The 120,606-nt window shown below is 41.6% G+C and overlaps 3 protein-coding genes across 7 annotated transcripts in view; 2 read left to right on the top strand and 1 right to left on the bottom strand.

Moving 5' to 3' along the window:
• LOC134342912 (engulfment and cell motility protein 2) overlaps positions 1-29,372 on the top strand; it is a 218,360-nt gene extending 188,988 nt beyond the window's left edge. For 2 of the 5 annotated variants that reach the window (XM_063041597.1, XM_063041598.1), the window contains 6 exons: positions 5,589-5,752; positions 13,945-14,057; positions 14,261-14,368; positions 18,850-18,932; positions 20,453-20,530; positions 24,699-29,372. In XM_063041597.1, the coding sequence (XP_062897667.1) occupies positions 5,589-5,752; positions 13,945-14,057; positions 14,261-14,368; positions 18,850-18,932; positions 20,453-20,530; positions 24,699-24,899 (747 nt within the window). In that variant the 3' untranslated portion in view covers positions 24,900-29,372. Of the gene's footprint in view, positions 1-3,202; positions 3,359-5,588; positions 5,753-13,944; positions 14,058-14,260; positions 14,369-18,849; positions 18,933-20,452; positions 20,531-24,698 lie in introns of those variants that run through there. The other 3 variants (XM_063041600.1, XM_063041595.1, XM_063041599.1) reach the window with 3 other exon arrangements.
• Positions 29,373-38,697: 9,325 nt separating this feature from the next.
• On the top strand, positions 38,698-60,711 carry snrpb (small nuclear ribonucleoprotein polypeptides B and B1). The gene is made up of 7 exons (XM_063041602.1): positions 38,698-38,837; positions 43,700-43,851; positions 49,737-49,848; positions 51,501-51,653; positions 52,303-52,432; positions 54,666-54,788; positions 60,435-60,711. Exons 1-7 carry the CDS (start codon positions 38,835-38,837, stop codon positions 60,470-60,472), a joined length of 711 nt encoding a protein of 236 aa, XP_062897672.1. The 5' UTR covers positions 38,698-38,834; the 3' UTR covers positions 60,473-60,711.
• Positions 60,712-60,854: 143 nt separating this feature from the next.
• ddx27 (DEAD (Asp-Glu-Ala-Asp) box polypeptide 27) lies at positions 60,855-114,975 on the bottom strand. The gene is made up of 21 exons (XM_063041601.1): positions 114,843-114,975; positions 111,096-111,239; positions 110,347-110,406; positions 106,066-106,282; positions 105,938-105,978; positions 104,641-104,727; positions 101,631-101,736; positions 99,815-99,988; positions 98,715-98,865; positions 98,155-98,254; positions 95,011-95,152; positions 93,103-93,256; positions 90,168-90,249; positions 89,237-89,414; positions 88,597-88,703; positions 86,025-86,121; positions 82,770-82,861; positions 82,153-82,276; positions 81,901-81,997; positions 73,395-73,469; positions 60,855-72,166 (listed from the first exon to the last, which is right to left on the bottom strand). Exons 1-21 carry the CDS (start codon positions 114,915-114,917, stop codon positions 72,151-72,153), a joined length of 2,319 nt encoding a protein of 772 aa, XP_062897671.1. The 5' UTR covers positions 114,918-114,975; the 3' UTR covers positions 60,855-72,150.
• Between the last annotated feature and the right edge of the window lie 5,631 nt (positions 114,976-120,606).

A 120,606-nucleotide genomic window follows, 5' to 3' on the forward strand; every position in this document is an offset into this window, starting at 1 on the left:
CACTTTAACTGGTCGCATCACCATCTGGTACAGAGGGGCCACTGCGCTGGATCAGAAAAAGCTGCAGGAAGTTGTAAACTCAGCCAGCTCCATCATGGCCACTAGCCTCCCCAGGACACCTTCAAAAAGCAATACCTCGAGAAGGCAGCACACGCATCTCTAAGGAACCCATCACTTAGGACAAAGCCCTTTTTTCATTGCTACCATCAAGGAGGAGATACAGGAGCCCGAAGAGGCACTCTCAGCATTACAGGAACAGCTTCTTCTCCTCCACCATCAGTTATCTGAATGGGCAATGAACCCATGAACACTACCTCACTTTTTGCTCACTTTTCTACACTACTTACTTAATTTATATTGTTATATATTATTTTGTATTTAATTTATTATAAATTATAGTTTTATTATTTTGTATTGCAATGCACTGCTGCTGCAAAACAACATATTTCATAACATATGCCAATGATATTAAACCTGATTCTGATTCTGGCATCTGCACATATGTTTCCATGGCAACCCTTAGGTCCGACTGTATTCAGGTGTTTCATCAATGACCTTTGTTACATCATGTTTAGAAGTGGTGATGTTCACTGATCAGTGCCTAATATTTAATGAAGTTCCATTCGCAACTTCAAAGATCCGTGAATGAGTCCGTCCCGGCATGTTGCAACACAGAACAACAGGCTGGCTTGGAACTCAGACTTGGAATTAACATTATTGCCATACAAGTGTCTGGCAGTGAATCAGAACTGGGTACATTATTCCTGACATGCGTCGTGAAATTTGTGGTTTTGCAGCAATGAGAAATATACATAAATGAGTAGTGTAAAAAGACAGCAAGAATAGTGAGGTAGTATTCATAGGTTCGTTGTCCATTCAGATATCTGATGGTGGAGGGGCAGAAGCTGGTCCTAAAATATTCAGTGTGTGTTTTCAGGCTCCTGTATCTCCACTCTTGTGGTAGTACTCGGAAGAGGGCATTCCCTGGGTGTTGGAAATCCTGATGGATGCCGCCTTTTAAAGATGCCCTCAATGGTGGGGAGGCCAGTGCCCACGATGGAGATGGCTGAGATTTACAGCTCTCTGCAGCTTTTTCCAATCCTGTGCGGTGGCCCCATCATACCAGCCAGTGAGAATGCTCTTCATCGTATATCTATAGAAATTTGCTAGAGTCATAGGTGACATACCAAATCTCCTCAAACTCCTAATGAAATATAGCCGCCTTCTTTGTAATTGGATCAATATGTTGGGCACAGGACAGCCGTTCAGAAATGTTGGCACCCAGGAACATGAAACTGCTCAGCTTTCCCACTGCTGACCCCTCAGTGATCGGTGTGTGTTCCCTCAACTCCCCCTTCCTGGTCCATGTTGAATGCCTTGGTCTTACTGACGCTGAGTGCAAGATTGTTGTTGCAACCAGCCGACCTGCCCCACCCCTCTACACCTACTTGTCACCATCTGAGGTTCTGCCAGCAACAGTTGTGTCATCAGATTTATAGTTGGTGTTTATGCTGTGCTGAGTCACGGGTGTAGAGAGAATAGTGCAGCCAGTTGAGGTGCACCAGTGTTGATTCCTCAACAGAGATGTTATTTCCCATCCGCACTGACTCTGCTCTCCTGATGACGAAGTCGGGGATTGAGCTGCAGATGGTACAGAGGCTCAAATTTTATAGCACATTGATTACTACAGAGGCTATGATGATGTATGTAATCAATAAACAGCAGTAGCCAGCATTGACATGACTAATGGGAGATTGAATCCCTGCCTCCATATATCTAATGGCATAGCCATGTTACATTGCCCACTATCAACCATTGTTAGCTGGATTAACCGTGTAAAAACAATAACTGGAAAAAGTATCCAGAGGCTGGGTGTTCCACAGCAAATGACTCATCCGACAATGTACTCTTTCCACCATCTGCGAGGCACACACAGGAGCATGGTGGAATACTCTCCATCTGCCAGAGAAAGTGCTTGGAGCCAGCCACCAACTGAAACAAAGCAACCTGCTTGACTGGCTCTCCATACACCAACAGTGCAACTGCGGTTAGTGACAACAAGGCGCATTGGAGCAACTTGCCAAGGCTGCGTCTTCAACAGCATCTTCCATACCATCGATATATCACCTCGAAAGCTGAAAGCAGCAGGCATACGGAAACCTGTCACTGCTGCTTCGTTATCTCTGGGACAAAATATTTTTGGAACTCGTAACACAACTGCACTTTGGCTGCACTGTCACCTCAAGCACAGCTAAGAATTGGCAAAGACTAATGGACTTGTGGTTCCATATTCCAGGACTGAGTAAACAAAATAATGCAAATGAAAATGCACCAATTTCCGTGAAAATGTGAGTGATACTTTGCAGATTTTATTTCCATTCCTTCTTGCCTAAATTTAAGATACCATGGCATTTGTATTCTCTGTAAACAATAGCTTTCAAGTTCACGATCCTAGAAGCTGTCAGTACTGATTATCATCTGCCTGGTGGCAGTGGTAAATAGCGGTGTGCAAGGTAAATATGGTATCTTCTGCCTTTGAACTGACAAGGTGTTTTGTAATCGCTTTGCTCTGCATTTGGGTTTCTTAAGTCAATTCCACTCATCAGTTTTTACAAAGGACAGCTATGTGCAGTTCAGCTCAATTAAAATAAATGATTCAGCTCAGTCAAATATTCCTTGTTCAAGAAATGAAAACTAGTAAAAAGAAACAATTGGTTATTCGATCCTAGGGAGAAGCAAATATGTTGGAGTCCTTCATGAATTTATGAAGTAATTTGTAATCACAAAGGTGTTCAGCATGAGACTGATGATGACAGAGCAATTAGCATAACATCTATGGGATTAAATGCTTTAAGGACCCTCCATAAAATGCTATGAATGAACATTTAAAGTGCTCTGGCATTATGAGGAGTCGGCACTGTGATCTTGGGTGTAAGTAGATCATTGGCTTGCAACTTTCTGTCAATTTAAGTAATTATCTGTTGAGTATGTCAGTTGGGTGAATGCTAGGCCGACCGTTGTACAGAAGTCAGCGTCACTTTGGAACAAACAACTGAACTGCGGCATTGGGCACCTGCATTAGGCGTGTGTGTTTTACCCAGATTCAGCAAAGGGAACCCTGCTGTGACACAGATTGCTTCCTATACTGACTGTAGCACAAAATGCTCTTGCTGAAACAGCTAAGAAATACCCACATGTACAGAAGCCTCTGCCAACAATATTTCAAAAACTGAGGTGCTCTGGCTGATTTCCAGACCCTCTCCGTGAAACCAGATCGAGCACATTCTCTCTTGCTGCAGATGCAACGCTCATAAATTGTTCGTGCGGCTTGCATTCTAGACACAATGTGGGATTTTGAGTAAGTCTTGCTACTTTCCTTATAAACATTGCTGGTTACTAGTTCCGGTGAGGGCTCCTCAAGTGAACGTAGTGTTAGAATGTTTACAACGTTTCTGGTTCTGACTATTAAGACAGACAGTCGACATGCATTGTCAGAGTAATTCACAGTATGTTGTAGATGTTGAATATGGAGCAAGAGAAGTTATATGTACGATAATGTCTAATTTTTTAAACCGATGTTGCTTGCTTTAGAATTACTCAATCTCAGGGCAAGAGAAGCAAACGTGCGACAGTATACATGGTGACTGAAAGGCAAAGGGGGGTAATGTGCCTTAGATGAAAGCAATGAAGAGCTTTAAAAAATTCAAGCAGTCTTCCTAATTTAAATATCTTGAGCAGATTTTTTTTTAAACTCTAAGTCGAGGTCCATTCTTTCTTTGGAAAGAAATTATAAGTGTGAATAGATTTGTTTGTAAATCAAATGTAAGTTGAGGCTTGGCACTTTATCTTAAAACTTCATTTTAGAGATGCGGATGTTGGAATAAATATTTTTTGCCAAAATCTGAGCAGCTGTCCAGAATCCCTGGAGCGTAGGGGAATGAGTGATTTCATACAGGTTTCCCCTGAGGATGGGCAAGACCAGACAGGTCATAGTTTAACGGTGAAAGGTAAAATATTTAAGGGGACTCTGAGGGGCAACTTCCTCACTCAGAGAGTGGCACGAGTGTGGGATTCAGCTGCCAACAAAGGTGGTGGATACCAGTTCAATTGCAGCATTTTAAGAGAACTTTGGATGGGTGCATGGATGAGAAGGGAATAGTCCAGATGCAGGTAAATGGGACTCGCAGAAAAACAGTTTGGCACAGACTGGGTGAGTTGAAGGGCTTGTTTCTGCACTGTAATATTTTGTGATGAGGGTGGTTGCATAGAGCTGTTACGTTTGAAACCTTCCACCAATTGCAAAGGCAGAAGGTGTGATATATTTCAAATTTGGAATGGTCCGTGAATTGGAGGGTGTGCAAGTCTTTGTGTCTCGGACATGATGGCGATGAAGGGGTGTCCAGGTACTCTGGACAAACTTCACTCTTTACTCCTTTCCATGAAAACACTTATTCATCACTTGTATTTTGTGCAACTACAATGTATTTGTACAATGGAACAAGGTCTTCCATTGAGAGTAAGGGAGATTCAAACATGAGGACATGAGTCGAGAGTTAAAGGGCAAAAGTTTAGGGGTAACATGAGGGGGAACTTCTTTACTCAGAGAGTGGTAGCTGTGTAGAACGAGCTTCCAGCAGAAGTGGCTGAGGCAGGTTCGATGTTGTCATTTAAAGTTAAATTGGATAGCTATATGGACAGGAAAGGAATGGAGAGTTATGGGCTGAGTGTAGGTCGGTGGGACTAAGTGAGTAAGCGTTCGGCACAGACTAGAAGGGCCGAGATGGCCTGTTTCTGTGCTGTAATTGTTATATGGTTATTTGTAGAGCATTAGAGTACGATACACATTTCTGGTCTCCATAGTACAAAATGGGCGAGGCATAGAATTTATACTGATGATGTCTACCTGAGAGTTTATGCTTGTTTTTTTTAAGGGAAAAAAGCATTGGTGGAGCTCATTTCCCCAGAAAGTGAGATTGTATGATGTCCAAAGAGATCGTTAAGGTTATTAAAAGATAGACCAGAGACATGAAAACTATTAGCTATAAGCCAAACTTGCTCCATGGCCACTCTTGGGGAGCACTCCTGAAATGGATTCAGAGTTTCTGTGATGTATGATTCCCAAAGGTCATTTGGGAGAGGAAGCAGTTGGGAGAGAGGGCCCCGAGTGTCAGAAACAATTGGAAAGGATGTTCAGGGAGAAGATTGCATATGATAATTGAGGTTGAGGAACTCTTTGGCAGCAGTTCATTCAGGGTCACTCCTTTTTTTGATGCCCCTCAAAACAAGGTCTTGTGGCGGACCTTGAAACAGTAGAATTGTGTGCAATTGATGTCGTGAGGACCCGGCAGCACCCTGCCTGTTCAGCGGCTTTTTCAAACACAAAGAAGAACTATGAGGAATGTCCACAGAAGGTAGCTCTCCAAACATGAAAGCCTGTGTAACCTGGGGAGTATATACTGAATGATGGAAGAACTGTAAGCCAGGGCAAAAAAAAAAGTCATTGATAAATCCAATACAAACCTTGGTTAGAATATGGACTCGACCACTTCTATTGTAAATGCTCTAATTCTCTCATCCTACCTTGGCAGGTGATGCAGGTGGTACGTGAGCAGATCACAAGGTCTCTGGGCACAAAGCCAAACTCTCTGGACCAGTTTAAGAATAAAGTCCGTTGCATGAGCTACTCTGAGATCCTGAGGCTACGTCAGTCTGAGAGAATGAGCCAGGATGACTTCCAGTCGCCACCAATCATGTATGTCATGTTGTTATCCTACACTTTTCACCAGACTGCTTTTTTTTTTAAAAGGGCATTGACTCTTGGGTACAAAGCTGTGTGGCAAAAAGTTGCAATCATCCCTCCAATTAGAAAATAATGTATCCAACCTGCTCCCAGACTTTGCCACAAAAGTTAGGCTGAAGTTCCAATCCTCATGCAAAGGAACTTCTGTGGTTCACAGAAGTTATGGATCCCACAGATAGATGTGAAAATCAGGGAGTTTCCTAGCATTCATTTTTCACCCAGAACAATGAAAGGAATACATTTAAATGGATGTCTGTTCAATGGGTATTACATTATATGTGTTGTTTCATGCCCGCTTGGGAAAGGTCCTGTGTGTGAATGCCTTAGATTCTTAGGCTACGTCCACACTAGACCGGATAAATCCGTAACCGAAGCTTTTTCTCTTCGTTTTGATCCTCCGTCCACACTGAAATGGCGTTTTCCTCCCCCCGAAAACGGAGCTTTTCAAAAACGCTCTCCAGACTGAATAAATCTGAAAGCGTCTAATGGCTGGTGTAGCGTGTACGGGGTAACCGGCTCTTTTCAAAACCGCGGTCAAGACGTGCCGGAACAGATGGTGGCGGCAGCGCGGCTTTTCATTGTTTTCCTGAACGCCACAACAACAATGGCGGATGGCTTCATGCATGTGTTATTTACTTTATTGTCTACTTTAATTTCACCCCCCCCCATACAACCTAACAATTTCAGAATAGACGGCAACAAGACTGAAGCCAGAAGAGTTAGAAATGTACTCACCAAGTACTTTGACCCATAGCTTACTGAATAAATAAGTATACTCACTTTGTCCATTTGCCCCCCCCCCCCATCCCTCCCCACCGATCTCCCTCCCGGCACTTATCCATATAAGCGGAACAAGTGCTACACATGCCCTTACACTTCCTCCCTCACTACCATTCAAGGCCCCAGACAGTCCTTCCAGGTGAGGCGACACTTCACCTGTGAGTCGGCTGGGGTGATATACTGCGAACGGTGCTCCCGATGTGGCCTACATATTGGCGAGACCGGATGCAGACTGGGAGATCGTTTCACTGAACACCTATGCTCTGTCTGCCAGAGAAAGCAGGATCTCCCAGTGGCCACACATTTTAATTCCACGTTGCATTCCCATTCTGATATGTCTATCCACGGCCTCCTCTACTGTAAAGATGAAGCCACACTCGGGTTGGAGGAACAACACCTTATATTCCGTCTGGGTAGCCTCCAACCTGATGGCATGAACATTGACTTCTCTAACTTCCACTAATACCCCACCTCCCCCCACGTACCCCATCCGTTATTTATTTATATACACATTCTTTCTCTCTCTCTCTCTCTTCTTTTTCTCCCTCTCACTATACCCCTTGCCCATCCTCTGGGTTTTTCCCCCCTCCCCCTTTTCTTTCTCCCTGGGCCTCCTGTCCCATGATCCTCTCATATCCCTTTTGCCAATCACCTGTCCAGCTCTTGGCTCCATCCCTCCCCCTCCTGTCTTCTCCTATCATTTTGGATCTCCTCCTCCCCCTCCCACTCTCAAATCTCTTACTAACTCTTCCTTCAGTTAGTCCTGACGAAGGGTCTCGGCCTGAAACGTCGACTGTACCTCTTCCTAGAGATGCTGCGTGGCCTGCTGCGTTCACCAGCAACTTGGATGTGTGATACTCACTTTGCCCTGTTTTCTATCCTTGCTTGTATGAAGGTGGTTTACCTGTTTATGCAGGTACTTCCCTGACAATAGATGTGTAACAGCCTCATGTAACATTGTATGGAAATACAAGATAACACTGATGCAGACATGTTTTATACATTTAACAAGGTGCTTTATTAATGTATTGCTTGTGCAAACATTCAATAGATGCAATTGTCACTACTTCCAAAATGTAATTTTTAAGTTGTAGCTTATGTTTGGCATAGACGTGAAAATGTTAAGGCCAAAAAAGGAAAATTGTAAGTTTCACTTTACTCAGGTAAAAATAAAATCACTTTTGCCCAGTAACTCAATAGACAATAGGTGCAGGAGTAGGCCATTTGGCCCTTCGAGCCAGCACCGCCATTCACTGTGATCATGGCTGATCATCCACAATCAGTATCCAGTTCCTGCCTTATCCCCATAACCTTTGATTCCACTATCTTTAAGAGCTCTATCCATCTCTTTCTTGAAAGCATCCAGAGATTTGTCCTCCACAGCCTTCTGGGGCAGAGCATTCCACATATCCACCACTCTCTGGGTGAAAAAGTTTTTCCTCAACTCCATTCTAAATGGCCTATCCCTAATTCTTAAACTGTGGCCTGTGGTTCTGGACTCACCCATCAGCGGGAACATGCTTCCTGCCTCCAGCGTGTCCAATCCCTTAATAATCTTATGTTTCAATAAGATCCCCTCTCAGCCTTCTAAATTCCAGAGTATACAAGCCCAGTGGCTCCAATCTTTCGACATATGATAGTCCCGCCATCCCGGGAATTAACCTTGTGAACCTACGCTGCACTCCCTCAATAGCAAGAATCTCCTTCCTCAAATTTGGAGACCAAAACTGCACTCAGTACTCCAGGTGTGGTCTCACCAGGGCCCTGTACAGCTGCAGAAGGACCTCTTTGCTCTTATACTCAATTCCCCTTGTTATGAAGGCCAGCATGCCATTAGCTTTCTTCACTGCCTGCTGTACTTGCGTGCTTGCTTTCAGTGACTGATGTACAAGAACACCTAGATCTCGTTGTGCTTCCCCTTTTCCTAACTTGACTCCATTTAGATAATAATCTGCCTTCCCGTTCTTACCACCAAAGTGGATAACCTCACATTTATCCACATTAAACTGCATCTGCCCACCCACCCAGCCTGTCCAAGTCACCCTGTATTCTCATAACATCCTCCTTACATTTCACACTGCCACCCAGCTTTGTGTCATTGGCAAATTTGCTAATGTTACTTTTAATTCCCTCATCTAAATCATTAATATATATTGTAAACTGCTGCGGTCCCAGCACTGAACCCTGCGGTACCCCACTGGTCACCGCCTGCCATTCCGAAAGGGACCCGTTAATCGCTACTCTTTATTTTCTGTCAGCCAGCCAATTTTCAATCCATGTCAATACTCTGCCCCCAGTACCATGTGCCCTAATTTTGCCCACTGATCTCCTATGTGGGACTTTATCAAAGGCTTTCTGAAAGTCCAGGTACACTACATCCACTGGCTCTCCCTTGTCCATTTTCATAGTTACATCCTCAAAAAATTCCAGAAGATTAGTCAAGCACGATTTCCCCTTCGTAAATCCATGCTGACTCAGACCGATCCTGTTACTGCTATCTAGATGTGTCGTAATTTCATCTTTTATAATTGACTCCAGCATCTTTCCCACCACCGATGTCAGGCTAACCGGTCTATAATTCCCTGTTTTCTCTCTTCCTCCCTTCTTGAAGAGAGGGACAACATTAGCCACCCTCCAATCCACAGGAACTGATCCTGAATCTATAGAACATTGGAAAATGATCACCAATGCGTCCACGATTTCTAAAGCCACCTCCTTAAGTACCCTGGGATGCAGACCATCAGGTCCTGGGGACCTATCAGCCTTCAGACCCAACAGCCTATCCAATATCATTTCCTGCCTAATATAAATTTCCTTCAATTCATCCATTACCCTAGGTCCTTTGGCCACTATTACATCTGGGAGATTATTTGTGTCTTCCCTAGTGAAGACAGATCCAAAGTACCTGTTCAACTCATCTGCCATTTCCTTGTTCCCCATAATAAATTCACCCGCTTCTGTCTTCAAGGGCCCAATTTTGGTCTTAACTATTTTTTTTCCTTTTCAGATACTAAAGAAGCTTTTACTATTCTCCTTTATATTCTTGGCTAGTTTACCTTCGTACCTCATTTTTTTTCTCCGCGTATTGCCTTTTTAGTTACCTTCTGTTGCTCTTTAAAAGTTTCCCAATCCTCTGGCTTCCCACTCATCTTTGCTATGTTATACTTCTTCACTTTTATTTTTATACTGTCCTTTACTTTCCTTGTCAGCCATGGCCTCCCCTTACTCTCCTTAGGATCTTTCTTCCTCTTTGGAGCGAACTGATCCTGCACCTTCTGCATTATTCCCAGAAACACTTGCCATTGCTGTTCCACTGTCATCCCTGCTAGGGTATTGTTCCATTGAACTTTGGCCAGCTCCTCCCTCATAGCACCATAGTTCCCTTTGTTCAACTGTAATACTGACACTTCCAAGTTTCCCTTCTCCCTCTCAAATTGTAGATTAAAACTTATCATATTATGGTCACTACCTCCTAATGGCTCCTTTACCTCGAGGTCCCTGATCAAATCCGGTTCATTGCACAACACTAAATCTAGAATTGCATTCTCTCTGGTAGGCTCCAGTACAAGCTGTTCTAAGAATCCATCTCAGAGGGACTCCACAAACTCCCTTTCTTGGGGTCCAGTACCAACCTGATTCCTCCAGTCTACCTGCATGTTGAAGTCCCCCATAACAACTGTAGCATTACCTTTGCGACATGCCAATTTTAACTCTTGATTCAACTTACACCCTACATCCAGACTACTGTTTGGGGGCCTGTAGATAACTCCCGTTAGGGTCTTTCTACCCTTAGAATTTCTCAGTTCTCTCCATACTGACTCTACGTCTCCTGATTCTATGTTTTCCCTCGCAAGGGACTGAATATCATTCCTCAGCAACAGAGCCACCCCACCCCCTCTGCCCATCAGTCTGTCCTTTCGACAGAACGTATACCCTTGAATATTCGTTTCCCAGGCCCTGTCCACTTGAAGCCATGTCTCTGTTATTCCCACAACATCAATTTCCAACTGTGCCTCAAGCCCATCCACTTTATTTCTTATACTCCGTGCATTCATATATAATACTTTTAATTCATTACTCCCCTCACCTCCCATATCAATTCCTATTTCACTTGGCCATACTGTACGATCCCTTCTTGAGCTTTCTGCTCTGTTGATTCTGCTGTCATTCTTAACTTTACTTCTCCCTTTCCCTTTATCTCCATCCTTATGTTTCAATAAAACTTGTTTTATTGCACATGTTAAATACAGCAAAATAATTCAGAAAGACATGGCAAAAGTAAAGGCAAACAAATGAGGTAACAGCAAGTTTCACTTTTGCCCAGTAACAAGCCTTATTGCATTTAGTTGTAGCTGTCGTCCCTTTCATCGGTGAAGAGACTATGACTGTAGGACTATGACTATGACCGTTTCTACCTCCTACCCAAGAGCACTTCCCGTTTCTACCTCCTACCCAAGAGCACTTCCCATTTCTACCTCCTACCCAAGATCCACAAACCTGCCTGTCCTGGCAGACCTATTGTCTCAGCTTGCTCCTGCCCCACCGAACTCGTTTCTGCATACCTCGACACAGTTTTATCCCCCCTTGTTCAATCCCTTCCTACTTATGTTCGTGACACTTCTCATGCTCTTAAACTTTTCGATGATTTTAAGTTCCCTGGCCCCCACCGCTTTATTTTCACCGTGGATGTCCAGTCCCTATATACTTCCATCCCACATCAGGAAGGTCTCAAACCTCTCCGCTTCTTTTTGGATTCCAGACCTAACCAGTTCCCCTTGACCACCACTCTGCTCCGTCTATCGGAATTAGTCCTTACTCTTAATAATTTCTCCTTTGGCTCCTCCCACTTCCTCCAAACTAAAGGTGTAGCTATGGGCACCCGTATGGGTCCTAGCTATGCCTGTCTTTTTGTTGGCTTTGTGGAACAATTTATGTTCCAAACCTATTCTGGTATCCGTTCCCCACTTTTCCTTCACTACATTGATGACTGCATTGGCGCTGCTTCCTGCATGCATGCTGTGCTCGTTGACTTCATTAACTTTGCCTCCAACTTTCACCCTGCCCTCAAGTTTACCTGGTCCATTTCTGACACTTCCCTCCCCTTTCTAGATCTTTCTGTCTCTATCTCTGGAGACAGCTCATCTATTGATGTCTACTATAAGCCTACTGACTCTCACAGCTATCTGGACTATTCCTCTTCTCACCCTGTCTCTTGCAAAAACGCCATCCCCTTCTCGCAATTCCTCCGTCTCCGCCGCATCTGCTCTCAGGATGAGGCTTTTCATTCCAGGACGAGGGAGATGTCCTCCTTTTTTAAAGAAAGGGGCATCCCTTCCTCCACCATCAACTCTGCTCTCAAATGCATCTCCCCCATTTCACGCACATCTGCTCTCACTCTATCCTCCCGCCACCCCACTAGGAATAGGGTTCCCCTGGTCCTCACCTACCACCCCACCAGCCTCTGGGTCCAACATATTCTCTGTAACTTCCGCCACCTCCAACGGGATCCCACCACTAAGCACATCTTTCCCTCCCCCCCCACTCTGCTTTCCGCAGGGATCGCTCCCTACGCGACTCCCTTGTCCATTCGTCCCGCCCATCCCTCCCCACTGATCTCCCTCCTGGCACTTATCCTTGTAAGCGGAAAAAGTGCTACACATGCCCTTACACTTCCTCCCTCGCCACCATTCAGGGCCCCAGACAGTCCTTCCAGGTGAGGCAACACTTCACCTGTGAGTCTGCTGGGGTGATATACTGCGTCCGGTGCTCTCGATGTGGCCTTCTATATATTGGCGAGACCCGATGCAGACTGGAAGACCGCTTTGCTGAACACCTACGCTCTGTCCCCCAGAGAAAGCAGGATCTCCCAGTGGCCACACATTTTAATTCCACATCCCATTCCCATTCTGACATGACTATCCACAGCCTCCTCTACTGTAAAGATGAAGCCACACTCAGGTTGGAGGAATAACACCTTATATTCCGTCTGGGTAGTCTCCAACCTGATGGCATGAACATTGACTTCTCTAAATTCCGCTAATGCCCCACCTCCCCCTCGTACCCCATCCGTTATTTATTTTTATACACACATTCTTTCTCTCACTCCCTCTGTCCCTCTGACTATACCCCTTGCCCATCCTCTGGGCTTTTTCCCCCCCTCCCCCTTTTCTTTCTCCCTGGGCCTCCTGTCCCATGATCCTCTCATATCCCTTTTGCCAATCACCTATCCAGCTCTTGGCTCCATCCCTCCCCCTCTTGTCTTCTCCTATCATTTTGGATCTCCCTCTCCCCCTCCCACTTTCAAATCTCTTACTAGCTCTTCTTTCAGTTAGTCCTGATGAAGGGTCTCGGCCTGAAATGTCAACTGTACCTCAACTGTTCACCAGCAACTTTGATGTGTGATGACTGTAGGAAGTGTTTCCAGGGTGGCCTCTCTGTGGGAGCGGGAAGGATGTTGGTGGGGCCACCCGGGGATCTGTGTGTCCGTTTGTGTAGCTATTGTAGTGGCTGTGAGGCTGGTATTGTGGCGGTGAAAAGTACTGGGGGGGAGCCATCATATTCCCCATCATTGCAAATCCCTCTGCAACAGAGTTAGTTAGTTTTTCAATGTTAGTCGTCAGCCGGGTCATACTGTCCGCGAACTCCCTGTCAGTTGCCTCCTTACACTCCAGTATTTGTTTTTTCAGTTTTAAGTCCTCCTGCGCGAGAGTCAACAGCTGTCACTTGACAATTTCCTTTTAAGTTTTTCTAGTCTGTAACTGGACAAACACGCACCAAGTCTTTCACGGCGAGATTCCACACCAAACACGTCGCAGCCATCACCTGTTGCTTGGTCCAAACTGTCGGAGTCGGGCATACTCGTCAAAGCAGGTGAATTCTGTAGATGTGTCCTGCGCATGCCCAGTCAGAGGAGGTTCGCCCAAATACCCGTTTTAATGTGGACGGAGGTATTTTCAAAAATGCCTGGTGTGGACGCCTATCGTTTTTACGTGAAACCGGTGTTTTCAAAATTATCCGGTCTGGACGTAGCTTTAGGTTCTTAGAATTTGCCTTTCAAGAAATGGCCAGATTTACATTTATCCAATTGGTTCTTAATGGCAATTTATGTCATGTTCCTTTTTTGTTTTCATTGAGAGAAGTGGTCCTTGATGTGGACGTCATTAGAGCATGTTAATGAGGACACAAAGCAACAGACCTGGAGATGATGTGTGGATAGTCCGTAGCATTTTGTTAATTGGTGTGGTTTTGTTTTGAAAGGCCCACTGGTCAAAGACTTTTCTTCCTATGCGTGTCATGTGAATAAGTACGTCTGCTTCAACCGTTTACGCTGACCTCTGACCTCTGACCTCAATCTCTGTTCTCAGTGAGCTGCGGGAGAAAATTCAGCCCGAGGTGATGGAGCTGATCAAACAGCAGCGCCTGAACCGACTTTGTGAGGGCACCAGCTTCCGCAAAATTAGCAATCGCAGGCGGCAAGGTATCAGTTTGTTTATTGATTCATTGATTGAGACGCAGAGCAGAACAGGCCCTTCCAGCTCAGCAAGCCGAACCGTCCAGTAATCCCCGATTTAACTGTAGTTACTGTTGGGAGTGGTGTGGTTAAAGACAAGTTCTGTATGCCGTTATCATTCATTCTGATCCCTATAATTCTTTCCTTCCTTTTGCCTCTATTTTCCACAGATAAATTCTGGTATTGTCGGCTGTCTCTCAATCATAAAGTCTTACATTATGGAGATCTGGATGAGAACCCACAAGGTGAAGTGGCCTTTGAGTCACTGCAGGAAAAAAGTAAGCAAAAAAATTACATGGGTGGAAAAGTGTTCACTACGGTCTGTGGTTTGTTTCATATAGAATAGAAGCAAAAGGAGGTCATCTGGGCTCCATAATCATCAGGGATAGAGACAACCAGAGATTCTCCACCCTTTGTGCGAAGAAATGAACTAAGTAGTGATTTGATCTGTCTAAGCAGTATGCACATTATTACACAGTATCATATGTACCAGGAAACAGTGACTATAATATTTCACTGTATCATGGTACATGTGACAATAATCATCCCTAATAACGGTCAGACCACATTTGGAGTACTGTGAGCAGTTTTGGGCTCCATATCTAAGAAGGGATACTGTCTTAGTTGGGAGAAAATCAGAAGTCGAACTTTTGATCCTCGATTTGATTTCGAGAAAAGGTGGGGTTCATTTGCCCACTACTGTCACCTGATTTAAGTTAATTAATATGGTTTCCTTCCGATTTTTGTTTAGATGGATTTGAGTTGGCGGATTGAGGTTTTTCTTTTATGGAAGCTTGTATGACGTATAGCTCCAGGGTTGTGATCCCAATGGGTTTTTTTTCCCCTTTTTTTTAGTTAGTTGGGTTTTTTTTTCTCTTAGTAGTTTTTTTTTTCCTTTCCTTTTTTCTTCCAAAAAATATTCTTAACACTTTATTTTTTCTTATTATTGATATATTGCTTAGCTTTGTTAATCAGTTATTTGCTAATTTAATTCTTCATTGTACATATTGACATATTGACTTGATTACCTTAATGTATTTTTTGTTGATCTTTAATAATAACTAATAAAAAAAGATTTTAAAAATGAAAAATGAAGGGATATGCCAGCATTGAAGAGAGTCCAGAGGAGGTTCAGAAGAATAATCCTGGGAACAAAAGGGTTAACATATGAGGTGACTTTGGGTCTGTACTCAATGGAGTATAGAAAAATGAAGGAGGATCTCATTGAAACCTACCAAATATTGAAAGGCCTAAATAGAGTGGACATGGAGAGGATGTTTCTATTAGTGGGAGAGTCTAGGACAAGTGGCCACAGCCACAGAATAGAAGGAATGGAGATGAGGGAGGAATTTCCTTAGCCAGAGTGTGGTGAATCTGTGGAATTCATTGCCACAGACAGCAGTGGAGGCCAAGTCATTTGGTATATTTAAAGCAGAGGTTGATAGGTTTTTGATTAAAGATGGCAAAGGCTACAACAAGAAGGCAGGAGGATGGGGAAAATAATCAGCATTGATTGAATGGTGAAGCAGACGATAGGCCAAATGGTCTAGTTGTGTTTCTGGGTCTTGTGGCCTTATGTTGTATCTATATCCTTTTATTCAAGTTACTCTAGTTAATGAAACTGCTCAGCCATTTAAAAAGACAGTGGCTAACCTTTTACCTCGGCACAACATTCCTGCAAAAACAAAAACTTCAATCCCCATCTTGAATATACTTAGCAACAGAGCATCCACAGCCCTCTATGATTATGAATTTGGCAGATTCAACAACCTCTTGATGAAGAATGTTTTTTTCTTATCCCCATTCTGAAAGGCCAACCACTTTTCTGAACAGTGAATACAAGAACATAGGAGTAGGAGAAGGCCACTCCGCCCCTCCAGCCTGCCTGACATCCAATATTATCATGGTTGAGTTGCCCGAAGAATCATCTCCTCTTCTGTGACAGTTCCCTATAGTTGACAGTTCCCCAATTTTCAAAAATGTATCTGCCTTTTTAAATGCCTTCAGTAATCCAGCCACAATAATCCTCTGGAACACTTCCAGAGAGTCACCATCCTTTGTGAGAAGAAATTCCTATGCATTTCAGATATAAGTAATCACCCCTAATCTTGTACCTTTATTCCTTTTTTCAAGATTCTCCAGCTAGTGGAAACACCTCAACATCTATCCTGTTTTGTCGCCTGAGGATCTTTTGTTTCAATAAAATCACTTCTTATGTTTCTAAAATCCAGAGAATACAAGTCCATCTTCTTTTTATTGATTCGTAAAACTACATTGACATTGATTATATTAAACTTCTCCAAATAACTGGCATTCCTTCCTTAATTATACACTCCAACATCTTGCCAGCAATGAGCTAACTGGCCTCTGGTTCTAGACTCTTCAGCCAAGGGAAATATTAACCTTGCATTTACCTTGTCATACATTTAAGGATGTTGTAGGTTTCAATGAAATGACCTAGAAAGAAAAGAAAAAAAGAGGCATTGTACTTTAGGACATTGTCAGCTGTGGTTAAGCTGATGTTGCCTCACAATAAAAACATTTGAAAGCCAAAAAAAAGAAAAGAAATGATCCATCATCTTCTAAACTTGAGAGAATTCTATCTATTCTATTCAAACTCCTTATAGAAAGAATTGTTCCATTCCAGGAACCTGTCAATGCATATTTTGCTGTTTTCCTCTATAGTCAGTATCCCCTCTCAAAATGGAACAATTGATAGTCTAGATATTGCAGTTTCACCAGTCCCCTGTATATCTTCAGTACAATGTTCATTTTTGTACAAAATTTCCTTGCAATAAAAGGCACCTATAATTTGGCCTTGTAATTGTTTTCAACACCTTCACATTAACTTTCAGTTATTCATCCAGGTCTTTCTGAACACCAATAACTTTTGGTCTCTTACCATTTTAAAATCTACTCAGCCACTGTTTCGCCCACCACATTTTTTTACATTATATTTCACCCGGCACTGCTCGTCTATCCTCGTTGATCTATGCGGTTTATATATCCTTGAAGTCCTTTTCATCCTCGTCACCTACACTCCAAGTCAACTTGATTATATTGCTCCTGGTGCCCTCAACTAAATCATTCATGTATATTGTGAACTGCTGGGGCCCAGCTCCAATCTGGCTGGGACCCCACTTGTTTACTCTTGCGCTAATAACCTAATTTCTTTTCTTCCCTTGCAGTTTGACCCATTGATTTCCTCCAGCAGATCGTTTGTTGCTCCAGATTCCAGTTGATGCACTCTCTTGTGTTTTCTGTCTTTTGACAAATTTTTGCTGGTTATTATTGCCATTCCTATGTGCTCTAATTTATCTAATAGCTTCTTACATGGCACCTTATCAAAAGTCTTAAAGTCTAAAATCTTGCTGCAAGATAATGGGAGAAAGCCCAAAACAGCCATGCTTTTCCTTACCTATTGAGTTACAACTCAAAAGTCTGTTAACAGACCTGTCAAACATAATTTTTCTTTCCTAATTCCATGATGACTGCCCAATCTAATTATTATTTTCTATGTGCCCTAGTAGTAATAGATTCTAGAATTTTTTGATATTGCTTTCAGACTAATAGGTTCCATTTTCTCACTCACTCGTTTTTTAATTAATATTGGTTATATTGGTTCACACAGATAAGAAAGTAACAATTCTACAATAAATGGAATTATTTTTAAGATGACAACCAGTGCATCCACTAACTACAAAAACACCTCTCTCAGCACCTTGTGATGTGTCATCTTGTTCATGAGTTGTGGATCATCAACTTTTAGTGTTATTAATTTCCCCGGTACTTTTTGTTTTACACACTAATGATAATGTCATTCTTTCCATTCACTCTGAACCTGATGTTCTCTAATATCATCAGGAAATGTTCTGTAAAAACAGGCACAAAATATATTGTTTAATAACTGTCATTCCTCAGTTTAATTCCTTCTGTCTCATATGGCAGGTGAAATTAAAAATACCCTGTTCCTATAACTAGAGGGCTTTATTGTTACAACCTTAAATCAAATTATCTTTATGCCCTCAGTAAAATTTAGCACCTGATCAGTGTATTAAATCTGCTTACAAGAGCAACTAAAGATATTGACTCAGAACTGTCTAGTGTGAATCTGAAATTATACTGATTATATTTTACTGTTTACTAGTATACTTTTGTCATCACTAATATACACTCAGTGGCCTCTGTCAGGCACACCTGCTTGTTAATGCAAATATCTAATCAGTCAATCATGTGGCAGCAACTCAATGCATAAAAGCTTGCAGGCATGGTCAAGAGGTTCAGTTGATGTTCAGACCAAACATCAGAATGAGGAAGAAAAGTGGCTTTGACTGTAAAATGATTATTGATACCAGATGGAGTGGTTTGAGTACCTCAGAAACTGCTCATCTCCTGGGATTTTCCAGTCAACAGTCTCCAGAGTTTATAGAGAATGGTACAAAAAAAAACACCTAGTGAGCAGCAGGTCTGTGGGCAAAAACACCTTGTTTCCATGAGAGGTCAGAGGAAAATGGACGACTTGGTTCAAGCTGACTGGAAGGCAATAGTTTCTCAAATGACCACATGTTACAACAATGGTTATGCAGAAGAGCATCTCTGAATGCATAACACTTTGAGCCTTGAAGTGGATGAGCTACAGAAGCTGAAGACCACGTTGGGTTCCACTCCTGTACCTAAAAAAAATGTGGCTGCTGCGTGTGTTTTAAGATTCCACAATACCTTTTGGTCATTACCCTGCTATTTCTTCCTCCTTATTTAGTTCCTGTTGCAGATATCAAAGCTGTGGTAACTGGGAAAGACTGTCCCCATATGAGAGAGAAGAGTGCCCTAAAACAAAACAAGGTATATTTAAACTATTTGTAATCTGTTGCATTGGTGCATTGTGGATGCTTAACACACGCTAACATAGCAATTGTTCATCTAACGATCATTACCCAGGCTATCTACCACCCGAGGAGTTTTGTGATCATGATGGTAATGACAGTGACTGATCATAGCAATCTTTAGCAATCGGTCTACATCAGATCCAATCATGAGGACAGGAAAGTCAGTGGTTGAGAGCTCTGAATGTGTAACTCTTTCTTGCCAAGCATTCTATACTTAAACATAAATCACGCCTTAATTTATTCAGTGTATCCCAAAATGTTACTCCCTGTTTTTAAAAAAAAATTTATTCATTTACATCTGAATTAATCAACACCAACTGCTTCAATCCATGAAGCCCATTTCATTGATTTGTCATGTTCACTCAAATATTACTTTCAATTCAAGTTGAATTCAGTTACCTTTCCCCCTTCCCTACTGCCTGTACACTTCCAACAGTTCAAAGCATAGGCTTTGTCTTATCATTCTACTATCCGTAAACAAGGTAAAATAACTTGTCATTTACGTAATGAAGTCCCTTTAGAATCATAAAAAGCAGTAATCATGTAGTCTTCTCATATAATTTCCAGCAAGAGCGTCTGATTTATTTTATCACTACTTACAACCTATTCTTTTCACGCCACCATTACAGCTCAGGGCGTTGGAGTTCAAAACCAGCGTCCTCTATAAGAAAGTTTGTATGTTCTTCCCGTTTGCGCGTGGGTTTCCTCCAGGTGCTCCAGTTTCCTCTCCCAGTACAAAGGTGTACACATTAAGTTAGTTAATTGGCCGTTGTAAATCGACCTGTGATTAGGCTGGGGTTAAATCGGTGGGTCAGAAAGGCCTTCATTCATTTTCTAAATAAATAATCTTCTAGATTATTCTCTATTTCTGTAACCTTCTCATAATTATGTGCGATGATAACCAGAATCACATATAGTATTTTAGTTGTTGTAGCACTGATGGCTTATAGAACAGCAGGGTTACTTCATTATTTTACTGTATTGTGAACCTTGCATATAATTGTCACTTCTGTCCCCGGCATTGTGGTGATAGCAGGTTATTTTCTGTCAGGACTCCAACATGTATATAATCCTATATGGGTATAAGCATGAATATAGTGTGCAAATATAATAGACAGTATATTTACACAAATATACATTACCCATCTCAAAATTGCGATTTAACACTTTCTAGCCAGACTGTATTTTTTATGTATATTTTAATACACAGCAGAGGTATTGTACAACACCCTACTGTAGTAATTTGTAGATCCTCGTGGACAAAACTGTATTTAATCCAATCATTGTGCAAGTATAATAATACACAATTATGGTGTCCTTCATTTCATTATGTTTGGAAAAACTGACATCAGCTGTTTGATTTACAAAGTTATTGTAGGACCAGATCTAAAATACAAAGTTTACAAAATTGAACCTTTTTTTTCTATATCAAAGTTTGTTTACTGTCTTCACTCTTTCCTTCTCCATTTTTTCCAGGAAGTCCAAGAGTTGGCTTTCTCAATCCTACATGATCCTGATGAGGCTCTGAACTTTATTGCTCCGAACAAGTATGAGGTCAGTTTACGGTCTTTTGACTTTCATTAATGAGATGTGTTTGTTGTTCAGTGCATGTCCTGGCAGAATATGCATTTGAAGAGCAAAACTCATTTCCAATGGAATGAACATGATGAACATGTTATCCTCAACTTGGCATATAACAAATAATACCTGAAAATTTAGTCTTATTGAAGTGCTGCCTAAAAAGTGCTTAGGAATTGATTTGTCATGTTCTAAGCATTTGCCATTCTCACTTTTATTGTAGTTTTCCCTTGTTCCTTCCCCAGATACCATATCAGTTTACCACTTTCTCTCATGCAAATGGTGTAGCACAACTTCATTGACTCGTTGTTTTTGTAGGATATGCTTGGCTGGTCACTAATTGTGTCTGAACTTTAACAAGCCTCACTATGGCAATACTGTAAAGTCTAAATTTACCATTTTCCAGAATCTATACATTTACTGGTTCAGCAGAGGTGACTGAATTGACGTTCTAGTGGGATTCCTTCTCCTAATCTTACCTCGGGATCTGTATGACTCTGCTTCTGCTGGGTATACTAAATATTGGTAGTTATCCACTTACAATTAGTTTAAAGAGACTGATAGGATTAGAAGAAGACTTGCCCAAAATGGAAGAGTCCTAAGTAACAGAGAAGCATAGAAACATAGAAAACCTAGAGCACAATATAGGCCCTTTGGCCCACAAAGCATGTCCCTACCTTAGAACTACCTAGGCTTCCCCATAGCCCTCTTGTTTTTCTAAGCTCCATGTAGCCATCCAGGAGTCTCTTAAAAGACCCTATCATTTCTGCCTCCGCACCGCCGCCAGCAGCCCATTCCACGCACTCGCCACTCTGCATAAAAAAACTTACCCCTGGCATCTCCTCTGTACCTACTTCCAAGCACCTCAAAACGATGCCTTCTCATGCTAGCCATTTCAGCCCTGGGGTCTCATTATCTTGTATACCACTAGCTTTTTTTTAAGACAATAACTGAAAGTTTCATTCTGTAGGAATAAAGAGGAGTAGCTTGCATGCAACAAGTTACCTCAGTCTTAATGTGTCCTTGGTTAATATTATGAAGCTAACCTTGGTTAAAGTAAATTGGCATAGCTGACAAGTAGTTACAAAACATTCCAAAAGTTCACAGCTTAATTCTACACAGAAAAGCTCAGATGCTGGAAACACAAACACCAACATATGAGAAGTTGCATGCAGATTTTAGATACAGAGCATTTATTAAGAACTGAAAAGGAGAGGCAGGTGAATCCCATTCCAATAAAAAGGATGGTTGGAACTTCAATGACAACAGAAATTCTGAAAGCACACAAATTAACTCAGCATTTGTGGAGAGAGAAACCAAGTCAATGTTTCAGCTAAAAGACCTATTGTTAAAACTGGAACTATGCAAAGGGAATTGTACAAACCCCATTTCCAGAAAAGTTGGGATATTTTCCAAAATGCAATAAAAACAAAAATCTGTGATGTGTTAATTCACATGAACCTTTATTTAACTGACAAAAGTAAAAAGAAAAGATTTTCAATAGTTTTACTGACCAACTTAATTGTATTTTGTAAACGTACACAAATTTAGAATTTGATGGCTGCAACACACTCAACAAAAGTTGGGACAGAGTTAAAATAAGATTGAAAAGTGCACAGAATATTCAAGTAATACCGGTTTGGAAGACTCCACATTAAGCAGGCTAATTGGTAGCAGGAGAGGTATCATGACTGGGTATATAAGTAGCGTCCGTCAAAGGCTCGGTCTTTGCAAGCAAGGATGGGTCGTGGCTCAGCCCTTTGTGTCAAAATTTGTGACAGAATTGTTAGTCAGTTCAAAAGGAATATTTCTCAATGCAAGATTGCAGAGAATTTAGGTTTTTCAACATCTACTGTACATAATATTGTGAAAAGATTCAGAGAATTCCGAGACATCTCAGTGCGTAAAGGGCAAGGTCGGAAACCACTGTTGAATGCGCGTGATCTTCGAGCCCTCAGGCGGCACTGCCTAAGAAACCGTCATGCTACTGTGACAATTATAGACACCTGTGCTCGGGACTACTTCGGAAAACCATTGTCACTCAACACAGTCCGTCGCTGCATCCAGAAATGCAACTTGAAACTGTATTACGCAAGGAGGAAGCCATACATCAACTCTATGCAGAAACGCCGGCGAGTTCTCTGGGCCCGAGCTCATCTCAGATGGACCGAGAGACTGTGAAACCGTGTGGTCAGATGAGTCCACATTTCAGCTAGTTTTTGGAAAAAACAGGCGTCAAGTTCCCCATACCAATGATGAAAACGACCATCCAGATTGTTATCAGTGAAAGGTGCAAAAGCCAGCATCTGTGATGGTATGGGGGTGCATCAGTGCCCACGGCATGGGTGAGTTGCATGTATGTGAAGGTACCATTGACTCTGAGGCGTATATTAGGATTTTAGAGAAACATATGTTCCCATCAAGACGACGTCTCTTCCCGGGACGTCCATGCTTATTTCAGCAGCACAATGCCAGACCACATTCTGCACGGGCTACAACAGCGTGGCTTTGTAGACACAGAGTGCTGTGTTTGACTGGCCTTCTGCCAGTCCAGATCTATCTCCTATTGAAAATGTATGGCGCATCATGAAGAGGAGAATCAGACAATGGAGACCACGGACTGTTGAGCAGCTGAAGTCTTATATCAAGCAAGAATGGACAAAATTTCCAATTGCAAATCTACTACAATTAGTATCCTCAGTTCCAAAACGATTAAAAAGTGTTATTAAAAGGAAAGGTGATGTAACACAATGGTAAACATGCCTCTGTCCCAACTTTTGTTGAGTGTGTTGCAGCCATCAAATTCTAAATTTGTGTATGTTTACAAAATACAATTAAGTTGGTCAGTAAAACTGTTGAAAATCTTTTCTTTGTACTTTTGTCAGTTAAATAAAGGTTCACGGTTATTAACGTATCACAGATTTTTCTTTTTATTGCATTTTGGAAAATACCCCAACTTTTCTGGAAATGGGGTTTGTATTTTAAGTTGGAGGAGATGGTAGGAAATAACTGTGATGAGTGAATTTTAGGTTACAATTATCTGCTCATTGACTTGAAACATCGTCTCTGGTTCTGTCTCCACAGATGCTGCCTGGCCTGCTCAGTTTATTGCTTTTTTGTTTTTTTTTAAAGATTTTCAGCATCTGCAGTTTTGTTTTTGCTTCCATCATTGTAACTGCACGCCTTTAAGGTTTCAGATCCCATTTTTAAGTTGACTAAATATTTCTTTTGTTTGGAATCTTTGCCCACATGAATTCCTGACAAGTCAGAAATGACCTGGTGACAAAACAAGGTTCGCTGTTTCAGACATCCCACCCTGCAAAAATTCATTTCAGGGAGGTAGCACCCCCACCCCCCGCAACCCCATATTCCCCCCTCCCCCGTCGACCTCCAAGGGTGTATGTAATACTTTGTTTAGTGATTTTGTCTAATCTGTAAACCAAGTTGGGTATATGCAGAAAATATGACATTAAAGTATGTACTTATATTATCATGTTTATTCTATTACAACTTTAAGCAAGCCTACAGGGAGTTTGGCCTCATCAAGTAGGACATCAATAGCGTAGCTCCTTAACAGCCAGCCAGCTAGTTTAAATAACGTTAGCTATGCTAATGAACGAATGACACCTGTTAAACTCACCTCAACATGTCTTTTACAGTCATCTAGGCAATAGAAAAGTCACTGTTGCAAACAGAACAGCAAGCAACACTGTCATTATTTTTGACCCCTATTAAGCAGGAGTACACTTTAGTGTAGTCTGGGGTGAAGTGTGTTTTATATATTTTCTGAAACACTTTGCCATGGCGGTGCAGGACACGAAACTGAACTGATGGAGAGACAGAGGTCGACTGTAAAGCCCGCCCACAGAGAAAACTGATTGGTCTCTCTTTGTGCTAAGTAGACCTATCAGGATGCTCGCTCTCGCTCTTGCTCTCGATCCCGCTCCCGCTCTCGCTCTCCCTCTCAAAAAAATCAATTTCCGGGATATTGTATATAATTTGCAGGTGTCAGGGAGCTGCCATCAATATGCGGGAGACTCCCGGAACTTCCGGGAGAGGTGGGATGTCTGCTGTTTCAAAACTACCTCCTGTTGTGGAAAGATTTAAAATGTTTTTTTTAACATTCTATTTGTGTGCTCTACAGTACTGTATCTGGACTGATGGATTAAATGCCCTTCTGGGGAAAGAAATGACGAGTGAACTGACCAAGAATGATCTGGATACTCTGCTGAGTATGGAAATTAAACTTCGGCTGTTGGACCTGGAGAACATACAGATTCCAGAGGCACCTCCTCCCATTCCCAAGGAGCCCAGCAGCTATGACTTTGTGTATCACTATGGCTGAACCGTAGTTGTGACCAGCACCTGGCAAGCACAAAAGAAAATGAATTAAAAACAATGAATAATGCCCTATTTCAGCAGTTGTTAGAAAGAAAGATCTCCCTTTGTTAAGAAACATGCTAACTTCTGTAATCTGTGGTAAAACAGCATAACAAGGAGCAAAAGAACAGCATATTGTATTTCTCATCTGTACTAGGGTCTCAGACAGAATACTGGTCCCTTTTTAAAAAGAGTTCTATGCTTAATATTTTTGACAGATTTAAGAATTTGGTGAATAATGTGATTTGGTACAGTGAAGTTTATATGTTGGTTAATGTTCTATCGAGTTAACTAGATTTTTTCACTGTATTTAGACAATCCTCTATCAAACATTATTCCACCATTTGGATTCTGTTTGTGTATTTAATCCTGTACGCAAAGAAAATTTACTAAGAGAGTCTGTGCACTTTCTGTTACATGGGAGTATCTTCAAAATTGTCGCCTGAGAATACTTCCTGATGCTTGACGGCTTTAACCAGTTTCTTTAATCAAAATTTATTCTTCTTCATCTGAATTCTGCTCCTAAGCCATTGGTTTTCCAGTTGTGAAGGGAGATGCAAAGACAACTGGAAAAGCTGGCAAAAATGATGGGGAGAAGGGTCATGATTGGACATTAACCTGTTCTATGATACAACGTTGTTCATAATCTGCTCAAACTTCAATTTTTCTCTTTAGATGTGATTTATGATACGTCTATTTACATATCCCAAGGCCCTATAATGTTTTAAGGTCTATGAGCGCATGTTACACACAGGTGTTGTACAGCACTAGGCATGCTTAATACCATTTGAACTTTGGGAAAGATTATCAGTCTCATCACTTCCCATCTCTGCCTTGTTTCTACCTTTTGATCTGGGACTTTTTGCCGAAGAATTAAATGGGTACAGTACTTGAAGGGATTATGCTGAAGACACTAAAAGTACTTATTTTGTGTTGGCAAAGTTTATGAATAAATTTGTCTAGATTATGGGCACTGAACTCAAATAGTACTTGAATAATAAGCAAGCATACAGATTTAAACATCATTAAAATTATTACTGAATTAAAGTAGTCAATAAAGATTCTTTGCTTTAGAAATTTCCACTGTTACCATATTTAAGGTAACCATTAATCCTTAGTTATAGATATTCCACTTGAATCAGAAATAATTTTAATCTTAAGGCAATGTAAATACTGCAGGGAGATTTACTGTTTACAAAGGCAAACCTGTTTTATTGTAATCAGAAAAAAATAATTCCCCTTCACCACCACTCTCCTCCCTCTTGCGGAATTGGTCCTTACACTCAACATTTGCTATTATGATTCCTCCCACTTTCTCTAAACCCAAGATGTAGCCATGGGCACCTGTCTGAGCCCCAGTTATGCTTGCCTTTTTGTTGACGACATGGAACAGTCTATGTTCCAATCCTTCATTTGTAACACTCCCCAATTCTTTCTGCTCTGCGTTGCTTTGTGCTTCTGTGGAATTCATCAGCTTTACCTCCAACTCCCACCTTGCCCTCAGATTCACTTGGTACATCTCTGACACCTTTTCCTCCTTTCTCGATCTCTCTCTGTCTCCATCTCTGGAGACAAACTGTCTACTGATATCTTTTATAAACCTACTGACATTCACAGCCAACTTGACTATACCTCAGAAGCTATTGCCTTTTCTCAGTTCATCCATCACTGTCGCATCTGTTCTCAGGATATTCCAGAACATCTGAGTTGTTATCCTCCATCAAAGAATAGGGTTTCCCTTCCTCTACCATCGATACTGCCCTCACCCCCAGTTCCTCCATTTTCCAGTCATCTGCCCTCACCCCATCTTACCACTGCCTCTTGTCCTTATCTACCATGCCACAACCCTTTGTATCTAATTCTCCGTGACTTCTGCCATCTTCAATGGGATCCTACAAGTGAACACATCTTTCCCTCCACCCCTCCTCCCCAACTCTCCACTCTCCACAGCGATCATGCTCCCCATGACTCGATTGTCCCTCCTTCCCTCCCCACGGATCTCCTTCCTGGCACTTATCCCTGCAACCCAGACAAGTGCTACACCTATTCCCTCACTGCCATTCAGGGCTCCAAACAGTCTATCCAGGTGAGGCAACACTTCACCTGCGAGTCTGTCGGGGTCATCTACTGGACCTGGTGTTCCCAGTACGGTGACGTCTACATTGGCAAGGCCCTACATAAATTGGGGGACCACATTGTTGAGTGTTTTCGCTCTGTCCGCAATAGGTGGGATTTCCCGGTGGCTAACCATTTTAATTCTACTTCACATTCCCATTCTGCCATGTCGATCCATGGTCTCCTGTACTGCCATGATGAGGGCACTATCAGGTTGGAGAAGCAACACATCATATTCCAGCTGGATAGCCTCCAACCTGATGGCGTGAACATCAATTTCAGCAACTTCTGATCATTTCTTCCCGTTTCCTCATTCTGCCTCCTTTTCGCCTCTTCACTTGTCTGTGCCCTTCCTCCTTCCCTTTCTCCCATTGATCACTCTCCTCTCCTTTCAAAGTCCTTCAGCCCTTTACCTTTTCCACCCATCACATCCCAGCTTCTCGCTTCATTTCCCCCTCCTGCCCCACCCGCTTCCCTCCTCACCTGCCAGCTTCTACTCCTTCCCCTCCCCCCCCACCTTATTCTGCCTTCCTTTCCAGCCCGTAGCATCGACTGCTTATTCCCCTCGATAAATGCTCTACGACTTGCTGAGTTCCTCCAGCATTTTGTGTGTTTCCAGGCTGGAAAAAATGTTATGGTTGGTGTCTCTGCTGTAATCATCTTGCTATAATCTCAGCTGAACTTAAACTAACAGATTTGAAATTATTTACTCTACTTAATTATGGGTTGCTGGAAGACAAGAATGTGATAACTGTAACCACTTCAAAATGTTGCTTCAGCTGCCTGTTTTTCTATTTGAAATAGTAATTGATGCTGTAGGGAAATTGGTGAGTTAAAAAGTATTAAGAGCAATGTGCACAGGTTCGTACCGTATCTTCTAAGTTCTGATTGTCTAAAGTGGAGAATGTGGTTCTTCAGATTTTTCATATTTATCAGCAGTTAGTCAATGTTGGCAATTTACTGTTGACAGATTTTATGTTACATTGAGTAAGTTGTTTTTATCTTGATGACAAGGTTGTTTGGGACTAATTCAAAAGCTTTAGGAAACTATTATATCTGCTTTTACCTACAGCACCGTGGTCTGCTTGGCAAAGGGTAACGTGCACAAAGCATGTGAGCCATTTAACTGAGCTGTATGCAAAATAATTTCAATTACACATTATAAAGAGGCTTTAATTTTTTAAAAATTGTATCTAAAATCTGATTTCAGTACTGAAGATTTGGGCAGTAATTTTTTTTTTTGGGTGATACCACCTAATAATCTAACTGATATGAAGGACAGAGAAAGAAAGGGAAAATGTGAAAATACTGACAATAAAACAGTTACTATAAATCTAGTGCCAGATTATTTCAGTTTTAAGCCTTTTACTATTCTTTTCCATAACATCTGAACAAAACAGTGGCCTCTCTACACATTTTGCTCATCTTTATCATGGCGGGGATACAGAGCAAGTAACATGAATGTGTTTGCCTCAGTGCTTAGCAATTAAGGTGAAAGAATAAGTTGTTCTAAATACTTGCTTTTAAAAGAATATGCCACCATTTTAAAAGAGAATTTGCTGCTTCTCCCACAACCCCTGCTATTCAAACATGTAGCTCAATACACTTGTGCAATTCAAGGCAATTGAGTTGAAAGAATCTTACTGAAAGCCACTTGGTTTACCCTAGTGAGGTAGAAAGCTTAGAGAACCTGTTTGTTAAAAATGTGAAGGGATCTCCAGTAGACATCAGCAAGCATATTTTTTTTTAAATTAAGTTCAACTCTCCATTGGAAACAGTGGAAAAAGCTGAAATTTTAAACTCACTGCCAGCAAAAGAATTTAACATTTGTAACAATCTCAGATGAGTGGGAGGTACAGTGAGTGAAACTTTTTAATCGCTTTTTGGGAGAATATTTGTCTGTTATACTGTTCGTTGGTCAGTGTTATAATAGCTGTTAAGAAAAAAAAATGAAATGGAAATATTTACATTGAAATCTATAGTAAGTCTTCATTTTTGTACAGAAAGTATTGGTAACTACCCGTATGTGCACTGAGCCAGTGATGTTGGAATATTACTACAGACTATAACATGTGTTCCATCTCTCTCAACTGTCTGCTTTGTTTGATTGTATGTTCCATTTGCAAAGAGTTGCAAGTCCCAGTGATGCCCTGAAAATACAGGGCATCTTGGACACATTCAGCAAAAACAATTATCCACCTCTCACCTAATACAACACCTAAGTTTTTATCTCTTCATTGCCAGCTCCATTTAATTGCCTTTGGCAGCAATATTCTGATACAGGACATTATGGTCTTAAAATCTCTTTCTCAGATGTCATCAACCTCTTTTTAAGCAAAGCCAAATCAAGAGTTGGTGATCCAAGTCCATCACAATACTTTCTCACCCCATTCAACTCCAAAATCAGATTTTCATTGTCTTCACATCTCCACTTTCTCACTCGAAGGCTATTGAATGAACTTCCTAGTTCTCTGACTGCATTGTTTTATAAATGGACTTTTGATTGCCATATAGAAGTCCATATTTACAAAGAGAGTTGATCAGGGGAAATAAAAACAGAACTTTCTGGAGCTCTCAGAATTAACATTTCATGTTGATCACTGTTCATCATAATTCTTATCTCCCCTCTGCATCTCTTGTGAAATGCTCAGAAATATAACATCTAGAAAAATATAGGTTTTTATTCAAGTACTTTCTAACATTCTACTCAATCTGGGCTCTATTTAGATATAAGAATTAGCTTCTGGACTGGGATCTGGGGTGGGGCTGGGAAAACTCTGCTTTCTAAGAACTTTTAGGGGACCTTCATCTGTGCCAATATATTCAATGATCTTGAATATGTTTAACGTACAAGATAAAGGCAGATGCACAAGATCATAACCAGCTATGTGGAAAGGCTGCAGTACTGCCAATGACAAGATGCAATTTTCAAAGCTAGTGCTGTGACAGCAGTAGATATTCCCCCAGCACCCCCCCGCCCTTTGTGGATTGTCACTATGATGCATTTTAACAAGGCTTTCAGTGATGAGTATTGTCTTAGAACTCTGAAACACAAAAACTAATTCAAAAGAAGACACAGAGCCAGGAATAACTTGTGTGATTCTTGGTTTTACTTTTTAGCGAGAAGTGCAAATATGGTGTAGTGGCATGGTGACATGTAATTTACATACTTTTACATATAATCTGCAATGCATTATGTAAACAAAGAATGCTTAATCAAATGTATTCACAATATTACTCAAATAACGCTGAAATATTAAATACACAGTTCTCTCCCTGCTTAGCTCTAAACTGCAACTCAGTATGGAATACATCTATCTCTGGCTCTCCCTGTACATCATTTTAACTTGTCCCATTCAGGCCTAAAGATTTAATCAGTGAGTTCTTACTCTTGTGAGATAACGTCTTTCCTGACAAGGGATTGCACTGCTTGGTAGGAGAGACTTCTGATTGTGAAGCAATCTTGGGTTCTGGGGCTTCCTTTGTGGTGGTTGTAGAAGTTGACTCTGACTGCAGGAAGTGGTTCTGACAGCTCTGGTTGTGTTCAAGACATGTTGGCATCCTGAACAGTGCATGGCAAGCTTCCCCGGATGACGTGGATCAGAATGTGAGTACAGTGTCTGACATCACCATTCCCTTTACCTTTTGGAAAGCTGCCTCTCACTGCTTTGTCCTTTGCCATTTCTTCCTGATCTGTAGTAATGAGTTCAAGGGGGTGGAACATTGTAGCCAAACCCTGTTATAATTGACAAATTCTAAAAAGGACCATAACTGTGGCATGTCCTTTGGCCTTGGGACATCCACCACTGCTTGAATTTTCTCAGCACACTTGTGTAATCCTTGTGCGTCAATTGTATGACCACAGAAAGTGAGGCTTGGTTTAAAGAATTCACACTTGTCACACCTTGCCCTGAGCTCATGATCTTCGAACCTCTTTAACACTGTCATGAGTTTTTGGAGATGCTCCTTGACATCCTCGCCTACAGAGTGCTGGTGCAGATGCCGCTCCAAAAATAAGCCGAATAAAGCGCTTTGAGTGTTGCTCATGAGAAACACTTCAGACTCGGCTTACATCTCCTTCCTTAGGCATGTCTCAGCTAAGTCCACTTTGCTGAAGTGATTTTCTCCAGAAAGGTTTGCAAAGATATCCCCCATCCTGAGCAGAGGGTTTTGATCTAGTTTCAGTACTGGGTTGATGGTGAACTTAAAATCACCAAAGATCTTGATAGACCCATTCTTCGTGGCTAGTGGGACCACTGGCGTTGCCTCTAGGCTCTACTCAACCTTGCAAAGAATTCCTTCAGCCTCCATGTGATCTAGCTCACTGGCTACTTTATCACGGATGGTATAAGGAACTGGATGGGCTTTGTAAAACTTGAGTGTGGCATTTTCATTTAACACTATTTTACTTGTGATATGTTTGAGTTTTCCAGTGGCGTCCCTGAACACTGTTGTGGCATCATCCAGTACCTTTCTTAATTCACTTTCAGTTGACTCTTTCAAAAATCATTGGATTCTGGCAAGGTGCCAGAGGACTGGAAAATTGCAAATGTCACTCACTCTTTAGGAAAGGAGGAAGGCAGCAGTAAGGAAATTATAGACCAGTTAGCCTGACTTCAGTGGTTGGGAAGATATTAGAGTCAACTGTTAAGGATGAGATGATGTACTTGGTGACACAGGACAAGATAGTACAAAGTCAGCATGGTTTCCTTTAGGGAAAATCCTGCCTGATGAAAATGTTGAAATTCTTTGAGGAGATTACAAGTAGGATAGATAAAGGGGATGCAGTGGATGCTGTATATTTGGACTTTCAGAAGGCCTTTGACAAGATGCCACAGATGAGGCTGCTTACCAAGTTAAGAACCCATGATATTACAGTGAAGTTACTAACATGGTTAGAGCATTGGCTGATTGGTAGGAGGCAGTAAGTGGGAATAAAATAATCCTTTTCTGGTTGGCTGCCAGTGACTAGTGGTGTTCCGCAGGGATCAGTGTTGGGACCACTTCTTTTTATGCTGTATATAAATGATTTAGATGATGGAATAGATGGCTTTGTTGCCAAGTTTGCTGATGATATGAAGATTTGTGGATGGGCAGGTAGTGTTGAGGAAACAGGTAAGATGCAGAAGGACCTGGACAGATTAGGAGAATGAGCAAGAAAGTGGCAAATGAAATAAAATGTTGGAAATGCATGGTCATGCACTTCGGTAGTAGAAATAAATGTGCCGATTATTTTCTAAACGGGGAGAAAATCCAGGAATCTGAGATGCAGAAAGACTTGAGAGTCCTTGTGCAGAATACCCTGAAGGTTAACTTACAGGTTGAGTCGGTGGTGAGGAAGGCAAATGCCATGCTAGCATTCACTTCAAGAGGTCTAGAATGCAAGAGCAAGGATGTGATGCTGAGGCTTTATAAAGCACTGGTGAGGCCTCATCTTGAGTATTGTGAACAGTAGAAAAGATGTGCTGGCATTGGAGAGGGTCCAGAGGAGGTTCACAAGGATGATTCCAGGAATGAAAAGGTTCTCATATGTAGAAAGTTTGATGGCTATGGCTCTGTACTGGCTGGAATTCAGAAGGATGGGGGGGGGGGGTGCTCTCATTGAAACTTTTCGAATGTTGGAAGGCCTTGATATAGTAGATGTGGAAAGGATGTTTCCCATGGTGGGAGAGTCTAGGATAAGAGGGCACAGCCTCAGGATAGAGGGGCGTCCATTCAAAACAGATGCAGAGAAATTTCTTTAGCCAAAAGGTGATGAATTTGTGGAATTTGTTGCCGCATGCAGCTGTGGAGGCCAGGTCGTTGGGTGTATTTAAGACAGAGATTGATAGGTTCTTGATTGGACACGACATCAAAGGTTACAGGGAGAAGACCAGAAAATGGGGTTGAGGACGAGATTTTTTTAAAAAAGTATCAGCCATGATTAAATGGCGGAGCAGACTTGATGGGCCAGATGGCCTAATTGTGCTCTTATGTCTTATGGTCCTATGGACTCTATCACAGGATGTGGCATGTAAATTGTGGTTGGATCTCCAATCAAGTTGCAGTCGTCACAGCCCGTAACGTGATGGCCCTCCTGTTTTTAAACACATAGAATCCATATTTTTGCTTATTTAATTCCTCTACCATTTTTATTTCATTATAAATTCTGCTCATATTTGTATTGTCTTTACCTTGTAGAAATTCTGACATTATGTTATGTTCTTTCTAGTTTTGTCTCATTTTACTTTCTATCAATTTCATTCATCAGTTACTGATATTCTTTTTGTTTTCAAATGTTTTTATTATGAAGCAACATCAGCTTAACCACAACCGACAATGTCTTAAAGTACAAAGCTTCTTTTTTCCTTTTCTTTCTTATAATAGGCATCCGATTGTCTCATGAGACCATGGATTTGCGCCTTGGAAGGTTTCCAGGCCACAGGCCTGGGCATTGTATGAAAGACCGGCAGTTGCCCATGCTGCAAGTGTCCCCTCTCCACGCCACCGATGTTGTCCAAGGGAAGGGCGCTAGGCACAGAGCAATGTGTGGTTAAGTGCCTTGTTCAAGGACACAACACGTTGCCTCAGCTGAGGCTCAAACTAGCGACCTTCAGATCACTAGACCGACGCCTTAACCACTTGGCCACATAACAACTTAATGAAAGTCAAATGAATGTTACTGATTTCTAGAAAGTTGCAAATCAAACTGATTTCATGGTAACTTAATGCGTCATTACTTAGATTTAATACTGTCATTTTTCCTATAATCCCCAGTTGAACCATTTTTCCTGCTGTGATTGTGTGCTGTCATCTACAAGGCATGTAGGGTTTCAATACAATATTCTGCAATTGCCTAGATAAATGCAGCACCAAGAAAGTTGACACCATCCAGGATCATCGCATCATCAGTACTTCGTTCGCCACCCTAAGCATTTGTTCCCTGCCCCACTGACTCAATCTCCACCATTTAGGACTAGTTTTTCCAGCAGTGCACCACCACAACTCCAACTCATAACCTTCACCACCAAAAAAAGGGCAAGAGCACCAGGAGGTATAGAACAGTATTTAGGAGTGGGTATAAATGCTGATCTTGCCAGTGATGCCCAGATTCTGAAAGATGCAAAGATTTCTTTGTTTTAAAAGATGGATTACAATTAGAGTTACATTTATTTTTTTTTTCCAGAGGATAAACTACAGGTGCCATATGATGTTTATACTTTTTGTTCTTGATCTCTTATCTTACAATTAGTTTCTTGGCTTTTGGGCAGACAAGTCCAAACACCTCATTTAAATGAATATAACATTTACTGAAATCTCATGTTGCTTGCTGTCTTATCACTTTGAAGAAGATGGTGGGAAAGAATAAGAAAAGAACAATTAGAAGCAGAGGCTAAATAGAATGACAGCTTGTTCGATTCCACAGAGCACCTGAAGTAGATAACTGGGATCTTGGGTTGCTGTTCCCTAGAGACAACTGGTGAAGACTGGAACAACACAATCAATGCTTTGTCATGACTCAACCATCCTCCAATAACAGTTTATTTTGATCAAATTAAGCCGTCATTCAGAATGGAGGATGACTTGCTTCACTCAAGTTTTGTGCTAATTCATGAAGCCAATGTAGGAACCACAGATCTTCTCAGATGATGCAGCTGGTGCCTGGTGGGGTGGGTGGGATGTTTGTGAGGTGGTTCACTCCTTTCGTCACTTGTGCATAACCTTAATGATCTTGATGCCATCCTACATGTTTCTTTCTGTTTGTAATGTGAACCATTTTGCTTCCACCTTCTGTTTGCCGTTCAGAGAATATTCACTAAGGTGATCCTGAGGAAAGATTAAGTGGTTTGGGAATTTATTGGAGTTTAGAAAAATGAACTGTCCTCAATGAAACATGCAAGATTATTGAGCAAAATCCAGGCCGCTGGAGGAACTCAGGAACTCAGCAGGTCTAGCAGCATCTGGTGGGTGGGCAGAATTGTTGCTGTTTTGGTTCAAACCTCCGCATCAGGACTGGGTTTGCATACAAGAACATTGACAAGTTTAGACTATAAGAGATAGGAGCAGAATTAGGCTACTCTGCCATTCCATCATGGCTGATTTATATTCCTCTCAACCCCATTCTCCTATCTTCTCTCTGTAGTCTTTGATGCCCAGGCTAACCAAGAACCATTCAACCTCCACTTTAAATATACTCAATGACTTGGCCTACACAGCTGTCCATGGCAATTCACAGCCATCTGGCTAAAGAAATTCCTCTTTGTCTCCTTTCTGAATGGACTCACCCAGTATAGCAAACATTATCTCCACATCCACGGCTATCTATGCTTTTCAATATTTGAATAGGTTTCAATGAGATAGTCCCCGACACCTCTTGCCTCACCCCCCCCCCCCCACTATTCTTCTAACCTTCATTAAGTCCAGGCCCAAAGCCATCAAACAATCCTCATATGTTAACCATTTATTCCTGGAATCGTTCTTGTGAATCTCCTGTGGACCCTCTCCAATGGCAGCACATCTTTTCTAGATAAGGGGCTCCAAACTGCTCACAATACTCAGTGTGGTTTGATCAACATCTCTGAAAGCCTCAGCATCACATCTTTGCTCTCGTATTCTAGTCCTCCTACCAACTCAACCTACAACTTAACCTTTAGGGAATTCTGAACAATAACTCCCCAATCCCTTTGCACCCCTGATTTTTGAATTTTCTCCCCGTTCATAAAATAGTCTACACCTTTATTCCTTCTGCCAAAGTATATGATGATACACTTCTCTACACTATCTCCTATTGATCACTTCTTTGCCCATTCTCCCAATCTGTCCAAGTCCTTCTGCGGACTCCCTACTATCTGCCCTGCCACCTATCTCTGTATCATAGGCAAGGAGGTAAAGCATTTTGACAGGGTAAAGGCAGAGAGGATATTTCTTCTCATGAGAAAGCTGACAAACAGAAATCATGGCCTAAGAATAAGGTAGGCCCATTAATAACTGGGAATGCCAAAATAAAACATCAGCCCAAAATAGAGTCACAGGGCAGTTGTCAAGTCAGGCCAGAGCTTACATGCTACAAAGCAACACGCACAAAATGCTTGAGGAACTCAGCAGGTAAGGTATTATCTATGGAAATGAATAAACCGTCAACGTTTTGTCCGAAACCCTTCTTCGGGATTGGAAAGGAAGGGGGAAGATGCTAGAATAAAGTGGGGGACGGGGAGGAAGATTATCTAGAAGATGATGGGTAGAAGAGGTAAAGGTCTGGAGAGGAAGAAGAGGTAAGAGGCCAGAATGGGGAGTAATGGGGGTTGGGGGAAAGGAGGAGGAAAAAATTACTGGAGGGAGAAACCAATGTTCTCTCCATCAGGTTGGAGGCTAACTAGAGGAATATGAGGTAATACATCTCACACCTGAAAATTGACTCCAGGCAAGAGAGGAGCCCGTGGACTGACAAGTCAGAACGGTAATGGGGAGAGGGATTAAAATGGTTGGCCTCTGGGAAGTTCCACTTTTAGCAGAGGGGGCAGAGGTGCTCGATGAAGCGGTTCCTCTTCATGCATCAATGTCTACAAAACAAAGTCCAGGCACCATCACCAAATCAGCACATCCCCTCCCAATGAGCTTAATGCATTTTATGTACCTTTTGAACAGAAGTTCAAAGTAAATTTATTATCAAAGTACTTATACTACCCCAGCAATCTCCAATCCACCCGAACTGGTAGTTACTACTGTGGACTTAAGATCTGTCTTTGGGAAAACTGAACCCACAGCTGGCCCACGTGGTGTCCCCGGCCGTGTTCTTCGATCCTGTGCAGATCAGCTGGTGGAGGAATTTGCAGACACTTCCCATCTGCTTTAAAAAGATAAGTATCATCCCAGTACCAAATAAAAACAAGGTAATGCACTTCAATGACTACCCCAGTGGTTAGGGCATCCACCATCACAATGTACTTTGAGAGGGTGGCAACTACTACACATTAATTCCAGCCTCCCAGACAACCCCAACCTACTGTCATTTGCCAACCATTGGAATAGATCCTTGGTGGACCTGGCTCTACACATTTCTCTGGACAGTAAGAACTGTGGTTTACAGCTCTACCTCTAATTCAAAGCAAACTCGTCACCAAACTTTGAGATCTGGAGCCAACAACTCTTTCTGCAACTGAATGCAATACATAACAATGGGGGAAAAAAAGAAACTATGAATTCTGGTAGGAAGGTACATTTTATATATAACACAGTTAAGTAAGTAGTGCAAAAAAATTGAAATAAAGAAGTAGTGAGGTAGTATCCATGGGTTCAATGTTCATTCAGAACTCAAATGACAGAGGGGAAGAAGCTGTCCTCGAATTTTTGAGCGCGTCCCTTCAGGCTTTTGTACCTCTTTTCTGACGGTAGCAATGAGCACAAGGCATGACCTGGGTGATGGATGCTTATCTTAGTTCTGCAGCTTATTTCGATCCTGTGCAATAGCCCCCTCTCCTATGCTAGACGGTGATGCAGCCAATAAGAATGCTCTCCTTAGTACATCTGTAGAAATTTACGAGTATCTTTGGTGACATACCAAATCGCCTCAAACTCCCGATGAAACATTTCACTATCCTGGACCCAACATATCGTTGTAGTTGCATCGATATGTTGGGCTCATAAAGATCCTCGCAGCTGTTGACACCCAGGAACTTGAAACTGCTCACCCTTTCAGAATAAACTCTTCTCGGGCTTCCAGCCGGGGTACAGATGTCAACTGTACCTCTTCCTAGAGATGCTACCTGGCGTTCACCAGCAACTTTTATGTGTGTTGCTTCGATTTTAATTGATGTTTTAATGACAAACTCGGCTATCTTCATCAGGAATGACACCTGGGCTTGTCTCGTCGGTTGATATATATAGATATCCCTGTCGCCGTCCCTTCTGATTGGTTAGTCCTCATCCAATCGGGTTTCCTCTGATCCACCTGTACCCGGCTTGAAGCCCAAGATAAGTTTATTTGTCATATACGCGGGGCAAGCACTAGATCCTTTATTCTCTACCCTTTCCACTTCTGCTCCTTCTATGTGGACTGGTGTATGTTCCCTTCTCTCACCCTTTTTGACCCAACGACGCTAACCGATTTTTATTGTTGCACTATAGAAGCATCCTGTCTGGCTGTATCACGGCTGAGTGACCGCAAAAAAGAAATCTGCAGAGAATTGTGGACACAACTCTTAATTCTGCATTCTGTTGTTTTACCTTATTCCTGTACTACTTCAATCGGTCATGCAAGAAAAGCCTTTCACTATACCTTAATACAAGTGATAATAATACCGATTCCAAAACTTCTCTCTCAGCATTGTATCTGTGACATTGACACAGAGAACTGTGGGACCGATTCATTGTGTATATTTTAAGGATGTGATCAGTAAGGGAATGAAGAGTTATATAAGAAGGGGATTTGAGGAATGTCGAATGAGCCACGATCCCTACTGAGCGGCACAACAGACTTCGAGGAGCTGAATGGCTTCCTTCTATTTTGACATTTTAAGGGAATCTGAGGACAGGTTTGCGAAGGACGTTCCCTCCGGCATTTAAAACAGTCCCAGACACAGACCCAGCTCTTCCAGTCGCAACTTTGACCTCCTCCTCCTGCCACTGGCCCTCGCCAGTATCCCAGGCTGCTCCGCGCCTAGCGAGTTTGGGGCTCGCCGGCACGGCGCACGCGCAAACTTCCGGCCTCGGCGCGCGAGCTGATACCTGCGGCCTTTCGTAGGAATTTTTTGCTTTCCCTTTCTCGCTCTGCAATCCGTTGGGTTGTGCGCCCATCCCGCCCGCAACCATGGTAAGAAGGTTCGATACCCCGCCCCGGCTCCCCGATAAACGATGCCCGAAGTGTATTGCACACACAGCCGGTGCAGTTATTCAATTTTCGGAGTTGGCAGCCTGCGGCCTAGTACCCGGGCTCTTGAAGCGATGAGGGACGGGGACGGGTGGTGTAGTAGTGGGAGAGGGGCTGTGAGCGGGTGGGGGGGAGAGAGAGAGAGACTTTCCGGGCTGTGGCTGAAGAATGTGATAGAGGGGGTGTGAGAGGGTCTGAGGATCGAGGTGGGTGAGTGGAAATGAATGGGAAGTTAAGAGTTGAGAATGGGAGAGGACTGAGCAGGCGGGGGCAAAGGAGTGTGAATGGGGCTGTGAGAAGAGGGATATTGGGGAGAGGGACGGCGGGGGTGGTGAGTCGGTGGAGCCTGTACATGGCTTTCTGACACGGGGGGGGGGGTGACTGCTGCAAAACACAATGGCTATAATTAGAGTGATTCCGAGGGTTTAGTCTCTCTCTCTCTTTCCTAGTATGAAACTTTGGAATTGTACTCATTTGCACAGTAAAGAAAAGCGATTTCACCAGGGGTACAAATTGGCCTGGTTTCATTTAAACTGTATGAGAAATAACAAGCTGGTGTTTCTGTGATAGAGATGCCACTGTTTCCATAAGTCTGAACTCCAGTTTAGGGTTGTGCGTAATGGAAATGGGTCCTTTGGCCCAATTGATCAATCAAGATTCATGTCTAAGCTAAGCAAAACACACAAAACACTAAGCACTGTAGTCCCATTTGCCTGCTTTTGGCCCTTATCCTTTCCATTTACCTGTTCAACAACCCTTTAAATGACCCCTCAGGTTCTCATTGAATCTCTCCCCTCTCGCCTTACACTTATAACCTCTTGTTCCTGATTCCACAACCCTGGGGGAAAAGATTGTGTGCATTGACCCTATCTATACACTCCTATGAGATCACACTGGATTCTATGCTCCAGTCAACCAGCTCCCCTTCTCTCCAGTCTTGGCAATCTTTCCTATGGCAGGTGACCAAAACTCAACACAGTGTTCCAAATGCAACCTCATTAACATCTTGTACAATTGCACATAACATCCCAACTTCTATACTCAGATTAATGCATGCCAGTGCCAAAATCTGCCTTCACCGCCCTGTCTACTAGTGACACTACTTTCAGAGAATCATGCACCCGTGCTCCTTGGTCCTTCTGTTCTCCAACACTCCCCAAGGCCCTGTTGTTGACTGAATGTCCTATCTGGATTTATTTTCCCAAAATGCAACAACTTCTCAGCCCGCATATCCAGTTGGTCAAGAGATCTCTAATTCATGATAACCGTCTTCATTTGTCAAGGACAGCATCTGTTTTGGTGTCATCTGCTGAGTTACTGATCGTGCCTTGTACTTCTCATCCAAGTCATTGTTATAGATGACAAATAGTAATGGTCCTAGCAGTGACACCTGGGGAGCACCACAGGTCACGGGCCTCCGGTCTGAAAAACAGTCTTCCACTATCAATCTCTGCTTCCTACCATCAAGCCAATTCTGTATCCAATTCGCTGGCTTTCCCTGGATCCCAAGTGGATAAAAGCTCTCACAAAAAGCATTAACTGTTCAGACTGAGCTTCTGGTTGATTGCTTCTGTCATTTTCTTTCATCTCCACCCATATTTGCATTGATATTGATAGCCAACAGGCAGCGTTCTTGCTCTTGTCCTTTGTAGCTGAACGTTGTGATGGGGAAGGTGACCAGGACTTGGACTTCCATTGCTGGAGAGCAGAACAAGGTTTACTAAAACTCATGATCACACAAATGTTCTTTTATTGTGGGGAGCAAAAACTGGTGGTGGCTAATTTTAGTTAATTGGTTGCTTCATTGAAAGAGCTTTTTATATATATATTAACGATGCTTTCAACAAAATACACTCAGAGTGTTTTATTATTCTTAAATGCTAGTGAAGGAGAAACCTAATTTTCTGTAAAGATTGTCTTTAAATTATGACAAATTTCTGCCTCTCATAGTTTGGCTTGTGTAAATTAAAGCTCTGCCAGAGTTCTTTTATTTCTGCTAATAAAATATTTTAACCCATTTCCCAAACATTAAGCGAAAGCAGTCTTCATAGTGGTTAGTTAGAGGGTGTTTAGGAATAATATAATTTGGCTGTTCTTTTATAAGAGAATTTAAACTACCTGAGCACAAAATTGCATTACAACTGGGTGTTCAGAAGATGCCATGGTCATTTTGCTCTCTTATCTATCTTTGGGTATGATGGGAGAGAAGATTCCCCTCAACAGCCAGAGCATGACATTGCAGTTGGTTATACAGTTAGGTGGTGGCTGGGTTCTTCTGCAGTGCCAGCGTCACTAGGCAACGGGGAGTGAGGAGGTGAAAAGGATTAAAAGATCTGCACAGAAATATAATATAAGTCTTGCGAGACTGTGGATCTGTGCCTGGAAAGTCTTCATTCTCCAGGGCGCAGGCCTGGGCAAGGTTGTATGGAAGACCAGCAGTTGCCCATGCTGCAAGTCTCCCCTCTCCACGAGACCAATGTTGTTCAAGGGAAGGGCATTACGACCCATACAGCTTGGCACCAGTGTCGTCGCAGAGCAATGTGTGGTTAAGTGCCTTGCTCAAGGACACAACACGTTCCCTCGGCTGGGGCACGAACTCACGACCTTCAGGTCGCTAGTCCAGTGCCTTAACCACTTGGCCACATGCCCACGACACAGAAATATAATGAGTCAGGAAAGAGATTAGGAAGCTGGACCTCAAAGTTAGTGCAGATGAATGGAGAGTTTGTGTTGGAGAAAGGAATTTGGATTCTGGAAAAACAAAAGCGTCATTTGAATTTGATGGTATTGCGAGGATTTAAACTATCTTGACATTGGAGGCCTAGAAGATAAAGGTAGAAGTCAGAATGTGAAATAGTTAAAAATACAGTGGATTCCAGTTAATTAGGACACATTGGAGCCAGTACATTTTGGCCCAATTAAGCGGCTGTCTCAGTCAGCCAAAGTTTCATGTAAATAATTTATAAAGTATAAAAAAGACAAACTACTATATAACTGAGTAACAAACTGTACTTAAGTGATATTCAGAACAAATTAGAACACTATCAAAACAACTACAGTGCTCTAGAACTGTGTATTAGTTCCTAATTGTTCTTTTGATTGATTGTAAATGAACAAAATCAGCACAGGTACCTAGTGCAGACACCGACTGCCTTCATTTAATGCTTTTAATGATTATATCCTCCAAATCCTCATTTTCATTGTAACATTCAAGATGTTTGTTGATACTTTCAAATTCTTTGTAGTTCCCAACTTGTCGAAGTAGTGAAATGTTTAAATTTTCGCTTCTGGCTGTTTTTGGCGTCTCCAGGTCTGAATGCTTGAAACTGCAGTGAGCAAATCAGTTCTGAATTGTCTTACTGACTATCAGTGACAAAAATCACTGCTTTTTGAACACAAGCGACACTATTTAAAAACTGCTCACTCTAAGCACAGTGTAGTGCACACGACTGACGCTAGTTAGAAACTTTTCGGCAACAGTATGTCCCAATTAAGCAGCAAGGCGTCCCAAATAAACAAAGGGAAACCCAACTATTTTCTCTATTTGGTTTTGTTCTTTACAAGTTGTTAACCGATGGCCCACATTAACTGAAATCCACTGTAAATATAAAAGGAGTTTGCCTAAAGTTACATAACTAGATGTGTGTGACTAAAAGAGGTAGCAATCACATATGCTACATAATGAGAGTAAACAGAGTTTCCAGCTGAAATCGAAAGGGTTTGTAAAAGAAAAGGGAGCTTTGGCCATATTGGTTAAATTACAGTTGTGAAAAGGAGTGGAAAAAAATCATGGTCTACATGGGAATAACACAATTGTGTGAAACACTGGAACACAATGTTAATTGTAATATGGCTAGTCAAAGAGTAAAATGGCCTTTGGAACATTGTCAAAAGGGAATCACCCTGTTTTTTCTATCCCATAAATTGTTTGCAACAAATGTAGAATATTGGATTATAAGAAGTGTGACTAACTTGCTGTATACCCTGTTACGCTCCTCGACACTGGTCAGGGAACAGCTTTGCCTCAAGATTGAAGAGCTGGCAGGTGGAGAGGGAAGCTGTTTGGGGTGGGACCTTTATGGAATATGGTAAGAAAGAGAATATAGGCACGTGTGCTTATTAAAACTTTGAAAGACAAGCAGCGGATTCAAGGGCAGATTGGGAAAGATTTGGGAGTTCTATCATAGTGAAGAAAATAGTAATTTTAAGTGGTACAGTCGACGTTTCAGGCCGAGACCCTTCGTCAGGACTAACTGAAGGAAAAGCTAGTAATCTCTTACTAGCTCTTCCTTCAGTTAGTCCTGACGAAGGGTCTCGGCCCGAAACGTCGACTGTACCTCTTCCTAGAGATGCTGCCTGGCCTGCTGCGTTCACCAGCAACTTTGATGTGTGTTGCTTGAATTTCCAGCATCTGCAGAATTCCTCGTGTTTAGTCATTTTAAGTGCAGCTTTCATCTTATTTAACTTTCAAGCTTGGGAATTGAGTTGCCAAAATATGGCAGAACACAAGGCATGATGGTTATGAAAACTTGCATATATAGTAAAATCTGTATTACTTTGCTTTTAAAGTTATTCTGGTTAAGGATTGTTGGTTTAAATATTACTGGCTATCATTGCCTTGGTGTCTGTTGTTCTTTAGCTAAGAGTGACTCCAAAGCAATACTAGTCACTGAGCTATGATCAGTGGAAATCAGTTTTGAGTCTAAACTGGGTAAAGTGAAATCTAGTACTGCTCATAAGCTAGAAAAGCTTTGAAATGTCTGTATGGTGTAATGACCATTTGCTGTAATAACTTCTCTCATCAGACGGTGGGTAAGAGCAGTAAGATGCTTCAGCATATCGACTACAGAATGAGGTGCATCCTTCAGGATGGGCGCATCTTCATTGGAACCTTCAAAGCATTTGACAAACACATGAACCTTATCCTATGTGATTGTGATGAGTTCAGGAAGATCAAGTAAGAAGTTTAAAATTAATTTCTATATGGAGAGGAAGAATATTTGCTGTAGTTTTGTTACTGCATTACAGTATTCTGAGAGACAACCTCCTGTTGTATATTATGAAGATGGTGATTACTGGTTCGTTTATACTGAGCCTTCATGCCCATTAAAGCTTTATAAACTCCCAAGTAGTTTCCTAACATTGCTTCTTGTACAAGGCTACCCAGATCTTTACAAAAAGTACATTTAATAGTGTCATATCATTTAAGCAACCTGCTTTTTATTGTTTAGAAATAGTTCATTACCAATATTATGCTCCATTTCTATAGTTTGTTCTTACTCACCTAACCTGTCTCATACCTTCACAGTTTACCATCTCGCTTAGCATGTATCATCAGCATATTTGGTTACATTTGACTTGATTTCTTCATCCAAGTTGTTTTAAATAGCTTGCCAATTTGAAGATGACCCCCTAATCCCCTCTTTATTTACTAATCAGTTACCTAATCTTCTATCCAAGTTAATATGTTAATACCTATGCACACACCTTGTGCAATAACATTTTATTTGAAACCTTTTTGGTGTATTTTGGAAATTCAAGTACACTGTATGACTGTATGCATTATTATTCCTAGTTATATTTATCAAACTTCATAAGCATGTTTAGGCTGTATGATTTTGTAAGTGTCCTTTTTAATAAAGAATTATATTTTTTCCCAATAACAGATAATTGACTTAAATGAGTTGTTGGTTTTGCTTTCTCTCCGTCTTCTTTCTTGAATTACCTTTTTTGAATTTCCAATCCAAAGTCTAGTGATTTGCATCTACTTTCTACAGCCAGCTCTTTTAGAATCCTAGTTCTGGGAATTTTTATCTTTAGTCCCATTTAACTTGTCTCGTACTTCCTCATTTTGGTATTTTGGTGATTGAGTTTATTCAGTACTGAGGTATATTTTTGGCTATTATGGGTTAGATGGGGACAGAAAAGACAAAGTAACAAGTATGTTAACCGTACTGCAGCCTTGGCCTCTGGTCTTCTTTGAATTCAGTCATTCCCTCCTTCTCTAATGTCTCCTCCCACATGAAATTGCAAGGTCACATTCACCACTGGTAACTAAAGTGGGCTTGCTACTTTGTTGCAGTAGGAGAAATTATTTCCTTGTCTCCACCACCCCCAACAATTGTATGTCCTCTTTACACTTCTCAGTGATGAGCCCTGGGGTAGAGAAACTTCTCTAATTCACCTGAAATTGTGCTTCCTGAATCCCTGTTAGCTCATCTTTGACAACTTTACTGTATTATTTCTATAATTACTGATTTGGTTAACTAATCTGGTTGCTTGACCGGATGTGCAATTCGCTAGCTTATCCATTCACCGGGTAGTCACTCTAGACCAAGGGTCCCCAACCTTTTTCGCACTGCGGACTGGTTTAATATTGACTACATTCTTGCAGACCGGTCGACAGGGTGGGGGGGGGGTGTTCAAGTTCAACAGTGCATGACAGGGAATGAGGAAAGGTGCAGCTGACTCATATTGTTTCATATTGCCAAATCATATTGTTTCCTCGTGGCCCAGTAGCACATCTTTGCACCTGGTGGTTGAGGTCCACTGCTCTAGACCCTGTAGACTATGCAGGATGGGATGCTTGGACTCTGTTAATCTGTCAGAATTGCTCCTTATTCTAGCTCAGAGGTAAACTAGTTTTTTTTTCTGTTGCTGCAAACTGCCACCTTGTATCCCTCCACTTTGTCTCCCTGGCTCCCATTAAGTGTGAGAACTGCTTGTCACTAAGATTGAGTTAATTTGATTAGCAGCTTCTGTTTCTTCCCTTCCATGTGTTAATTGGGCCAAACCTGAAGTTCTTTCCTATCCCTCACGCATCTCCAGCTCAGAACTTGCATTTAGTTTTCCTCCTTGTTTCTCCTCATGCTTCCCAAACTTATCTTTTCAGACTCTTCTATATTCCTCAACCTTTGGCGGTATCAACTGAAATATTGTCATTTGAATGCCAGCATTAACTGCAACCACTGATCTTCCACTGTTTAAATTGCAGCACTACTTGTGCAATGCCCGGTAAATTCTCCTAGCTAAGCAATCATTCTCAACCACAGATTCCTTTCCCTAGTCACTGACTCCATTTCTGGCAGCTGAAAGGTGGGTGTGGGGGTGGGACATTGCTTTTCTGCAACTTGTGCATGGGAGAGGGGAAGTAGGGGGGCTTTGGGTTTCTGACGTTTTTATTGTCAGTCATTCTTTGGGGCTGTCTTCTGTTTTTGTGGATATCTGCAAAGAACAAGAGTTTCAGGAAGTATATTGCATACCTTTATCTGATACTAAATGGAACTATTGAAACTTAAATGTAGGTTTACTTTGATGGATTATGGATTGCTGCATTTACCACAAGCAGGTCATCCCTGATAATAAGGGGCAGCACAGTAGTGTAGTGATTAGCACAATGTTATTACAGTACCAGCAACCTGGGTTCAATTCCACTGCTGTCTGTAACGAGTTTTTATGTTCTCCATATGAGTTACCATGTGAGTCTTCCATCTGGTCCTCCCACAATTCAGATATGTATGGGTCAGTTGGTCACATGAGTGTAATTGGGTGACACAGGCTTGTTGGGCTGGAAGGACCTGTTACTGTGCTATATCTAAATACTTTTTTAACTGATATGGTATTAGTTGCATTTAATGATGCAATTCTAAACTAATGATTGAAATGAAGTTAAAATAGTGCCTTATTATTTCACACCTAAGCCTGATTGTGTGTGTCCATGGGGCTTAAAAGAGTCCTGTAAAATTATGTAAACCCATAAAGGTATCTATTGGTCTAGAGGGCTTAGTCACAGCTAAATGTGTGGGTGTGAGATAGCTACCAATGACGATTAATATAATGAGTTATCACATTTAGTACTAGTACTAGATTATTAGTACTAGACACAGCTTAAACAAACAAAGAAAATTCAATATTTAATGTTTTTAAATGAGATTTCTGAAGCGAAGATACCATTTCGTGCAATTTCATTACAGGCCTTCAACATCATTTAATAATGATCTGGATAATGCACATTAGTAGAACATAGATACTTTTCATCACTGGTCCCCAAATTGCATGATTTTCTTGCAATAGGTGACTGGGCCTGAGTATGAAAAATGCACATCTGTGGTTTGCTAGAGGTAGCCAAGCACTTGGAGCTGTACCCGAAGAGTCATTATTGGTTTGTTTTCTTGTGTTATCTGTAGTCTTTCCTGCCAGGGTCGTTGTCAGCGCAAATCCTTAATACTTTTAAGAGAATTGTCATTTCTGCATGTGCCTTATGGATTAGGATAGATTTGATTATGATGGAGTCATAGAGATGTACAGCACAGAAACAGGCCCTCTGGCCCATTTAGTCCATGCTGAATCCATCTAAGCTGCCTACTCCCAAAGATGTGCACCGGGACCATAGGCCTCCATATCCCTGCTACCCATGTACTTATCCAAGCTTCTCTTAAACATTGAAATTGAGCTTGCAAAGTGTTGGTAGCTCATTCTACATTTTCACGACCCTCTGAGTGAAGAAGTTTCCCCTTATGTTCTCCTTAAACTTTTCACTTTTCACCTTTCACCTTAAGCCATGACTTCTGGTTGTAGTCCCACGAAACCTCAGTGGAAAATGCCTGCTTTCATTTACCCTATCTGTATCCTCATAATTGTGTATACCTCTCAATCTTCCACATTCTAAAGAATGAAGTCCTAACCTATTATATCTTTCCTTACAACTCAGGTCCTCCAGACCCAGAAATTTCCTTATAAGTTTTCTCTGCACTCTTTCAACCTTGCTTACATCTTTCCTGTAGGTAGGTGACCAAAGCTGCACACAAAACTCCAAATTAGGCCTCACCAATGTCTTGTTCAACTTCAACGTAACATCCCACTTTCTGTACTCAATACATTGGTTTATGACGGCCACTGTGCCAACAACTTTCTTTACGACCCTACCTACCCATGACACCACTTTCATCGTATTATGTACCTGTATTCCCAGATGCCTTTGTTCTGTCACACTCCTCAGTACCCTACTGTTCATTGTGTAAGACGTACCCTGGTTGGTCCTACTGAAGTGCAAAACCTCGCACTTGTCCGCATTAAATCCTATCTGCCATTTTTTAAGACCATTTTCCAGCTGATGCGGATCCCTTTGCAAGCCATGATAACCTTCCTCACTGTCCACTATAACCCCAATCTTGGTGTCATTTGCAAATTTGCTGATCCAGTTAACCACATTATCATCCAGATCATTAATGCAGATGACAAACAACAAAGGACTCGGCACCAATCCTTGCAGCTCACCACTAGTCACAAGCCTCCTGTCAGAAAGGCAACCCTCTATTACCACTCTCTAGCTTCTCCCACAAAGTCAATGTCTAATCCAATTTACTACTTCATCCTGAATGCCGAGCGACTGAACCTTCTTGACTAGCTTCCCATGGGGGACCTTGTCAGATGCCTTACTAAATCCATGTAGACAACATATACTGCCTTGTCTTCGTCAGCTTTCCTGGTAACTTCCTCAAAAAGCTCTATGACATGACCTAATACGCATGGAGCCATGCTGACTATCCTTAATCAGTCCGTATCTATATAAATACATATATATCTGGTTCATTAGAATACCTTCCAATAACTTTCCCACAACTGGTGTCAGACCTGCCGACCTATAATTTCCTAGTTTCTGTTTTGAGCCTATTTTAAACAGCGGAACAACATTGGCTGTCCTCCACTCCTCTGGTACGTCTCCGGTCACTAAGGATGTTTTAAATATCTCTGGTAGGGTGCAGGGGAGCACCTTTTCAGGCCCTGGTGATTTATCCACTCTGATTTGCCTCAGGGTAGCAAACACCTCTTCCTCTGATCTGTACCAGATCCATAAAGTTGATGCTGCTTCGCCTCACTTTTGTAGATTCTGCATCTGTCTCCTGAATAAATACAGATGCAGAAAATGCACTTAAGATCTTCCCTCATCTGTTTTGGCTTCCCACATGAATTACCATTCTGGTCTTCCAGAGGACCAATTTTGTCCCCAATAATCCTTTTGCTTTTAACATACCTGTAAGATCCCTTAGGATTCTCCTTCAACTTGTCTGCTAGAGCAATTTCATGCCTTCTTTTAATTAGCCTTCATGATTTCTTTCTTAAGTGTTCTCTTGCATTTTTTGTATTCCATAAGAACCCCATTTGTTTGTACCTATCCCTGCTATGCATCTCCTTTTATCTCTTAACCAAGACCTCAACATCTCTTGAAAACCAAGGTTCCCTACACTTTGTTTCCTTTAGCTTTTATTCTGACAGGCACATACAAGCTTTGTATTCTCAAAATTAAATTTTTGAACATCTCCCACTTTGGAAATATGTCTTTTCCAGAAAATAGCCTATCCCAATCCACACTTGTCAGATCATTTCTGAGACGGTCAAAATTGGCCTTTCTCCAATTTAGAATTTCAACCCGCATGCAGACCAGACCTATCTCTTTGCATATCTTCTTTGGAACTAATGGTGTTGTGGTCACTGGATGCAAAGTTTTCCCGGACACAAACTTCTGTCACCTGCCCTGTGTCATTCCTCATAGCAGATGCAGTATCACACGCTCTCTTGTTGGGACTTCTACACACTGATGAAGGAGACTTTTCAGTACACATTTGACAAACTCGATCCCATCTGGTCCTTTTACAGTATGGGATTTCCAGTCAGTATGTGGAAAGTTAAAATCATCTACTGTAGCAACCTTATGTTTCTTGCAACATAAGTGATTTAATAAAATTGAAGGCATGGCCTTGCTAGACTTATGAGATGTGGAAATAGTTTAATTATGAATCTTTAGGTTGTTCGAAACCTAATCCTTTTGCTATCCTATATAAGGCCAAAGAACTCCAAACAACCTGAGCGGGAAGAGAAGCGGGTTCTTGGACTGGTCTTGCTACGTGGTGAGACATTGGTTTCCATGACAGTGGAAGGACCTCCTCCAAAAGATGTAAGGATCTTCTTTCTAGGCTCTGGGGATTGGATAATTCTAGTATAAATAAGAATGATCCCGATTTTCTAAGGAAATGCTCAGTTTGCACTCAGTTAACATGATTTCCAAATGGTATTGTATTTACTGGTGATTCGGAGATCTGCTATAAGTAGTGGCTGTTGCAATTATTTAATGTCTTTAAAGAAATGTTGTGGAATATTTGAAGCCAAGAAGCAAGCTAAGAGTCCATGATATTACACGGTAGATATTAGATGCTACATGGATAGAGTATTGGCTGATTGGCAGGAGGCAAAGAGTGCGAATAAAGGGAGGCTTTTCTGATTGGCTGTTGATGGTTAATGGTGTCTGCAAGGTTCTTTTTACGTTGTATGTCAATGATTTGGATGACAAAATTGATGGCTTTTATGGCCAAGTTTGCAGACAGTACAAAGATAAAGTGGAGAGGCAGGTAGCGTTGAGGAAGCAGGGAATCTGCAGAAGGACTTGGACAGATTTGGAGAATGGGCAAGGAAGTGGCAGATGGAATACAGTGTTGGTAAGTGTATGGTCATGCACTTTGGTAGAAGGAATATTTTCTAAACAGGGCAAAAATTCAAATTCTGAGGTGCAAAAGGACTTGAGAGTCCTCGTGCAAGATTCCCTTAAAGTTAACTTACAGGTTGAGTAAGTGCTGAGGAACACAACTGCAATGTTAGCATTAATTTCAAGAATATAAAAAACAAGGATGAAATACTGAGGCTTTATAAGGCACTGGTGAGGCCTGACGTGGAGTATTGTGAGCAGTTTGGGCCTTTATCTAAGAAAGGATGTGCTGACATTGAAGAGGGTTCAAAGGAGGTTCATGAAAATGATTCTGGGAATGAAAGACTTGTCATATGAAGAGTGTTTGATGACTCTGGGCCTTTACTCGCTGGAATTTAGAAGAATAAGGGGAGATCTGATTGAAACCTATTAAATGTTGAAAGTTCTAGATAGTGTATATGGACAGGATGTTTCCTATAGTAGGGGAGTCTGGGAATAGAGGGCACAACCTCAGAGAGATGTCCAAGATGAGGAATTTCTTCAGCGAGAGCATGTTGAATCTGTGGAATTTGTTGCCACAGGCGTTTGTGGACGCCAGGTCATTGGTGTATTAAAGGCAGAGGTTGACAGATTCTTGATAAGTCAGGGTATGAAAGTTACGGGGAATAGGCAGGAGAATGAGGTTTCAGTGTATCTGTGACAATAATTCACCTTAATACAATGTGCATTTACTCATCCGGGGTAATATATTTTTTAATACTGTCTCTGTTGATCATAGTCTTTGCTAATACAAGTGTGTGTGAGAGGGGTAATGCATTGTCACAGTGCACTGAGCCAGTTTATAGTGGTGAGAATGCTGCAGTGGATTGAGGTGGAGGGTGATATCAACTGAGGATCAATTTGAGAGGCAACAACAGAAGTGTGTCCCAGCGGTAAAGCACCGATTTAAAACATTTTATATCAGTGTATATTTGGTATCATGCTCTTTGGCCCATTGTGTGTACAACTTAAAATCTGTGGGGAGAGGAATTGGAGGTGGCATTGAATATTAGAGATTTTGCTAGATTTGGATTGTAGCTGTTCACTTGTTCGGACATCTTGGATTACACGTGCCTTCTTAATTGCAGACTGGAATTGCTCGCGTGCCTCTTGCTGGTGCAGCTGGAGGTCCTGGTATTGGTCGAGCAGCGGGTCGTGGTGTCCCTGCTGGAGCACCAATGCCACAGGCTCCAGCTGGGTTGGCGGGTCCTGTCCGAGGAGTAGGAGGACCATCTCAGCAGGTGCGAATCTTCCTCACTGTCGTTCTCTGTCATTTATCTACTGCAATGCTTTAATTTTCTTTGACTGGTCTGTACCCAGATATTAAGATGCCAGAGTATGACACAGTAAACTAGTTATTTAACATGGTTGTATCTTCCGTATAAAAGACTCTGATTGACTTGTGCTGAGAGCAGTGACTTGCCTGCCCTTGCTGATTTTGAAACCAAAGTTTATTATTTATCCCTTAATTAGTTTTGTACATCATTCTGTCCCTATAGCAACGATTATCGTGCATTGTACTATACCCTTACAAAGGAATATATTAATATGAACTGAAATTTATTGCTGGGAAATTATTTTCCCGTTTAAATTTGTTGCACATTAGTCTAAATAATTACTGATTACAAAATCTGCCAGCACTTTTTTACGGTGTCCTTGGTATATCTTGGCTCTTTCCGTTGACTGGAAAATTTTCCACTGAGTACATTATTTATGCTGCAGATTACAAGTACAGTAGTCTTATGCCTTATGTGAACTAATCTCATGATAAGAATAGCTACAGAAGTGGCTGTGCATCATAAATTTGTCAAATCTGGCAAATTTGGGATGTGATATTTATAGTGGTCAGGAGTTGGTGTTTATTGATGCTGTTCATACTGGTATAAATAGGTGATGACACCCCAGGCACGTGGAACAGTTGCAGCAGCTGCAGTTACATCCAGTATTGCAGCAGCACCTCAGCAGTACGGACCAGGCCGTGGAGGCCCACCACCACTGGGCCGAGGAGCACCACCACCAGGTGAGAACGCAACACACTGACGGCAATGTGATGGTACACTGGAGCTTACTGGAGGGTATCAGGACAGTTTGTTATAAGTATACTGTATTGTCAAACTACAACAGAATCTAGCTGTCAACCTTTACTTTTATTATTTCATAGTTCCTTTCTTTTCCACCTGCTCTTAGTTGGCGCAAGATTTGCCCTATCTGAACAAGGGAAAAAAAACTCTGAAGTCCAGTCGGTGAACTTTGTGAATAGTTACTGTATATGTTGAGTAACACTGACAGGTTCAAATAGTAGCTCTGCACTGCTGCAGAAGATCTGATGCGGTAAATCAACACTAAAAATGTACTTTAGTGCTTAAATTTATGATTGATGCCCCTATGGTAGGAAGCTGCGTATTAGAAGCTAAATACTCAAAGCTTTGATTTTTGCCAGCGTTCACATTGGTGCAGTTATGGCTTCTCACAGAACGTTGTAGCTGATTGGTCTTTGTGTCTGTTTAAACATGGATTTTGTTTTGCAGCCTAATCCTGCCTTTCAGCACCAGGTCTATGACCTGTATGCCCCAGCTTTTTCTAAATACGTCTCAAATGCTGGAGGAATGCAGCAGGCCAGGCAGCATCTATGGAAAGGAATACACAGTTGACGTTTTGGGCAGAGACCCTTCATCAGGACTGAAAGGTTTCAGCCCAAAATGTCGATTGCTATTTCTTCTCATAGTTGCTGCTTGACCTGCTGAGTTCCCCCAGCATTTTGGGTGTGTTGCTGTGGATTTCCAGCATCTGCAGAATCTCTTCTGTTTATAAATACATACTCCTTTTTCTTTCTTTACCACTCTTCCCCATTGTCAGATCCAGACCCCTGACATTGAGTTTTCCTCATCTCCCTTTGAAAACTCCCAAATCTGTTGAATCTATGCCTCCAAGCAACACACACAAAATGCTGGAGGAATTCAGCAAACTAGGCAGAGTACAATGGAAAAGCTGATGTTTCGCGCCGAGACCCTTAATATTTTTCCATACTAGCTCTTGCTTTCCAAATTTCATTTTTAATGTCTACTGTGTCATGCTTTTGCTGTCCAAAGCAAGCTGCTTTTTTTTTTTGCTGAATCTTATCCATTTGAATTTAAGAGGACTATAGATTTGGCGATCCACATTATTTCAGGGAACATATTTGTACTAAACACCTTGAATGCTTCCCATCTCTGTTCTTCAAATGGGTGTATGCTGTTCACTTCTGAAACAACTTTTATTCTAGCAAAATTGGCTTTATGCCAACTTAAATCTTCTGTTCTTTTTTATCTTTTCCATAACCATGCTGGACAAACCAAATGATTACTGCTACAAAAATGTTCTCCCACTTCCAACATGCTCAACTTCATTCCCTAAAACTAAATCTGGAATTACAACCCCTTTTTTTTTCTGCGTTCTGCCAAAGTTCTTTATGAGTGCATTTTTAGTATTGGGATAGACTGGGTTAATTCTGATTATAACTGTCCTAGTGCTTTTCTTTTGTTGTTAGTGACTTAGTTAAAATGTGCTCTTCCCTTGCACTAGTATTGTTCACTTGATTTGTATTCTTCAGTTGCACATAAAGTCTCATGTGATGGTCTTTCACTTATGTAATTTCTCATGCCTGTGAGTGTTGAACAAATGTTGTCAACCTCTCCTGTAATCCCCTTTGCCATCTCATTTGTGAGTCTAATGCTTCTAGTTGTGACCCTCTCCAAGCCATGTTTCCATGAGAGAAGGTATATTTCTGTGAGTTTATTAGTGCCATGAATTCATCTGCCTTATTCACTATTCTTGATGGCATTTATGTACATACCATCAAGCAGGGTCAACTCCATTTTTTTTCCAATCTTTCATTCCTTTGCCTTCCTTTTTACTTTTCCTTCTTTCCATTTCTGGTTTCACTTCTTTCTGAATCACTGGTCAACAGCCCATCACCTAGGAAATCTAGTTTAACTCCTCTAAGTAAAACTACCCATGTCCAGGGCAAGTATGGTGCAGTTTGTCTGATCTGTACAGATCCTACCTTTCCCAGATGCCCTATTGCCCCAGGAAACTAGATCTCTCCCTGCACCTTCTCTCGGTCAGTGTATTTGTTTACGGTGTACGCAGACTGGTCACCCTAGTGTGAAAGTGGCATTCCATGGAACTGACCTCTATGCTTTTTACTAGGAAGAGGAGAGTGACTCATTGCATTTGTGCTCAAGTCTCTAACATTGTATGTAATTGATTTGCAGGTATGATGGGCCCTCCTCCTGGTATGCGGCCGCCTATGGGACCACCTATGGGAATGCCTCCTGGCCGAGGAGCACCAATGGGAATGCCACCAGGAATGAGACCACCACCACCAGGAATGAGAGGCAAGTTTGGGCTACTGTTTGATTCGGATCTGAAATTATTATCTACAGACTAATAGAATGTATCCAAATTTAATTCCCCAGCTGGCCTCATAGCTAGTTATGACACTAGGCAAGCAACTGGTCATAAATTCAAGTCTTTCAGCAGCAAATTGTGAAATAGAATTTAACACCTGGGCATTTGTAGGCAAAAGCCAAAAAATAGCAACGAAAACCTGGTTTGCATTAACTATCCTCATTCATACAGAAACTTCTTTCTGAGCCAAACCTGATGAGCTGGCATTTATGTTAGCCCTAAATACTCCAGAAGTTGATGTGTTATATGTTGATCGTGGGGACTTATTGGAGTTAGGGTTAACCGTGATCTGTGGCTGCTTGCACTACCTGTCAACTATCCAGCTGCTCTGAGATAACATGGAGTGTAGTGTAGTAGATACAGCCATGTCAATGTCATTTTATATATATATATATATACACACACACACACCATCTTGTTTCAGAGGTTTGTCTCCCATTCACGTTAAATTTTTTTTTGTCATAATCTCTTTGGGGGTTGAAGTTCTGCAACTTTAATAGCCAGCCTTTCTCACCATTGAGACTCTGAATTGTGGTTTAACCAATGTTCTGTAAAATTACAAGATAACTTTCTGATTTCAATATTCTCTACCCTTGCATATTACAGCAAGTATGCCATTTGCTATCTTCATATAGTTTGACTTTTGGGCAGCTATCAACTTGAGCCCCAGTCTGTCAGTTTATCAACGGGAGTTTCTGGGGGCAATTCAGAAGGCATAAGATAGATAAATTCCTAAAAAGAGGGAGGATGAGGCAACCGTGGCTGACGGGAAATCAAAGACAGCATACAGCAAAAATTAGTGAGAAGCTAGAGGATTAGGAAGCTTTTAAAAATCAACAGAAGGCAACTGAAAAAAAGCCATAAGGAGAGAAAAGATGAAATACGAAGATATCAAAAATGATTTTTTTCAGATATATAAAGAGTAAAAGAAAGGCAACAGTGGATATTGGACCACTGGGGACGCAGTAATGAGGGACAAAGAAATGGCAGACAAATTTGGATATTTTGCAGCTGTCTTCACTATGGAAGACACTAGCAGTATGTGCAAAATTCAAAAGCATTAGGGGGTAGGAGTGAGTGAAGTTGCTATTACCAATGAGAAGGTGCTTGGGAAGCTGAAAGGTCTGAAGGTACATAAATCACACGGACTACACCCCAGGTTCTAAGTGAGGTAGCTGAAGATATTGTGGAGGTATTAGTAATGATCTTTCAAGAATCACTAGATTCTGGAATGGTTCTGGAGGACTGGAGCATTGCAAATGTCACTCCACTCTTCAAGAAGGGAGGGAGACAGAAGAAAGTAAATTATAAGCCAGTTAGCCTGGCTTCATTGATTGGGAATATATTGGAGTCCATTATTAAGTATGAGGTTTTGAGGTACTTAGAGACGTGATAAAATAGGCTGAAGTCAGCATGGTTTCCTTAAGGGGAAATCTTGCCTGACAAATCTGTTGGAATTCTTTGAGGAAGTAACAGGCAGGGTAGACAAAGGGGAGTCAGTGAATGTTTACCTGAGTTTTCAGAAGGCGTTTGACAAGGTGCTGCACATGAGGCTACTTAACAAGAGCCCATAGTATTACAGAAAAGATACCAGCATGGACAGAAGATTATCTGACTGGCAGGAGGGACAGAGTCAAAATAGAGGGGGCCTATTCTGGTTGGCTGCCGTTGACAAGTGATGTTTTGTAGGGGTCAGTGTTGTGATTGCTTTTCATATTAAATACCAACGATTTGGGTGACAGAGTTGATGGATTTGTGGCCAAGTTTGTAAATAATAGGTGGAGGGGCAGGTGGTGTTAAGGAATCAGTAAGTCTGCAAAAGGACTTGGATAGTATGGGAAAATGGGCAAAGAGCTGGCAAATGGAAGTGAGGGAAGCTTATAGAAACATAGAAAATAGGTGCAGGAGTAGGCCATTCGGCCCTTCGAGCCTGCACCGCCATTTATTATGATCATTGCTGATCATCCAACTCAGAAATCATCCAACTCAGAACCCAGCCTTCCCTCCATACCCCCTGACCCCTGTAGCCACAAGGGCCATATCTAACTCCCTCTTAAACATAGCCAATGAACTGGCCTCAACAGTTTGCTGTGGCAGAGAATTCCACAGATTCACCACTCTCTGTGTGAAGAAGTTTTTCCTAATCTCGGTCCTAAAAGGCTTCCCCTCTATCCTCAAACTGTGACCCCTCGTTCTGGAACTCCCCAACATCGGGAACAATCTTCCCGCATCTAGCCTGTCCAATCCCTTTAGGATCTTATACGTTTCAATCAGATCCCCCCTCAATCTTCTAAATTCCAACGAGTACAAGCCCAGTTCATCCAGTCTTTCTTCATATGAAAGACCTGCCATCCCAGGAATCAATCTGGTGAACCTTCTTTGTACTCCCTCTATGGCAAAGATGTCTTTCCTCAGATTAGGGGACCAAAACTGCACACAATACTCCAGGTGTGGTCTCACCAAGGCCTTGTACAACTGCAGTAGTACCTCCCTGCTCTTGTACTCGAATCCTCTCGCTATAAATGCCAGCATACCGTTCGCCTTTTTCACCGCCTGCTGTACCTGCATGCCCACTTTCAATGACTGGTGTATAATGACACCCAGGTCTCGTTGCACCTCCCCTTTTCCTAATCGGCCACCATTCAGATAATAATCTGTTTTCCTATTTTTGCCACCAAAGTGGATAACTTCACATTTATCCACATTAAATTGCATCTGCCATGAGTTTGCCCACTCACCCAACCTATCCAAGTCACCCTGCATCCTCTTAGCATCCTCCTCACTGCTAACACTGCCACCCAGCTTTGTGTCATCCGCAAACTTGGAGATGCTGCATTTAATTCCCTCATCCAAGTCATTAATATATATTGTAAACAACTGGGGTCCCAGCACTGAGCCTTGCGGTACCCCACTAGTTACTGCCTGCCATTCTGAAAAGGTCCTGTTTATTCCCACTCTTTGCTTCCTGTCTGCTAACCAATTCTCCACCCACACCAATACCTTACCCCCAATACCGTGTGCTTTAAGTTTGCACACTAATCTCCTGTGTGGGACCTTGTCAAAAGCCTTTTGAAAATCCAAATATACCACATCCACTGGTTCTCCCCTATCCACTCTATTAGTTACATCCTCAAAAAATTCTATGAGATTCGTCAGACATGATTTTCCTTTCACAAATCCATGCTGACTTTGTCCGATCATTTCACCGCTTTCCAAATGTGCTGTTATCACATCCTTGATAACTGACTCCAGCAGTTTCCCCACCACCGATGTTAGGCTAACTGGCCTATAATTCCCCGGTTTCTCTCTCCCTCCTTTTTTAAAAAGTGGGGTTACATTAGCCACCCTCCAATCCTCAGGAACTAGTCCAGAATCTAACGAGTTTTGAAAAATTATCACTAATGCATCCACTATTTCTTGGGCTACTTCCTTAAGCACTCTAGGATGCAGACCATCTGGCCCTGGGGATTTATCTGCCTTCAATCCCTTCAATTTACCTAACACCACTTCCCTACTAACATGTATTTCACTCAGTTCCTCCATCTCACTGGACCCTCTGTCCCTTACTATTTCTGGAAGATTATTTATGTCCTCCTTAGTGAAGAGAGAACCAAAGTAATTATTCAATTGGTCTGCCATGTCCTTGCTCCCCATAATCAATTCACCTGTTTCTGTCTGCAGGGGACCTACATTTGTCTTTACCAGTCTTTTCCTTTTTACATATCTATAAAAGCTTTTACAGTCCGTTTTTATGTTCTCTGCCAGTTTTCTCTCAAAATCTTTTTTCCCCTTCCTAATTAAGCCCTTTGTCCTCCTCTGCTGAACTCTGAATTTCTCCCAGTCCTCAGGTGAGCCACTTTCTCTGGCTAATTTGTATGCTACTTCTTTGGAATTGATACTATCCCTAATTTCTCTTGTCAGCCACGGGTGCACTACCTTCCTTGATTTATTCTTTTGCCAAACTGGGATGAACAATTGTTGTAGTTCATCCATGCAACCTTTAAATGCTTGCCATTGCATATCCACTGTCAATCCTTTAAGTGTCATTTGCCAGTCTATCTTAGCTAATTCACATCTCATGGTCATGCAATTTGGTAGAAGGAATAAAGGTGTAGATTATTTTCTAAATGTTATAAGATTCAAATATCAGATGCAAAGATATTTAGAAGTCCTTATGCAGGATTCCCTAAAGTTAACTTGCAGGTTGAGTCTGTGGTAAGGAAGGCAAATGCAATGTTAGCATTTATTTCAAGAGGACGAGAATATAAAGTAGGGTGTAATGCTGAGGCTTTATAAGGCATTGGTCAGACCGCACTGGGAATATTATTAGCTGTTTTGGGCCCCTTATCTAAGAAAAAATATGCTGGCATTGGAGAGGATCCGGAGGAGTTTCACGCAAATGATTCCAGGAGTGAAAGGGTTAATGTATGAGGAGTGTTTGCTGGCTCTGGGCCTTTACTCGGTGCAGTTTAGAAGAATTGGGGGGGGGCGCGATCTCATTGGAACCAGTTGAATATTGAAGGTCCTAGATAGACTGGATGTGGAGAGGATGTTTCCTGTAGTGAGAGAGTCCAGAGGGCACAACCTCAGAATAGAAGGACATTCATTTAGAACAGAGATTACAAAGAATTTCTTTAGCCAGAGGGTGGTGAATCTCTAGAATTCACTGCCATGGACTGCAGTAGAGGCCAAGTCATTATATATAAAGCAGAGATTGATAGCTTCTTGATTCGTCAAGACGTCAAAGGTTATGGAAAGAAGACGAGAATGGGGTTGAGAGGGTTAATAAATCAGCCCTGATGTAATGGTGGAGCAGAATTGATGGGCCAAATTTTGCTCTTATGCCTATGATCTTTATACCTTAGCACTCAGATTTGAATGCAGTTAGCCACTTGCCTTGGATCCTGCATGCCTAAACCTGGACCAACCTACCATGTGGGGCCTTGTCAAATGCCTTGGATCTTTAGTTAATGTTTATTTAAACAATGGCCCATTTTGATAGTGTCTACCATCCTTCCTTCATCAAACTTGGTAATTACTTCCCCCAGAAAAAAATCTTACCAAAATCAGGATTTCCCCCTGCAATGCCATGCTGATTATCCCTGACAACCCCTGTCTTTCCAAATGCATATCTCTTCAAATTTTTGCCAGTAATTTCCATGGAACTGGTTTAAAGCTCAACAGGCTGTAGTGATCCCTACCTTACCTGTGGCTAACAAGTTACCTGTTGTGGCCCCAGCTATCTATTACCACCAACCTGGGATAGATCACATCTGATCCTGGGGATTTATCAGTCCTGTGTATGCCATAATGTTTAACATGTCCCCCTTTGTAATACTGACAAAACAATTGCTGATTCAGAATCCTGTAAATCAAACCCGGATGCACACTCCAGTTAAATTGTTGTCACTTGCCGTGCCTATACTTAAGTAACTTAGCAGACTATTGTTGTACATATTAACTTCCAAATGTAGGTTCAAGCTGAAAATGCCCTGTTCTGATATTATCTCATTTTTAATTAAATATGTATAAATCAGGTGCAGTGGGTTCTAATATGTCTAACTCACTTTCAGGTCCTCCACCACCCAGTATGCGTCCACCAAGGCCGTGATAATGAAACCAGGAAGATACCAAGGCTAATAAATTATACCCATCTACATGGGAACATTTTTTGAAGAAGAGATCTTAAGCAAAGACTTTTCAGATCATGCTGCTTTGACAGCTGGATATTGCAATGCGATTGCTAAATTTTCTGGGACTTTTTGTAAGTAGAATGGCAGAACTGTTGCCCGGTTGGAATTTGTTTGATTTGTATTGTAATATTTTACATTTTTATTAAAATGAGTAAAGTGAAGGTAGAATTTCTGACTTTTCTTTGAGTGCCACCGTAATTCTACAGCAAGATGGACAATTGGAAAATCCTCTTGAGGGCTGTTGTAAAAAAAGTTTGTTTTTGTTTAGCCATAGACATATCTTTAGTTATGCATGGGATAATACAAATCTGCAAGTTTATCAGCATCCTTTGGTTCTATTCAGCTTACTGCTGAACAGGAACCCAGAAATTTCTTTATGTGAATGTAGTTCTCATTTCTAGTTTTGCATTCAAGAGCATAATTTGCATGGTCATTTTATTTATCTCAGAAATTCAGTTATAACCTAGGTGTTCAAATATTTAAAATTTTCATTTCTTTTCAGTTGAAATCAAGCTTCAATTATGAAAATACAGGCACCCTAAACCCTGTACTCTTGTAAATTTGTTTTGGTTCAGTATGCCATGGACCACAATCCCTTTGTTAAAAGTTCTCATCAAGTCTGCTATTTCATGTTCCTTGCTGCTGCTTTTTTGCTGAACTAATTTCAGAGAATTCTTTTTCTGATCCACTGGAAATATTTTTAATATCAGCCTCCCTTTCCAATCTTACTGGTTTTAAATGGAGAATGTTTACATTTGAAGTGGTTAAAGCAGATAGTGCACCTGACTGAAATAGAAAACATAGAAACTTAGAAAATAGGTGCAGGAGTAGGCCATTCGGCCCTTTGAGCTTGCATGATCATGGCTGATCATCCAACTCAGAACCCTGCACCAGCCTTCCCTCCATACCCCCTGATCCCTTTAGCCACAAGGGCCATATCTAACTCCCTCTTAAATATAGCCAATGAACTGGCCTCAACTGTTTCCTGTGGCAGAGAATTCCACAGATTCACCACTCTCTGTGTGAAGAAGTTTTTCCTAATCTCGGTCCTAAAAGGCTTCCCCTTTATCCTCAAACTGTGACCCCTCGTTCTGGACTTCCCCAACATCGGGAACAATCTTCCTGCATCTAGCCTGTCCAATCCCTTCAGGATTTTATACGTTTCAATAAGATCCCCCCTCAATCTTCTAAATTCCAACGAGTATAAACCTAGTTGATCCAGTCTTTCGTCATATGAAAGTCCTGCCATCCCAGGAATCAATCTGGTGAACCTTCTTTGTACTCACTGTATGGCAAGGATGTCTTTCCTCAGATTAGGGGACCAAAACTGCACACAATACTCCAGGTGTGGTCTCACCAAGGCCTTGTACAACTGCAGTAGTACCTCACTGCTCCTGTACTCGAATCCTCTTGCTATGAATGCCAGCATACCATTCGCCTTTTTCACCGCCTGCTGTACCTGCATGCCCACTTTCAATGACTGGTGTATAATGACACCCAGGTCTTGTTGCACCTCCCCTTTTCCCAATCAGCCACCATTCAGATAATAATCTGTTTTCCTATTTTTGCCACCAAAGTGGATAACCTCACATTTATCCACATTAAATTGCATCTGCCATGAATTTGCCCACTCACCTAACCTATCCAAGTCACCCTGCATCCTCTTAGCATCCTCCTCACAACTAACACTGCCGCCCAGCTTCGTGTCATCCGCAAACTTGGAGATGCTGCATTTAATTCCCTCATCTAAGTCATTAATATATATTGTAAACAACTGGAGTCCCAGCACTGAGCCTTGCAGTACCCCACTAGTCACTGCCTGCCATTCTGAAAAGGCCCCGTTTACTCCCACTCTTTGCTTCCTGTCTGCCAACCAATTCTCTACCCACATCAATACCTTACCCCCAATACCATGTGCTTTAAGTTTGCACACTAATCTCCTGTGTGGGACCTTGTCAAAAGCCTTTTGAAAATCCAAATATACCACATCCACTGGTTCTCCCCTATCCACTCTACTAGTTACATCCTCAAAAAATTCTTTCACATATCTATAAAAGCTTTTTTACAGTCCGTTTTTATGTTCCCTGCCAGTTTTCTCTCATAATCTTTTATCCCCTTCCTAATTAAGCCCTTTGTCCTCCTCTGCTGGAATTTCTCCCAGTCCTCAGGCGAGCCACTTTTTCTGGCTAATTTGTATGCTTCTTCTTTGGAATTGATACTACCCCAATTTCCCTTGTCAACCACGGGTGCACTACCTTCCTTGATTTATTCTTTTGCCAAACTGAGATGAACAATTGTTTGGAAGATTTGAAGCAATGAAGGTTCAAGTTCAATGAAATCATTGACTGATTGGATTGAATGTCTTGTGTGTTGATCATAAACATATTTTTGTTGCAGTCTTAATTAAGAGTTCCATTTTACTTGCACTGTTCTGCACTTTGATTCCTGTCATGAGGGCACAACCTTGTACCTATTTACAGTATCCCAGTAACTTGTGCATTCTCCTTTACTCATGCACTTTATAGGTCAATACAAGGACACTCTTGTCATACTGGAATATATCCCACCTAAGAGGGGGTGATGAGAAAACACCATGAGACCATAAGAGATAAGAGCAGAATTTGGCAAATTTTCCCGATTGAGTTTGCTCAGCCATTACATCATGGTTGATTTATTATTATCCCTTTCAACCCTATTCTCCTGCCTTCTCCATCGAAACCTTTGATACCCTGATTAATCAAGAACCTATCAACCCCTGTTTTAAATATACACAATGACTTGGCTTTCACAGTCGTCAGTGGCAATGAATTCCACACATTCACCACCCTCTGTCTAAAGAAATTACTCCCATCTCCATACTAAATGTGCCCTCTGGACAATGTTGCCTTGAGTCAGTGGACTGGGCTACGTTGGGGAACTTATCTGAGGACCTGAATGACTACACCAGGGTCATTGCAGACTTATTTAAAATAGCTGTGCATGAGTGTGCCCCCACAAAGTCATTCAAGGTTTTCCCCAGTCAGAAGCTCTGGATGAACAATGAAATCTGGAATCTGCTGAGAGCATTCAAGTCTGGAGATGCTATGAGAGGTGTAGGTATGATCTCCGGAAAGCCATCTCTCAGGCAAAGTGGAGAATCCAGACTAGAATTAAATCAATGGGAGGTGCTTATGAATGTCATAACCTCCTACAAAGTTAAATCTTATGACACGGGACAAGCTCTCAATGCCTTCTATGCTGGCTTTGATCACCAGAACAGGGAAGAACCATCACACACCCCTATGTCTCCTGATGATCCTTTGGTTTCAGTATCCTAGTGATTATGTGTGGTCTACCTTCAAGGGAGTGAATCCAAGGAAAGCATCTGGTCTGGACAGAGTACCTGGCTGAGTTCTGAAGACTTGTGCCGACCAAATGGCTGGTGTATTCAAGGATCTCTTCAACCTCTCCAGTGGTGTGTGGTACCCACCTACTTCAAGCAGGCTTTAATTGTACTGGTGTCCAAGAATAGCATGCCAACTTGTCTAATTGACTATTGCCCAGCGGCACTTACATCCACAATGAAGAGGTGTTTTTATCAGCTCCTGTCTGAGTGGCTATTTGGGTTCATTCCGATTTGTCTACAGAAGCAACAGATCTACAGCAGATGCTATATCGTTGGTTCTTCACACAACTCTGGAACATCTAGACACAATGTTGCATACATCAGGATGCTCTTTATTGATTATAGCTCGGTATTTAACATCATCATCCCCTCAAAACTAAGCAGTAAACTTCAAAACCTGGGCCTCACTACCGACTTGTGCAACTGGATCCTGGATTTCCTTACTTGTAGACCCCAGTCAGTTCAGATTGGCAAAAACATCTCCACAATCTTCAGCACAGGAGCACCACAGGGATGTGTACTTAACCCCCTTTTCTACATACTTTACACCTAAGACTGGCTAAGTAGAGCTCCAACACCATATACAAATTTACTGATGACGCCGCTGTTATGGGCTGCATCATAGGTGGTGATGAATCAGCATACAGGAGGGAGATTGAAAATTTGGCTGAGTGGTGTAAAAACAACAACTTCTCTCAGGGAACTGTTAGTAGACGTCAGGAAAGAAACCGGCAGTCCATGAGCCAGTAATCATCAGGGGTGGAGAGGGTCAGTAACTTTAAATTCCTGGGTGTCACTATCTCAGAGGACCTGTTCTGGACAATCGTAAATATATAATTGCGAAGAAAGCACAACAGCACCACTTCTTCAGGAGTCTGCTGAGATTCATCATGTCATCAAAACCCTTGGCAAACTTCTATAGATGTGTGGTGGAAAGTGTGCTGACCAATGCCGTTCAGCGGAAAATCCTACAAAAGGTAGTAGATTCGACCCAGTACATCACAGGTAAAACCCTTCCAACCATTGAGTACATCTACATGAAACGTTGCTGTAGAAAAGCAGCATTCATCAAAGATCTTGCACCACCAGGTTCAAGAACAGCTACTACCCCTCGAACAAAAGGGGATAACTGCACTTATTTAGGGATGCTGTTGTTATTTGGTGCATGTTATTCCATTATTGGCATTTGCAGAATTTACAGTTCCTGATGTTTACAATTTACAAAAGGTGTTCTGTAGATTAGCCAAGTGTGCCCACAGAAAAAGGAAATGTCAGGGTTGCATGTGGTGACATGTATGTACTCTGATAAATTGTACTTTGAACTTTGGTCCTAGACTCTCCCCCTATAGGAAATATCCTCTCCACATCTACTCTGTCTAGGCCTTTCAACATTTGATAGGTTTCACTGATATCTGCCCTCACCCCCCCCCCCACCCTGCATTCTTCAATAAATTCCAGCAAGTACAGGCCCAGAGCCATCAAACACTCCTCATACCCATTCATTTCTGGAATCATTCTCATAATCTCCTCTGGACCCTCTCTAATGTCAGCACATCCTTTCTTAGATAAAGGGCCCAAAACTGCTCACAGTACTCCAAGTGCGGTCTGGCCAATGCCTTAAGAAGCCTCAGCATTCCATCCTTGCTTTTATATTCTAGTTATCTCAAAATGAATCCTGACATTGCATTTGGCTTCCATACCACTGACTCACGCTATAAGTTAACCTTCAGGGAATCCTGCACAAGAACTCCCAAGTTCCTTTGCACCTCTGATTTTTGAATTTTCTGCTTGTTTAGAAATTAGTCTATGCTATTGTTCTATCTACTGAAGTGAATGACCATACACTTCCTGACACTATATTCCTTGTGTCACTTCTTTACTCATTTTCCTAATCTAAATCTGTCTTGAGTCTCCCTGCTTCCTCAATGTTACCTGCCCTTCCCTCATCTTTGTATTCTCCAAACTTAGCCACAAAACCATCAATTTCATCATCTAAATCTTTGAGATATAATGTAAAAGGAAGCAGTCCCAACGTTGCCCCTTGCAGAACACCGCTAATCACCAGCAGCCAACCAGAAAAGACTCCTTTTATTCCCATTCTTCTCCTCCTGCCAATCCTCCATCTATGCTTGTCTTTTTCCTGTAGTACCATGGCCTTTTTAAGCAGTCTCATGTGCAGCACCTTGTCAAAGCTCTGAAAATCAAAGTACACAATATCCACCAATTCCTTTGTCTAGCCTCCTTGTTATTTCCTCAAAGAATTCCAAAAGATTTATCAATCTAGATTTTCCCTTAAGGGAAACCATGCTGACTAGCATATTTTATCATGTCCCTCCAAGTACTCTGAGAACTCATCTTGAACCAACATCTTCCCAATCACTGAGGTCAGGCTAACTGGCCTCTAGTATCCTTTCTTCTGCCTCCCTCCATTCTTGAAGAGTGGAATGACATTTACAATTTTCCAGTCCTCCAGAGCCATGGCAGAATCTTGTGATTCTTCAAAGATCATTCCTAATACCTAACAATCTCTTCCACTACCATTTTCAGCACCCTTTGGTGTAGTCTATCTGGTTCAGCTGACTTACCTACCTTCAGACTTTCCAGCTTCCCAAGCACCTTCTCTACAATTGCACTCACCTCTGCCCCATGACACTCTCGAATGTCTGGCATGCTGCTAGTGTCTTCCACAGTGAAGATGATACAAAATACTTCTGCCATTTTCTTGTCTCCCACTACTGCCTCTCCAGCATCATTTTCCAATATTCCGATATCTATTCTCACCTCTTTTACTCTTTATATATCTGAAAAAAAACCTTTGCTATCCTTTCTGATATTATTGCTAGCTTACCTTCATATTTGATCTTTTCCTTCCTTACAGCTTTTCAGTTGCCTTCTGTTGGTTTTTAAAAAGCTTCCCAATCCTAACTTCCCACGAATTTTTGCTCTTATTATATGCCTTCTCTTGCTTTTATGTTGACCTTGACTTCCCTTGTCAGACACTGTGGTGTCACCCTGCCTTTAGAATACTTCCTCCTCTTTGAGATGTACCTATCTTGCACCTTCTGAATTTCTACCAGAAATTCCAGCTATTGCTGTTCTACAATCATCCCCTCGTGTCCCCTTCCAGTCAACTTTGGCCGGCTGCTTTCTCATACTTATGTAATTCCCTTTACTCCACTGTAATTGTGATACATCTGACTTCAGCTTCTCCCTCTCAAATTTCAGAGTGAAGTCTATCGTATATGATCACTGTCTCCTAAAGGTTCCTTCACCTTAACCTCCCTAATCAGATCTGGTTCTTAAACAACACCCAATCCACTATTGCCTTTTCCCTAGTGGACTCAAACTGCTCTGGAAAATGGGATTCATTGGAAAGGGCAAATAAAAATAGGCAGGGGCCTTTGTGTGAGCAGGCCAGTGTTAAGAGGGGCTTTGGTTCATCAGGTTTGGATAAGGTGAGTATCTGGCAAATTTCTTTATTCTTCATTCCTCATTTGTTGGGGCACAGTTAGTGCAGTGAGAATGGCTCCAGGAGTTGTGTTGTGTTCTTTGTGTAAGATAGGGGAATTCTGGGAGACCTTCAGCCTCCCTGATAACCCCAGATGCACTGAGCTGCAGCTCGCTGGAGAACATTAAGGAAGTGGAGCTGTTGCTTGATGACCATCGGCTTATATGGGGAAACTGACAGAAGCTACAGGGAGGCAGTCACCACTAAGTTGAAGGCGGCAGGTAACTGGGTAACTCAGAAGAAGGAAGGGAAATGGACACAGTGCAGAGTTTACTTTAATAATAAGTATACCATTTTCAATACAGTTGAGGTGAATCACCTACCGGGGGAGCTGCAGCGACCGGGTCTCTGGCACTGTGGCTCAGAAGAGAAGAGAAATGAAGAGGAGTGCAGTAATGATAGGAAATTCTATAGTTATAGAGGAATAGAAACGAGATTCTGTAGATGCGATAGAGACACCCAAATAGTCCACTGCCAGGGTCAAGGATGTCTCAGATCAGATACACAGCATTCTAAAAGGGGTGAACAGCCAGAAGTCTTGATAGATATTGACACCAATGACATAGGTAGAAAGGTGAGAATGTCCTGAAGAGGCATTTTTGGGAGCAAGGTGGCAGGACCTCCAGGGCAGTAATTTCAGCAATGCTGCCAGTGCGACACACCATGAGGGTAAGAATACGATGATTTGGCAGATGAATGCATGGCTGAAGAACTGGTGCAGGGGGCAGGGTTTCAGATTTCTGGATTGTTGGGATCTCCTCTGGGGAAGATACAACCTTTACAAAAGAGATTGGTTACACCTGAACTCGAAGGGGACCAATATCCTTGTGGGCAGGTTTGTGAGAGCTGTTTGGGAGGGTTGAAACTAATTTGGCAAGGGGTGGGAACCAGAATGATAGGGCTGAGGGTGGGATGGTTGGTTTACAAATAGGCAGTGTGTAGTGAGACTACTAGAAAAGACAGGCAGATGATAGGGCAAAATTGCAGTCAACGAAACGAGTTGCAATGCAAAAGGGAGACAAAATCGAAAGGGGTGATAAATACAGGACTGAAGGTGTTATATTTGAATGCACGGAATAAGGTAGATGAACTTGCAACAGTTACAAATTGGAATGTATGACATTGTGGGCATCACAGTGTCATGGCTGAAGAAAGATTATACCTGGGAACTTAAAGTCCAAGGAGACACATTGTATCGAAAGGATTGGCAGTGGTGTTGGTTTAAAAAAAAATCAATCAAATTAGAAAGAGCCGACGTAGAATCGTGGGTAGATAAACTTAAAAGGGTAAAGACACTGGTGGGAGCTATATACAGACCTCTGAACAGTAGCAAAGATGTGGGCTACAAATTACAACGGGAGAGAGAAAATGCATGTCAAAAGGGCAATATTACAATAGTCATGGGGGATTTCAATATGCAGGTAGATTAGGAAAATTAGGTTGCTGCTGCATCCCAAGAAGGTAATTTGTAGAATGTCTATGAGATGGATTTTTAGAGCAGCTCACGGTGGAGCAAACTGGGGATCAGCTATTCTAGATTGGATATTTTGCAATGAACCAGAATTGATGAGAGATCTTAAAGGAACACTTAGGGAAAAGAGATCATAATATGATAGAATTCATCCTGCAAGTTATAAAGAGAAGCTAAAGTTAAACGTATCAACATTACATTGGAGAAAGGGGAATTATGGGGGCTGACCAAAACTGATTGGAAGGGGACACTAGCAGGGATGACAGAAGAACAGCAATGGCTAGAGCTTCTGGGAGAAATTTGGAAGGCACAGGATAGATACATGCCAAAGAAGTATTCTAAAGGCAGGATGATGCAACCATGGCTGACAAAAAAATCAAAGCCAACATAACAGCCCAAGACAGAGCATATAATAGAGCAAAAGTTAGTGGAAAGTTTTTAAAAAGCAACAGAAGGCAACTAAAAAATTCATAAAGAAGGAAAAGATGGAATACAAAGGTAAGATATCCAATAATATCAAAGAGGATACCAAAAGTTTCTTCAGATATATAAAGTGTAAAAGAGGCGAGAGTAGATATTGGACCACTGGAAAAATTGTGCTGGTGAGTAGTAATGGGGGACTAGGAAATGGTGGACAAACTGAATATTTTGCATCAATCTTCACTGTGGAAGACGCTAGCCGTATGCCAGAAATCTGACTGTGTCAGGTCAGAAGTGAGTGAAGTTACCATTACTAGGGAAAAGGTACTTGGAAACTGAAAGGTCTGAAGGTAGATCAGTCACCAGAATCAGATGGTCTACACCCTAGGGTTCTCAAAGAGGTGGTTGAAGAGATTGTGAAGGCATTAGTAATGATTTTTCCAGAATCAATAGATTCTGAAATGGTTCAAAAGGACTGGAAAATTCTTCAAGGAAGCAAGCCAGTAGAAAGGAAATTATAGACCAGTTAGTCTGGCCTCAGTGGTTGGGAAGATGTTGGTGTTAATTGTTAAGGATGTGGTTTCAGGGTACTTGGAGGCACATGATAAAATAGGCTGAAGTCAGCGTGGTTTCCTTAAGGGAAAATCTTGCCTGATAAATCTGTTGGAATTCTTTTAAGACTAAAAAGGATAGACAAAGGAGAATCGATGGTTGTTGTCTACTTGTATTTTCAGGAGACCTTTGACTAGGTGCCACACAAGAGGCTGCTTAACAAGCCCATGGTATTACAGGAAAGATACTAGCATGGATCGAGCATTGGCTGGTTGAGTCAGTGGTGAGGAAGGCAAGTGCAATGTTAGCATTCATTTTGAGAGGACTAGAATATAAAAAGGATGTAATAATGAGGCTTTATAAGGCACTGGTGAGGCCTCACTTGGAGTATTGTGAATAATTCTAGGCCTCTTATCTAAAAAAAGATGTGCTGACGTTGGAGAGGGTTCAAAGGAGTTTCATGAAAATGATTCCGGGCTTGAAAGGCTTATTGTATGAGGAGTGTTTGACAGCTCTGGACCTGTATGCACTGGAATTCGGAAGAATGAGGGGGGAATCTCTCAGAAACCTATCAAACATAGGCCTTGATGAGTGGAAGTGGAGAGGTTGTTTCCTGTGGTGGGGAACCTAAGACCAGAAGAGACGGCCTCAGAATAGAGACCCATCCTTTTAGAAGGGAGACGAAGAGTAATTTCTTTAGCCAGAGAGTGGTGAATCTGTCGAGTTCGTGTCACAGGTGGCCGTGGAGGGCAAGTCTTTATGTTTATTTAAGGCAGAGGTTGATAGATTCTTGAGTAGTTAGGGCATGAAAGGTTATGGGGGAGAAAAGCAGGTTGGATCTGAGAGGGAAAAGCATCAACTATGATGAAAAGGCAGAGCAGACTAGATGGGCTAAATGGCCTACTTCTGTTTCTATACCTTATGGTCTTACAGTCTAAAGACATCTTGTAGGCATTCCAGAAATTCTCTCTCGGGATCCAGCACCAAACTAATTTTCCCAATCTACCTGCACGCTGTCTACTGTTGGGGGCCTGTATATAACTCCCATCAGTGTCTTTTTACCATTGCCGCTTCTTAACTCGACCCACAAGGTTTTTACATTTTCTGTTCCTATGTCACCTCTTTCTAAGGCTTGGATTTCACCACACCATCCCTTTTGATACAACATGTGTATCCTTGCATGTTGATTGTTGAACTGGAGGGCAGAAATTCACTTCTAATACTATTTGATTTTATCCATTTCAATGTTGATTCAGTTTACCACCGTTCATAACCCAAATACAATTCTCTGAGCTAATGGCTCCTTATACTCTCAAATTTCCCAATACAATTGAAATACAACATTTACATAAAACAATATAACAGTTTTACAAAGTGAAACTCTTTACTTCTGGAAAGAGTCATGTTGGTTCAACAAAATGAACACGTCTAGTAGCCACAAGGAAAATGGCTTTATAATCAGAATCTCTTTCACACAAATAAACGGAGTTATAGTCCAAAAAGATTTCCATTTGAGAAAAGCTTTCAGTCTAATTCATTCCTTCCAAAATCATCTTAGCAGTTTGTAAATAACGTTAGATCTGTTTATATAATACAAAATAACAACTTTTATGGAAATGAAGTTCCGATATTTTACATCAATATTTGTTCACTGATACAAGCCAAGATCAAGTCTGATTCTGTTTTAAATAGCAATGCAAATGTATATTGCCATAGGATAACTGGATATAAATGTGGAGGGGTGTAGAGTGGAGGTTCAGACATTTTAAGATTTGTAAACTGGTCTGTAGATTCCTGAAACATTTGGATTGAAAATAGAAAACACTGTGGTATTTTCCACTTCAATTCCAACTTTATGATGTTTGCAGCAGGAATTCCCTGTCTCACTGAGCATGATGAAGACCAGGTAGTGTGTGAGGATTAAGTAAATGAAGTTGAATATCACAATTGTATTGTACATGTCTACTTTGACAATAAAATTAACCCTTGAACAGATGTCTACAGAATACCACACTTATAACTGAGACAACTGTTCTGATTACAACGCAATGTCTGCTCTTCTAAAAAGACAGTATGCACAGTAATCGACATCTAGGCACTGAGGGTGGGAGACTGCAGATCAAGTCAGCTCACGCACGTTTCTCCTATGATGTGAAGTATGAATAAATTTCATTATCAAATACAGTATGTCACATGTGATAAAGACTTCTTGGAAAGGCACTTCTGGAAAACTCTCCGGTGGCTGGCTTTATAATTTGGTTCATCTTCTCTTATACCTAAAACACAAAGGATGTATTATGTGAGTAACAAGAATTGAATGATGTAAAAACAGCTGATGAACAGGCCTTTGAAGAATTGGGTAGGGGAGGAAGCAGTAAATGTATTACTTTATAAGTAATTGACAGAAGGGTTAGAAGGGAGATGAGAGTGGGCTAGGAGTGTGGAACACTGTGAAATGGTCAACGCATTAAAAAATGGTACTTGGAAGTGTATATGAAGGGTTGGTGACAAAGTTGTGGATCTAATACTGGAAGGTAGGTTTACATTTGGGTAGCTTTTTATACAAATACAGCCATGATGGACTGAATGAACTGTGTTGGAAATACTCTAATATTCCAATGAATGAAGAGAAGCTGATAAGGAGAGCTGCATTACAGTCAAAATTAATCCACCTTGATTCAAGTAATTCCCTCCAAAATGAAATGTATTCCTTCCAGCAGTCCTACTCCGTTATGTACTGAAGATTATACCATAACATTCTCATTGAAGTCCCATTTCAGGTGCTGTGCCCAAGGACTACAGTTCTCCTTGGAACCATAGCTCAACATCAATAAGAGAAGAAAAGCAGAATATTGTAGAAATATAAAGCACTTCATCCAAAACCGAGTTATATCATCAGAAACATTGCTACCTCTACACTATTCAGATGGTTTCCACTGAATTCTATAAGGGCATTATTTTTGGCTTTAGCCTTCTGGAGTTATGGGGAGGACAAAAGAGATTATAAATTTCTCTCTGCAAAACATGTTTCATAGCCAAATGATGTGCCAAATCTTTACAGAGATGACCCAGTGTTGATTTGTGATCATAGTTGAAACGTGGCTCTCTATTCCTTCCCCTGCTGAGTGTGCCTGTATTAAAACAACAGCAGGATTAGAGTCCGCTGTGATGTCCTGGAAGGGCTGAGTAAACATCCACGATGTCTAAGTTAACAGTAGAAAGTTATTTGTATTTGTGGGACTTGCACGACTGACATAACAACTGCAAATTAAACATCCTCTTAAATACAAGCCAGAATACAACATTAAAATGGAGAAAACATTTACATTTCATCATTTCAAAGGTTACTGAAAGGTAAATGACTCCTGGGAAGTGGTGAATTGAGGCAATGTTCAGTCTGACCTGATCATCACCAATCTAAGGTGACAATTTTTTGGAATGGAACAATACTCTTGCATTCAATTCCAATTAGTTGGAAAACCACATTTGTTCAGAAATGCTTACCTCGATTTTGATTTAAATGTGCCCCCTTTCTTACGCTGTGATATTCCAAGTCTCTTCCTGTCTTCAAATGATGGCCTTCAAAGAAACCAAGGTGCAAAGAATTCAGATACTGAACTAACATAATGCCTTAGAAATCAAAAATACACAAAAGTGTCTCACAAGGTGAGTTCTGAAGAATAGTGGTTGTATAGGACAGCATTTCTACATCTGCAATAACATTCTCATGAATGTTTGTGAATACTATGGTCATGTGAATGCCTGGCACTATTTTTTTAAATTTGTGGTCATGGAACTGCAAGGAGAAAAAGACACTGAGAGGCTTCCGAACAGTTGCCAGAATGTGGGATATAAATTTCAAAGGGAGATAGAAAATGCATGTAAAAAGGGCAATGTTCCATATACAGGTAGATTGGGAAAATCAGGTTGTCTAGATCTCAAGAGAGGGAACTTGTAGAATGCCTATAAATCGCTTTTCAGAGCATTTTGTGGTTGAGCCCAATAGGGAAAAGGCAATTTTGGATCAGGTATTGTGTAATGAAGCAGATTTGATTAGGGAGCTTAAGGTAAAGGAACCCTTAGGAGTAAGTGAGCATAATATGATAGAATTCACCCAGAAGTTTGAGAGGGAGAAGTCAGAAGTATCTTTATTACAGTGGAGCAAAGGGAGAGGCATGACAGAGGAGTTGGCAAAAGATGACGGGAAGGGGACACTATCAGGGATGATGGCAGAACAGCAGTGGCTGAAATTTCTGGGAGCAATCCGGATAGCACAAAATATATATATCCCAAAGATGGAAACAGTATTCTAAAGGGAGGATGAGGCAAATGTGACTGACAAGGCAAGTCAAAGACAGCATAAAAGGAAAAGAGAGGGCATATAATATAGTAAAAATTAGTGGGAACTTAAAGGTCTGGGAAGCTTTTAAAAACCAGCTTAGAAAAGATGAGACATGAAGAAAAGCTAGCCAATAACATCAAAAGTTTATTTCAGACATATAAAGAGTACAAGAGGGGGAAGAGTGGATATTGGACTACTGGAAAATGACAGTCCAGTCAGACTGGAGAGGTAATAATGAGGGACGAAAAAAAATAGCAGAAGAACTGTCTTCACTGTGGAAGACACCAGCAGTATACCAGAAATTCAAGGTGTCGGGGGCAAATGTAAGTGTAGCTGCTATTACTAAGGAGAAGGTGCTTGGGAAGCTGAAGTCACCTGAACTAGATGGACTACACCCCAGGGTTCTGAAAGAGGTAACTGAAGAGACTGCGGAGGCATTAGTAGTGATCTTTATAGAATCACTAGATTCTTGAATGGTTTTGGAGGACTGTAAAAGCACAAATGTGACTTCCCTCATTAAGAAGGGAGAGAGTAAAGAAGTAGAAATTACAGGCCAGTTAGCCTGACTTCAGCAGTTGGTAAGATGTTGGAGACCATTATTAAGGATGAGTTTTTGGGGTAATTCGTGGCATGTGATAAAGTAGGCCAAAGTTAGCATGGTTTTCTTAAGGGGAGGTCTTACCTGACAAATCTGTTGGGATTTATTGAGGAAATAACAGGCAGAACAGACAAAAGAGAGTCAATGGATGTTGTTTACTTGGATTTTCAGAGGACCTTTGAAACCATGCTGAACAGAAAGCTGCTTTAACAAGGTAAGAGCCCATGGTATTACAGGAAAGATATTAGCAATGGCAGAAGATTGGCTAACTGGCAGGAAACAAAGACTGAAAATAAAGGTTGACCGATTGGCTTCCTGTGACTCGTAACGTTCTGTAAGGGTCGGTATTGGGACAGCTTCTTTTCACATTATATGTCAATGATTTGGATGACAGAATTGATGGCTTTGTGGCCAAGTTTATAGACAATACAAAGATAGGTGGAAGGGCGGGTAGTGTTGAGGAAGCAGGGAGTCTGCAGAAAGACTTAGACAAACTGGGAGAATGGACAAAGAAGTGGCAGATGGAATATAGGGCAGGAAAGCGTATGGTCATGCACCTTGGTTGAAGTAATAAAGGCAAAGACTTATTTTCTAAATGGGCAGAAATTTCAAAAATCAGAGGTGCAAGGGGAGTTGGGAGTCCTTGTGCAGCATTCATAGAGATTAATTTGCAGGTTGAGTCGGTGGTGAGGAAGGCAAATGCAATGTTAGCATTCATAAGAATAGAACGCCTTAGGGTTTTTCTGAATCCTCCTTATCAAGGCCTTCTCGTGTCCCCTTCTAGATCTCCTAAATCCCCTATCAAATTCCTTCCTGGTTACTTTATAACTCTCAAGAACTCTGGCTGATCCTTGCTTAGAGTCATAGAAAAATAAAGCAGAGAAACAGGCACTTTGGCTCACCTAGTCAGTGCAAAACTATCTACTCTGCCTACTCCCACTGACCTGCACCAGAATATCCATGTACCTATCCAAATGTCAACATTGAAATCAAACTTGCATGCACTCATTCTACACTGGCAACTCATTCCACACTCTCACAACCTTTTGGAGTAAGGAAGCTTCCCCTCATGTTCCCCTAAACTTTTCACCTTTCACCCCTAACCTCTAGTTATAGTCCCATTCAACCGCAGTGGAAAAAGCCTGCTTGCGTTCACCCTAACTATACCCCTCGTAATTTTGTATACCTCTACCAAATCTCCCCCCCCCCAAAAACAATCTGCTACATTCCTAAGTCCTAGCCTTATAACTCAGGTCCTCCAATCCCAGCAACATCCTTGTAAATTTTCTCTGTATTCTTTCAACCTTATTTGCATCTTTCCTGTAGGTAGGTGACCAAAACTGCACACAATACTCCAAATAAAGCCTCAACAATGTCTTATACAACTACAACATTAACATTCCATCTCCTGTGCTCAATATTTCGATTTATGAAGGCTGATGTGCCAAAAGCTTTCTTTACGACCCTACCTGTTCCATCACTTTCAATGAATTATGGACCTGTATTCCCAGATGCCTTTGTTCTACTGCACTCTTCAGTGTCCTACTGTCCACCGTGTAAGGCCTACTCTGGTTGGTCTTCTCGAAGTATAATGCCCTACACTTATCTGCATTAAAATCTACCTGCCATTCTTCAGCCTTTTTCCCCAGTTGGTCCAGATCTCACTGCAAGCTGATAGTCTTCCTCGCTGTTCACTACACCCCCAGTCTTGGAGTCATTCACAAATTTGCTGATCTGGTTAACCAATTATCAGCCAGATCATTGACATAGATGACAAACAACAATGGACCCAGCCCCAATCCCTGTGGCACTCCACTAGTCACAGGTCTCCAGTCAGAGAGGCAACCCTCTACTACCACCCTCTGGCTTCTCCCACAAAGCCAATGTCTAATCCAATTCACTACCTCATCTTGAATGCCAAGTGACTGAACCTTCTTGACTGATCTCCCAAGCGGGACCACGTCAAATGCTTTGCTGAAGTCCATGTAGACAAGATCCACTGCCTTGCCTCCATCAACTTTCCTGATAACTTCTTTGAAAAACTCTTATGTTTGGTTAAACACAACCAACCACACACAAAGCCACGCTGACTATCCCTAATCAATCCATACCTATCCAAATACTCATATATTCAGTCCTTTAGAATACCTTCTAATAACCTTCCCATGACTCGATAACAGTCTCACCAGTCTATAACTTCCTGGTTTATTTTCAGAGCCTTTCTTAAACAGCAGAACAACATTAGCTATCATCCAAATCCTCTGATACCTCACCTGTCACTAAGGGTGATTTAAATATCTGTGCTAGGGCCCCTGCAATTTCTGCACTTGCCACTCACAGGATCCAAAGGAACAGCTTGTCAGACCCTGGGTATTCATCCACCCTAATTTGTCTCAAGACAGCAAACACCTCACTTCTTTAGACTCTGTCCATCTCCCGAGTTAATACAGATGCAAAAAATCCATTTAAGATCTCCCCCATATCTTCTGGCTCACACATAGATTACCACTCCGATCTTCCAGAGGATTAATTCTGTCCCTTGCAATCCTTTTGCTCTTAACAGAAGCCCTTAGGATTTGCCTTCACCTTGTCTGCTAGGGCAACCTCATGCCTTCTTTTAGCCCTTCCAATTTCTTTCTTTAGTGTTCTCTTGCACTTCTTATACTCCATAAGTAACCCATTTGTTCCTACCTATACCTTTTTTTCCTTAACAAGGGCTTCAATATCTGTTGAAACCCAAGGTTCCCTAAAGCTTTTATTGTTACCCTTTATTCTGACAGGCACATAGCTTTGTACTCTCAAAATTTCATTTTTGAAGGTCTCCCACTTACGAAGTACACCAGAAAACAGCCTGTTCCGATCCATACTTGCTAGATCCTTTCCGATACCATCAAAATTGGCCTTTCCCAATTTAGAACCTCAACCTGAGGATGAGATGCATCTTTTTCCATGTTTACTTTGAAACTAGTGGCATTGTGATCACTAGGATGCAAAGTGTTCCCCACCACAAACTTCTTTCACCTGCCTTGTATCATTCCCTAATAGCAGATCAAGCATTGCACATGCTCTTGCTGGGGTATTTATGTACTAATTAAGGAAACTTTCCTGAATATTTGACAAACTCTATCCCATCAAGTGCTTTTATAGTGTGGGAGTCCCAGTCAATATGGGGAAAGTTAAAAACACCTATTATAACAACCTTACGCTCCTTGCAACAGTCTGCAATCTCACTATAAATTTGTTCCTCCACATCCTGCGAACTATTGGGTGGTCTAAAATATATCCCCATTAACATGGTCATACATTTCTTATTCATCAGTTCCACCCAAAAAGCCGCACTAGTTGATTTCTCCAGTCTGCTCTGACATTTTTCCTAACTAATAACGCCACCCTTCTCCCTTTAATATTGAGCTGCCCGTCCTGCCCCTTCTGCAACCAAGTCTCACTAACGGCTATAATATAATTCCATGTGTTGATCCCTGCCCTGAGCTCATCTGCCTTTCCTATAATCTTGCATTGAAACATAAACAGCTCAGGGTATCAGTCGCACCATGCTTAACATTTTGATTCCTTACTTTGTGTGAGGTCTTACCAACATCTGTCTCCACAACCTCTGCATTATCTGTTCTGAAACTCTGGTTCCCATCCCCCTGCAACTCTAGTTTAAATCACCATCGCCCCCCTCCCACCCCTGGAGCAGCACTGGCAGATCTTCCCGCTAGGATATGAAACCCCTTCCAGTTCAGGTGCAAACTGTCTTTCTGTACAGGTCCCCCCTTCCCCCAAACAGAGCCAATAATCCAAAATTCTGATGCCTTCCCTCTTATACCAACTCCTCAGCCAAATGTTAAACTGTATGATCTTCCTTTCTCTGTGGCATGGGTAGCAATCTTGAGATTACAACCCTGGAGGTCCTGCCCTTTAACTTAGCACCTAACTCCCTGAACTCACGTTGCAGAACCTTGTCGCTCTTCCTACCTATATCACTGGTACCTAAATGGATCAAGACCTCTGGCTGCTCACCTCCCATTTAAGAATGCAGAGGACTCGATCTGGGATGTGCCAGACCCTGGAGCCTGGAAACAAGGGACCGTCCTGGAATCTCGTTCTTGTCCACAGAACTCCCTTTCTGTTCTCCTAACTAACCAATCCCCTATCACCACAGCTCTCTTCTTCTCCCCGCTTCTCACAGAGCCAGACTCAGTGCCAGAGACCAGCCCACTGTGACGTTCCTCTGCGAGGTCAATCAGCCCAGCCCCCCCGCCACCACCAAAAGAATCCAAAGTGGTGTACTTGTTGAGAATGGCCGCAGGGGTAGTTGCACTAGATGCTTAACCCCTCTCCCCTTCTTGACTGTCACCCAGTCTCCTGTATCCTGTACCTTGGGTATAACTACCTCTCTATATGTCCTATATATCACCTTCGCAGCCTCAAATGATTCGGAGCTCATCAAGTTCCAGCTCCAACTCTTTAATGTGCAGTGTTAGAAGCTGCAGCTAGAACATTTCTCGCAGGTGAAATAGTCAGGGACACTGGCCCCTTCCCTCCCATATCCCACAAGCGGAGCATTCAACTGTGCTGCCTGGCATCCCTACTGTTCTAAGTGCAAATATAAAGGAGGAAACAATAAATAAGCTGGGGTAAACAAAACATGAACTGACAGCTTTTTTGCCATCTCTCACCAAAGCCTCTCCTCGCTGAAGCTAAAGCCTCAAAATCCCCACTTTAGCACTGTCCACTCCAGCTAAGACCACTCTGCTTACCCATGCCTTATTTTAATTTGTTCTTGCAAATCAATCCCAATTGCCAATTCGCTTCTCAAAACACCAAACTGCTGTGAATCGATGCCTTATGTACTCGGCAAACCTGAGTGAATTACATCTTCTCACATTTTGGTTCACCAAACTGCTTCCTAAATTATAGGCATGTTTCTTTTTTCCTCGTGACCAGATATTTTACATCTCTTAGTCAACTCTGATTCCTTCATCCTAACATAGGGACCAACTTATCCAACCCCATGCAACTGCCCCCTAAACGACCTTCATATTTCCATTGTGCATTTCCCTGAGCTCATCTATTCCCAAATTACACTTCCAAGTTCCTGCCTGACAGCATTATAATTCACCTTCCCTCAATTAAATACTTTTCTATACTTTCTGCTCCTATGCCCATCCAAGGCTATAGTAAAGGTCAGGAAGTTGTGCCATTGTCTCCAAAATACTCGTTCACTGAGATATCTGTCACCTGACCAGATTCATTGCCTCGTACTAGATCCAGTACAGCCAATTCCTCAATCTGAGAACCAATGACTGCCATTTTCTTACAAGTATTCTTTCTATAACTTTCAAATGAGCTCATGTTCTCTACCAATGTGTTTTCGTCCTAGAAAACACCTTCCTACCACTACTACTGGTTTCTACATAGGCACTGATAGAAACAATGCATTTCACCATATGTTTCAATGTACATTTGACAAATACTGTAAAGCTAGTCTTGAATCTTTTAAATTTTTAATCATAGATAGATGGATATTGCCGAATGAAAGCCTCACACTCTTTTCCTGACTTCTGACTCCCATGGGTTTTCCAGCCACTGCTACTTCAATGAAAGGTTCAGGATGCTGCCTCAAATATTGTGGTTTTGCCTTTTCGCAAAAGAAGGTCTTATATGATCATTATGCATTATGATCAGAGATTAAGGCATCTAAGGCTTTACTCTTTGGAGAGAAGGAGGATGAGAGGAGACATGATAACGAGACATGATAGACAAGATATTAAGAGGAATAGATAGAGTGGATAGCCAGTGCATCTTCCCCAGGGCACCACTGCTCAATACAAGAGGACATGGCTTTAAAGTAAGGGGTGGGAAGTTCAAGGGGGATATTAGAGGAAGGTTTTTAACTCAGAGAGTGGTTGGTGCGTGGAATGCACTGCCTGAGTCAGTGGTGGAGGCAGATACACTAGTGAAATTTAAGAAACTACTAGACAGGTATATGGAGGAATTTAAGGTGGTGAGTTATATGGGAGGCAGGGTTTAAGGGTCGGCACAACATTGTGGGCCGAAAGGCCTGTACCATGCTGTACTATTCTATGTTCTATAAACAACACAGCAGAATGTGCACCAACCCTCCAAATCTCTAGTTTGCTCCAGCCAACAGATCTCCAACAAAACTAAGCTAATCTCTTGATCAGCCTGGAACTTTAATCGTTCGGCCTTCCCAAGACCATGGGGAGTAAACCTTACCGCTTCCCTTCTCAAAGATACTACTTTAGAAGTGCTTTGAAGGAGTTGTGTTTCATTTACTCATCATTCCATGCAGCTTGCATTATATTTTACTTGATAATGCCCCTCTGCAATGCAATGAGATATTCGAAACTCAAGAAATTCTGCAGATGCTGGAAATCCAGAGCAACACACACAAAATGCTGGAGCAACTCAGCAGATCAGACAGCATCCATAGAAATTAATACATTCAATGTTTCAGGCTGAGACGCTTCTTTAGGACTGGAAAGGAAAAGGGAAGGCATCAGAATAAAAAAAGGTGAGGGGAAGGAGGATAGCTAGAAGGTGATAGGTGAAGCCAGATGGGTGGAAAGATAAAAAAGGCTGGAGATGAAGATATCTAGTAGGAGAGGAGAGTAGACCATAGGAGAAAGGGAAGAGGGGCGCCAGGGGGGTGATAGGCACATGAGAAGAGGTAAAAGTCCAGAGTAGGGAACAGAAGAAGAGGGGAGGGGGAGAGAATTTTTTTTACTGGAAGGAGAAATCGATATCCATGCCATCGGGTTGGAGGCTACCTGGAAAGAACATAAGGTGTTGTTCCTCCACCCTGAGGGTGGCCTCATCGTGGCACAAGAGGAGATCATGGACCAACATGTCAGAACAGGAATGGGAATTGGAATTAAAATGTTTGGCCACCAGGAAGTTACGCTTTTGGCAGATGGAGCGGAGGTGCTCAACGAAGAGGTCCCCCAAATGAATTATATAAAATGGAAGTTGCTGTATGATACGCTACCCCGCTCAATACTGTTTAAGGGCTTTCCAAGGAAGTTGCTGTTTGATACACTTACCCCGCTCGGTACTGTTTAAGGGCTTTTCGACTTGTATTTGTCAATTCTTCATCAAACACAGACTTCTTTAATTTCTTCGTTCTGTTCATTTGATGTCCTTATGATAAAGAAAAATGATCTTTTATTCAATGTATGAACATTTTTGCAATCATAAAACCAATCAGTCTTTTTCATAAACGACACAATGTGTTCTTGGCTCATGAGTATGTTTAATTGTGATCTCATCCTGCCTTTGGTCTACAGTCTACCCACCTGCAGCTTGGTTTTGCTCATCCTCTGGCATTACTCGTGCCCTCTTTGGTCTTCGGTTTCGCTTAGCGACACGCTCAGCATACATCTGCGATTTCACAATCTCAAATTGTGTTCTCTCTTCAGCCTGAAGGGAATGATAGTACTGTGTCACTTCAGTGGCTGCCATACACCAGAGTCTCACCTACCGACTGAGTTCAGACAGCTTTAAAAATATTGTTACTAGATGCTGCAAATTTACCACTACTATTCTGTCAATGGAAATTGCTTGCTCCTGTATCTACGTGCTTAATGTTTACTGCATTGTTCCCATATAAAAAGGAGAAACAATTAAAACTAAAACAATGAGAAATGGTTTCTTTCATTTCCTGTGAATCTTTCTAATTGAATCATCCATTTCCTCCCTCCACTACTGGTGCAACAAACCGTTCCAATTTGCATCACCTTCTCTGCAAGGCTCCATTTGATTTAGCTGAGGGAATTCAAGCTCCAGATGTTCTAAATATTTAACTTTAATCAATTACATGAAGCCTTCTATTGTGATGTGTCAGAACACAAAATATTTTGCAAGAAAAATACTCCAGGATACGCTGGGACATTAAGCTCGCTGAAACACTCACTGTCATTTCTTTCTTCCTCAGATTTTCCATGTACTCTTTCCTCTTCTTTTTGCCTCTTAGTGCAATGTCAAACTCCTGCAGAGCCTTTGAAACTGTTATTAAACAAAAGAAATCCATCATCTCTAGAGTAATGAAGTATCTTCCTTTCAAGTCTTTCCATGATCAAATGCTATATTCAATGTAAACATGCTCCTCATCGCTATGGAAAGATTAAAAGTGAAACATCATTACAGTCGAAGGAGTTTCTGAAATAAGTGTGTGTTTCTGTACAGGGGTATCCGTGCAAGGAAGTACCTCACATTGGCCTGACGTTACCTAGATGTCCCAACAGATACCAGCTCACTGGCAAAAGTGGCTGGTTATACAACTGAAATCATCCCTAATACAGCTGATCTCTCTGTTACAGCAGAGTTGGTGTGGACATGTCCCTCAAGAACAGCACGTCATGATTTTCCATAACACGAAGGTGCATCATTGGATGTGTGTTGGAAAGAAATTGTATTTATTTAACTCCCCCCCCATACATAAATTCCATGAAAGAGAATTTCATTCTATATTTCAAATTTTGGGGTAGTGATTCCTGAATTCTGTAAAAGAGAATTTCCCATTAACCAATTAGCCATAATGTGGGGATTGTCTGTACTGGAGCAGCAAACTCTGCCAGCCTGGATTTATTAAGCAGTAGGAGAAACAACTCAGATCCCCTTTCGATACGAGAACATGGTCATCTTCTATTCTGCTGCTGAGCAGGCAACATTTCTTGTTAAGCTAATGACATTCAATATAAAATGAGATACAATTATTTGTTCTCTTTTTATATTTTATGAGTTCCTTCCATCAACTGCAAGGTTTGTAAAAATGAGGAGGCTTTGGACAGGGTGCAGATGAGGTTTACCATGATGCTGCCTGATTTAGAAGGTATGAGCTATATGGAGAAGTTGAACAAACTTGGGCTGTTTTCTCCAGAACAACAGACGGCAGGGGGCAGATCTGATAGAAGTTTGTGAGATTATGAGAGGCACAGGTGGGGTGGACAGTCAGAATCTTTTTCCCAGTGTAGAACTGTCAAGTACCAAAGTTCATGCATTTATGGAGAGGAGAGAAAGTTTAAGGGCGAATTCCAGAGATTCACTGCGATCTAAATGGAGACATTACTCCTCTTCAGTGGCTTGAATGGCCAATTCCATATAGTCATAGTCATACTTTATTGAACCCGGGGGAAATTGGTTTTCATTATAGTTGCACCATAAATAATTAAATAGTAATAAAACCATAAATAATTAAATAGTAATATGTAAATTATGCCAGGAAATAAGTCCAGGACCAGCCTATTGGCTCAGGGGGTCTGACCCTCCAAGGGAGGAGTTGTAAAGTTTGATGGCCACAGGCAGGAATGACTTCCTATGACGCTCTGTGTTGCATCTCGGTGGAATGAGTCTCTGGCTGAATGTACTCCTGTGCCCACCCAGTACATTACGTAGTGGATGGGAGACATTGTCCAAGATGGCTTGCAACTTGGACAGCATCCTCTTTTCAGACACCACTGTCAAGAGAGTCCAGTTCCATCCCCACAACATCACTGGCCTTACGAATGAGTTTGTTGATTCTGTTGGTGTCTGCTACCCTCAGCCTGCTGCCCCAGCACACAACAGTAAACATGATCGCACTGGCCACCACAGACTCGTAGAACATCCTCAGCATCGTCCGGCAGATATTAACGGACCTCCGTCTCCTCAGGAAATAGAGACGGCTCTGACCCTTCTTGCAGACAGCCTCAGTGTTCTTTGACCAGTCCAGTTTATCGTCAATTCGTATCCCCAGGTATTTGTAATCCTCCACCATGTCCACACTGACCCCCTGGATGGAAACAGGGGTCGCCGGTACCTTAGCTCTCCTCAGGTCTACCACCAACTCCTTAGATCTTGAACTGAGATCACTGTTCTCGGTACCCACACCACAGGCTAGTTATATTTCCTTTTACACAGAGTGATAGGTATCTGGAATGGGCTTGTCAGGGTAAGTGGAGATAACAACGGTGTTTACGAGGCTGTAGGATAGACATACATGCCAAAAATGGAGGAATTTGGATCGGGTGCAGGCAGAAGAATTTAGTTTAATTCAGCATCATGTTTGGTACAGACATCAATGGCTGAAGGGCTTGTATCCATGACTACAGGATGAAAGAACAAATGGTCCACTCCTGCTTCTATTTTCTGTTTCTAAGATTACAGCTGATCCCTTCCTGCAGGTCCACTTCATTGTACTGTGTGCATATTCACTGATTCCCATCATAAGGCAGAGACTGGGTAGATAAAGTTTTTTCCCCCCAGGGTGGAAATGTCAATCAATGGAGGGCACTGGTTTAATCTGAGAAGGGAGAAGTTTAAAGGAGGTTTGGGAGACTTTTTTTATATAAACACAGAGAGCAGTAGGTGCCTGAAACACAGTGCCAGAGTTGGTGGAAGGAAAGGAAAGGTACTATTTTAAACAGACACATGAAGAGGCGGGGGTGGAGGGATACAGACCAGTGCAGACTGGTGGTATAACTTAGAATGACAGTATAATTGGTGCAGACACTGCGAGCCAAAGGGGCTTTTCCTGTGCTAAATTGTCATGTCCCTTATCAAGTTCTCTCCAGATTATGCTCAATGACCAAGTCCCCATTGCCTTCCTGGTTACAGAATTCCAGAGATTCACTGGGATCTACATGGAGAAATTACTCCTCTTCTGTGGCTTGAATGGCCAATTCCATATGTTGAACCTGAGATCACTGTTCTAGGTACCTACACCAGGGGCTAGTGTATCCACTCTATCATCACTCTATCTACACTGTCAAGCCTTGCAAGAAAACCTCTCGTTCATCTAATCTCAATAGGTTCAATGGGTTCAGTCTACTCACACTCTCATCACAGAGTGATTTCACATTTCCAAAATAAATCTGATGACCCCTCTTTGGGAAGTACAACTTTAGGTGAGGAGAACAAGCCTCTGCCCTATGTTCCATTGTGGTCTCACCAGAGATATATGGCACTACAGTAAGGTGCCTTCACTCTTACTCAAATTCCATGGCAACGAAAGGGCAACATTTTCTCCTCAGAGTGTTCCTCATAATCCCTCACTGCCACTGGGGTTACTCACAAATAAATACAATGCATGAGGATAATCCTGTGCTCCGCATAAAACCAAACACTGCTATGTTCCTGCTGCTCGATCCCCCCCCAGGAAAGCTACCACACTACCCAGAACGGTGCTCACCTTTCTCTTTCTTCCGTTCCTCTCTGGTTTGGAACCAGCTGCGCTCCGGCCTGGTTTCTTCTTCGTCCTTCTGCAGCTTGTTTTTTGCAGTATTGATCTGTAGGGAACAAGTAAATCAGATGTCAATCCTACCTGCTAATCAACATCTGAGGTTAATGGCAGTGCTCTTCCTTCCAGCTCAATATTGGGCTATCAGCAATTCTTTCCACCCTATACTGCTTAGTGCAAACTAATGGACTAAGATGCAGTTAGCAGTATACTGGGAATCGTGAAAGAAATGACCCCTCTTGCTGAGCTAATTCTTTTCATCTGATCATAAACAAAAATGCCAACTTTTGGTGCACATTCCCTTCAGTACAATGTACAGTGTCAAGCCAGAAAGTACAAATTTGCTTGAATTTAACTTACTTAAAACTTGAGATATTTTTGTAGAGGGAAAAAAAATTTCATTACCATACAGCAGTGGTCCCCAGCCACCGGGCCGCAAAGCATGTGCTACTAGGCGGTGAGGAAACGATATGAGTCAGCTGCGCCTTTCCTCATTCCCTGTCACGCACTGTTGAACTTGAACATAGGGTTGCCAACTGTCCCATATTTGCCGGGACATCCCGTATATTGGGCTAAAGGCAGAGCTTTCCTATGAAACCTTTCGAGCCGAAATGGCGTAAAGCAAAGAAGTAATTACCATTAATTTATATGGGAAAAATTTTTTGAGCATTCCCAGACCCAAAAAATAACCTACCAAATCATACCAAATAATATATAAAACCTAAAATAACACTAACATATAGTAAAAGCAGGAATGATATGATAAATAAACAGCCTATATAAAGTAGAAATAATGTATGTACAGTGTAGTCAGGAAGAGTAAGTCAAAACCGATTTACGGAAAAAAAATCGGCACGTACGCACATGCGCACACAGGTGCCCGCGCAAGGTTTCATGATCATGGTAGTCTTTCTCGGGGAAAACCCAAGTGTCCCGTATTTGACTGCTACTTTTGTCCCTTATTTGGGAGTGAGAAACTTGGCAACCCTAACTGTAAAAGATATGTTGAGGTGAGTTTGACCCTACTTGAACACCCCCCACCACCCGTCAGCCAGACAGCAAAAATTTAGTCAGTATCAAACTGGTCCGCGATGCAAAAAAGGTTGGGGATCCCTGCCATACAAACAGAAGTTAAACCTGAAAAAAAATGAGGTGATACATTTTGGGTAGATTAGGCTGTGCTGGATTAAGATCTAAATTGCTATGTAAATTATTAAAACAAGAGATTCTGCAGATGCTGGATTACACACACAAAATCTTGGAGGAACTCAGTAGGTCAGGCAGCATCAATGAAGAGGAATAAACAGTTGACAGTCCTGATGAAGGGTCTTGACCCGAAACATCAACTGCTTTTTCCCTCCCCATAGATGCTGCCTAACCTGCTGAGTTCCTCCAGCATTTTGTGTATTTAAATTGTTATTTTTCTTGTAACATAACTTTCTTTATGCTTGCTTATAGGTTCATTTAATCACTCAGTAGATCTTCAGTAATTTGTAGTATAGTCGGTTCTGTACATCAGCAGCTCCTTTGTAATCCTCAGGTGCCATGATAGCATAAATCAAGAATGTCGTTGTTTCACAGGTTATTCCTATTTGAAAAAAGTTCCTTATCTAACCAGCTCAAACTTGGTCCAGCTTACAGCGGGGAACACAGTCTAGTCCTTTCTTCCTTGCCTCTTTATCCCCTCTTTTTTTCTTACTTGCTGTTCCGAGCTGACCCTGTCTGATCTGCATTAGGATGGATATTTAATAAAACAACTGTATCCATAAAATTTACATCTCATCCTTTATGTCCAAAGAACCTTTTGGACAATATCATCTACAGATCCAACAGCTAGGACATACAGAATGAAAACTAGGACTCTTGAAATTACTGAGGAACAGAGGAACACGTCTAAAGATTGCCCAAATAACAGCACAGGTAGTTCAGAGGCATACAGGATACTTGCCACGGCACAGAATAGCAGGAAGTATTGTGCGCACTTCTGGCAGGACACTGTAGGGAGGACATGAATGCACTGGAAAGAGTACAGAGGCGATTCACTAGGCTGTTGCTTGGGTAGAATACTTTGAGTAGAGAGACTGAACTAGCTGGAATCGTTTTCCTTGGGGCAGAGCTAATTGTGATGTACAAAGATAGAATAGTGAGAAACTTCCCTCAGTGGCAGATGCAGCCATAATCTGAGGAAACAGGGTTAAACTACGGGATAGGAGATTTAGAGGGGATTTAAGGGAGAATTTTTTTCACCAGAGAATGTTTGGAAACTGGAACACTCCTTGACATGGTGATAGAGGAAACAGTCAAGAACTATTTGAAGGGAATGAATCAAGCCAACTGCTGAAAGCTAGTGTTAGTATCTGATAGCCAGCATGGACCCTTGTGGGCTGAAGAGCCAGTGCCAACACTACACAGCTCAGTGACCAACTTCAGCTAACACATCTGTAATCTGATCATCCTACAGCTCACTGGTAACAGAACAATCACATTGTAAAATGGTTCAAAGCCGGGATAAATGCCTCCGTACCTGGGCCTCCGATCGCTGCATCATTTTCTCCTCTTTTTCCAACTGTAGAACAGCATAGATCTCCTTCTCCAGTTTCTCAATCTTCTGCCGGAACTTCATCACCACATCTGTGAGATGAGGAACAAGGACATGAGTACACAGTCCTATTGAGAGCACCTTAAGTTTACATCACACACAAAATGCTAGAGGAACTCAGCAGGTCTGCCAGCATGTATGGACATGAACAGAAAGTTGAATTTTCACACTGAAATCTTCATCAATATCCTAATAAAACCTGAAGACACACACTTTTTTTTTCACTAATTACTTAATTTAATTTATATAGTGTGTGTGTGCGTGTGTGTGTGTGTAGTATATTTTTTGTTTTGTACTATACTGCTGTCGCAAAACATTTTTCACAACATATGTCAATGATAATAAACCTGATTCTAAAAATTCTACAAAGTTTAAGATTTGGTATGAATTCCAACCCCGGCTGAACCACGTCTGCACCAGGCCAGCACCAAACCCCCTTCAGTACCTCACCCAGCAGTCACCAGATGGTGAACAGGAGCAGCAGTGTCAGGCAATTGCAAACATGGGGATCCAGATACGCCCCACCAACTTCACCACACACCCCAAGCACAACGTTCTCTCTCACCTTGTGGAATGACACGAGCTTTCACTTCAGTCTTGGCTTTCTTCACAATTTCTTTTAACATTTTCCTTTCCATCTCACCAGCGAGGGACACAGACCGCCCACTGCGGCCAGCTCTGGCTGTTCGGCCCACCCTGTGCACGTAGTGCTTAATGGTGTTGGGCATTGTGAAGTTAATCACCTGGTGCCGGAAAAAAGCAAAGATTCTCTCACTGACCCCAACCAACGCACCACAGAAGTTCATTTACTTTAAGTTACTTCCCACTTGTTAAACACAGATCAGTTTATAAACAATATGATTTCAGTAACGAAGGCACAACAAAGCCTATTATTACAGTACTTTCTACATCACGATCCTCTCAAAAACAAGGCCTTTAAAGTAGGTAGGATTGTTAACTTATCAAAGCTTTATAAAAGAGCATTACCATTTGGATGGTTTTTAGCTCTAACTTCTCTTCAGTCTAAATTAACAGGTAAGTCTCACCACCCAAGAGCAGTGTTCTAGGGAACTGATTAAAGGGAATTGAGAGCTAACACCAGGCCACAAGACCACTGTAAATGTGAACATGCAACTCACAAGGATGAGCCCTTTAATGTTGCAGAGTGCCACCTATTGCTATGGTTAGAAAGTGCCTTTAGACAGGACTGGAGGCAGATATAATAATGTATTTTACATCTACCCCTTATACAATTCAGTGGGGCTGGGTCTGATAACTGTGGGTGCCACCTATGCCACTTTGACTTGTGGAATTAATTCAGGGAACTGTTTGGAGGAATCCCTCAAAGCTCAACGTGCTAGAATGGGATCAGATGTGGTGGCCAGACAAGCCCACCTACAAAAATAAAGGGAAAAAATCTTACAAGATCCATGCCATGTATTTCCCATTAATTCCACCTCTATATGTTTTGACTCCATCGATATTCTACCACTTACCGTTTTGACTCCTTCAATATCCAGTCCTCGGGCAGCAACGTCAGTGGCTACAAGAATATCGATTTGTTCATCCTTAAAGCGCCTGTCACAATGGAAAAGACAAGTGATGAGCTAACATCACCTTGATATTCTGCAGCAGAATACTCTCCAGGAAGCACAATTATATTATCGGTGGTTTAAATTTACAGCTCAAGTTTAAAAATAAACTTTGACCAGAGGAAACTACACCTAAATTTTTCCTTCTTTATCTCACTTGAAGAAGTAGTCATTGATCAGTACACAATGTATGTGAGAATGAGGCCTTGACAACACACCCAAAAAGGAGCATTTTCTGGGAGTGGGAAACTGGAAAAGTTCTTTACCCTGCTCCAGGTTCTGGAGGTTAATTGATTTAAACCAAATGTTAATCTGGCTGAGATACGACAGTGCCATCATAGATTAAGGACTCATCCTGGAATGCTGGTCTTGTAACCACACCAACTACCAATTCATTTTAAAATACTTGATTCCACAAGAATCAAGCAAAAGCATTTTACAGATAATACTAAATCTGAAATTATATTGTTGCTTGGTAAAGTAAATGTAATGGATCCTGGCAGTTCTTCAGAAAGATCTTAAACTTCCTTCCTTTCCAATATTTTTATTCATTTATATAAGAATACAGAGTACAGGAATAAATGTCAATACATTAAATTGCATATTACCCTATATTCATATAAGTCAATTAGTTTCTAACATTGAAAAATAATAATTTTATTATATAAAAAAATCTAACCCACTACCAAGACTGAAGCTGATTAGTAGAAAAAAAAGAAAAAAGATTGTTAGTTATCATCTGTGCTTTAACAGCAAATCAAAGGTTTTGAAAATAATTCAGAAAAGGTCCCCACAATGTTTAAAAGTCTTGGTTAGATTCAAAGATTGACCATCAAATCTTCTCTAAATTTAAACATGACATCACATCACGTAACCATTGGGCGTGAATACGAGAGGCCGCATCTTTCCACTTAAGCAAAAGCGACCTTCTGGCCATAAGAGACATAAAAGCCAAAATGTGCAAATCAGATGGCTCCAAAATAATATCCCTTCCTCTAACAATACCAAATAAAGCAGTCAAAGTATTAAGCTTGAAATTTACTTTAAAAAGTATCAAAAAAGTTTGAAATACTTTTTATAATGGATCTATATCTAATATTTATAATATGCTGTTGGGAATGAGAAGTTTTCCTTTAGATAAAATTAAAAATCTTTGGGAACAAGATTTACAGACTTCAATTTCTGAAAAACTTGGAACCAAATTTTTTAATTGGTCAACACTTCATCGTTATGTGCCCGTCACTCTCTCCTTCAATTTAAAGTGCTCCATAGGGCCCATATGACTAAGGATAAGTTGTCTCATTTTTACTTGGATATATCTCCGTATTGTGATAAATGTAATAATGGAGAAGCTTCACTCATTCATATGTCTTGGACATGTCCGAGTCTTGGAAAATATTGGAAAGATCTTAAACTTCAAATGAAGCTCAGATTTAAAGTGCAAACTTAGACAATGCAAATCACAAAGCTACTTCTGTACAAACAAACCTGAGGTAAACTAGATCACACCTCTACCTAACACCCACAAAGTTTTCTTCAGGAAGAATGGATAGTATTTAAAAGCAGGAACTGTAAGCAATGGGCACAACAAACATGCAAAAATATAAATATAGACTACTGGAGGAACTCAGTAGGTTGAGCAGCATCTGTGGGGGAAAAAGAATTTTTGATGTTTCGGGTCAAGACCTTGCAGCAGAATTGAGAGCGAAGATATATCAGTATAAAGAGGAGGCAGGAAAGGAGACAGATGGGTCAAGAAAGAGTGAAGGATGACAGGCAGATAAATCCAACTGAGGGAGTGGGAAAAATGCAGAGTTAGGAAAAGAGGTAAGCAGACAACAGATGGAAGCAAACAAAGGATAAAAAAATGCAAATGAAAACAGCTGGCGGGAGGGTGGAGATTGGAGAGAGATAAGCGGGGACAGAATCAATAAGTAAAGAAGGCGTTAATTAGGGGAGAGATGGAGGGCAGATGAAAGCAGATGAGGGAAGGGATTCCATGGGCAAATTGTGTGTGTGGTGGCTGAATGGATCCAGGAGGGGAAAGGGAACAGAAAAAGGAAGACTGGAGGTTGGATCTGAAGTAATGGCGGGGGTGGGAGTGAATCACAGGTGATCAGGGTTACCTGAAATTGGAAAATGTAATGCTCATCACATTCCGTTGCAGACTATCCTGATGGAATACAAATTAGAACTGAGCCAAACCCAGGTCAGCGTGAGAATGGAAGGAATGCTGAAATAATTTACAACCAAAAGGTGCTCATTCAGCAGAAACTGGGAATTGCTTTGACACTGCATGGCTTACCATTACATTTAGTTTTATCTATAAGGTATAAAATGATTCAGTTCTTTAAGGTTGTCATAGCCAATGATGTGCGTTTCAAATAGCCTCTGACAACCAAGTCCAGCTCCTGTCCTTCACGTGTGGCTTAGCTACTAAGCCTGGTGGGTTATTGACATTTTAAAACCAGTCACTTCAGGCAGATGGGGCTCAACAACCGTAGCTGGCAGTTCTCCTAGAAGGAAAATTCTGATCTCAAACCTCCGGTAAGTTGCGGCTATAACCACTCATGGGGAGGACTTCAGGTGTAAACCCCAATGAAAAAATCCGGAGCTAGAGATCCTAAAGCAGTCCTACGTTGAGTTCAACACCGACTGGCAACTCCTGCGATGCCATTGATGCCCAACTGTATCGGTCTCTGCATTCCTTTGGATTCATCAGCTGCGTGGAGAGGGGGAGCCTGCTACATGGGCGCAATACCAGTAGCTGATCCCGACTAACGGAGGGCCCAAAATAAAGTGATTCAGGATTCTTACACCAACTACGTCATCTGCTTACCTGAGAGCCTCCAACCTCTGGGTTTGAGAAAGATCACCATGGAGCTCGCCAACCTTTAGCCCCATCAGTCCCAGCAGAATGTGCATCCTATGAGCTTGCTTTTTTGTCTGTGTAAACAGCATAACATGGTCCTGAAATGTGCGAGTGAGAAGAGCTAGAGGAAGAAGGAAAAAGAAAACAAAATCAAATGAAACAACCCATACACACGTTTGTGTTTCCACTCCCTCCACATCAAAAACAGTGTCCAAGTACTCTTTCTTCATATTAACTACTAGCTCTTATTGAGGGAAAACGTGAAAATACATGCCGAGAGCAGTAATAAACAAAAATCACTAAACATGGGCGATAAGTTAACTGGATAAGACTCCAGAATACCCAAATATATTTTGCAACCAATCTGCACATAGCAAACTTGGCAAGCTTGATCATGAGCAGAATGCTTGATTTGTGCTGCAGACTGAGCAATAAGTGTTGCACACGGCACCAGAAAGTACCCTGTTCTTTTCTGAATAGGGTGGATGGATCTAAAAACAAAACAAAATAGACCACTGAATTATGAATCTACTCCTATACTTGATGTAATGTCATCAACTTGACATGCCGATGAAAACAAAAACTGATGACATTGAAAATCTGGAATAAAATAGAAAATGCTGGAAAAACGCAATAGGTCAACAGCATCTGTGGAAAGAGAAACAGTTAATGTACCATACTGGGATCTTCATTCCCCTCCACAACCTACTGAGTATTTCCAGCATTTTCTGTTCTCATTAACTTGACATGGTAAACCTGTTTCTCTCATTTTCTCCCATTTCAGATTTCAAGCACCTGTAAGTTCTTCCTCTATGAAGATTTTTTAAAATCCCCAAATAATAATTCAGTAAGAGAACCCTATAAAGTGAACATAACTCCATCCCAAATGAAGACACAAAAGATTCTGTAGATCTTGGAAATCTTGAGCAACACACAGAAAATACCGGGGGAACTCAGCAAGTTTGGCAGCATCTACGGAGGGAACTGAACAGTTAACATTTTAGGCTGAGACCCTTCAGCAGTCTTGCTGAGTTCTATCAGCATTTTGTGCATCTCCACCCTAAATGAATCGCAGAACTCAATGCAAGTCAAACCCTTTATCCATCAGCTCACTGGTCATCTTAATCTTAGATTGAATACATGTATTATATACCCTGTATACAACTAATCCCTTTATGACTTAGTGTAGACACCAAGGTTCAGTTTAAATCTAATTGAACATACATCACTTCCAGTTGACTGTACATTCAATTTATCAGACAAAAACTTTACTTTCCATGACCATGGTTGGTCTTTGCAAATTTTTTTTAAAGAAGTGGATTGCTATTGCCTTCTTCTGGGCAACGTCTTTACAAGACAGGTGACCCCGGCCATCATCAATACTCTTCAGAAAATGTCTGCCTGGCATTAGAGTGGCACAACCAGGACTTGTGATATACACCGGCTGCTCATAAGACCATCCACTACCTGCTCCCATGACCTTCACGTGGCCCCGATCGGGGGAGGCCAAGCAGGTGCTACACCTTACACCTGAGGTCCAGTGGAAGGAATGAGCACCTTACACTTCCTTTGGTAGAGACATAGCTCCACCCCATCACCCACTGTAATGAATAATTACAGCTGTGATTGCCCTATGTATACACAGAACCCTGAGCTTGAAAGACACTGTATAAGTGTAAAACTCTTTAGTGTGGCATATTTCTGGTGTTTAAAAACCGAAGTGCTGCATTTGTTAATTAATTCTACAGAATCAGAATCTAAACCAAAAAAATAACTGCAGCAACAGTTAAACAACAAAGTGAAGCATTTGCATTAGTTGTGCCAGTTATGTTTGGGCACAGCTTCCATCTCAATTCAAATGCACCTCTCAGCTACCTGAAACAATTGCCTCTCTGTCTCCTTCTCGGTTTGGACGGATTCGGATGAATTCCTGACGGAGGAACGGAGCTACATCTGTGTTACTGTTCACAAAAATTCGGACTGGGTTTTTCAGTGACACTGACGCCAGATCTTTCACCTGCAGGAAGTGACAGAGAAAGCAACACAGACTAAGTACTCACAATCACAATCTAGACTGAAATTACTGTATCACATCCCATGACCAGCTCTTGGCAAACAAAGAAAGAAATAGATAAACCAGACAACTCAACCCAGAATACCAGCAAGGATAATGGGTTACTTTCTAGGGAAAATGGACAGATTAAAGACAGCCATAACAAATATGATTAAAGACATTTTTTAGGAAATAATCATGCATGAATGAGGGGAATGAAAAATACAGACTACAGGCAGATTTTTAAAAGACATTTTACAAAGTACTGCAGGGGATACTTGCTGATAGCATTAACATGAAACATTAGTGGAGGCCAGACGCTGGAAAACAAAGTGAAAGCAGTGGGTGGTGGACTGCTGTCTCCTCCCAAAGGCTACAATTGGGACTACAGCAATAATACTGATGACACAGGTGCAACTATAATGAAAGGAGGCTATAGAGGATATAAGTAAATTCTGAGAGAGCAAATGGAGGATAATGTAGGGAAAATATGAAATTGTCCATTTTGACAAAGAAATTATTTAGATTGCAGAGCTCTATGACACGGAAAAGTCTGGGTACCCTACTGCATGACTTGCAGAAGGCTAGAATGCAAATACAGCAAGGAATTAGGAGAACAGCAGATTTTTTTTATTGTTAGATTAATTGAATACAAAGGTGATTTGCGTACAAAGGGTACTGGTGAGACTTTATCTGGAATACTGTAAACAGAATTGGTTTTATTTATGGAAGAAAGTTTAAGTGGGAAGCAAATCAAAGAAAGATTACTAGATTAATACCTGGACCACATGCCATTGGACAGGCTCAGCGTGGACTCACTGGCGTTTAGAAGAGTGAGAGGGGACATGACTGAAATAAACGTGATCCTGAGACATCCTGACAGGATGTGGGGATATTTCCTCCAAGAGGACCACAACCTATTGTGGTCTGGAGGCTTGCATGTCTCAATGACCCGGAGAGCTATGCTGGTCTTGGTAGGGTCACCCATTGCAAACAGGTCAAAGGGTAGAGGCCAGACTAAGAGTGGTCCATCAATCCTCTAGATTCAGGGGTGAAACTCAGGGCTGACAACCTTGACTGGTCAAACAAAACTGTTACAGAAACAGCAATGAAGAACCCTTCTATATCTGAGTGTGGCAGTATTCCTGAGTCTCTACCCAGAACTTGCATGACTGACAAAAGTGAAAACCAAGAGGAAGCTACTGAAATGATGAAGAAAGCCCTGAACACCGCCAGAGATGGAGGACCTTCATGCCAAAGGCGTAAAGGGCAGTAAGGAGGAGATATTTCCTGAAGGGAATATCTAGGAGTGGGAAGTTACCATTTAAAACTAAAAGGTCATCCATGTAAGACCGATAGGATGCAAATATTTTGTTTGCAAAGAGACATCAGGTTGGAACCCTCTTCCCTAAACGACGGTGGAAGTAGTGTCTTTGGTATTTCTAGGGCAGAGGGAGGGAAAGATTACTGCAGCTAGTCTGAAACACAGAGCTGAGGTTACAAATTGATTACACACAATTTTACTAAATGGCAGAGGTAGTGATGTGCTAAATAACTAACTCAGGATTATTGTTTATAAAAGAATCGGCACTTGTTTATGAGGCTACTATGATACAAATTTGGGAAGACATCACAAATTAACTTCAGGTACAAAAATACTGGCATTTTGAACACAAAGAAGCCAAATAAAATGGTTAAATATGAATTAAGACAGAAAGCAACGAGAGGGCTAATGAAGCTTTCAAAAGGCATAGGAGTTGAAGTACACAAGATCAAAATAAATCTTATGTTGGGGAACAGAATACAATAGCAAAGTATTGTTAAGCTTCCTTTAGCATGCCCGTTATAAATTTCAGAAAAAGGAACAGCAGTATGCTATTCGGCTGCTCAGATACTCTGCCATTCAATAAGATCCTGGTCTATCCTTTCCTGCTCGTAGCTCTACTTTCCTGCTACTCCTTACAACATCTGACTCCCCTATGATCCTAGAACTGCCTTTCTCTACCTTTCCTGTGTTCAATGACTTTTCATCAGGAATCTGGGTACAGAATAGCAAGGATTCCAGACTCTGGAGAGAACAAAGCCCTAATCACCTGCCTTAAATGACAATTCTGAAAATGCGTCCCCAGTTCCAGATTCCTCTTGAGAGAAAACATCCTCCCAGCATCTAGTTGTCAAACCCTCTCAGAATTCAATATATTTCAATCAAATTGCCTCTCTTTTTCTTTTGAAATTTCATGAATATGAGCCAACTTGCTCAATGATTCTTCATTAGACGATGTTCTTTCCAGGAATCCATGTAATGACCTTTCATTGAACTACCTCCAATGCATGTATACCTCTCCTTATACAAGCTGTAGGTGGTATGCCAGGTGTTAGCCTCACCAACTGTACCAAGATATAAAATTTTATAATCCTTTCCTTGATAAATAAAGGCAACATTCCTGTTGCTTTCCTAATTAAATCCTGAAGCTGCATGCTTTCCGTGTTCCATGTATGAGGATATGCAGTAAATATTCAGTAATCTCTCCATTTAAACAATATTCTGCTCTTCTGATCTTCCTAAAAAATGGATAACCATTATTTTCCCTATTTATATTCATCTACTAAATTTTAACTATGTAATTAATCTACCTGCATGCCTTTGCAGCACACAATTTCTGTCCCTACCACAACATGCTTTCTCGCTTATGTTCCTATCATTAGCAAATTTGGTGAACGTACATGCCAAAAAAAAGTTAAGGCTCTTTTGGCACAAATATCATCCCATGATTAATCCATTTTGAAAGTCAACTCAGCAAGAATGTCAAAAGATTTAGCCAATGCAAAACTCCTTATGTCTATCACCAGAGCCTATTGTTGGCGTCAACCACTTGCAGATACAACTTGGTGTTCAGCAAGTCAGTCAGATCCTACAATACAGTGGAGATCCTTTGACTTGCCACATGGCAGCAACTCCCCCATACCTCATCAGTCATGGTAGCAGAAAACAGCATCGTCTGCCGTTGGTGGGAGCAGAGACGAATTATCTCCTTCATCTGTTCCTCAAAGTATTCGTCGAGCATCCTGCAAATGTGAAAAGGAAGAAACGGAAACAACATCGATCAGTAACCCTGTCATACACGAACTTCTTTTGTATAATACACTGTAGCTTTAACAACTTGAAAAGGACAAACTCACAGGCAAAGAATTAATTTAAAACATCGGGTGACTGTGAAAGTGATGGTTAAATAGAAATTAGTGTGGATCAACATAGGTGGGTTCTATATACCCAACATATTAAGATTTGTTTAGTGCACTTTGAATCACACAACTGTGAAACAGGACCTTCAGCCCACTGTGTCCATGCTGACTACCATGGATCTGTACTAATCCCATGTTATTCTCCACATATTCCCATCAACTACCCCGATCCTACCACGCACTGACACACCAGAGGCAATCAGATCAGAGATTTACATATTATAGGGGACAATTCCCTTTTCAGTTTTCCACCCATGAACAGGTTTTCGCTGCACCTTCTTACCTGTCAGCCTCATCCAGGATCAGGACCTCAATGCTACTGAGGTCAAATGATGGACAATTATGAAGGTGATCGATCAGTCGGCCCGGGGTGGCAATGAGAACATCAGGTCCTGCTCTCAGGGATGCTTCTTGGGTTTTTACGTCCAATCCACCTGAATGTAAACAGGGTATCTGTATAGTTATCCAAAGCTTCAACATTTTAAAAGTGCAGTACTGAAACACCATCCTACTCACTATCCTGAGGCTTATTTATTTTTTATTCCTAGAAGGTAATTAAATAAAGCTTGATTCTCTACTGGCTATGCTCCTTTGTGAAAACATGCTATCCTGCTAAACAGAACTAATCCAATATGCAGATTCTGACAATTTTTAAACTCTAAGAATCTTACACTTAAAGGGCATTTTATTAGAGTAGGTTTTCTTTTTTACAAAATTCCCAGCTATATTAATCTAGATTTTGAGGAGTAACAACAGCAACATACTGGATTTGATGTTATGACCTGTGTAACTGACAGTAACTTGAGGGATTTCTACTGAAGTATACAGGAAGATCAATGTCTCAAAAATGCAATTAATTTGTTACTGGGATCCAATGTTAAGTTGCAACAAAGATGAAGGAAATTGGATAAGATGTGGAAGTTCAAAACTTGCATTTCACGCTCACTTTAAAATTTCTCTTTAGCCCAGGAGATGCAAAGGGTATTCTCTTCCAAATCTGAATGGCGGGGTAAGCTGAGCGCAGTTCTAAAAAGACTTCAGTAATATAACATTTTTCAATTGGGTTATCTAGGAATACTTTTTAAATCTACAAAATAGGCTTAAATTCTTGAAATTTAAGCTATTATTAACTAGACACTTAACTTTTCTTGAAGAGTTCAAGTTTATTCTTTCAGGTTGTGATTATCCCAGTCTGAATATTAACTGTGTTTCTTGTTGCAGAGATGCTGCCTCATAAGTTACGAGTTTCAGTATTTTCTGGATTTATTTCAGATGACAAGCATTTGCACCTTTTTTTGATTTTCATGAAGCTGAGTTCTGGCCAACTCTGACATTCATGGTCATTATTTTCATTCAAGAGTTGTAAACATAGTCCAAACTTACCTACAGCAAGACAGATGGTGGTTGATGTGAACTGTGCCAAATTTCTGGCGACAGAATGCACCTGGATGCCCAGTTCACGAGTTGGAACTAGAACCAACACCCTAGTAATAGGAGCCTGCCGCGGTTTGTAGATCAAACGTTCCAACACAGGCAGCATGAAGGCAGCGGTTTTACCTAAAGAGCACAGGAATGCAAAGAGAAAACAAAATTAATAGACACGCTAAGTTTAGAATCTGTTTTACGCAAGAGATGTTCAGTGACATGTGGGATTTCTTTTTCCTTGTATTCAAGATAGATAGATAGATAGATAGACTTTATTAATCCCGAGGGAAATTTGGTTTCATTACAGCCGCACCAACCAAGAATAGAGCGTAAATATAGCAACACCAAAAAACCTCAACAATCAAACACCAAAATGCAAACTATGCCAGATGGAAAATAAGTCCAGGACCAGTCTATTGGCTCAGGGTGTCTGGCCCTCCACGGGAGGAGCTGCACGTTCGATGGCCACAGGCAGGAATGACTTCCCGTGCCGCCAAGTGTTGTATCACGGTGGAATGTGGCCGAAGTCCAACAGTAAAAAGTTCAATATCCAGTCTGCAAACACGTCCCTCGAAAGTAATATACCCCGGATTGCACCATCCGTTGTTAGCCAAGTAAGGTTCTCTTGATTAAAATATGTTTAGATCCAAACGTGAGTGGATGCAATCACAGTTATATGTTTTAGATAAAAGCCAACAACAGGACACGCAATCTCATGAGTGTATCAGGCTTATTACCCCCTCAAATATGGATTATAGCATCATGAGAAACAGAAACTTGATTTTATTTGTAGTTATATCATTCAGCTATAGTTATTTACCTCCTCCTGCTCTGTATCATCATCACCAAAGTAACTTTTAATTCATAAAACCATAAGCTTCAAACTTTTGTTTATTAGTGTTCTTGCACCCAAAATATTTAAGCAACTGACAAAAATTGTTTTTATAGGAAGTGAATTTTATTTCAAGTGCACAATAATTGTATGATAAGTTATTTTTAGTCTATTTACATTTATTTTTCAGAGCAGTGCAGTTATTGGCTGATTAGGAGCAACATCCTCTGAAGTTTTGGTAGTTCATGTGATGGTTAGTACAGTTAATCATCTGATTTATCTTTGCTGTATTTTAAACAAATACTGTTTATCCTTACAGCACAAAATCGCAGAGTAAAACATTATTACTTAAAAGGCTAAGGAGATGAAACATCGGCAAGTTATTTACAGTTTTAAGCACAAAATACAGGTGTGCAATGTACAATCATGTCCTTTTGGGGTAATTCTCATGAATGCTGGTTGGCAGAGTTACTTGCTGTCTTCCACTACAAGTTGATTTGTATTTTGTATTATTGTATGCATAAAACAGAATTTCCCCACGACAGATCTACATACACCATCACCTCAGTAAATCTGTATTACTACCCTGAAGAATATTTATTTTCATTCAGTTGGCAGTGGCTACAAATTCGGGTCCAAAAAAAAAGGCTGCAATCTGAAAAGGTATGGTCCTTAGGAGGTAAGGATCGGCTGAGTATCAGGTAATCTCAGGTACAGAGCTATGTTTGAAGGTCAAATATGCTGTCCCTTACTGTAAACTTCATAGCTCTGACCAGCACCCAGTTTCAATAAAATAATAGAATACTAAAAGCAGATAACTATTGTGTGGAAAGTAGATCAAGGCCTGACATTACAGTATGATTTCTATGTGTACACACTGTAAAACATTAAAGTATAACTAATATTATAGACTGGCAGGCTAGGTATTTAATCAACACCTACCAGTTCCAGTGGCAGCACAGGCACAGAGGTCTCTGCCCAGCAAACCCAAAGGGATACATGCTTTCTGAATGGGAGTTGGCTGTTTGAAACCCATGGTAGTGATCGCCTAAACACAATCATGCAAAAGAGAAGCAATGGTTAGGAAGATAGATGAAGCTGTTTGAAAGTCAAGAGATCTTGGGCTTGCAGACTAGAAGTCATTGACAAACGAAAGTCAATTAAACAATTACAATTGTGCATTTTAATAACCCCAACAGAATATATGTGCATACAAAATAGATTACCTATGACCTTTAAAAATAATCACATGTAACATGATATGCATTAACATGAACTGTTTCAAAATAGTTTCTCCCTAATATTAACATCCTGATAACTTGAAATTGCATTTATATCCTAATCCCACTTAAATGGTACTAATATATCTGCTTTTACATTGCAGCCACATCCCAACCACCACCAACACACTTTTCAAGCAGTACATTCCAGATCAGTATTCTTTACTAAGAAACTTTCACCTTCCTCTAGTTCATAGTTCATTCTCCTATTACTTAAAGCACAAAATACTTCATTAGGAGTTTGAAGAGATTTGGTATATCAACAAATACACTCAAAAACTTCTATAGCTGTACCGTGGAAAGCATTCTGACAGGCTGCATTACTTATGGAAGGGGTGGGGGGCGGGGGGGGGCTACCACACAGGACCAAAAGAAGCTGCAAAGGGTTGTAAATTTAGTCAGCTCCATCTTGGGTACTAGCCTACAAAGTACCCAGGACATCTCCAAGGAGCGGTGTCTCAGAAAGGTAGTGTCCATTATTAAGGACCTCCAGCACCCAGGACATGCCCTTTTCTCACTGTTACCATCAGGTAGGAGGTATAGAAGCCTGAAGGCACAAACAACGATCAGGAACAGCTTTTTCCCCACTGCCGTCCTAAATGGATATTGAACCCGTGAACACTACCTACTTTTTAAATTTACAATTATTCCTGTTTTTTTATACAATTTTAATCTATTCAATATACGTATACTGTAAATTGATTTACTTATTTATTATTATACTTATTTTTTCTTCTTCTATATTATCTATTGCATTGAACTGCTGCTGTTAACAAATTTCACGATACATGCTGGTGATAATAAAGCTGATTCTGATTCTGTAGAAATATTTTTTTCCTTTTCTACATGATTGTAATCCTTCATAAAGTTTCAATATTAAATCTCCACTTAATTTTATTTGTGCTATTGTGAAAAATGCCATATTATCTTATTATCCCCACATATTTCAAAGGCCCAACCTGGCATTACTCATGTCCTCTCTATAATTGAGGCTCAGATTTGAACATAATACACAGGTCAAAACCAAATCAACAATTTACAAAGCATTTAACATAGCATCTTTACTTTTGTATTATTTACTTCCATTTCTGTGGGGGTTTTTTTTGATAAAGCTTTTATTAGTTGTCTGAAGGGCTGAGATGAAAAGAAACGTTTTGCCTTAGAGAGTTACGAATAGTTGGAATTTTCTACCACAAACGACTGTGTGAAGGCTCAATATATAAGCTGATATCAACATTCTCTTGGACAGCCATCTTAATCACGGGATTAGAGGACAAGATGGAGAAGTGGACAAGACAACAACCTCCATTGTATAGGATGGCTGAGCAGACTCAAAGCTCCACACACCCATTGCCTGTATGCAGTGCACCATCTCGTCTACACCATCAGTGCTGAGGTTCAAAGCTTCAAGTTTCAAGAAGCCAACATCACCAATGCTGGTCCAACCACATAGACGCCACAGCCAAGAAAGTTCACCAACACCACTTCATTGCCAGGAGGCTAAAGAAATTTGGTATGTCCCTGCCAACCCTGAGCAATTTTTATTGATGATGCAGAGAAAGAATCTTATCTGGATGTATATGGCTTGTTATGGCAACCGCTCTGCATTTGAATGCAAGAAAATGCAGAGAGCTGTGGACACAGCTCAGCACCTCATGGGCACCAGCCTCTCCTACATGGACTTTTGTCAATGCTTCTCATTGCCACAGTAAAGCAGCCAGCATCATCAAAAACCTCACCCACCCCAGACATCCTCTCTTCTCCCTTCCTCCATCAGGCAGAAGATACAAAAGCCTGAAATCACATACTACCAGGGTCTTCTAACCTGAGGTTATAAGACTATTGAATGTATACCTAGTGCAATAAGATGAACTCTTGACCTTACAATCTACGTTGTTATGTTCTTGCACCTTATTGTTTACCTGCATTGAACTTTCTCCATAGCTGTTACTTTATTCTGCATTCTGTTATTACTTTACCTTGTTCTACTTCAAAGCACTGTGTAATGCTTTGTTCAGTGTGCAAACAAGCTTTGCACATGTGGCAATATTACACTAATTCCATTACTCTCTGTTCTTGCATTCCTTAAATAATATATATTGCATATGAATTCTTGCTATCAAAATGAAATATTTATCATTTCTCTGCACATCTGACATGGATCTCCTAACCTAACCAATCAATGTCATTTTTATCTAGTCTCACTAATGCAAGCTGGGGAGGGATAAAATCAAGCAGGATTCTCACCTCATCCAGAATTTCTTGTTAAAAATTGCACCTATGGGGCTGCATAGAACTTGGTGATGACTCAAATCATTGTGCAGGTCCACATGAATGATCACTTGGGAAGATAGTAAAGAATTGGGAGACTGGACCAATGCAACAATTCATGGAGAGGGGAGATTAATTAGAAGGAGAGACCATTATGAAACAATAAATTATTAATGTGTATTGCATTATTGTGTGATCAATTTCTGAAGATGAATCAAGATCGTACATTACATAACAGAGATTCTTCAGAGTCAAAATGAACACAAGCTCACTCCCCACAAATGAATTTACAAGCAGAAATTATCATAAAAACCTTAAACTTTACATGCCATCACCTTGAAGGGGCAAATATGTCCCATGACAGCTGCATGCTTCAAGTATTGTTCAATAAAACATAATACCTTTAAAAGCGGTCGAGAGAGATTCATGTCCTGAAATGTTAGGCTGTCATCAACTTCTGGGGCATCCTCAAAGAACACACCTGATTTCTGTATTGGTGCAGAAACAGCTGTATGAAACTGGGAGCTGACACAAAAACATCTTCACATCATACCCCTCCATCAAAAATATTTCCTATTCTTCCCACAACTTATTTTTTCCAGCATCCTTCAGCTCCTAATCTTATCACACAGCTCTCCTACCTTCAATTCTGTAGATCTGTACTCGTTTATTCAAGTTGTACTTAATTCTTCCAATGCATCCTACGCTGATCATCCTTACTTGTTCTCGTTCACTATTCTCCTCATAACTTTTCATTTTTACTCCTTCATCACTTTTAGCCCATCCCTCAATCCTTTCCTTTCAATCAATCCTGATATTGTCCCTTCATTATTGCATCTTATTTGCCTACCTGCATGGTACTTTAATACTATACCCTGCATTCTGTCAATTCTTTTCTTTTGCACTATCTCGAATCACTTAAGAATGGAACAATCTATTTGGATGGCATGCAAGCAGAAGATTTCCACTGTATCTCAGTACCTGTGACAATAATAAACCAATTACCGTTACTTTCCTGCTTTCAGATCTCTCTCCATTCCCAAGCCACCAGTCAGCATTCAAACAGCTCTTGCCCAGCTCTGCAATTCAGAGCTGAGCACAGAAAAATAAAATCTCAACTGCTATTAAGGATCGTGAAAAACTACCTGATGAGGTTTCTGAAAAAGCTATGAAAGTCATTGAATAACACAGCATAGAAACAGGCCCTTTCTCCCATCTAGTCCATGCCAAACTAGTATTCTGCCTAGTTCCATCAACCTGCACCCACCCTCCATACCACGCCTATCCATGTACTTATCCAAATTTCTGTTAAATGTTGAAATCGAACCATCAACCACCTCTTCTGTCGGCAGCTCACTCCACACTCACCAGCGTCTGTGTGAAGAAATTTCCCGTCACGTTCCCCTTAAACATTTTACCTTTTACCCTTAACCCATGACCTCTAGTTTTAGTCTCATCCAGCCTCAGTGGAAAATATCTGCTTGCATTTACCCTATCTACACCCCTCATAATTTTGTCTACGTCCATTAAATCTCCTCTCATCTCTACACTCCGAGTACTAACCTATTCAACCTTTCCTTGTAACTCAGGTCCTCAAGCCCCGGCAACAGACTTGTAAACTTAGACTCAGCTTTAACAATAACATCATTGTTGTTCAAGCCAAATCACCCAAGGAGATGAAGCACGAGGAGTACTCACATTCTGAGGAATTTTCTTCTTTCCCTTTAATTTCAGTGTGTCTACAAAAGAAATGGAAATCAAATAAAATCAATAAAGTGCTGGAAATAAGTTACACATTACTGGACAAGACCCAACAGTCTACTTACCTGCTTTCTGTAAAACATCCTCATCTCCAGAGGAGAATTCAGATATTGATTCATCATCATCATCATCAATCTCTTGTTCTCCATCAGATTCCTTTGTTTCATCATCCTCCTCAATGTCATCCACTTCTTCCTCATCTGGCTTTACCACGTCTGCATTAGGTACTGTGTCCTCAGTGGAATCAGTCTTTGGTCTCTTTGCTTCTTTTGTACATTTCTCCTAGAAATGGGTAGGGACAGGTACAACTTGTTCAGTATTAAAAATAAAAAATGGCAGGAATGTTCAGATGGTCAGGCTGCATCTGTGGGAAGAGAAATATAATTAATGTTTCAGAATCTTTGACCTAGAACATTAACTTTTTCTCTTCCCATAGATTATGCCAGACCTGCTGAGTATTTCCGCCATTTTCTACTTTAGATTTTCAACTTTAGATTTTCAACATCTGCAGCTTTTTTTCAGATTCTTTAAAAAAGTTGTTTGTTCTCTTTCATCCTCTCAGTTTAATGTTCCTCCTCACTTCCCCAACAGCTAATCACCTTCCCCCACCTAAAACTATTTCTGAAGCCATTTGTAAATAGAAGAAATAACAATTGCTTCTTAATCTACTGCGATCTCCAGATAATGCAATAATATCATTCAGTGAAGGAGAGAAAAATCTAATTGCACATTTTACATAGAACTGAGCCTTGCTTCAATATCAGGCAAACGTATATGCTATAAATGTAAAATTTAGAATAAAGAATAATGTCAAGGTGTTCCTTCAAGAAAATTGGCTTCCATAAACTTCCATTAAGAAGATTAAAGTTGGGGAAAAAATCAGGAAGTCTAAACTGGAGCAGTGAGGAGATTTCAGAGGGTTATAGGGCTGGAAAATTTCAGAGATAGGGAATGACAGGGCCATGGATATACTTGAAAACAAAGATGATAATTTTAAAATCGAGGTCTTGATTGGCAAGGAGCCAATTCTTAATTACTGGATTTGAACAATTAGCACCTGAGCTACTATATCCATTGAAACTTATTCCACCAATGTACTTTTGACAAACAATCAACAGCACATCATTATTAACAAGGAACATACTCTTTATGTCACATGTTTAGATCATCCCTGAATGTTCAGTTCTAATTAAAGATCAGGTCCCTTTGTTCAGGGCTTTCTAACTATAGGAAATAGTTTCTTTCATTTTATGGCCCTCAATTAGATTACTTCCTAGCCATCACTACTCAGGTGAATACAAACTTGGTTTCCCACCCACCATTTCCCCCTCCCTAATCAGTCATCATAATTTAACCACTGTAGCTCAAATAACATTTGCAGTATTCACACGATAAGAACAATTCATTTCTCTTCCAGAGTTGCAGCATCAAAACTTCTCAATACTCAGTTGTCTAAGCAGAGTTAGATTATCATAGAAACAAGGATAATATGTACATGTTTTCTTTGTCTACAAGCCAAGTTTGTCAATTTTGGATGTTATTTATAGATTCAAAGTACATTTATAAACAAAGTATAGATCTCAGTACTTCATACATCTTCCCCTCAGACAACCATGAAAAGAAAAACATCCAACCCCCCACCAAAAAATACCAAATCATGCAAATGGCAACAAAAAAAAGCGAGAAACACAGAATATAAAACAAATAAAAAGAGGAAGCATCCAGGCATATTCAGTTCAGCTCAGTGTACTGCAGGCTGCATGATTTTCATCCAAAACAGCAACAAAAAAAGGAGCAACCAAAAAGTAGAAACACATCATAACGTGAACTACAGAGTCTATTCCACAAACCGCATCAAATAAACCCAGAACACAAACACCTTCCTCTGGCAGCAACGAGCGAGAGGCTGGTAGGCAGCGCTGAACATCCGCTCACCCTCCAATAATCTTGTCCTTGATGATTTTCAATCTTCCTTGATGCTTTAATCAGTGAGAAATGCAATTGGTCATGGGTTTGATGCAATTGATCAAGGCTTCTTGGCATCAAGGCCGCACAGTTTGCTCAAAGTCTCCCGGAACCCTCTCGGAGACAGCGAAGCGCCAGACTGCTCAATCGGCCCAAAAACACACCACCATGTAGATCACAGTAGCAGAACCACATTTGAAAGAAAAATAAAACATAGAAGTGAAAGCTGAGAAAAATAGAGGGCTATGGGTAAGCCTAGTAATTTCTAAGGTAGGGACGTGTTCGGCACAACTTTGAGGGCCGAAGGGCCTGTATTGTGCTGTGGGTTTTCAATGTTTCTACATTTCTATGAGAGAAGTAGTTTCGTGACCTGCCCTTAATCGTGTTGTTCGCCGGTGCCATCTTCTTGCACATCATGTTAACAGTTTGCTGGCCGACATTCTATTGGACTTTATAGCTATCTGTTGCTGTTGATTATTATTGAGTTCCACACATACATGCTTTCTCAACACCTCCACTGTTCCTGGTATCATATTGATTTAAAACAAAAATCTTTCTTCTACTTCAGTCATACCACAAAGGTCTCAGCTTCTATATATTTGGTGCTATCCTAGTTGTACATCAAATGGGTCCATTTGCACCACCATGTCCACGTTGATCTTTGTGCCCATCCACACTATATCCTTCTGTGGTGGCGGTTGTCTGTTGTATCCAATGATGGCAGGAAACTCGTGTGGGGGAGATTTTAAAGTGGGAGAGCCGTTGCTCTGGGGCAATTCCATTCTCTCGACCTCGGAACTCTGGATCCATTGATACGAATAGTCATCACTACTAGGATTTTCCTTGGTTGCAGTGGATGACCCTAACTACCTCGGTGCCTTGTCCATGCCCTTCACTCTCCATCGAGTGTTGCAGAACCGCCTTCCTTGATGATTTAATTGCCAGATCTCACTGTAGATCTCATCCGCCCCCTTCACCTGTGCTGTTTTCACACACGAGGACAAGCACATTCCTATCTCATTGAGGTATGAGGCCTGCCAGCTGCTCTCACCTGGTTTAGCCCGTCTGTCAAAGTGGCATACCAGGATGTGGCCGCTGTCGCATACAAACAGCTACTTGGAGCCGCAGGTGAGCTCAATATCTGCTAGGGACCAAAGGTGAGTGAGCTGCCCCAGATTGGACACAAGCCCCTTCACCAGAGGCACTGCCCCTCCCTGGACACCTTATACACTTATCCTTCTATGTCTTAGCTATGTACATGCCTGTCCGCACATCCCTTAAACAGAGTGATTAAATCTGACTCACCACAACCTTGGCATCAGGTTCCAGGTAACTTTCCTCAAATGCCCTTTCACATACTTTCCTCTCACCTCAAACCTTTGCCCTCTTGCTTTTAAATGTCTATCAAGGGAAAAGGTTTATGACTATCTACCCTATCTATGCCTCTGACAAGCTTATGTACTTCTATCTTGTCACCACTCAATCTTCTTCACTGCAGGGAAAGCAAACCCAGCCTATCCAATCTCTCCCCATAACTGAAGTCCTCTAATGCAGGCAACATTTTTGGCACTCCCTCTAGTGCAAGCACATCCTTCCTATAGTGCGGTGACCAGAACAACACACAGTACTCCCTGCACATGCACTATAAACAACGTTTTGTAAAGTTACAACCTAATATTCCAACGTTTATATTCTATGCCCTGAGCTATGAAGGCCAGCATGGCATAAACCTTCTTCAACACCCTATCTACTTGTTGCTACTTTGAGAGAATTCCAAGGTCTCTCAGGCATCAATATTCCTCCGTACCCTCCCATTTACTATAAATATCCTACCCCCACTTGAGTTTCCAGAATGCATCACCTTGCACTTGCAAGAATCAAATTCAATCTGCAATGTCCTGCACAACTTTCTATCCAATCTTGACCCTGCTGAGCCTTTGCCAACTTCCTCCATTACGCACACCACTATGAATTTTCATATCATCTGTACACTTACTAAGCATAATGCCAATATTAATGGCTATCATAAACAAAAAGGGTCCCAGCACTGATTCCTGCAGTACATCACTGGCGCAGACTTCTAACTTTTGGGGAATTACAGGGCTAAATTGAAAGAATGTTGTGAATGCTCCAGCAGCTGACTGATATTCTGGGGACCATGCCTGTGGATGGAAAAAACTCCTGCACACCAAGAGCTTACTTATTAGTTTTATTACTTTAAGATATACATAAAAAGAAGAAATAGTGAAAATTCAGGATAAAGGATGAGGCTAGTAAATCTAGTTTATGGCAGATGCCAATGCCCTTGTTTCATTGAACTTCTTACATCTGAGTAATCAGACAATTTCAATCCATTGATGAATACTTTACAAACAACTGACCTCTTTCTTTCTTTTCTTTCGAATTTTGTCTATTTTTTCATCTAGGGTCGTCGGTGCTTTCTGAAAATAAACAAACATATCAATCCTTTATGGGGTTAATAAAATATAGCCAGTCAAAAATCACAAGCTGCTAAGTTAGGAACCCAGAAGTTAGACTAGTTCACTTGTGACCAATGCCTTACAGGGTTAAGAAATAAAACTTAGTGAAGTGAAACGCCTCAGCACCAATAGTTAAATAATTAGATCTGTGCCCCATTTAGGAACATATGCACAATCCATACATATACTTCAGATTATCAATGTCACATTTTAATCCAAAAGCCCTTCACTCGGTACAAAAAAGGAAAGGTTTCTAAAAGTTGTGTTACTCAGTTTTACAGGACAAAGAATATTGCTTTTGCTATATTAGCAGTCAAAATCATCTAATTAAGAAAACATTGGAAGATCAGGCAGAAAATTAAAATGCCTTTGATCCTTGATCTTTCCAGATATCTGCCATTTTGTTCATCCCATATTAAAAATCAGGCCATAAATGGCACAGAAGTTAGAATCCGCTGGAAAGGCCATATCCAATAGCAAGCAGCGAAGACCAGCACCGTGCACGCAGTTCCTCGCAGTGTGACTGGAAGTTTCTGACTCAACCACGTGACCGTTGCACAACTTTGAGCGTTACAACACGATTGCAATTCATGTTTTATTTAAAGCCATGAGGGCTACTGCTTTCATGCTACTGAGTAACAGATCCTCACATTTTTCTTCAATTGACTCAGGACATCTGCCATCACCCAACCATCATCATATTCCCCATCCTTCTCGGTGAAGAAAAAGTCTTCACTGAAGTCCACACATCGCTTCTTTAACTTCTTCTTCTTCAGCAAAACGATAGGCAATTCCTAAACAAAACATAAAACAGCCTTATAAGTCAGAAGCAAATGCAATATTCAAGATGACCTGTCATCCTCGCTGATTACCTGACCAGATCAATAATCCAAATGAAATGCCTTGCTGCAAATCCATTTAATCATTTTGACAACTAGTAAAGAAAATAATGTTCTTTAATAAACAGCATTAGCTTTAATGATAATTTTTGAAAGAATTACTTTTCTAACGATTCATCCAACAGTACAAAACATTTCCAATGTTTTAATTATAAAATGCAAGTACAGAACTCTAAGCAAACTGCAGTGCATTCTGGCAGGTACCAGCTCCATTCATCTAACTAAATGCGACATATCATGGGTATTTTCCCTTTTGATCTTAATCCCCTTGCCTGCTCTTGGTTTCTAATTTATTCTGCGTTATGTTTCCTCCTCCTTGTTTAACTTTCTATTCTCAAAATTGACTATACTCCCAACCTGAAATTTAGTCAGCTAAGAACCGAGCTTCTTGACATCCACTAGCATTCTGTACTGGACTGCTGAATTAGACTTCTGACTCTGTTAAGCTCCAACCATATTATACAGTTAGAAAGAATACAATAAGTATAATGGGCCACCCACATTTGATTTAAAAGTGTATAAATCCAAACCCTCTTAAAAGTTGCTTGAAATTGTACACACAAGAGATTCTGCAGATCACAAACGAGAGAAAATCTGCAGGTGCTAGAAATCCGAGCAACACACACAGAATGCCAAAGGAACTCAGCAGGTCAGGCAGTATCTATGGAAAGAGGCCAAGACCATTCATCAAAACTGGAAAGGATGGGAGAAGAAGCTTGAATGAGGAGGTGGAGGGAGGGAAGGAGTACATGCTGGAAGGTGATAGGTGAAGCCAGACGAGGGATGAATTTAGGTGGGTGGAGGAGGGGATGAAGTGAGAAGCTGGGAGGTGATAGGTGGGAAAGGCTCAAGAAGAAGGAATCTGATAGGTGAAGAGACTGGACTTTGGGAGGAAGGGAAGGAGGAGCACAAAAGGAAACTGATAGGCGGGTAAGGAGAAGAGAAGAGATAAGAGGGGAGCCAGAATGGCGAAAAGAAGAAGAGAGAAGGGGTAGGGGGCAGAATTTACTGCAAGTTAGAGAAAACCCATGGTGTAAGACATGGCACATAATGTGATGATGAATACTTTCTACTTCTGAAAAATAACTTCCATACTTTGGTATCAAACCCTTTAGCAATAAATAATAATGTTTTAAACACAAGAAAATCTACTGATGCTGGAAATCGAGAGCAACACACACAAAATGCTGGATGAATTCAGCAGGTCAGGCAGTATCCAGGGAAAAGAGTACAGCTGACGTTTCAGGCCAAGACCCCTCATCTCGACTGGAAGTGGGAGGGGGGGTGGAGACCAAGAAGGTGGGGGGAGGAGAGGAAGAAGTACAAGGCAGCAGGTGATAGGTGAAACTGGGAGGGGGAGGGGTGAAGCAAAGAGCTGGGAAGTCGATTGGTGGAAGAGATACAGAGCTGGAAAAGGGGGAATCTGATAGGAGAGGACAGAAGACCATGGAAGAAAGGAAAGGGAGATGAGCACCAGAGGGAGATAAGGTGAGAGAGGGGAAACAGGAATGGTGAATGAGATGGCGGTGGAGAGGAGAGAGTTACCGGAAGTTTGAGAAATCGATGTTCATACCATCAGGTTGGAGGCTGCCAAGACAGACTACAAGGTATGGCTCCTCCAACCTGAGTGTGGCCTCGCCTTGGCAATGGAGGAGGCCACAGACTGACAGGTTGGAATGGGAATGGGAAGTGGAATTGAAATGTGTAGCCTCCTGGAAATTCTGCTTTTTGTGGCGGAAGGTGCTCAATGAAGTGGTCTCCCTATCTATGTCGGGTCTCACCGATATACAGGAGGCCACACCAGGAACACTGGATACACTCACAGGTGAAGCATTGCCTCACCTGGAAGGACTGTTTGGGACCCTGGATGGTGGTGAAGGAGGATTTGTAGGGGCAGGTGTGGCACCAGTTATGCTTGCAAGGATTCTTTCTCTACATTAGATTTTTTCCAAGCTGCCTGAATTCGAGTTTCTTGTGAATCACTTACAAGGACACAAAGATCACTGTACAGTATATATTCCCACTATTTTTGCTCGATTTTCCTGGTTTATTTTGAAATGATCCCACAGTTAACTCAGTTATTTTGCAATTCTGCAAACAGAAACAGGCTTATCATCACTGACATATGACATGAAATTTGTTGCACTGTGGCAGCAGTACATTGTAAGTCATTAAAAGATTAAATTAAAGGCATCTGTTAGTCTTGTGAGACCATGGATCTGCACCTGGAAAGTCTTCACTCTCCAGGGCGCAGGCCTAGGCAAGGTTGCATGGAAGACCAGCAGTTGCCCATACTGCAAGTCTCCCCTCTCCACGACACCAATGTTGTCCAAGGGAAGGGCATTAGGACCCATATAGCTTGGCACCAGCGTCGTCGCAGAGCAATGTGTGATTAAGTGCCTTGCTCAAGGACACAACACGTTCCCTCGGCTGGGGCTCGAACGCACAACCTTCAGGTCACTAGTCCAATGCCTTAACAACTTGGCCCACGTAATTAAAAGATTACAAAATAAATAAATAAATAGCGCAAAAGAGGATGAACAGATAGTGTTCATGAACCATTCAGAAATCTGAATGCAGAGGGAAGAAGCTGTTCCTAAATTCGTATCTCATCCCCGATGGGAGTAATAAGACTGCATGTCCCAGATGGCCAGGGTCCTTAATGATGAATGCCCCCTTCTAGCAGCACTGCCTCTTTAAGATGTCCTCAGTGGTGGAGAGAATTTTGCTCCTAATGGAACTGACTTGAGTCTGCAAACATCTGAAGACACTTTTGATCCTGCATATTAGAGCCTCTGTGCCTCTATACCAGTCAGAATGCTCTTGACCACACAACGGTAGAAATTTGCAGGAGTCTTCTGCGACATACCGAATCTCTTCAAATTCCTAATGAAGTAGGACCTCCTTCGTGATTGCATCAATATGTTGGGCACAGGAAAGATCCTCTGAGAGGCTGATGCCAAGAACTGCTCACCCCCTCCACCACAGACCCCTCAGTGAGGACGGGAGTGTGTTCTCCCAACGTCTCCTTCCTGAGGTCCACAATCAATTCCTCGGTTATGCTGACACGAAGTGAGGTTGTTGTTGCGGCACAACCAGCTGCTCTATCTCACTCGTGTGTGCCCCCTCATCGCCATCTGGGGTTCGGCCAACAACAGTGGAGCCATCGGCGATCATGTCTGAGCTGTGCTTAGCCACACAATCGTGGGAGCAGAGAGAAGAGCGGTGCGTTAAGAGGTGCGTCTTCGTTGATGGTCAGCGAGGAGGTGTTATTACTGCTCCGCACTGACTGTGGTCACTCAGTGAAGAGGAAGTCAAGGATCCACTTGCAGATAAACAGAAAGAGACACAAACACAGATAGAGAGGAGCAGAGACAGAAAGAGGGGGGCACAGACAGGGGAGGGTGGATGGTCCTTGTGGACTCTGACAATCTCTCTCAGGCCCAGCCGCGTCCCCCCAACACCCTCCCAACAATCACTCGGGACACCAGCCCTCACCTCTCCCTCTGACCCCGTCTCTTCCTCCTCCTCCGGAACCTGGTCCTCATCGCCGATAGTGGGGATCAAATCCATTTCGCAGCAGCCGCTCACTCAGCCCCAACAACCGGCACGTGGAACAGGAACGCGTCCGCCACCTACAGCGGACCGTCACTCCCGTAAGCCGCGCACAAAGGTTCCGGCCCGGCACCGGGCGCTGGCTGAAGTGAACATCGTCCACCCCATAGTCATAGTCATACTTTATTGATCCCGGGGGAAATTGGTTTTCGTTACAGTTGCACCATAAATAATTAAATAGTAATATGTAAATTATGCCAGTAAATTATGAAATAAATCCAGGACCAGCCTATTGGCTCAGGGTGTCTGACCCTCCAAGGGAGGAGTTGTAAAGTTTGCTGGCCACAGGCAGGAATGACTTCCTATGACGCTCTGTGCTGCATCTCGGTGGAATGAGTCTCTGGCTGAATGTACTCCTGTGCCCACCCAGTACATTATGTAGTGGATGGGAGACATTGACCAAGATGGCATGCAACTTGGACAGCATCCTCTTTTCAGACACCACCGTCAGAGAGTCCGGTTCCATCCCCACAACATCACTGGCCTTACGAATGAGTTTGTTGATTCTGTTGGTGTCTGCTACCCTCAGCCTGCTGCCCCAGCACACAACAGCAAACATGATCGCACTGGTCACCAGACTCATAGAACATCCTCAGCATCGTCCGACGGATGTTAAGGGACCTCAGTCCCCTCAGGAAATAGAGACGGCTCTGACCCTTCTTGTAGACAGCCTCAGTGTTCTTTGACCAGTCCAGTTTATTGCCAATTCGTATTCCCAGGTATGTCCACACTGACCCCCTGGATGGAAACAGGGGTCACCGGTACCTTAGCTCTCCTCAGGTCTACCACCGGCTCCTTAGTCTTTTTCACATTAAGCTGCAGATAATTCTGCTCACACCATGTGACAAAGTTTCCTACCGTAGCCCTGTACTCAGCCTCATCTCCCTTGCTGATGCATCCAACTATGGCAGAGTCATCCGAAAACTTCTGAAGATGACAAGACTCTGTGCAGTAGTTGAAGTCTGAGGTGTAAATGGTGAAGAGAAAGGGAGACAAGACAGTCCCCTGTGGAGCCCCAGTGCTGCTGATCATTCTGTCGGACACACAGTGTTGCAAGCACATGTACTGTGGTCTGCCAGTCAGGTAATCAAGAATCCATGACACCAGGAAAGCATCCACCTGCATCGCTGTCGGCTTCTCCCCCAGCAGGTCAAACGGCATCTGTAATGGGGTGGGGTAGGGAGAGTGTGAATGGGATTATCAACATATCAGGTGGAAGCTCTGAACCAGGCAGAAACCTTTCTGATCTATTTAAGTGTTTAGGATGTAAAAAATGTGGAATTACTAAAATGGTAGCTGACTGGACTGAAGTTGTTTTGGCAAGCTAGTCAGTAAGGCACAGGGACTGAAGAAGTTGAATCATTCTTAGTAAATGGAAATCAAGAAGCAATGACATCAAAAATCTGCTAGATGACCCACTTCCCTCCATAGATGTTTCCTGGCCTACTGAGTTCCTCCTGATGCAGGATTTCAATCCTAAATGTTGACGATCCCACCCCTCCACGCACAGATGCCATTTGACCCACTGAGCTCCTCCAATAAGTTGTTTGCTGCTCCAGATTCTCACAGCCACAGTCTCTTGTGTCTCATAGAAACATAGAAAATAGGTGCAGGAGTAGGCCATTCGGCCCTTCGAGCCTGCACCACCATTCAATATGATCATGGCTGATCATCCAACTCAGAACCCTGTGCCAGCCTTCCCTCATACCCCCCGATCCCTTTAGCCACAAGGGCCATAACTAACTCCTTCTTAAATATAGCCAATGAACTGGCCTCAACTGTTTCCTGTGGCAGAGAATTCCACAGATTCACCACTCTATGTGTGAAGAAGTTTTTCCTAATCTCGGTCCTAAAAGGCTTCCCCTTTATCCTCAAACTGTGACCCCTCCTCCATCAAAACACTGTGTATGGTGGAAATCCGAACCAAAAAGAGAAAAATGCCGTAAACATTCAGGTAGCAACTTGAGGAAGGAGAAGCAGAGTCAATGTTTCAGTTCTAAGAACCTTCATCAGGATTCAGAATTCTGAGAAGGGGTCTTAGATTCAAATCATTGCCCTGGTTTCTCTTTCCACAGATACTCCCTGACTTGCTGAGTGTTTCCATCCTTCTCTTGTCTTATAATGAATAATTATTCTTAGAAGAGGTAATTTCTCTTAGATGCTATACTCCTCAAATTTAGTGTCACCATTTTGTAGAGATCAATCCTATCTCTATACATAAAGAATATATAATAGATGCTTGTTGGTTATTCTCACAGGTTGCTGATTGGTCAACTATCCTCTTATTCAATTGGCAAAATATCCATCCTGGTTTTGGAAAGAAAGGATATTAATATGTCCCAATAATTAATGTTTTGTAACCAATACTGTTTTTTTTTCCTCAGAGGGAACGATCCTAATTCTTAGCAACACCCAAAGCACTGAAAGAGCTCAGTAGGTCAGGCAGCATTTGGAGGGAAATGGACAACTGACATTTTACGTCAAGACCCTTCATCTGATTGGAAGGGGAGGTAGTCAGTATAAAAATTTGGAGGGAAAGGGTAGAGCAAGTTGATTCAGGTGAAGATCTAAATGTAAACTATGCATTTCCCTCCATAGATTCTGCCTGACTTGCTGAGTACCTCCATCACTTTATCTTGCTCCATTTTCCAGCATCTGCAGTTTCTTGTGATTCTAATTCTCATTCTCATTCTGTCTTCACTGAATATTTTTGCAGAAAATGCTCAGAACTTGATTCAACTGTGAAGAATGGTTGCTTGGGGAAACCATCAGGGAATTCCCTATGCGAGTGCAGGAACTAACAGTATAAAAGAGTGAAGGAAATTAGCAGAATCCTTCAGTTTTAATTAGATTATAAAATGTTAGGCATGTTCACTGGAATCACTCAATCAAACTAAAATTATGATGACACTCATAGCCACAAGGCAATTTTTTTGTTTAGTAATTCTCAGTCCAGAACTAGGTAACGATAGATCTTGGCAGAACAAATCCCAAAGAAATGCTCACAGACATACAGGATGTCATGGATTAAATATTACAATAGCTCAGTTGGTCCTTACAAGAATGCTGTTTAACATACCTAAGAAAAGAGACATTGGATGCAGCTATAACAAAAATATCTTTTAAAAATTTAGTGGACTATCTAGACTGTATCTGAGTCACAGATATTCAAAATGCGATACTATCTAATACAATAGGACAGTTTTTTAAGTGCAAAACTAATGAAGTAATAGCTGACTGAACTGATTTTTTTTTGCTAACGGAATGTATAAGTTATCAATAGTGGAAAATATTGGCTTTGTAATGATCAGAAAACTGTGAGAATAAACTGTGGAAAACTTGCTTATGAGGGTCTGATCAATTTGGGAAAATATAGCAAGGTCAGTGCTGTATTTCTGCCACAAGGTGATAAAAATTAGAATATTAAGTGTATATGACAGACTCTACTCAAGAACTGTGCACATATAATGAAAGAAAATGGCAAAAGTGACATGAAGAAAAACCTTATACCATGGGTACAGTGAATGTGTTGCTGGGGGGTGGGTGGTATTCAAAAAGGGAACTTGATGAATATCTGAAAAAAAAACAGACTTAGCAAAGTTAAGATGGGTACAGGGAAGTGGGAACTGCAGCACTGCCCATATATACAGCCAGCAATGGACTAAACATCCTCTTTCTGTGTGCTATAACCAATGTGTTCCTCTAAAGCAGGGGTTGCCAACCCTGGGGTCCATGGCATAAAAATGATTGGGATCCCCTGCTCTAAAGCGATGTTATGGTAATATAGCAATTAGTGTAAAGCTATTACAGCAGCAATGATTCAGATTCAATTCTTCCACTGTCTGTAAGGAGCTTGTATTTTCTTTCCTGACCACATGGGTTTCCTCCTGGTGCTCCGGTTTCCTCCCACATTCCAAAGACGTGTGGGTTAGTAGGTTAATCAGCCACATGGGTGTAATTAAATGGTGTGGGCTTGTTGGGCCAGAATGGCCTGTACCATGTTGTATCTCTAAATAAATAAATGAATAAATCAATAGATACCCCAAAAGCTGTGATTCCACCAACTCAACAAACCAAGTAATGCTACAAATCATTACTAAAATGATAAGAATGCCTATAAACACAGAACTTTGTTAATTAGAAACAAAGTCGCTTTATGGAGGAAAACTTGTATTTGATTAGAGTTATTTGAGGATGTAATATCAGGGTAGAGAAAGAGAAGTCAGCAGAGCTACGGATTTCCGAGAGGTGTTCATTGAAGCACTACTTGAAAGGTCCCATCCACTCCCCGAACTGGTTGCATCTGTGCATCATTCATACCTGCCCCCCCCAACTTCATCTGCTTCCACTTAATCATTCACTCCTCCCTTCTACTGCTATATACTGACAATCTTCCTTTTCAGTCCTAAAGCAGGGTCTCGAACCAAAACATCAACTTTCATAGATACAGCTTGACCTGCTGAGTTCTTCCATCTCCCTGTTCCTTTATGTCAGCTCTAAACATTTGCTATATTGAGTTCTGGGATGTGATACGTAAAAATTAAGGTGGCTGGGCTCATTTTGCTCAGAGTTTATAGTAGTGAGAGATGACAAACACAAGAAAATTTCACGAGGATGATTCCAGGAATGAAAGGACAACCGTGTGAGGAACATCTGGCAGCTCTTGAGCTGTATTCCCTGGAGTTCAAGAGAATGAGGGAGTATCTCATGGAAACATTCTGAATGTTAAAAGGCCTGAACAGAACGTCTGGCACCTCTCAGGCTGTATTCCCTGGAGTTCAAGAGAATGAGGGAGTATCTCATGGAAACATCCTGAATGTTAAAAAGGCCTGAACAGAACATCTGGCAGCTCTCGGGCTGCATTCCCTGGAGTTCAAAAGAATGAGGGAGTATCTCATAGAAACATACTGAATGTTAAAGGCCTGAACAGATTAGATATGGCAAAGTTATTTCCCATGGTAGAGGATTATAGGACACGAGGGCACAACTTCAGGATTGAAGGACATCCTTTTAGAACTGAGATGCGGAGAAATTACTTTAATCAGAGGGTGGTAAATCTGTGGAATTTGTTGCCACAAGCGGTTGTGGAGGCCAAGTCATTGGGTGCACTTAAGGCAGAGTATGATAGGTTCTTGATCAGCCAGGGCATCAAAGGGTATGGGGAGAAGGCAGGGGAGTGGGGATGACTGGAAGAATTGGATCAGCCCATGATTGAATGGTAGAGAAGACTTGATGGGCCGAATAGCCTACTTCTGCTCCTATATTTTATGGTCTTAAAATCTGCAGATGCTGGAAATCCAAAGTAACACACACAAAATTCTGGTGGAACTCAGTAGGTCAGGTAGCATCTATGGAAAAGAGTAAAGAGTCAACATTTCAGGCCGAGATCATTCTTCACAACTGGATATGGGGAGGAAGATGCCTGAAGTAAAAGTTGGGGCGGGGGAGGGGAGGGGAAAGAGGCAGCTGGAAGATGATAGGTGAAGCCAGGTGGGTGAGAAAGGTCAAGGGCTGGAGAAGAAAGAATCAGATAGGAGAGGAGAGTGGACTGTAGGAAGGGAATAGGGAGGGGGGCACTTGGGGCAGTAATAGGCAGGTGAGAAGTAAAAAGTCAGTGGGGAGAATGGGGGGGTAAATTTTTGTTCAT

This window comes from Mobula hypostoma, chromosome 2 (genome assembly GCF_963921235.1).
Source record: "Mobula hypostoma chromosome 2, sMobHyp1.1, whole genome shotgun sequence".
Classification (NCBI taxonomy): domain Eukaryota; kingdom Metazoa; phylum Chordata; class Chondrichthyes; order Myliobatiformes; family Myliobatidae; genus Mobula; species Mobula hypostoma.

Bases quoted from the DNA above. Each gene is read 5' to 3' on its own strand.
- snrpb (XM_063041602.1), top strand. The intron at 52,433-54,665 runs GTGAGAACGCAA...ATTGATTTGCAG, and splicing joins CCGAGGAGCACCACCACCAG to GTATGATGGGCCCTCCTCCT. The intron at 54,789-60,434 runs GCAAGTTTGGGC...ACTCACTTTCAG, and splicing joins ACCACCACCAGGAATGAGAG to GTCCTCCACCACCCAGTATG.
- ddx27 (XM_063041601.1), bottom strand. From the start codon at position 114,917: ATGGATTTGATCCCCACTATCGGCGATGAGGACCAGGTTCCGGAGGAG. The intron at 95,153-98,154 runs GTATGGGGGAGT...CACTTCCTGCAG, and splicing joins CTGCTACCATGACTGATGAG to GTGAAAGATCTGGCGTCAGT. The intron at 82,277-82,769 runs GTGAGTGTTTCA...CATTCCCTTCAG, and splicing joins TGAGGAAGAAAGAAATGACA to GCTGAAGAGAGAACACAATT.